Here is a 137,664-nt window from a genome sequence, read left to right on the forward strand (position 1 = left end):
ACATCATCACCTCATTTGCATATGTAAACTACTTCTACGTCTCTATTTCGTAGAGGTTTCTCAAAATTTAAAATCCCATAAATTCCCCTTTTTCATGTCTTTTACTCTATCAATCAAAGGTAACTACAGTGAGGGGCGGAATTGCCATTTTAGAATGACTAGATTTTTCATGTACATTTTTTTTTATTTTTTTGTTTGGCCCTTTTTTTTTTAGCAGTAACAAGAAGTTTTATAAACTGTAGAGTTATAGTAATTCCAAGTGGATGGCACAGCACAAATTTGTACATCTAATTTCGTTCCCCGCGTATGAAGTATATACAAAGCTTATAGACATTCAAACACAGAACTCTATGAGTAACGTGAATAAATGAACAAGGTGTTTTGAGGTAGTTAGGACTACTATTGTTATTTTCACTGGGAATTCTGTCACGGCGTTGCAGTGGTTCTCGCAGGGATGTGAGAAGGCGACTTTTCGACATCCCTGCTTTTGATTTGATTTGATTTACAGTTTGCTTGAGTATACTCTGTGAGTACACATGTACAGAGTATGTTTGCGACAGTCGTGTATTTCACAACGGGGTGTGTGTGTGTGTGTGTGTGTGTGGGGGGGGGGGGGGTGATCAAATTATTCGAAAATCAACTGGCTTCCCTGACATCTATTTCTTCAATACGTCATGCAGTAAAATTGCTGGCTAAAGACAGCATGAAGTGTCTTTCACATTCTTATTTGTACCGATAAGTATCACGTGTAAATGTTGTTTATACGAGTACCAAGTATGTGTAATAAACATCACTGCGTACGAAGAAAAAGTGTATATTAGTTCTGACATTTTTTCCTTCAATTCTTTCAAACAGGCCTTGTGGATCAGAAGTTTCCACCCCTAACGGATAAACAGGTGGCCGAGTGCAGAAGAGATCTCGAGGAATTTTACCTGTCCCAACTATGCAAGATGAAAATCGATCCTCTTGGTATCGATTCATACGTTGAGTTCGAGCATATGTTCACCAATCTGTGCCTACTCGAAAAGCAGAGAGGGTCCAATCGGAAGAAGCCTCTGGACTACGAAAAACTTCTGACAACGAAGGTCAAGGGTCAGTTACCGAAACGTTTACTGGTGGAAGGCGAGGGAGGCTCGGGAAAGACGACACTATGCGCGAAGATAGCCTGGGACTGGTCCAAAGGAGCTCTCTTTCAAGAGTTCGACATGGTTGTTGTTGTTCCTCTTCGAGACGTGGAGCAGGATGAGAGCATCGGAGATATCACCAGGAGGTACCTCTCTGAAAGCAGCACAGTACACCCAAGGCAGATAGACGAGTACATCCTCGCCAATCCTGCAAAGGTGTTTGTTGTTTTTGACGGCTTGGACGAATTCGACGGGGACCTGTCAAACTCGAGCAAGAGAACCATCGTCCAGATACTGCGCTCTGACCGATTCAAGAAGGGCACAGTACTCGTGACAACACGACCGTGGAAAGCGGATCAAATCCGATGGAATCAAGATCTTAGAGACGCATATGCATTTATCGGAGTCGAGGGTTTCAGCAGAGAAAACGTGTCAACGTACATTAGGAAGTTCTTTGCGGAAGATCTTGCTACTGCTGATAGTTTGATTCAGTTTATCGACGAAAGTGACGTTATTACAGAAAATATGGCCCCGTTTCCCATATATTCAGCAATGCTGTGTCTGATGTGGCAAGACGGAAGTGGTGAAAAACGAGAAATGATTCGCAAACTGCAAACGTTCTCGCAGCTGTTCAAGGAAATGTTTTTGTTCCTGCAGGACCATTATATCTCAAAACACTGTAAAAACCTCACCGATCCTTTGGTAAATGAACAATTCCAGGTCGTAGACGAATGTATGATAGAGATCAGCAAAGTGGCCTTTGCTGGGCTTCTCGAAAATAAACTTGCTTTCTCGCCTGCTGCTTTCAGTGAATGTGAAGAGGCGATAGAATTAGGTTGCAAGGTTGGTGTTCTGACTCAGGAAAGAGGAATCGCAACCCGGCGAGAGAGGTACGACAGGAGGAAGTTACCCATGGTGTCAAAGGTCATGTTCCCTCACAAACTCTTCCAGGAGTACCTGGCGGGAATGCATCTGGCATCACTGTATGACACAGACCCTACAGAATATGCCAGGCTTCTTGACCTGGTCATTCTTCCCAAGGCACGGGAGTTCCATTTCATGCTGTACTTCTCCACGTCCCAAGATCAAACGGTGGGCTTGGATATTCTCACGCGCATGTGCAGCAATGGTGGGCAGCACCTCGGAATCAGGAAGGCTGGCGATCAGATCAAGCATTTCATCGTCGACACCGCCTTCGAATGCAACGACCAATCGGCAGCGGGTGTTGTTCACGAGAAAATCCTGATGGGTTGTAAGGAGCTGCAGATATGTCAGGGTATGTCTGCGCATACAGCTCTGGCATACCTGTTCATCATGGAGAACCACTACTTGGTATGTCAGCAAGGGACTGTAAATCCTAAAGACGTTTGAAATTAAGAAAAATATATGAAACGTTGACTCATAAAACCAACCAGATATGTAACGTGATGATATATAGCCAATGTCCTCTAAAAGTGGCTGCTCGATTTTGTTGATAAATATTGAAAATCATTTTTAAGAGCGAATCTTCTATGAGAGCCAATTCAGTAGTTCCCTCTGGAACGTGATGCAATATTCTCCTGTTTGCAAAGTAGTAATCTTAAGTCACACGTACACCTGTAGATCTGCACATGTATACATCTTCCCATCTGTGTCGTGCTTGATGCATGGAAATCTAAGCAAGGTCATTTCCATCCAATGTCTCGATCCAGGAGAAACTCGAGCTGAAGAAGTCCTGTGGACGGACAGTTTCCCGGGAGCTTGCCGAAGAAATATGTTCCACCACGTCGCTCAATTATGTCAAGATAGGGGAGTATGTCCCTCTATCATTCCACCCAGACTTCTACAGTATCCTAGCGCTTGACGCTCCTTCGTCGAAGGTAAGAGATATGTTTGCTTTGTAGTTTTGTATAAATGGTTCCTTTACTTTATTTGCCGGGCTTTCGAAACGATTCATTTCCAACAAGCAATCAGGTTGTACGTTATGATCCCACAGCTGTGGATGTTGTAAGTAAGCTGTAGATGTTGTAAGTAACCTGTAAAATTTGTAATTTGCAAGTTATATTGTTTTGTACCTGTCATGACTTGAAATTGAATATACCAAAAGAAAGCAAACTCTAGTTGATTTAAAGAACACAAAAACTGTATGTTTATAATCCTTTGAAAAATGGTCAAAAGAGTGCTCCCATCACGTTTTTATACTCTCTTCGTTTAAAATGTGCGTGTGAAATAAAAAAATAAGGTTACACGAATCGTTTGTTGATTCAACCAGTGCGAACCCATAAGCAATGAAGATTTTGTCTTTGTTTTTGTTTATCTGTTTTTATTTACTTTTGATGAAAACTATGACTCTATTGGTCGACATACAATGTAAACATGGTAACCCTCCATACTCTTCAAATTTTACCATTACGTAGAGAGATTAAGATTATTCCAGTTATCAAAACTGGTGTCTTCAAGACGAACTTGTTCGCGACGCTCTTTTTTGATCAGTGACTGAAGTCAATATTGCGCAACATTGTCAAAATAACGGTCTTAATTTGGAACAAAGGTGGCATTTCCATCTTCTGATTACAGGTGCATACGTTTGAACTACGTGGGATGTTTCTCCACGATCAAGAACTGCCCTCCAAGCATCTGGCTACGTATTTATGTACAGCGCCTTCTCTGAGAAATGTGACCCTTTGCAAGACACAACTTCACGACGCTTTCTTTGCCGCGTGTGTGTCGCGCGTGTGGAATTGCAAGGTATGTGCATTTTCCTCATTTGCGTATCAGGGGCGGATCCAGGGAGGACCGCAACCGGCGCACGCCCCCCCCCCCCTTTATTTTTTGTTGAAACAAAAGAAATAAAAAGAAAAAATGGGGGGAGGGGTGCGTGCGCTCCCCTTTAATTTTGTAAACACGCCCCCTCTTTACGGAATTCCTGGATCCGCCCCTGCGTATAGTGTGCAAATGCCATTATAGCACCACATTACACCCCTTATCATAATGACGTCATACCATGGAGGTAGATTCTTTTCTACCTCCATGGTCATACAGAGGATGTGCTAATAACATTTGCGATATAAACTTTGCTTCATCTCCAGAAATCGAATTATGCTGTTTTGTGTGTTTGTTTGTTTGTTTTTCACGACGGGCAAGATTTTTATCGTTAATAAAGTTAATAAATACAATCATTCATATTCAGGATTTACAAATGTCAAACGTCAAGAATAGTATGTCGCCATGAAAAGGGCCATATTATGAAATCAAATTCGTCTCGTTTTGTCAAAATTGATATAACTTTACAGATCGAGAACATAGTGATACGATGGCTCGACCTCAGTGACCGGGAGTCCGCCTCACGGAACATAGCCCTCTTCCTTCTCTTCCTGCGAGCTCTCTCCCACGTGTTCCTTCGCGACACGGAGTTGCATGATTCCTTCTACTCAACGATGCGGTCTAATGCTCCCTCCTGCAAGGTAATTCACGCCAGCGATGGTATGGTCGCTGCCTGTGATCTGTCCAAAGTGAGGCTCCGTAATAGATGGAAACGGGATAAAGAAATGGAACGGTGGGCCGTATATTTTGATGAAACAATAGGAATTCGCGCCGTGTATTGATAGCCAAGGATACGTGATTTCATGTGTTGCTCAGAATTAAAAAGGCTTACTTTATTAGCGTGTGATGGGTCGTTACTAGCGACATGCATTATCCATCCAGTATACATGAATTTGGTTGCATTACGGGTTACGGATATTTCTTGATGAACAAAATGGATATGACTTTATTTTTGTGGAAGTAGTTTTATATCAACCCACCAATATTCGCATTGTTAAAATGTTGAATAGATCAGTTTGTAAAAAAAAAGTCGGTAACATCAGCCAAAGATATGACTTAGTCCAGTTAAAACTACGCCAAGTTTGTTTTCAAAGTCGCATATAATGACGAGAACAAAGGCGGTGTTGTCACATGGCCGCCATGATTGGTAGGGTTAAAGTGTTACTTCTGTTTCATGTTCTCAGAATGAAATCGGCCGCTATACTCTCACATTTTACACAAACATATGCGTGCTCACGATTGACGTATTTTACGTGTGAATAAAGTATCTCATAAAGGCGTTCCCCTTTATCAAATCGCCGTCAGATCAAGTCGATGACGGCGTCGTGGATCAGATTACGTGATCGCGAGTCGGCGTCGGAGGACCTGGCATGGTGCATCGCTCGGCTGCCCTATCTGGAAGACGTGACGTTTTGTCACCTACAGCCCCACGACGCCTTCTACTCGATCACGGTTTCGAACGTCGCGGCATGGCAGGTTAGCTGAGCAGTAAATGTTCCTATTGATCATATCGATATCATAACTAATCGATCACGAAGCATTGATCTCGTCGAATAAAATACATTTTATACGTGTTTTTATTTTTTGAGTATGTGTTGAGTTTGACAGGGTGTATGCTCACCTCGACCTTTGTGCAAAAATTCTTTATTGGTAATCCAATTTCAAATGCGGCTAACTACATGCCTCTCGGTATAAAAATGCCTCTTTGCAGATACAGTCGATTTAAGTAGAATGCTGTTTTTCCATTAATCAGCGTTGATTTATATATATATATATATATATATATATATATATATTTGAATGAAGAAACCAACTGGTGATGCATTTTTGGCCAATAAAGCATGAGTTTATTCGACTCAAATTTTCGGCGTCCTACGCCTTCTTCAGGAGTCTTGAAGGCTTAGGACGCCGAAAAATATGAGTCGAATAAACTCATGCTTTATTGGCCAAAATGCATTACCAGTTTGTTTCTTCATTTCGTGGAGCCAAGAAGTGAAATCTCAACATATATATATATTTATATAGGTGTGACGGAGGAATGACTGCTCGCAGACGTTGCAGTATGTTCACTAATAGCCTTTTATTCTCTCGAGCTTTCGACCGAGTTACCGGTCTTTTTCAAGGGCTTTGGACGTAACTCGGTCGAAAGCTCGGGAGAATAAAAGGCTATTAGTGAACATACTGCAACGTCTGCGAGCAGTCATTCCTCCGTGACACCTAAACAAACAGACAATGCATTATATATGTATATATATATATATATATATATATATATATATATACGTTAGAGATTTTATTTTGGTGTGTATAGTGAATAGGTGTCTCATTCGAAACGAAGATTCATCATGTTTCTTTCAACTTGTGTATACTTTGTAGTCTGTATCCATGTGCTTCCGTCCAAAAACAGATACCGGAGAAATCTGTTTGAGGACGGAAATGTACCTTACTTGCCTTGGATACATGTAAATATTTGATCGAGATAAAGCACGCAGTTTGATAAACTGCACCTGTTTACTTGTTATTAAAGTGTTAATTGCGCAATTTGCGCAGTGTGAATCTTCAGTTAAATCCCTTTTCAATTTCTGTTGATCGGGTATATCAAAACTGGAGTAATGCAGTAATTCGACACGTTGGACATAAAATTTATATTCTCCGAAAGTCAAATGAAAGATAAGCTCAAGTTCAGCGCGATACAATAGTACTATGTTCATAAAGACTTTTTTCCTCGATCTTGTCCAGTCATCTCGAATTATTTATGTGACACAGTATATCAGCGTCCTTATCTATCAAAGTTTACGGGGATTCTTGCTCTTAAGACACTCCACCTCGAAATATTTTGACAGACGAAAGGTCATCGAACTTAGTATACTACTGTTTCACCCATTTACGTCACGTGCGAAGAAATGATAGTAGTGATGGCGGAGAACTGAATGGCAGGATTTGCATATCTTATTCTGGTTCGTTTTTGCAGTGATTGAAGGCATCTTTTGAAGCAACAGGGCTGTAGCCATCTCTATTAACCCTAACTAGGCCGGGGGGGGGGGGGGGGGGGGGGGGCGAGGCCCCCCCCCCTTGACGCATAAATATGTACAATGTACGTGCATGTCAGACCCAAAATTGCTCAAAAACGTGAATTCGTGTATACTGCAAACTGTGCTTACAGGCAAATTTTATAAAAGCATGATTATTTTGGTGTTTTATTGATTAAAATCAATGAATAACATTCTTGGTCGGAGCGATGTCGCGGACAAATTTCATCGAAAAAACAATGAAAAACATAAAGTCAAAAAAACAAAGGAATACATAAGAAATTTAAAAAAACAATAAAATACTTAAGAATTTTTTCTGATATCACAATTTTTTTATTACATTTGCTAATGACGCTCAAAAGAATATTTACACAAACAATGTGCCTGTTTTGAGCTTTATTTTGTGATTTATACCAAATAGTCTGATTTCATGTATCATTATGCATAAATTAGCATAATTTAGCATAAATGATAATTTTTTGAAAAATTAACTTCAAGGTATTTTAGATTACATCATAGGCAATGTGTGTGCCAATTTTCGTCGCGATCGCGCGGTCGACGGCCGAGATCTGGAGGGGGGCCTGGGAGGCCCCCCGGCCCTATCAACTACCTAAATAGCCCGGCCTAGTTAGGGTTAATTTTGAAGCTAAAAGATGTTAATATTTCTCTAAATTTTCGAAAAATCCGAGGTTTGAGTAGAAAGGTAAAAATCGCATTCTCCAAAAACAGTATTGTGCAACATTTGACAGAGAGATCTCCACTTTGCATTCAAATATTACGACATAAATAAAGCGTGATGAGAGAAACAAGTTATGCGGAGGCATGTTGGTTGGGCAAGACAATATTCGAAAGTCCCCTTGCATCAGATGTCATATATGGAATTGTATTTCTACTTTGCCTAGGTGCAATCACTCACACTGAGGTACATGGCAATGCCTCTGAGGTATCTGTTGATGTTCCTCTCGTTGCCGCGCCTCAAGGCTCTCACCCTGATCCATGTCAACGCTGAGCCAGCTCAGGATTCGATAGAGCAGGTTTGTACAACTCAGCTAAGTGGGATGTCAGAATGTTTGTTTGTCCTTCGTCCAGTCCTGCCATGATACAACGTAATGATTCGGCTTAATAATGCGGTGTAACCATCACTATAATACAGTGATGATCGAAATGCAAAATGTATCCAGGGAGGTGTCGCCTCCCTGATGTATCTATACATTTTGTTTTAATGTCTATAGTGCTCACACATCTACATATGTGTATAGAAATTCGAAATGTCCTTTATTACGACCAGCAAATATGTTAAGTGTAAATTGCGTGTTTGGACCCTGACGTAGGCCCTTTCGAAAAGCAGTGCTGTTAAACACTGAAGAGGATACCCTGGGTAGATATGACCGTGATATTCATATAAAAATTTACGTTAGATTACTCGCCTTTCAGAAGCAATATAATGGTTTTAAATAATTCAGATGCTTCCTTGTTTTGAGACAAGAATTTTGAAAAGGAACATTCTCCCCATATGTTTACACGGCTTGTTTCCACAGGGACTCGATGCCGATAGCACCACCAATGCAGAGGTGGATCTGATTGTTGACGACTGGACACTGGCGAGGTGGCACGAAACCGGACTGATGAGGGCGCTTCAGAAGGTGCGTAGAGTCACCCTCCGAATCTTCGAGGTCGTCAGGCCAAACACACTACTTCAATTGCTGTTGCCTGATATCGGCGAACTCGTGATCGAGCCCCACGACCGTGTTTCACTGCTGCGGTCGTCGACAGGTGCGGCGATGATCTGCGAAGTTCTTCGTGACCAGTTTCCCGGTCTTCGTGAATTGACGATCAGGAGGGTTACGTTTGGAAATAATCAAGCAGAAGAAGCACTTCAGTCCCTGATGAATCACCCAACTCTCGAGCGTGTCAGGTATCCATTTGTAGAACCGCCACTCTTCTTCATTCTGTAGGAGGCTTACCAAAAATTTTAATACCTCATTCACATGATGATTAGATAATAATTATAATCATATGTCTCCCTGATTTGGAATTACTTTTGCTCATTGAGAGGCATTACTATCACATTCCTTATTATCGAAATATGGAGCCTCCGAAATATCCCTTGTAGATATGCTGGCTGCGCTGCTTATGACGTATTTCTCCGTAATCTTTCAAATTTAGAATATGACAGGAAATTAAGTCTACACTCACTGCCTTTTAATTTTTGACGTATTTTGGCTTTGCATAACGCCGTTTCAAAACAAACATCTTCTACACGGACAGTTTTGTCAGACGGACCCTTGCTCTGTATAGGCCTTCTTCGATGAAGGATTTTTAAAAAAATGGATAAACGATAGGATTATTTAATGAAGTAAGTATCGGAATAACGAACTTGTTTCCAGCGCATTAATTTTGCACAAAATGGCGATGACAATGGCAACAAAGGATCACGTAATTGGAGAAAAAATGGGATGTAGTTCTATGTTCTTTGGATAATTTTTGATCTTGTGTGAAGTTTCCCATTAATTTTTTTCCTGCTTTGAAATTATTTCACTTTTTAGATTGCAAGTCACAAGAAATCTTACAAGAGCTTTAGCCCAAAGGACATAATATATTCATTATAGGTACTCTGTCTCTTTGGTTTGTTGCGAGTTGAAAAGTAACTTGAGCGTCCGCGAAAATGGGCAGATTGCAGCGGAAAATGACAATGGGGTATGCATGTGAGCATGTATTATACCATAAGCATAAACTCTATATGACTATTTTCATCCCAGTAATTGTAATATTAACTTAGCAAACAACACAAATCTTAAAAATGCTTTAGCCTCCATCTTGAGAAGGCGCACCTAATACCTCATAATGTGACAGAGGAAGGAGTGGAATACAACATAGGTTACGTTCTACTACGGTATTTTTAGCATTATGAAATTCATCACACGATATGTGATGTAAGTGTCATTTGTTTATCATTTTGAGTGAAACAGAGAGAAAACAGGAGAGATGTATTTTTGAGTGAGTTTTTTACACCCTCAACTCATCGACAGATGACGTAAGGGTCACGGTATTAAACTGCGTACATTTGTATTCCTACTTTCAGCATGATCGAGTGTTGCACGAACGACGAAATGGACTGTCATGCTGCTGAATACTTCAGTCGAGGTTTCATGATCGAGCACGGGCCTGTGAGTTCAGACATGTATTTGTTTATACCATCTTCCGACTGCCCTGGCCAACTTGTGTGACATTTTATTATCATTATTATTTTTTTGCACAATCGGTTTGACATCGATATTAATGATTGATTAATTGATCAAAATCATTATACTTCAATAAATGTCAGTTCAAAAATATAGTGCATGGTGTAGCTTTATATTGTATAGTAACATTAAACTCAAGTTATCATATTGCAGAGCGTGGTCCGACAGGGAAACTTCATTAACAACGATAAAAGTTTGAGAAATAATTTGTTACTGCATTTGGCACAGAGAGGGTCATGAGTCAATCCTCGAGGTCAGTAGTCGAAATCAATAAACTTCCTAAAAACTTTGATTGGAGGTCATGTCCCTATGACAGAAAAAAGACCACTTTCGATATCCTTGTCGACCAAATGCTGCAATCATTCATATTGCTTTAGTGAAGAAGACTCCACAAAATAGTGTGTGTGTTTCTAAAATCCCATCAAGCACATTTGTAGTTTTGTATCGTGTCGCCATGTGATTTCACCAGTCTGTGACCACCAATCACTAATACGTTATCTATACATTTCAGGACAATCCGGAACTAGCTTCGTCGATGGAAGATGAATGATATCAGATCACAGAGACAGAACGGAAACAACATCGAAACCAATGAGAGCGTTTGAAGTGATATACATGTACATTTGTATGTAAGAGTGCTGTCATAGCGATCTCCATAATATCAATGCAGTTTTGTCAAACAGTTCGCCTGACACATCATTTTCATATCAAATGTCTGTCTCTTCAAAGGGATGGTACGTACCTTTGGTTGAGATGGGGCTTCAGGTCCTTAACTTTTCTTTTGTAAGAAGGGAGAAACCACACCTGTGAAATATGAAAAGAGCGTGCAATTCAAAGAGGACTTCCGTTTATTTGATCGAAATCGATTTTGAAATGACTGAGATATCCAAGCACAAAGTGGTCCTAATAAAAGGTTAGACCCAACTTTTATTAAAACCACTTGGTTTTACTTTGTTTTTTTATATCGATGCTTATCCATTTCAAAGCCGATGTTCATCCAATAAGCGTTGATTTCCTTTCAGAACTGAATGCTTTTTCATATTTCATAAGTAATGTCTCATTATCTCATATATACACACACACACACGCACACACGCGAAATCGGAAACCCCATCTCAACCAAAACTAGTGTTCTTCCACATTAAACCTGAGGCTTTCCTACCGCTTTTATGATATAACTCTATTCTGAGTTGCCTCCATAAGGTTTCTTAAATTTCACATTGGTTCTTAGGATTCCTCACGTCTTCCAATCGCTTATTGTTATCTCATATTCTCGCGCAACAAGTACATATGTAAATGTCGATTAATAATATTTATTTATGAATTGACCTATGTGGAATTCAGTAGACATAGAAAACCTAACATGGGAGTTTGGCTTGAATGTACATAATACATTATGATTCACGTCAGTTTATTCAGTTGCGTGAAATATTTAAGTCTGCTGGTAGCGGACTGTACATTTATTATTACTATTTATGTTTTTCCCTTTACTATTCGGTCGGATTTTTATTTGTTACATTCAAACGCTTGGGATCTATTTTCTACCCCAATGTCTCATCTCCAAATGGACGTCTTCTACATTATAAAAGATTTTTAATTTTACGAGGTAAAGCAAAACTTGTGTGACTTGCAAAATACACACCAAGCAGCTCCACAAAGATTTCACGGCATGCTTTTTCCTAATTTGAGCAGACGGCGCGTTACTCGGTAGATTACATCCCAGCCTGACCATGCCCTCAAAATGCCTAATCCACAGCACATTGGACACACGTTTCATTCATGTTACCATTTTACTAAGTCTGAAATGATCTCTGAGATCACGTTGTTAGGAGGATCTCGTGTGCGGAGGTCCACTTGTTTAAATAATTATGACGCACATTAGTTGAATGTGTCATTATTGAATGCATCATTCAATGCATCACATATTGAATGCATCATTATTAAGTTTTACCATTATTGGTATCTTGCTGTATCTGTCGGCAAGATCGCGTGTTTGATGTGTACTTTCGCTGCACCATTATGGGAACGTGCTGAATTGCATATGCGATGAACTATTCCACCGAATGAGACAATCCACGGCATTACCTTGTAGTCCGTACTTCAAGGGAACATTACATTTTAACCTGCCTCTGCTATTTATTATACATGAAAATACAACATTTTGTGTACCTCATTATCAAACCTCAGCTGTCTTGTGCATGGAAATATCAGAAGTAGGCTACGTATACGATAAGGGTTGAACTAGTACCGAGAACTTTTGCCCTCATCTCCCTGTGCCCACCTGTGCCGTTCTTTACCCCGATGCCGATTGAATGTCAGTATTTCGATTATTTTGTTATCAAAAATATGTATAAAACAGTATACAAGACTCGAAAACATTCATAGAAAAAGATGTCGGGCTACCACCACTTGTATAAGATATGTTTCGGTGGCCACCAAAAATTATGTGTGTGTACATTGTTTTTTTACGTGTTTTCTCGTCCAGAAATGAGGATGATAACTCGCCGCTTAGTGCTTCGTAAATACACGCATTTCAGCTAGCTGCCACAATCAGGGTTACGAAGAAGTTTTGCAAATTCTGGTAATCTTGCAGATTTGACCAAGCTATTTTTATCTGTCTTTCCTCTAGCTCTTATTTTAAAAAAAAGTAGGTCTACCCTTATATATTACAGGTATATTAGATATACAGTAATCAATTCGTGAATAATATTATGTGGTGTAATACAAAGAATATGCTTAGGTATGCTTCAATTCAGTATGAAGAATGTTAGGCTTATTAAACGTAGTTACAGTATACATGGTACCAGGTATACGTGCCATTGAAGGTCTTTAGCATACATGTCAATTTTCATATTAGTTTCCTGGTTTGTTGTATTATTTTAATGGTTTTTATTTTGGTATTATGGGGTGTGTAATGAAAATACCTTTACGTATCAAAGTAACTTTGATATCGCATAGAGTGAAGATATTTTTAAAGGGGAAAATCTAGTCCAAGTATAAGCTAGTCTGATAAGAAAGAGTAAAATATGAAGAGTTTAACGGTATAATTTTGATCGAAATCGGATGATGAATAAATAAGTTATGGCATTTTGAAGTTTCGCTATTATTTTGGGAAACAGTTCTGGAACGGTCAATATGAATATGCAAATGGCAAAGTGAGCATGCCATCCCCTTACAACTTACCGTATATAGTTTGTACATAAAAAATTGAGATTTTCAGTTTTTCATTCAAACGCAATTATGCCCGAGACTCAAATCCTCGTATATCTAACTGATCGCTATTCTGAAGTTATTCAACCAGGAATAACATCATGTTACAGATTTCAATGACGGAAACATAAATTTTTTATCATTTATTTTTTACACAATCAATGGGAAATTGTGAGGTTATGACAAGGTCAGCTCAGTTATTTGTATATTCATATACACTGTCCAAGACCTGTTTTGCAGAAACTAGAACAAATTCAAAACGTCATAACTTCCTTGTTTTTCATCCGATTTCAGTCATTTTTTTTTACCGTTGAACTCCTAAGATTATACTCTTTTTTCATCAGACTAACTAATATTTGGACTGCATTTTCTCTTTTATATAATCAATGGCAGAAATGATATTTATCAATTTCAGGATCGTCTGGTGGCGTCAGAAAACTTGAAGATGGATATTTACATAGACATTTAACGGGTGAATTATTTTCTTTTACATCATCAGAGACAGACGCTCAATCACAAAATACATTATTCCGGATATTACTATTAAAGGTTAACATAGAGCACCTGGTACCGTGGCGAAAAAAAAAATCCGCCGTATAGCTCATGCCTTGTAATTAGGTTGCTGTTTGAAGGCGTGTAGATCCAAATATCTTGCCATCATTTTGAACGTGTGCAATCTTATTGACATCTGTGGTAATCGTGCTTCATGTTTTCTTACATCATTCGTATTTATGTATATACACACATTGTATATGCTTGTATTAATACAATACTGTTCATATAATGTCACTGGACTTCTGTAATTAAACAGCCTGTGCTATAATTCTTTCCAGCTATGCAAGTCTCTTTCTTGAACTCCTATGATCGTGCCATATAATGAACTAGCATGTTCTAAAATGTTCCAGTATACTGAAATTGATATTATACAGAGAAGAGAATCTGATCACAAATGCAATTACATGATATTATATACGTGGACATACATTTGTCATACCTTATCACCCAAATAAGAAATTATGGTTTTAGAAGTGTATTTCGCGGTATCTAAGTGGCCGTCTTGACGACTCCTTATTCTATTCGAGACATTTGTGACATAAGCGCTAAACAAAGCACTGTAAACCAATTTACATTAAAACCTCAGTTCCATTGTGGAGTGTTGCATGGTTGGTTTCACATCACGACTATAATACAGATGCGTACTAAAAGAAGGCAAAAATGTCAGGCTAATTGAGCTTCCTATTGAGATCAAGGATTCATACTACATGTATTGTAGCGGTGCGAATAGCAATAAAGATTTAGAAATCGCAGAATACATGTACATGAATAACAAAGAAAATGATGGAACCATCAATGACAGTAACAACGGTACTACAGCTGACGGCTAGCCGAGGACTTTCTTGCCATCACGAATCCGAACGGTGATGGGTGGAAGCTGGCAAACTTTGATCCAGGGTCAAGAGACGAGCCAACTCACCAAGAGCCAACTCACCAAAAACCTCAGATAGAAAATAATAGTATTTGACGAGAAAATTTGTCTTGATCTTCAAACCAGTGCAGAACACACCCTTTACAAACACACAACCACAATAACAACAACAAGGACAATGACAAACAAAGCTTAACTCACTCTCTACTCAGCACAGTAATACTGACAATCATCCGATGCTTGGATGCTTGTACTGTATTTTCGAAAGAAAAATATAAATGTAATCAGTCCCCCCCCCCCCCAAAAAAAAAAAAAAAAGTCGTGAGAAATAACCAAAATGAATGTCTCAAAGCAATAATATACTGTAATACACTCGTGAAAGTTTATTTAACTGCAAAGAATTTGCATATGATAATTATTAGTTTCTCTGATTATGAAAAGCATAATATATCAAGTACGAGTATTGACTTTTATCCACTCTACAGGAAGGTGATTATCTAGCGTTAGATGCGATCTACTCTACTGCTATATTGACCAAATCGTCAAAAAAAAATCATTAAAAAAAGCACCACAATTTCGTTTGACGGCAAGAAAAGAATTTCCCTGATGAAGGCTTTCAAAATGAATTTTGTTACCATGAAAGAAAATTTGTGACCGAGATCAGTCATAATTCTGTTTTGCTTGCACCCATCTAAACCATATTATGAACTACATGAAAGGAATACCAGTTAAACAGAGCTTGTCATGTGTCTCAGGTTGATACGTTCCATGATAATCGGCTTGCTTCTCGAGCAATAATAGTCCATTGGATGTAATCTTTGCTGACTCCTGATACTCGACCATATATAAGTTGTAGGCATACATCACGCGGATTAATTTGTACCTAAAGAAATTGAATATCTGTAAGTGAGATCAGATTTAAAACATAATCAATTGTGATTTCAAAGCAAGTGCAGCACTGATGGAATAATTGGCGAAAATCTATCATCAACATTTATTCTAGTTATTGAATTGTGGAAAGGTAATATCTTTTATCTTTTAGCTACAAATTTTTCGTGATCTTGCGCAAGAACCTCATATCTCAGTAAATAATCATTCATAAGGATCTGCGTACGAATATGTGACGCCATATTACGAAGCATGAATGATCATGCAGGCTAATTTCATCATACTTTGTGCACATTTTTGGGCTTTTCAATTAGAGATGATTGTCTTGAAGAAGTCCACACGGCATCACGAAAAGAATTAAACGAACCCACATATATTTGAACGGCGCATTACGTCACACATAGCATCTTCGTAATCTCGAACTCAGTTCGTATAGGCCCTACTGAAGACGATGTCGTCAAAGTTGGGCTACTTTATTAAAAGATACCACTTTGGATGAAATCGTCCTCTTTAAAATGAGCAATGCAAATCACACAAAATACGGACAGCCAGCTTCATTTCTGTTATAGGCAATGTAACTTTGGCAATCCACAATTATTTTTGTGTGCTTTCCTCATCAGAAAAGGCATGACAAGATTTTTTTTTCTGAAGATTTCACTGGTTTCCCCCTGTAATTAATGCACGTTCAATATAACTGTGACCCATATTTTCATAATGAAGGGTCATTATTTTCATAAAGGAGTAACCCAAGTTAAGCGATTAGCTTATCGATAACGGTCTTCTTCACCTGTGACATCAAGAGCCGATTAAGATATACCATGAAGTGTTATGTACGAATTATTCATACAATTCTATATTATCAATACTCTTGTTCATATTTCCATGTGAAAATGTTTGGTTTTGGCACATAGATTTCTTTCATACAAGTGGAGAAATAAAACTTAGGGGATGGTATAGTATTGGTGGAAATGAGGATTGGGCTTACAGAATATCATGAAATAATAGAGAACATACCATTCTAAGAGGAATTCAAAGTTTATTACATGAAAATCGGTTTTGTAACGGCTCAGACATCCAAAACAAAGTAAAAAAAAAGCAATCCTTATCAAAGGTGGGTCCATCCTTTTATTAGGATTGCTCCGTTTTGGATATCTCAGCCATTTCAAAACCAATCCTCATCAAACTAACGTTCAATCCCTCTTGGAATTATACATGCTCTTTCATATTCATATAAGAGACTTCTCAGCATCTCTCTCCAAAAAAAAAAAATGTTAGAAACCTGACGTTAGGTCTTAGCCAGAACTATACGATCCCTTTAATGAAACTGAAGCTGAAACCCTTCGTGTGTTGTTGATAAATGCCTCCATATTGAATTCTGAGATTGAGAACCGTGCATAAACCCTCTGCGTGCCACATCAATTACGTGTCCATGGGTTTATGTGTGAAATTGTGCACATTTTGACTCATTGGCAAAGAAAGGGTTAAACGATATCATTCTGGGGTACATATTTACGTCGGTTTCTTTCAACGAGTATTCATGTCTTTCTTGTTATGTTTTCATACAGCTTATCTTTTGAGGACAGTTCTAAATTTTAGGAAGTTTTGGAGTACAATAACAATCCTCGTGGGATAAGTTCTCGATCAATTTGCCCATCCCCCTTTTTTCCCCAAAAGGTAATACGAGCCAATTGTTAAGCCTGATTTAGCACACAAAGGGGTTTTCCCAAACAAGCACAATGTCATGACCCATTCAAACGTGAAAATATGTATACTGCTCAGCATATAGGATGCCTACGTAAATATTGTCAAACATACCACCACATTCTGCCTCTTTTCGTTTCCTTAAATGATCATGCGTGGGTTTTAAATTTTATTTACTTTTCCCACAGATTGTCAGCAAGGCTTGATTGCATTTGAACAATATCAATCCCTTTTTATTTGTGTAATTTTGGTTTAGATGTGTTAGCATCTTAATTCGTCTGTTTAACTGCTGAGGGTCCGATCTTTCCTAATTATCTTTTTTTATTTGGTTAAAACTTTGCTAAGTCGCCTCTCTAGTATCACCAGCACAATAGGTTCAACATGACAAGCAATATTGTTTGCACTATGTGAAAGAGCTGAAAGATATTTACGAGACGTGTTCCGTAAGTCGAGGAAATGTCTTTCCAACATCTCAGCATTGTCGCCGGTAGGTCGCCATATAGGTCACCGCAATGTTGCCGAGATGTCTCGGGGACTTCGCAATCTCCTCTACAAAGGAGACGTCGCGGAACAGTCGCGGAGCCGTCGCGTCGCGGAGACGTCATCGAGACTAGCTGGAAACAGTATCAACATATAAAAAAATCGAACGTCAAGCTCGATTTTCTCGCAAGTTCCCAGATCCCCGGCTCGTCTCCAGGAGACGTCGGGGGGACGTCACAAAGACGTCTCGGCGACCAGCGAGATTCCAGTCTCCACCTTCTAGGTCGTCACTTAGTCTCCACGCCAATGAGATATACCCACATGAGTTTGATGTTTTGAGTTGGTGGTGTGGATAATTCATAGATTATTTTTATCGTAAGCTTCTGTACGAGCCAATAGTTCTTTACATATGAACGGATTTGCTTTTTTTTACACATGTGTATCAACACTTTCTTCTTCTTTTTTTTGGTCTAACTGTGGACCTACGTATTGTTTAATCATGGAGCTACTAGCTCCATGGTTTCATGAAGCATTCACTGCGTAAAAGTGGGTTTGTGCATGTACTGGCATGAAATGCTGACGCACGAGACGGGCAGAATTTTAACTTTTTAAGTATCGACCAAGCACTTCCCTGTACCTTTTTTTTTTATTGATAACAGATAGCACGTAGGTTAACCATGATTAGGCCCTACATGTAAAAATCAAACAAACAAACAAACAAACAAGCAAGCAAACAAACAAACTACAGGGTTTTGCACAATAGGAATGCGAGGCTGAGCTGATATGCACCAGTTACTTCATGAATTCCCTTCCTACTAGATAAAATTTTATAGTTTAATCAATAATGACAGTAATCTTAACAATCCTGTTCCATATAGATGAGGACATTATCAACAGTAGATAATGGGCGTTGCTATTCTTTTTGATTCAACATAAATGCTGTGTTTTGAGATATATCATTGACCAACGTATCCACATGTGATATCGCTACACGGAATAAAGTGTTAGAAGTTTTCTCTGTTCTGACAAAGGTTTGTTCAGAGAAATTATGTTTTGAGTGATGATTCAGCAGCTATAATCCAATCCTTCGTAAAAATGAGTAACTTAAATCTTTATGGGTTGTTATAACAAGATGACTATAATTTGACGGAGGAATTAAAGGATGATTTCATGTCAAACAGAAAATTTTGTGGGATTTTCATATACTGGTCAAAGGGAGCTTTGTTAGGTGTGACATCACACCTCCAATTTCCGTAAGTGGTTGCTCCTGCTATCGCGAAATTCCGTAACATTCGCATGAGGTGAAGGCTTTTTAATCAAGCTTTTTCCTATCTACGCTATTACCTTCTTGTAATACATAATATTATCATGGCTAAGTTTAAATGTGGTGGAGTACTAAACTTGTTTGCGAGAATGAAGTTGTTTGCGGGAAAAGGTTATGCTTTTCTGCTCAGGCCCCAACATGGAACCCAGGTAAGTATAATCATTGCATGTGAAGGATGTGCATGGACCGTATAATTGTCATAGTGATCATGTAATGTAGTGGGTCTCTCTTTGGGAGGGGGGATGGGGGTAGTTGGTACTCCTCCGTGACGTCACGGCCGTATAACGCAGCGGTGTGGCACCCCCAACCCCTGAAATTTTAGACATAGTATACAGAGGTGCAGATACCATGCACGAGTAACCCATTCCATTGTTCCTAAGAATTTGCTTTTCTTTGTACATTTTTGATTGAATGTTCCGATGATGTTCAACAAATGTGTATTGTTGAACTGGAATTATAAAAATGCAAAAGCTTCCTGCTGTTGGAGCGGAGAGGGGCGGGGAGAACAGAATGCCTCCTTCCACCTCTCCTCTAGCCGCTGCGCTCCCTCTCTTGCGTGTCCTCCCCCTCCTAATTTTCTGAAGGTAATATTCTTGCCCCCCACAAAATCCTGCAAACAGTCATGCGTGACATTGGATATGCTCTGTCGAAAGAGATAAAGGGAGCTTCAAAAGTCAGGTTGCCTCACATTCAGTTTTGCTCTACCGCATTTGAGAAGTCTATGAACGTATTTTACCCGTCAGCAATAATATCATTCAGCTTTGAGTATGAAGGGGAACATTACCCTGCGAAAGATGTCCGTGTTGGGAATATTGGTGTTTTTCGTTTCCTTTAAAGGTGAGAAATTCACTTTCTTCAAGATACATGAAAGGCATACCTAACAACACTTATGAGCTTGTTGGTGCCGAGAATGTTACGATTTTTAAAGTTATTATTATCTGGAGCGTTTGTGGACATGTGATGATTACCCGTAATACATGTTTAGTCGATCTGTTTTCTGACTGACATAATATTGCTGTATAAAAGCAGAGTTAAACACCACTTCAAGGTTAGTTACATTCAAACTTGATGCTATACTGCAATGATAAGTTTAAATTTGGTTAGTGTTTTATCATTACAAGAGTATCGAGTTTTAGCACAGGTGTAATTGTAAGATGGCATTTTAACTTTGTTTTTATTTGAGATTAACATATCAGGCAGGTAACGTTTGAAAGACAGGAAAACTATTCATAGCTTAACACAAGTGCATCATAAACCTGTGGAATATTCCAATGCCGTGTGCACTCCGTGACGTTACGTTTAACACGCCCCGTTTCATTAAATTCTAAATCAATGTTTGGGTTCAGATTTAGCTAAATTTTCAACCCCCTGTACAAAACTTTAACTTTGCTTATCAGGGGTCATTTAGTGTGTATAAAAGGTTGAAAGTATTAGGTCAACATCTAGATAATATAAAGGGTTTGAATGCTTTATCATTCATTCATGAGGAATTTCAACATCACAGCTAGTCTTTATTCATTCCTAAATGTAGTGTATTCAAGCACATGGGAACATGTGCTTACTTTTTTTTCATGTACATGCATTAACCCTTTACCATGAATTCAGACTAGCAGTATAGAGCAATCCATCATGAAACATTAATAAAGCATTCCTGGGCCTTGCCGCAAGAGACCAAAAGCCTAGTCAGCAATGCTCTGAAAAGGTGCTATTTCTTGTCCATTTTCAGGGTCATCGTATTTAAAGTACACACTCACATACACATCTTTGGTTCCTATGTAGACTTCAAGTTTTGCACAGAAATCGATATTGTTTGTATATTTTAAATAAACATAATTTTTTTCAAAATGTCATATATTCCTTATTTCTTATCCAGTTTTTGTCATTTTTTAAACGTTCAGTTGGAATTTTTTAATCTCATTCTTTTAGAGATTATTAATTTCTTTTTTGGTGGATTTTCCCTTAAAGCGGTCATGATTCCAAAGTTTGCAATTCCCCCGTGTGTTTTGACGAACTTCGGCAATCTTCGTGATCTTCATGTACTGCCATCATACAGAAAGAAATGCAGACTCTAAAAATACATTTTCCCCCGAAATTCATAATACAGCTAACATAAATGACAAACTGTGAGGGCATGACACCATCAACTAGTTCATTTGAATATTCTTAAGGACGAGTCAAGAAATGTCTTCCGAAGATATGTACATCGATTTCTGTGTTGTATTGTTGGGGGGGGGGGGGGTAGTGATATTTACGAATCTTTATATGCAGACGATGTCCTGTTGGTGTAAAAACATAATAATCTTTAAAACTGAACAATACGCCCACATCAAAATTTGAATTAGGAAATAATCGAAGTTGAAAATGCGTATGAGAGAAGACAGAATTTGGAGAGAATGGAGCGACGAAAATGATAACAGAAAAAGACTGGACGAGCCGAACTAGACCGCACTGAGCAATTTCGAAATCGAATTAAGACTGAAACATATTTTAACAAAACCACAATAATGGCTGTCTTTATCCCGAGGCAATTAAGTCTGGCTGGCAGATGGGAAAATAAATACGTAAGATTGACAACCCTTTCATAATTTTTCACAAAAAGAGACAATTTTTACCAAAATCTGAAACCTAACTTTGAAATAAATTATGGATTTAATGAAACTGATTTATGCTTGCATATTCAAACCACCTCCAACTAAATTGTACACTATTCAACTATTACTCGTTTTCAAACTATCAAGGATCAAAAGTGGCAAATGTTTTTTTTTTCCTTTTTAACACCTAGTATATCATGCTGTCTAATATGTGTCTGCAATATTATACGTTACGTGATATTCAGAACCGTGGCCTTAAGGAGACTACAAATGAGAAATTGCAGCACTGATGCAGTTTGATTTTCTGTATAAAAGTGGGAGATTAGAGGAGCGTTTCAATCATATTTTGTTTTTTCTTCTGACTACTGCTTTCCATACTTGACATTCTCGTTTAAACGTGAGAATGGAATATTATGTTTTCGACAAATGTTCATGCATCTTATGTCACTAAAGGTAAACAAGTAAACGAGTGAAGAATCTTGAATCCTTGTGTAACTCATGCTCTGTGTTTGTTTTTTCTTTGTTTTTGGCTTTTGTATTAGAGTCTATGAAGATGGGATTTTTTCCTAAACCGAGAAAAGCTTACAGAATTGTTTTTAAAAAAGCACACAAAAAAACTTATTGTCACAGAATTTGATTTACGTCACTTTCTAGTTTTCAACACAGCGGTTTATTTTTTTTAAAATCGACACTTTTAACATTATTTTTTCTTGGCAAAAATAGTACCACTAATGTGTTCCTATATAGCTCATTCTTAAATTCTTTTATTATGAAATAGATATACATTAGTTAGATTAGAATAGATTGATATTCAATGGTGGTATATCTCATTCATCGTATACATGGTATAGATAACATATTCCACACAATATCTATCACTATAAGTTGATAAACAAAGTTTTTATGAACACTCGTTTCTTTATATAATAGAAGTTTTTTCTGCTATGGCAATATCTTTCCTGACCAATTACGTTGCAAAGATTATGTTTTAATGGCAACTCTTACATTTCATTACTGATGTACTGTATGTATAGGCCTATGGATACGTGTTCTTTTCTTTGGTTATGCTCCCAACCCCGTTTGCAAGCGGCTACGCATTTTGCACATATTTTCTATTTGCGGAAGTTTTAGGAATAAAATTACATTCCTTGTGGGAAGTTCTTGAGCAATAATTCGCCCACTGCCATTTTGTTCAAAGGAAATACATACATGGCAGTTGTAAAGCCTGGTTACAGCTTAGGTACCCAATGGGGATTTCCCTATTACAGCCATAACCCATTCAAACATGAAATATGGTGTGTTGGCGATTCTCAATGCCTCTTGCCTATGTAAATATTGCAAAGTTGAACATCAATAGAATGTCATCTCATTCTGTCTCGTTCATTGATAATTACGCACAGATTGTCGATCTTACGTATTTATTTTCCCATCTGCCAGCCAGACTTAAATGCCTTGGGATAATGACAGCCATACTGTGGTTTTGTTAAAATATGTTTCAGTCGTAATTCGGTTTCGAAATTGCTCAGTGGGGTTTAGTTCAGCTCGTCCAGTCTTTTTCTGTTATCATTTTGGTTGCTTCATTCTCTCCAAATTCTCTTTTCTCTCATACGCATTTTCAACTTCGATTATTTCCTAATTTAAATTTTGTTGTGGGCGTATTGTTCAGTTTTAAAGATATGCTTTTACACCAACAAGACATCATCAGCATATAAGGATTCGTAAATATCACTAACCTCCAACAATACAACACAGAAATCGATATTGTTTGTATATTTCAAATGAACATAATAGGGTATTTTCTGCACGATGACGTTCAGAAGTAAGTGCTCTATTTTGAACGCCGACAGCCGCAGATATGTAGAACTTAACAATTCTTTGAAACATGAAATGAGAGAGCAAAATCGTAATAATCCGTTGCTCTACTTCTCGAAGCATCGGAACTGGCAAGTCTTTCGATAGGTATGTGTCGTTGACAAGTGTCTGTGTAATACTCTATCCCCTTTAGTAGAGATTCACTTTGCTTTGGCTTTCATAATCGGATATAAAACTTACATGTTCACTTATTCTTCCCATCGATAGACCTTGGTCTCCCTGGAACGCTGAACGTAAGAAAATAGCATCGTGCAAACGATTTTGTTTCTTACATGGTGTTTTACGTATTAAAAGGACTGTGCAATTCTTCTGACTCCAAAACTGTTTTCGTTTGACTGTCAGAAATCACTAAGGGGTAATACGTTCATACATTTTCATTTAAAGGTGTAACTCCGTTCACTACACATCAGCAAGCCACTGAATCACAGACAGTATCTATAACAACCATTGAGGAATACACAGAAACGACGATGGCAGACACGAGGGAAACAATACCTACTCAAGCCGCAACAACGGCAGTAGATGGAACAGAGTCAAGTAGGTCGGAAAGAACAACTAGCCAACCCTCACCGACAGCGGCAGAAACATTTTCAACAACCCAAGCTGCTACAACGGAAGTGGAAGCAACAACTTCTATGACTACTACTCATTCACCAACGGATTCTAAGCAGTCGACGACCACAGCAACGAACCCAACTACTTTCACTTGCTACTCCCCTTGTGAGGCAGCACCGACAACTAGCATGTCCAGCGGTAGGCCTCTTACATCATTGATTATGGCATTAAGTACACCAAGATTTGGAAGAAATGGTCTATAAAGAAGATATCTACTCCAAAATTTTGTCACTTTTATGAGAGAGAGAAAAAAAAATCCGTGCAGAACAGCGCAAATTTGATCACAATCGGACAAGAAATATAAAGGTTATGACAGTTTGAAATTTCATAATTTTTCGGAAAACACTTCTTGACCAGACGTTATGGATATTCAAAACAACAATTTGATGATGTCCTGCTTTCACAATTTCTTACTTATTTCATATACAGAAATGACAAAAATGTCATTTTTCACCGGTATAAATGTAAAACTTGCCATAAAACCACCCAAAATAAATAAAAATGTTAACTCTGATATAGTTCGGTATGGAAATATGCTTTTACCTGTAGCAGCTAAAAATAAAAATTTTCCCAAAAATTCATAATACACCTAACACTGAAATTGTGAGGGCATGACATCATCCACTCGTTCATTTTAATATTCATGAGGACGAGACAAAAAGTGTCTTCCTGAGAGATGTGAAATTTCAAAATGTCGTATCTTCCTTATTCCTTTTTCCGATTTTTGTCATTTTTGAAAAGTTATGTTGGGAATTTTTATCTCTTTCTTTTAAAGTTTATTCTTTATTTTTTGGAGGATTTCCCCTTTAAGCGGCCATGATTCCAAAGTTTGCAAGTCCCCCGTGTGTTTTGACGAACTTCGGCAATCCTCACGTAATGCCATCATAAAGAGAGAAATGCAGACTCTACCTTCATATCATATTGATGCATGCAATCCTAACAAAAATTTCCACTGCATTTGGAGCAGGGAAGTAATCCTGCTCGGAGGAATAACACTGATTTCTTTGATCCTCTTTCATGCCTGCTACGAGCTCTTTCCGAAAGAGATAACGCACTGGGCACAGCAAATTATGTATATGAGAGATAATAATGATCTATCTGCATTTTAGATGTAATGGTACAGGTGTCCATTAGTTACAACGGAACCTAAATAGAACTCCATACAGGTATATATTTCATTTATTTAATCAAGCAAGCTGCTGGTTTTGATTTTGAATTTCGATAGTTTTGTTGTTGTTTTTGTTCATGATACACGTTATATCCTTCAGGTAACATTCTTTTCGGTTGGCGGGGGGAGGGGGGTGGGAAGAGTTACAGAAAAGATGATCACAATACACACACACAAAAAAAAAACAACAACAACAGATTTTTCACCATTGTATTCATAATTTGACAGTTGCCGCTGCGGTCGTGTGTGGTGTCCTGTTTGCTATTGTTTTGATTTATGCCATCATCGTGACGTTGCTTTACATAAGAATAAGGTAAGTTTAGAGATACTCATTTTTTGTTCTTTCACGCAAAAATTCAGCTTCCACAATACTTTGAGTGTAACAGGGAAAGGAAAATCGTACTGCACCCTCATATTATGGGAAAATTGTGGTTAATCTAAACTGAGCAGTATTCTTATCTTACAAAGTAAGGCAGTAAGAATGTATATTTCGCCAGTTAGATATTCTTAAATCAACAAATATCAATGTTTTCTTAACAGCTTTCAATGAAATCTTTCAGAAAAAAAAAATCATTCATGTCCAACACGTACAGGCAATACCGTTGTCGCGGGTCACAATTTATCATAGGCCAAAGAACGGTCATTTTAAATCATTCATCTGTACTTCACCCACTATATCACTCGATTCCCCAAGAGTTGCGTCGCCGAATATTCTTTTTATGAGGCCCCATCAATTTCCAGCTTAAGTTCAATTATCTTTCTCATCTATTGGAAAGATATATACTTTACTTACTATGCATTTATCTTATTTACTTGTTTTGTATATGTTTATTGTGTAATGTTTTATCATCATTTTAATAATTGCATTTGTCATCCTTTGTGCATTTGAAATTTGTGTTGAATCTACATTTGATAGAATGCAAAAATACACTAAACCAATCTACTAGTAAACCAAACAAAACCAAACTAAATACCCTGTACTTTTAACAACTATATGATAGAACGCAAAGTTATGTTAATGTTAATTCATGATCATTCTAAACAAAACCATAGACTTAATAGTTGTCAGTCTTTGTAAGTAAACCCAAACCAGGCCATTCGTGAATCCTCCCTCCCCTCCCTGCACTCCTGCACTTGCAAATAGTGTGTAGATGATAGGGCACAGTTTTTTTTAATGAGAAAAGGACCGTCATATCGTCAAGCATCCCAAAGTTTTATTGCCGACAGCCCCTGCAACATGAAACATTGTTATTGAAGAAAAACTGTAATTACGATTATTTTGTACCTAAATGATTATCGGATATGTTGATTTTTCGTAGAATAATTATAGTTTCACCAGATCTCTATGTTATCGATACTAACAATATTGTAATTATGCTTGTTTGCTAATTGCATTCTGGACAAACAAATTCCAATCTGTATTGAAATTGAAAATTGAATGGAGAGAAAGAAAGAAGAAAAACAGCTCCTGTATAATTATGCCACAAATATCATGAACCTATACTGACATGACTGATATGCTCAGGATATGCTCAGGTAAACGCACACATACGCACAAACGCACACATACGCACAAACACACACACACACACACACACCACACACACACACACACACATCCTCACAGAGAGAACACACACGTAATATTCATAATAATCATTCGCGTGTCTGCAGTGCAGGTACACATGCACAAACAGCCAATGGCTAACAGATGTTAATTGTTTAGACAAGAATGCACAGCTGACATTTACAGCATGGAAGAAGACTACAATTTCATTTTTTTTCTTAACATTTTCCCCCTAACTGTTTGGAAGGCAACAATCTGGTTCAGGGAGACATGCTCAGTCGGGAAGAGGGAAGCACGTCGCCGATTTCAAACAGGCTGCCGACGAGGAAACTCGATACGAAACTAGTATCATCATGCCGGTTCGTTCTTCCGAAGAGTCCTACGAAGAGCTGCGTCCGTCTTCTAATCAAGGGGAGTCCAAGGAGGCATATGAGAATCACTGTGTCGTGCATCCGAAAGGACGCCTCGCCTCAATGGGAAAAGACGAAAACCGCGGTTAATATGCAAGAACGCTCGGATCATGCATTGGGCCTCCAGAGTGAGGAACTGAAATGAACTGAATAAGCTCAATAATGTGCATATGGGTGCAAATAACCTTTCTTCTTTCTCAGTTGATTAGACACTCCACTATAGTTTCCAAGCAACAGCGAATGCAGTAGCTTGCCCGACTCAACAATTTTTATGGAATGTATCAGTCATGTTCAACCACAGGATGAACTTGCGTGGACCAGGTGACCAGAATGATCCATCAATTGCCACTTTGGAAAGCATCAATTTCATTATTTTGCATTGAATGTATCAAAAATAATTTTTAATTGATATTGCCAAATACTGCTTTTGCTGTCAGGTGGATAAGATGGTAAGCGCCACTTGTAAGGATTATACTTGAATAATCATTACCTCACGGATGCCTATCTCAGTGAATCTAAAAATCAATATATGCTCTGCTGGTACGATTGACATTTTTCTGCTCATGCACAAAGTGGAACCCCGAACTGGCTAACTGAAATGGTTTGATCTGTTTAACGTTGCCGCTAAAAAGGTAATTAATGCAAGTAACCGCGTGACCGACTGCTCAATTCAAAACCCCTCCGAAGGACTAGAGTGAACTCCCGTTATAACGAAGTCCTCGAGACCGGCATTTTTTCTTTCGTTATATCAAAATTTTGCTGGATAACCGAACAAATAAACAATAAAAAACATAGAGAGGATGATGTTGCAGCCCGTTTTATCCAGAATTTTGTTATAACCATGTTCGTTACAACGGGAGTGCACTGTATAGGCAGTGGGGATATTGTGCGTTCGGAACACTAGCTATAAGGGAACTGAACTATGGAATGGCCCTGATCATTAAAGTCGGGATCAAGATTAAGAAAGAAAATTAAACATAAGTCTTTAAGTTCACGTGATTGACAATCCTTGCTTTTACATACACTGAGTCACAACAAGTTTAACACCTGTGAACTGATGATTTTCTATAGAGACGCCTATTGAAAAAATAAAAGGAAAACGAAACAATTTTGTCAAGAATAGTGTTTTCTTCATAAAAAAATGACGACCTGCCCCTGATTTTCCTAATGTCTTATTGGAGGGTTTAAGGTCTGTAGGCTTGAGAGAGTCCACATCTATCCAATAGTGTTCGAAATGATTACTGCGTGCAAAGGAAACATACTCTTATCTAACTTGTTTAATTTTGAATTAAGAGGAAACACCAGAGCTTTGTAAATTTTATTCCGTTAGAACAAAAATAGGAAATTTCTAGATAATATGTAAATTTCTGCAGTTCCCCCTCCTTTCACGGCAGAGCTGTAGTATCGGTCATAAATATATGTCCTTACAAATCTTCAATTCGCCTGAACATAAATCTCCCCAATATTCCTCTTTCAGAAAGTGAATTAAAGAACAGAAATATGGTGTGCTTATGCTTCACACAAAAGCGTTTTGGTTTGTCATAGTTTGGACTTCATGACTATGTATATTTTGGGAGGGGTATACCAGTGCGGTGAATTATTAACGACAAGAATAATTTCGTACACCTGTTTTCACGTGCAAAGTGATGTAATTGTTATGACCAATATGAGACGATGACTTTATTGTCTTTCCTATCAAAATTACCAAGTATTTAATGGGGATGAATTCTCATGACACATGCTTAAGTTCTTGTTTTCATGGCAGTTTAATTAGGGCATGCAGACTGGTCAAGAGTTTTCAATATATTACGCATGGTGTAAATACATCAGTAGAAAACTTCTTCATATATATTTAAAACATATTTTGATGTGTTAACGCCGAAACAAAAAGATAAAAGCCTTACCTAAAAAGCAGCTCTAAACGCTCTGTGAATTAAGTTCGTCAGTCCGAAAATGTAAAGACGGTGCGTATAATGTCATAACAAACTTCCAGAATTATGAATCTTGTTTCATTTTCTGAATAACGAACCTTTGTAATAACTAATAACGAACTGTATACCCACATAAATAATGAACTTGAAGGCATACAGTCAGCAAGCGTTCCTTATTTTAGCAGTCCAGAGAACTCCAAGTCTCAAGGCTTGAGTAATGGTCACACTTCGTTATTCTAAAAGTTCATTATTCCGAAGGTTTACCCTAATCCGAAAATGAGATAAAGTTCGTTATTCCGAAAGTTTGTCAATCCGAAAATGAAATAAAGTTCTTCATTTCTGAGGTTCGTTAACTTGAAATTGAAATGAGGTTCGTTAATCCGAAAAGAACAGGTGCGTACTGTACGAACCTGCGAAATTATTTTATTTTATTATTATTTACCGTTTTTCGTTGAAATTTTGGTTTGAAAATATGTATTACTACTTCCAATTCAAAAATTTTCATCGTACAATCAACCATTGTGTAAGCGAGATCATTTTGCAATCTTTTTATATTATGTCCAATAAAAGATAAATTGTTAATTTTATAGCTTGCTGAATTAGACCTATCTCATTATTTCGCAGTTCCTCGGGATGCCCCCCCCCCCACACACACACACAAACACAAACACACACTCGAAAATATTAAACAAAAAACACAAAAACCATGACTTTCCGAGAATGTTCTGCAGCTCCGTCCAGTACTCCCTTATCACATCCCTAAATGACACAATAAACCAGCGAGCATGTCCAAAGCACCACATGCAGATTGAATATTTTCGAAAGCCAGTCAATGCGACGTCATCTTGATGACAAGAACATTGAATACACTTTTTTTTAAAGGTCCAGTTTACCTTTGGGAGTAGTGATTTCAAAAATGTTCAAGATATCACATTTGATGCAAATGTGTAGGTTTGTTGTATCACGAAACATCCTAGCATATAAAAATTTTGCAATAAAGCTTAAGATATGGGGAGATATCAGTATTCTTCTCAATAAACCATAACTGTAGACGGTTTAATCCGGAAACATTTTTATTATAACTATTGTTCACATTTTGTGTACTTAACAACACTTAACATCGATTATACAGATTCAAATTTTTACAGTGGTTGTTTCTAGCCCGAACTCACATTTTAGAACTATTTTGAAGCACTAATGCTGGGTTTTTGTTTAATCTGCAAATGGTAAATCATGCATTTAATGAAACCAAGAGCATCCATCACATACACGCAACTCACGCACACAAGACACACACGCACACACACACACACATGCCCACACAACACATACATTGCCAACTGATGCAGTTTACAACTTATACAACTTCTTGATTTCATGTCAGCAAAGAAATTTATAGCGCGTTTTTTTTAATGTACAGGGCAGTGAAATGGAAACTTTGTGCAGTGTGACATCATCACCTCCAATTTCCGTAAGACTACGGTTGCTCCTGATGTCATTAAATTCCTCAACATTATTTTCGTAAGAGATGTCCGATTTTAATCAAATTTCTCCTAATCTCCTTTAACAGATTCTACTGTGTTATTGTTATATCCAACTTGAACTTGGTGGGGAAGTCACTACTTGCCCTCATCGACAATGTCACACACGCACTCGACACACTTTCACACACAATAGGTATCTTCTTGGACTTCTCCAAGGCCTTTGACACGATTAACCACGGAATACTTCTCGCCAAACTGTCTCATTATGGAATACGTGGAAAGGCCTTGGAGTGGTTCACGAGTTACCTATCAGAAAGATCCCAATTTGTACATGTCAACGGCTTTGACTCTCAAAGTAAAACAATTGCATGTGGTGTTCCACAAGGGAGTTTATTAGGCCCATTGTTATTCATTATTTATATTAATGATTTTCATAGATCGTCGGAGAAACTATCATTCATATTATTCGCGGATGACTCTAATCTTTTTTTTCCCACCCTGACCCAAATATCTTAATAAGAACAGTCAATGAAGAATTGATAAAGGTCATACAATGGATATACGCAAACAAATTGTCATTAAATATTCAAAAAACAAAAGTTATGCTCTTTAGTAATTCTTTAGATAGCCTCCCAGGCAATATAACATTTGATACTACTCCCTTAGAAGAAGTTTCTTCTTTTAAATTTCTTGGTGTTTGCGTTGATAACAAGCTTTCATGGAGGAATCATATTGATAACATATGTAAAATTATTTCACGTAACATTGGCGTAATGAATAGATTAAAATATTATCTTCCTTCATCTGCATTATTAACTCTTTATTCTAGTTTGATACTCCCTTATTTAAACTACGGGATTCTTGCTTGGGGTAATACATATCAGATGTTACTTGATAAACTTCTTTTATTGCAAAAGAAAGCGCTTAGAATTGTTTTTAATTTACATACCCGAGAACATACAGATGCTTTGTTTTCTGACCATAAAATATTAAAAGTAAATGATTTGTATGTGTTTCAACTTGGTCAGTTTATGTTTAATTACAACAGTACCTTTTTACCTAAAATATTCCACGATTTATTTCATCGAAATAGTCATGTTCATAACTATCCCACGCGACGATCCGACGAATTCCATCTTCCGTTAATGAGAACCGCACATGCCCAAAATACATTTCTTTATACCGGACCCAGACTTTGGAATAAATTAGATAATAGTTTAAAAGATTCCCCCAAATTTGTCACATTTAAATATAAACTCAGAAAACATTTACTTTCTACTTATAATCTTAGATAATTTAAATTGTTATAATTTATGCTTGAGCTTTCACCTGTCCTGATATCGCAGCACTTGGCGTGTTCTGTGTGCAGACCTCTCTTCTTTCTTCTCTCCTTTTCCTTTCCTGTCTATTGTTCTTCGTAGACTTGTATTGTTACCGTCTTCTCTCCTCTCGGTACTGTCTCGCGTCCAACAGTGTATACGCGTGTGGGTAATTGAATGTGTGTACGAATGTATTGTCCTTGTCATATTTTCCCGGTACACGTGGTTCAATGAACAGTGTCCGGGCAATATAGAATTGGTATTCTATATTTTTTCCCTACCTGTGTATCTCAAAATAACTACATGTATATTGTTATAGAATAGTATATCATTCACTCATTATTTATCTAGCGATCCACGTCCGACAAGCTTTGCTTTTTAGTGGATCACTATTTTCCATGATCGAATTTATTTTCCGCTCGCCCACGTAGTATTTGTACAGTTTTCCTCTTTATTATTGTACATATATGTTGTTCTATAATTTGTCTCGTATATTACATGAATCTTTTGCAAGCGTTTGAACAATATCATTTAATGACATGTATACATTGTACTATGTTTTTGATTTTCGTTGATTGGAAATAAACTATGATTGAATTGAATTGAATTGAATTGAATTATTGTTAATGTTCGTGGGAAATTCCCTTCTTTGATAGAAAGGTAATGGTTATACTTTTCTATTCAGGCTTCAAAACGGGAAAAAACGGAATCCAAGTATGTGTTGTTATTGTATGAGCAGGGTGTGTGGCGACCTTGTAATTGTCATAGTGATCATTGATTGGATGATGTACTAGAGCAGGCTTTTTTTTTTTTAAATATGAGCATTCTTCTGTGACATCGTACTCTGCCGAGAGAGATACAGGGAGTTTCCAAAGACAGGCTGGAGAACATCATTATCATAACGGTACAACAACTGCTGCAAGTGCCCTCTCACATTCAAGTTTGTCTCTATAGCAGTTATTTTGTTAGACATTATCATTGTATTTTACCTGGCAGCAATAACATCACTGAGCCTTCATTATGATGGGGCATACTGCTCGGTCAACGATGTCCGTTTTAGGGATACTGGTCTTTTTTGTCTCCTTGCAAGGTGAGAAATTCGCTTTCTTCAATATTCTTGTACGACATGGATATCTAACAAAACTTACATGCGATTTCATTTGAGTCATTATGTCTATCGGGTAACGTGCATAAGAGGTGGGACCACCTGGTTAAAGCCTAACGCCTCGTGCAGGTGTATCATATATCGTATCTTGATTGTTACCCCATGATGGGATGTTTCAGTGGTACATATCTGCACTCCATAACGTGTAACGCTGCGTTTACCATGTCCCTTGTGGGCTTGCGTTATATGGTCTTTCTGGAATAGTAAAGACGAATAGCGATGGACAGCATTCTGAGGCCTAATCAGGGCTAATGTTCTGATTGTGTTCGCCGTTTCAAATTACTATGTTTGGTTATGATGGATTGTAATCACAAATATCATATCCTTGCTGTTTCTAAAGAAAACCAAATTATTGTTTAAACTTTCATCTTAATCTAAATACGATTTGATAACGCTAGATAATGTGTAGCTTTCCTAATATTGCTATGCTATAGTGTATCAGCAATAATATAACACTAACTTTATTCAAAACAAAAAGAACTGCCTCTGTTTTGATATTTTTCTTCTAGAAGCGATTGCCCATTCGCCATATTAACGTCCTTCAAGAAAATTGGGGGGCCTACCAAATTTTAGTTTGATGGTAAGGCGGAATTTTCCTTGCGAATGCTTAAAAGATCATTAAAGAATAGAAGAGAGTCATGGACATAATATCGCCCTTGCATCCATACGCCTTCATTATGCGGAGTATAGAAGTGAATTTCATGTGGAGTAGTATGTTGAACATTGTATTATGCCACAGTTTGAAACCCTCAGTGATAATCGGTTTGCTTGTCTAAAGGTTATCAAAATTGATCAGTCTCTGTTGAAATCTGATATTCGGCCATATTTCGTATATCATGCTCTTAATTTAATTTGTACCAGCAATGATATCTAAATGAGATTCAGAATCATGACCTATAAAACCACAGCAAAACACAAATTGCAGCACTGATACACTGATGAGGTTAATACAAAGAGAGGATTTGGGTTGTTGTTTTTTTCTGTGTAACCCTGCGGCAGAATTGAAGTGCATCCTGAACATTTATTTTATCTGATGTACAAGTTGTTCTTTTAACACGAGAATTTATAATCTCGCTGCTTTAATGTTGGATTGGATCTCTACAAGACTTATCTCAGTGAACAAGCACGTAATTAAAACGGGTGTACAAATTGTGATTACTTTTGTAGCTGACATTGACAAGTGTTACATTTTGCGGAAGTGTAAGGAGTAAAATAGCATTCCCTGTGGGAAGATTTGGAGCAAATTGCCCACAGTTTTTTTCCAAACACACAGAAAAAAAAATCAATTGTAAATTACAGTTGGGTAAATAAGGGGTTTTCGCTGACAATCATCAAAGAATACTGCCATAACCCACTCACGCATGGAGTACCCATAGTTCTGGTTGGCGCTCCTCAAATGGTATGCTTATGTAAATATTGCCAAACAGAATATGAATAGAATATCGCCTCAATCTGCCCCTTTCGGTTTTGTCATGAATGGTTATTAACGGTTTATAAATCTTATTCTTCAATGGATTACAGGTAAGAATTTATTGCATTGAGACAATCAACTATTATTTAATCTGATTTCAGTTTGGTTTTGCCCAGATGAATTTCAATCTTAATTCGTCCCCAAAACTGCTCATAGTACAGTTATATTATAATCAACTCGTCCAGTATATCTCAATTATCATTTTCGTTGCTCCTTTTTCGCGAAGATCCTGTTCTCTCTTATGGGTGTTCTATTTATTTTCTAATTTGATGTTGGGGAACACTTAAGATGAAATGATACATTTGAGCAGGAGAACATGAGGAGAGGAATCGTAATTGTTGCTATATTATGTTTACGCAGGGGACGTCGATCCGTTTTTCATGATGGGGAAGGAAGAAGGAAGATAAAAGCTTGGAAAATGTAGTAGGGAACACGGCACACGGCAACCAAGCCCGGGGGGGGGGGGGGGGGGGGGGGGCGTTAGGAAGAGGGTGTGGGAGGGGGTACCCATATCCCCTCCCCTGTCCCTCCCCAGGAGATTTTACTTTTTCAGATCATGACTTCAGAGATCTGGTGCACACTTTTCGTGAAAAAATGTGAACTTTTTCAATAAAAAACAAGAAAAATAAATAGTCAGGGAAGTGTTGTTTTTTAATTGAATTGGTTTATTGATAAAAAAAACAAAAAAACATAGCAGCCATTAGCAGGCTGAATTGCTGTTTACGATTTACAATTATTCAAAATCACACTGGATAACACTCTGAAAACTCTGAAATATAAATAAAACAATTGATAATATTATATAGACTTAACCGTATATTATGTACAGTATATACAAGCTAAAATTAGTCAATATGTGAAAACATTAAAAACACAGCAAAATAAAACCTAAATCTGGCTTCTGACTTCCTTTGATGTTTAAAAACAACAAGAAATATTCATTCTCACTGTGATATGAACCCAAAAGTAAACAAAAAATATATCATTCATTGAATCCTAACACCTCCCATTCTGCAATACTGTAAAAGTGGAAATTTTCGCGTATTTCGCGCAACCCGTAACTAGCGCGAAAATAAAAGCACGCGAATATTTTTGCTTGCCTTATGTTTCAGTAGTTCAGTTCTTGAAACTTTTCTTACCCCGCCAAGTGCGAAAAATTAGTCGCGCGAAAATATCCACTTTTACAGTAGTTGTGTAAAAAAATAGCAGCGAAAAGGGAGTAGGGAGGGTAAAAAAATGGACAATGGAAGTGTGGGAGGAGTAGAGAGGAGAGAGAGAGAAGTGAGAGAGAGGGGGAAAGTAGAAAAATGATTGACAGATATAGAAGGAGCGATGAATGAAAGCGCGAGAAGAAAGAAAGAGGGATAAAAAATTAGAAAAAAAACCCTTGAATTAAAAAAAAAAGTGAATGGCTAAATCGTTGTGTCGTAGCTCTACTCGTCTTGCGTGTGCATCATCATTGTGTCTGTGGAGGGGGGGGGGGATAAAGTTTTTGCATTAAAAAAAAATTGATATACACCGATTTATAAAATGGGTTTCAGAATCTCTGCAATCTGATTGGTCAATTATCATGCTTTGATTTTTACTGATCAACATTGAGCCATATGCGTCCGGTAAAATCCGAACGCATGGATTAAGCCGATATTGTAGGTGTGCCGGACGCATGAAGGGAAAAAGAATGAAAAACGAATGATGCACAGGCCTATTTCGTGGACACGTTAGAACTGGATGCTCTTGTGTAACTTTGGAAACAGTCTAAAATCCACTCGCTGAGCTCCAAAGTTAAACTTAGGCATCAAAATCTTACAGTTTCACTCTCTCACGCTTTTTGTGGCATATTCGAAAAATTGTCAGTCCCCAAAGTATCTATTTTCTATCACCAGGAAAACATGCCATTGTGAATATAAGTACATATAATTTTTAATTGGCATTACAAAATATGATAAGTGAAATTTATGGATATACCATTATTAAGGTAAAAAGAAAACAACAAAAAGCATTCTGAAATTTTGAAAATGCAGGAGATGGGGAGGAATGCTAAAAAAAAAAAACAATGCTTGTAGGGTACATTCCTTTACAACATAGTAAAATAATTATACATAAAGATATATCAATGAGCTTCTAATTTTGTACATGAAAACTGGAGGCTATATAATCATATTGCACGAATGAAGAATAAAAACCTAACTAGCCATAGACAAACACATGCACATCAGACAATTCCGAACATTAAGTCGCGGCATGCAGAAAAGAAAGGGAGAGAGAGAGAGAGAGAGAGAGAGGGAGAGAGAGAAAGAGAAGAGGAAGAAGAAGAAAAGCTGATAACATGCTTTGAAAATAGTTTTAAAAAAGTCGATAGCGAAGACAATGGGTGAACGAGACTATACGCATAATGTTGAAGAAAAATTAAAGTTTGAATGTTCCTGTATTTTTACAGTCATTGAGAAATCAACAGAAATCTATCCCTTTTTTAATTCGAGTATATATTAAAAAAATATATGTTATAACGAATTTCAATACAATGATTTATTGTAATACAATGATCTAGTATAAAATATGATTGCAATACAATGATCTAGTACTAGTATATGATTGCAATACAATGATCTAGTGTACACTTTTTGCTTTTGGTGGATCATTTATTATTTTCAATCCCCAAAGTGTCGGCATAATAGTCTATGCACATAGCATGCATAGGGGAGCCGAGCCGAGGGGGGGGGGGGGGGGGGTATAAAATAGCAAGGGTCTCCCTCAACCCAACCATACCTAGGAGTTTTGGAATGTTTAGAATTGAATTGAAATCATTATCTCTTCTGCATGTTTTCGATCAAATATTTTGGAAATGTCAACCTAAAAAAGTGTGCAGATCTGCATGGTGCGCACGTTTGATGAAATGTTCGGAAATTTGTCAATCTCAAAAGTGCACTGAGCATTGCTGAGTCTCCGGAAAGGAACCTAGTGTGATTGGGAAGAGTGTGCATGGGAGGTATAGTGTACCCTTCCCAAGCGAGGGAGAATTTGCATTTGCAGAAATGAAATTCAGCGATCTGGTGCACACTTAGGGTGTAATATTTATAAAAATTTCTACCAAAAAAGCAAGAATAATTCGGGATGGGGGGGGGGGGGGCGCCGAATTGACATGCTTCCTTGCCCCCCCCCCCCCCCCCCCCCCCCCATTGCTGCCCTCACGGAATTCAAAATTGTTTGTTTATTTTGAATACACGGATACTTTCTCTTAGGGTGAAGTTTATAGAAAGTAAACATTATGAATTATTATAAAATATTATCAACTGAGAAAGTTTGGACAACACGAATGCCAGGGAAACTATAATCATCTTTTGTTTACATTCCGAGGCATCATGAAAGATTAGTCATTTATCACAAAGTTGTAAAGAGGGCAAAAACATCTGGGAAAGTCTCTGACTTATAGACTTTCAAAAAAAAACATCTTTTTGAGTTACTTTTCTGAAAAGAGTAAAAATGTTACAGGAGCACACCTATGAAGTTTACCTTGGCTCACATCACATTTATTATAATAGGTATCACACTTTTCTCCAATAAAACACGTTATGTAAATGTATGATTATGTATGATTATATGTAATATGATGTCAATGAGGAATTATGGATTATGCAATGTAAACACGTGCTGTAACTTAGACATTTTTTCAATCATTCTCAATTATATCCCATCATATCACTTCTCAGTGAATTGCAATGTTAGAGATGAAGTTATTTATGTATTTTTCTACCTCCGCAATACTCAACTATCTGGCCATGTTGTAAGTGTACCGTAATTGTATATTATATCATTTTTTTGATGTGTCAACAATGTTTATATTTTGTGATGTACTGTACGGTATTGTATGTGTAGGGCCTCTGAGAATAACAGTGTTTAGCCACTGACAGAGCTACCCTACTACTGAAACAAACAAATAAACAAATAAATAAATATATAAATAAATAAATAAATAAATAAATGAATAAATAAATGGAGCATTAAATCATTAAGAATTATGAGTATTTTGTTTCATATCAAAACGAATTAACATGAATCTCATTGATTCGACATTTCTTCAAGAGAAGAGATTCACTGTGTCATCATGTTGACTCATAAACTTGAGTGACTCATTCATTCTTGACTCAACGAACGAAGTACAGAGCATCGGCAAATGGCAACGTACGAATGAATTTTGTTTGTCTCATAGATTTTTACCTAGACTTCATGTACAGTTCTTTTAACTCTGATAACTCTCTTTGGATCGATCAATCAACTTTATCATTCAGTCATGAAATGAAACATGGCTTCATCTTTTTCTTCTTCTTCTTTTTATTCAAAGCTCAACCTTCAACAGCCCAATATACAACCCAAGTCACAAGGGAAGCAACAACAGATCGAACAACCCAAGATATAACAGAAGCAACAACATCTCAAACAACCCAATATATAACAGAAGCAACGACAGATCGAACAACACAAGATACAACGGAAGCAACAACAGATCGAACAACCCATGATACAACGGAAGCAACAACAGATCGAACAACCCAAGATACAACAGAAGCAACAACAGATCGAACAACCCAAGATACAACAGAAGCAACATTTCCAACAACCCAAGATACAACGGAAGCAGAAACAACATTTCGAACAACCCAAACTGCAACAGCAGAAGTAGAAACTACTACTACTCATTCAGTAACGGAGCCTGGACAGTCGATACCCACAGCTGACCCAACTACTTTCACGGTCTACTCCTCTTCTAGAGCAACACCTGCAACTTCCATGTCCAGCGGTATATACACTTGATTGTTACAATGAGACCATGGGTTTCCGTTTTTGCAAGTCAGTCGTGTCTTTTGCCTAAAGTGAAACATAGTTCTGGTGTAAAGTTCGACAACCCGCTTGCACCATTTCATATTTGCTTACAATATATCGAAAGAGTCTACTAAGAAACCTATCTGGCTGACGCGTTTTTTTAGGATGATGAGTTGTTTTGGAGTATTTTGAGGTCAAAAGTGTAGAATGATAAAAGTCGGTATACCAACTTTTATTACAGTAAGATTCAGGCTAACTCGGTCTCAGGGACAAATCGGCCCTATTTCAGACAATTTACACGTTACCCACGTTACCAAACGAATATCTTGTTATTACAGCGTTATTCCATACATTGATTTTGTTAGTCATAATTATGTATACATTTTGTAGCGAAATTTCGGATTTCTGCAGTCGCACCAGAACTATGTTTTACCTTTAACTGCCAAAAATTTAACATAGGCCTACTTTAACGTAAATAAAAAAAAAAACCAACTTTCTTCAACTCTTTTGACCTCAATTCATGTTTATAATTCCTAATCATTAGCTGCTTGTTGTTATCATGATGTTTGTTTTTCAGTTGATTTATCTTTTAGATAACATTTTTTTTTGCTTTTGCCCAAGGGGGGGGGGGGGGGGTGGGAGAGGATTAAAGCCTCTTGAGTGGGTTCCTCCATTCTTTTTTCGAAGTTTATTCCCATATAGTTTGTCTCTTCTTGCACTGATCATAGACAGTTACTATTGTTATTCTTTGCCTCCTACATCTCATTCGATAAACTGCATGTCGAATTTACACATTACACAGTATATTCTATTGGAAGAGATGAAAATCAAGTTGTGTTGAATTTAATTGAGTTAAACATTTTCACAATGCGGAAAACACGACTTTTTCCCCCTCTTTGTATTCCAGACTCGGCAGTAGCCGCTGCGGTCGTATGTGGTGTCTTACTTGCCATCGTATTGATATATGCCGTCGTTGTGACGTATCTTTACGTAAGAATGAGGTAAGTTTGCTTACTCAGTTTTGAAATTTTAATCAGAAAAGAAAAAACTAGCTTTTACATTTGTTCGCTGTAAATTTATAACGGCGAATCCAAAGGGGGACGAACCGGGTACGTGCCCCCTCTTTACTTATTGTTTAAACAAAGAATTAAGAAGAAAAATGGAGGGGGGGGGGCTTGGTGTACGCCCCCTTTAATTCTGTTAAGGCGCCTCCCCTTTATAGAATTCCTGGATCCGTCCCGGATAAGAAACACTATTGTCAGGGGAAAGTGGACTAGGCCTTCATTCAATAAAAAAAAAGCAACAACAACCAGAGATTGTAGAAGGAGGAGAGAGAGAAAAAAAAAAACCGAAGAAGAAGAAAAACAAACCAACAGCCCCAAGCAGTAAATTATGATATCAATTATGCAAACATCAAAACATATTAAGAATTGGCACACCATCAGCGACCATGCTCAGATTTTTGAAATAATTCTTTATTCGAATTTCGTTCAATTTCATATCACAAAATTCACGTTCACAGAAACAAAAACAAAACATTTCATACAAAGACAATTTGCATTATACACAAAAACATTGTGCAAAGTAATGTCAATCTCACATTGTGAATGGTTTTCTAACCAAAAAACACGAAATCCACTTTTTCCTTTTTTTTAAACACATATAATATTCTTGCAAAAAGCCCGCCAAACGAGGACATAATAGTTTGCTCAAGGCAACCGGTCATATTCCTTTACTAGTTTCTAAAAAGAAAAAAAAAAAGAAAATATATACAAAGGTACATTTTCTATTTTTCTTTCCCCCTCAAGAAAAACTTCCAATTAGAAAGTGAAAAAAAATGCAAAAAAAAAAAAAATCAGTCTGAAATACTATTGGCCAACACGCAGATCACGAGCCTGCCCACACAATAAATTGCACTTGAATATGAAAAAAAAAACCCACATTATACGGTTGTATTTCACTTTGTCTATATGTAAATGCCATATTGTATATGCTTTCGTCGGAAATGAAATGAAATGAAATAAAATGAAATATGTGGGCATACTTATGCATCCAAAGCGCCCCCTCATTGCACACACAGATGCACACACAGATACACACTAATACACACAAACACAAACACACACACACACACACACACACGTTCACACACACTCACGCACACACACACACACACACACACACACACACACACACATTATTATGCCGGGATCGGTTATGTTTTCTAAATTACACCCGATTCTGAAACAACGATTTTATTCATTTTCCGCTTGTTCAGTAAAGTCTCTGGCTATCCTAACGGGATGTCGCCGTTTAATTTGGCCATTTTTTTATTTTGTATTTCACATAGATACGTGCTATGTATGCACATCTGCATATGGCTGTGCAGAAAAAAAAAAAACCAACACCCAACAGATGCTGAACACCATACAAATTACGTTTAGCACGAAAGAAGACCGGTTATATTTCAATTTTCTCGTATTTTCTTACATTTTCTAGGCGACACTATCGTTCAGGGATACGTGCTCGATCTGGAAAAGGGAAGCACATCGCCGATTTCAAACAGGCTGACGACGAGGAAACTCGATACGAAACTAGTATCGTCATGCCGGTTCGTTCTTCCGAGGACTCCTACGAAGAGCTGCGTCCGTCTTCTAAACAAGGGGAGTCTAATAAGGCATATGAGAATCACTGTGTCGTGCATCCGAAAGGACGCCTCACCTCCATGGGAAAAGACGAAAACAGCGCAGTATACGAGAACACTCATCTGCCGAAGCACTGAACCTTTTTCCAATGGACAGGTCGCTTCCAGAGGGAAGACAGAAACCATTCGAATGGAAATGACTGTTATTGAATTGATTTGAACTGTTTCAGGTTGCCGCTAAAGAAGGTAATGGATCACGCAAGCAACATCGACAGCCAGCGCTCAATTAGAAAGTCCCCTCCAATGGACCATAGGCAGGAAGGATAAAGCGCCTTATTCGTGTTATTACCGAGAGACACAACCGCTGCAGCTAAAAACACTGCAAGGTGGATTCGAACCAACTTCCTGCTGCATGAACGTTGCAATCAAACTGAAGTCAGAAAGATGACACAAGTTTCTAAATGCTGAATTCTAAATCGATTGATAGCCAACTTATGCTTGGTTTATGTAACATGGTTCTCGTGATTGACGACCCATGATCTTATCCACTGAGAAGAACAAACAACAACAACAACGACAAGTGTGACCCCTGTAAACTGATGATTTTCCATATAAAGAGGCGCTTATCATGCAACAGGAAAATAATTATGTCAAGAATGGTGATTTTCAGCAGCAACAAAAATGGCAAAAAATGACTTTACCCTGATTTACTGATATCTTTGGTAAAAGTTCAGGTCCATGACATTCGTATTATTATGATTGATGCAGGTAGTTGAAAACACAATGTTTACATTGCCATAAATTTAAAGAAGAAAAACCCAGAAAAATAAAAATATAAAAACTTTTGTAACGATATAGGATAGAAAGTATATAGGAAATTGGTTGATTTATGCAGTTCCCCCTCCCCTAGCTCTCGAATAGTGACATCGGTCATGTAATCTTACAAATTTCCAATCGCATTTACACAAATTTCCCCAATATTCAATTTTACGACAGTAAATATAAATCAATCAATCAATCAATCAATCAATCATAGTTTATTTCCAATCAACGAAAATCAAAAACATAGTACAAAGTATATATGTCATGAAATAATATTGTTCGAACGTTTGCAAAAGATTCATGTAATATAATACGAAACAAATTATAGAACAACATATATGTACAATAATTAGGAAGAACACTATGTATAAATACTTCGTGGGCGAGCGGAAAATAAATTCGATTATGGAAAATAGTGATCCACTAAAAAGCAAAGCTTGTTGGACGTGGATCGCTAGATGAATAATGAATAAATGATATACTATTCTATAACAATATACATGTAGTTTTTTTGAGATACACCGGTCGGGAAAAAAAATAGAATACCAATGCTAGTGCCCGGACACTGTTCACTGAACCACGTGTACCGGGAAAATATGACATATAAAAAAGGAATAACAAATTTCACAATTTAGTGTTCTGGATAGGTGATGGTTTGGACTATATGACTTTGTAACCGTTGGGAGGAGTTCGGCGGATTATTAACAAAAATGATAATTTCACATGTTTGTTCCCGTGTGCAAACCACTGTAAAAGTTCCGATTCAAACATGTACATCATTGCCTTGATTAACATATGAAGTGTGTATGCGGTATGGATTTTGTCTATGATTTTTTTTTTCACTTTTTTATTTTTTATTTGATAAAGTATATGTCAATTTTTTTTAATGTAATGAAACTTAAGATGCTTCGCCTATATCAAATATATGAACCAAATTCATTGTTACCATGGTTACATGCATATTATGTCGCGTTACAAGTTTGATTCGAAGTATAAGAACTTATTTGAATTTGGCTTGACTTGGTCCTCTATTTTATTTAATATTTTCCATTTTATATTTTCAGCTCAATATAAGCCACATTATTGTAGTCATAACTGAAGTCGAGATACTTTTATAAATTACAAACATAATCATTTTTCTACTTCACTTTTCTCGTTATCGTATAATCATCTCCTTTTTCTGTCAATCGCTCTCTTTCTCTCTTTCTCTCCCTGTCTACTATTATCGCCTTCTCTCTCTCTCTCTCTCTCTCTCTACCTCTCTCTCTCTCCTTTTCTCTGTCTCTGCATGCCTCCTTTTCAGCATCACTCGCGGGTAGTGTGCCTTTTTTATTTTTCTCATGATTAAGATGACATAGCAACCTTTTATTTTTCTGCTTAGTGGAGTTATTGGTGAGCTAAAAATTTGGGTTATACTATCAAAAATCCACGTGAATGCCAAGATATTTGTTCATGTCACACCAATGTTTATACTTTCTTGATTTACTGATCTGCTTTGTCCAATGTCTTGTATCATAATGTAGATTTCATTGTACTGTGCAGTACAACAAATCAAACGAAATCAAATTAACCATATCAAATGATCAAATAATCAGCAAAGAACAAAGATAATGTCTACTCTTTTTGTTAAACAATTTCCTTGAGTGTTGACCAAGCAACAGACATAGTGACTTGGTGAGAATTGAAAGGTAGGATTTAATGTAAACATAGTGTTTCCAGTATTTCTGTGACACTCAATAAACGGAAATCCTACTTCTTCGAAAATCTCAAGACAATACCAGAGCTACCTAGTCACACCATCAAACCAACATTTTCCAATGTGCAACAAATTTAGCTCACCGTTTTATGAGTCTGAGATAATGTAACAAAAATAAATGCGCACTTTATACATTGCATCGATATCAACATTAATTCGCTATAGTAACCTATACTTGCCAAATATTTACATCAATTTCAATTTGCATTTATACCAAAAATGTCATATTTCATGTCACATGAATTGAGTAACTCTTCCTTGTATAATTTGAGATGATGATAACACACATTCTTTGCTGCACATTTTATCATAGATGATTAAGCAGCAGAGTATACATGGTATAGCAGCTGCACCATATACAGACATAATTGAAGTACGGTACCCAAAAACACACCAAATTGTCTAGAATATTATGTATGTACATAGTTTCTTCAGGTGGCTTTTACTATAGTGGCGGATAGCAGTCGATTTCAGACGATATGATAGATGTCGCACTACAAATAGAAAAGGGCTACAGTTATATTACTTATATTCTTTAGGCAGAAAAAAAAAGATTGCGTGCATATAACAGTAAAATAACAAAGTATCAAGTTTTAGTCTATGTTATTGATTATTCGCCTCGTTAATATGTATTTCTTAAAGAAAATGTACAACAAGAACAACAAATTATTGTGGTTTTTTTTAACTCGTCATTAATTCCGACTAATATTCTGCCCCATTTTGTAGGTAATAACTAATTCGATTCATCAAAAATTGCCATAACATTTCATTGTGAAGCCTATCATGATTAATATAGCCTTTCATCACACATTTAGCATGCTTAGTTAAATAGGCCCTCCTCTTCTTGTGTATAATCTCGTCTCAGAATTATAATGGACAATATTGAATATAGTTGGTAAAAAAGGTTTATATTGCAATGTATGAGAACAGCTGTGTAACCTGTAAAAAAGTGAAATAAGCAATGAATAAAAAAGAAATAACATTGTCAATTTTATTTCTCTGAGTTCAACCATTTTAATCATCTATATAGTATATGAGGGCCACCAGGCGCGCCGGAAGCAGTTTTGGATTGGGGGGGGGGGGGCAAACATTGGAGGGGGCTCAAGATTAGACCATGCATATGTTACACAATATACACATACACACACACACACACACACACACACGCACACACATCTATTATGTATATGTATATATATATATATATATATGTGTAAAGTGGCGTACGGTGGGTCGAAACATGGGGGAACCATAAAGTAATTTTGACGGTCTGTATGCTTGTGCGTGTGTGCGTGAGCAATAATGGGACTACAATACATTACGGAATGTGATACATTCAACAACGCAGTCATTGAGGAACATTGTAAGTTTTCCTTACATGGATTATGGAATGACGGTGTGAAACGATCGACAAATTATATACCGTCAGCAACATAAGGTGAATGGCATAACAATAAAATGCGAGCGAGCGAAGCGAGCGAGCTTGAAAATTTTGATATTCTACAGTTCCAAAACTGGAGTTTTAATTGTAGCTATATTATATTTCGCTTTGGAAATAAATGGGGGCGCATCGGGCGCAACTGCTGGCAATTATTGGCAGCAACATTAGGAGAATGTCATAACGATTCAATGCGAGCGAGCGAAGCGAGCAAGCTTGAAAATTTTGACATTCTACAGTCCCAAAACTGGGGTTTGTAGCTATATCTTTCACTTTGGAAATTAATGGGGCGGCGCATCGGGCGCAACTGCTGGCAATTACTGGCAGCAACATTAGGAGAATGGCATAACGATTCAATGCGAGCGAGCAAAGCGAGCGAGCTTGAGAATTTTGACATTTTACAGTCCCAAAACTCCCGTTTGTAGCTATATCTTTCGCTTTGGAAATTAAGGAGGGGGGGGGGGGGCATCGGGCGCAACTGCTGGCAATTACTGGCAGCAACGTTAGGAGAGTGGCATAACGATTCAATGCGAGCGAGCGAAGCGAGCGAGCTTGAAAATTTTGACATTTTACAGTCCCAAAACTCCCGTTTGTAGCTATATTTATCTTTCGCTTTGGAAATTAAGGGTTGGGGGCATCGGGCGCAACTACTGGCAATTACTGTCAGCAACATTAGGAGAATGGCATAACGATTCAATGCGAGCGAGCGAAGCGAGCGAGCTTGAAAATTTTGACATTCTAGAGTCCAACAACTGCCGTCGTAGCTATGTTTTTCGCTTTAGAAATTAAGGGGGAGGCGCACCGGGCTCAACTGCCTGGATGCGAGCGAGTGAAGCGAGCGAGCTTGAAAATTTTGACATTTTACAGTCCAAAAGCTGCCGTTTGTAGCCATATTTTTTCCCTTTTATTCATATATATACATATTTATTTTATTTTCTTTGTTTATTCATTTATTTTTATTATTATTATTATTTTATTTATTTATTTTTTTTTGGGGGGGGGGCTTTTTTTTGGGGGGGGGGGGGGCAAAAATGCGTTTTGCCCCCCCCCCCCCCCCCCACTTCTGGCGCCTACGAGGGCCACAGGACGCCCCCTACACTTTAAAAAAAATTATATTCTTTATTTGAATTTCTTTCTATATCAGGCTCATTCATACTCACACATACACACACCCATGTGTACACACACACACACACACACACACACATACTTACTCTTCAAAAAATCGGAAAAACTTGATGGAATAAACACAAGAAAAACATTGACATTTCTAGACTTTTCGAGAGTTCCGTCCCAACATCCTTCCCATTGAAAACCCCCAAAATGTTCTTTGCAGTCCCTGTTCGATGCATACCATCTCATTGCACCATCTCCGAAAATAAAACAATAACAACAAAAGCACCCCAGATTATGCAAATTTAGCTGGGCTGTATCTAAGTTCTCCAATTTATTCAGATCATGAAGATCATGACATACACTCGTGAATGTATCTTGTCAGAAAGAATACAACCTGGTCTTTCATTAAATTTTTAAGATTTGTTAGTATTATAGGCCACTTTCTTTTCTTCGTGTTCGGATTATTGAACCTTCGAAATAAAGAACTTTATATCTTTCGGGGGCTAAGGATCCTACGAAACCTACCATCGGAATAGCCCCTGGCCTTCGTGTTGATAGATGAACGCGATTTTCATTTTCGGATTAACAAACTAATATTTTACAGTGTAGGTATATGACATTTGTGATATGTTCGGTTTTACGAATCACCCGTAACAATTAAGTTAAACACATGATGCTTGCAAACTGCGTTAACAAACGACGGGCGATCAGAGAGGAGGCGTGATATACAAGTACTTTAATAATGTTATTAGACCATGAATAGATATTATTATTATTTTTTTTTAATGTTATTAGACAAAATGGGATACAGTATTGACTGTCCCCTCATTGCATGTTTTCACTGAATTTCGCATATAATTATCATGAAGGCAAGTATCCTGAAAGGTATAATGCGTGTAATTTCAGCGACCACTCAAATAAAGAGAAGTGGAATAAAGATTTAATAGTTAACGAACGATTTCCCCCTGCAGCGCACTGAAGATCCCTATATATAATTGGACATAACTGGAGCTTTAGCTCCATGTTTGCACCGTATCCCCCGTGTATAGTACACCACGCTGATATCTTTCAAAATGCCGCCCTCAATCATACACACAACAGATCACAGAGTACACTCCGTCTTGCACTGTGATAAAGAGTGACAGAAGAAGATCCGAAGAAGAAGAAGTAGAATAATAATAATAATGATAATAATAATAATAATAATAATAATAATAATAATAATAATAATAAGACGATGAAGAAGAAGAGAGGGAGGTGTCCTCTTTTATATCTTTTATGTCATATACTGTGTAAGAATTGTAGCAGTCTATTATATTGTTTTGTTACATGCATTTCTTTATTTCATGCTTGTTTATACATGTACATGTTGTACTAGTAATCTCTCATAACCCGAGAGTCGCTAAAACTGTACAAGTAAATTATACAAAGCTGAAATTGTTATACGACAGTTACATCAATGATGTACAGCTTGTAACTCCATGACCATGGATTAGGCCTACGATACAATCAAATTTTTATGGTATAGGCCACTTCATCGGAATGAAACTAGATTTAGAAAGCAGAAATACGTGCCTGACTTTGGTCTGAATAATACTACACCTTATAGGGCTCACACCTGTAAATAAAATGGACTGTCCCAGACCCCTTCACAAATTCGTACCAAAGATACCAAAATAAATGAAGAAAAAAATTCATTAAAAATTAATGATGCAGTTTGGCAAAAAACTGAATAGCTGTAGATATTGAGTATGAATTCCTCTACAAAGTGCATTTTGGTTGGAAGATGAAAGCTTTTCTGATGGAATTTGAGGGGACTATATTTCATTGGGTACGTGTACGGAAAATATGTGATTTTTTGAGTGACAAGAACTCGTAGTCTGGCTTTGCGGACCCCTGGACAGAATTAGAGCAGAACAACCCACCCTAGAAATCTGATGGATGAAAGGTTTTTAAATACCTCACTTCTTCAGGTTAGTGAAGATGAAACACCTATTTTACAGAATTTTTTTGAAATTTGAATTTTAACACACGTCTCTATGGGGAATTATTTACCCGTGTGAGCCCTATAAAATCTCTGGGTCTGACAGAAATACATGGCTACACCAGACAGTGCTTTCTATTGTTTATGACTCTGTACGCGACCGGAAACGGCTCGCGCGAACACGTACAGTGCTAGTCAGTCTAGTCCGATGTACATTGTACGTGAAATGGCAATTGGATAGCAACGTTATAAAGGGCGCTGAGTTCAAATCGTAAACCATCAGAAAAGCATCGCTGTCGGCTTAGAGTCTACTGGCGAAAATACTGGTTGAGCCAGCCCAGGTCGTCGGGTCCGACCTAATCAATCGGTAAATATAACAGCTTGTCGTCAGTTTTATTTTATAATGTGCCGTGAGTACGATACGAAACGCTTGAATCTAACGTTAGATTGCAGTCTGCGAGACTCACGAACACTTCCCTTCCTTGCAAGTTCTATTCAAGTCCCATTCGTATAGTTTTGTGTTGTAGATAGCCGAGAATGTTGATCAGGGGGGTGTTTCATAAAGCTGTTCGTAAAGTTACGAGCAACTTACGAGCGACTGTTGATCAGTTCTTGTGCTGAATTATTTAAATTCTGATAAGTATAGCACATCAGAATTGATCACCAGTCGCTCGTAAGTTGTTCGTAACTTTACGAACAGCTTTATGAAACAGGGCCCAGTTTGTTGATGTTCAACTGCCTGAGCTGCATGATGTTCAACCGCATAATTTTGTAGGCTTTGCCCTCGACTAAACAGTCTAACGTTAGACACCCTAACCAGTTAATGTTAGATATTCTAATGGTTAGTAGAACTAAAACCGGTAGACGAGTACGGTAGGGGTAAAGAACCCTGGGGCGTTCCTTCTTCAATTCAATTCAATTCCCCTTGTACTCAGACGTGGCGACTGAGTACGAGAGAGTCTCCGTACTCAGTCGCCACGTCTGCACTCAAGCATTGCCGCGCCGCCGCGCCTGGCGACACTCACGCCAGTAATCGCACGCATTTCAGCATTCGCATGGGTCGTTGGACATCGCATTTAAATCCATGATTTTAGATATGATGCCTCAAACCGATTTTGCTCAAATTTCGTGAGTAACTAGGAAACTTGTGAAGCTTTATGGACATAATCAAGCGAATTGCCGCAGTCCTTTCATTTTCGCGTTGCATTGCAAAAAAGCGTGGAGACTCCTTATAAGGGGTGCCCCGGGGGTTACTTATAAGGGGGACGGGGTTACGTATAAGGGGGACGGGTTACTTATAAGGAGGGGCCCCCCTTGTGAGTGGGTTTCCCGAACTGACATCACTCATCAGCTGATTATTACTTCGCGTTCGGGCTGGTACCTGGTGCAGTTAGGGCCTACGACAAACCATCATAAATCATCCCCTACGCAGATATTTGCAGCAAACTATCAACGTTTATCAGTGCAGTGTAGAACTTTTCACTTTAAGGCCTACAACAGTTGTAGGCTTACTACATGCGATGTGTATGATCTAGAATACCTTTCTATGTCTCATAAATGACAATGACAATGTATTTTATTTCTTAAAACGGCCCCTCCCGGGGCATGGAAGAAGTACAATGAGTATAAAACACTCAATTAAAAGGATTAAATCTTTGGCAGTCACAACACATAAATACATGTACATAATATCGGCAAGATTTAACAACAAATAGAGCACACTGTGTCAACTGACACACTTCACAGTGCAGTTTTGGCACTACTAAAAAAAAATAACTACAACCAGTTAGACAATAAAAGGAAAAAAAATGATTCTAGTCAAACTTCGACATAATTATCTTACAAAATCTGGACAGATTCTTCAACTTTTTAATACTCCTACTACTAAATAATTGATGGAATTCAATAACGTTAGGAGGGCATGAGAAATACCTCTTAATGCCCACGTGTTTCACCGAAGAAAGGAAAAACCAACAAATAATGAAATTCATCCCCCTGAACCTGCAAATTACATAAAATACATAATTCGGGTGCTTGATCAGGTAAATATCGACAATTACCAATAGGCAGCTTGTGGTTCCCACAACAAAATTTACACAGAGTTATTCTATCCACTACATCCAACTTTAATAAATAATTTTCCAAGCCAACCTCCTGTTTAAAAATTCTATAATTAAAACATAAACGGTTTCTATCAACTTCAGCGATCCAATTTTGCTTATCCATATCGTCCAACCTAAGATTCAAAGATGATTTCACCCATTTTAGATTCAATGGGTTATCCTCTAACCATAAATTTGACATACCACATTTTTCTAAAACACCTCTAACTTTTTGATCCACTCTGATTCAAACTCACCACAATCATGTAGCTGGCGTAAAAATTTATGAATAGTGTATGAAAGTTTAGAATTTTTTCCTTGACTAATCCTCGCCCCAAAATTTACCAAATGCTTCTCTACTGTACTTGTTAAAGAGAACCTGCCCAATTCCCCATACACCATACAATTTGCAGTACCACGCTGAAGCCTGAGGATACTTTAAAAAAAAAATTTATGGAACATTTCAATATAATCCAGCTTACAAACACCCAAAATCTCACTACCATACGATAAAATTGGAACAACAAGCTGGTCAAAAAGAGCACATTGTATATCTAAGGGTAAGCATAACTTTTTAGCCTTACAAATCAAATTAAACATAGCCCTTCTAGCTTGATTCACCTGTCTTTTAATAGCCTTATTAAATGATCTGTTATAGTTGAACACTGTTCTAAGATAATAATCATCCACAACATCAAGCTGTGTAAATATTAGAAAGAATAATCTGTAGTGTAGACAGAGTCCAGAGTGGCAGAGAGTGTAGGTTAAATGTAACCAGCCACAACACCAGCAAAAGGATCCAAAAGTTGCTGACTGCTTGCCTTAACCGAGAAAATTGAATTTGAAGTCAGATTGTCAAAATCATTGAATTTCTGTTGTTGGCATAATGTTGTAGTCCAATGCTGCGTCTATCTTCTGCCAAAATTTCGAAGCTAAGTGATCAAGAATGGCAAGAAATTAGTATTTTTTTCTGGGCTGTGATTTTCTGACTTTTGCCGGAACAGAAACGTGTCTGAAGATTGGATTTAGCCCAGCAGATAGACTCCGCTCCTTGCAACGAGGGAGTGATCTTATTGGTTGGTGCGTGGCATCCTGGTTACTGATTGGTCATGCATGGACCACTGGCACTAAGCTTGAATGAACATTGCAGAGGTTGCTTTGAGCAGACATTCTATTGTCAAGAGGTGAAAACTGTCTTATCATGATTGCTTCAGACAGAAAACTTTGAAGGGGGGTTTCTCAAAATGCTGATTTCCTAGACCACTCAACATCGTCTCATAAAAATCATCAATATCTCCGCACCAAGTACTAGTTTTATATCTGAAATTAAAGCGGAAGAGTTAGGAAATAAAGTCATGTCATTTTCAGAAAATCGACCTCCCTTCACTTTCTGATCTTTTTGTTGTAGCGGGTCACAAATTGAATCGGGTGGATCTACTTGTGTATATTTACAATGCACTGTACATGAAGGTATCACTAGTTTTTCAGCTTTCTCATTCGTATTAGTAATTTCTTGGTTTTATCTGATTTTTTTTCCAAAATTATACTCGAAGGTACTTTGGACAGATAGTGTGTGACAGTCAGTTGCAAATACTCAGAGTGGCTTAGATGTCTATACATAAATTAGAAATCATTTCTGTGCTAACTTAAAAAAACATGCTCAAATACAATTGTAGGTACAGTGAGTAGAAATTTGTGCCCTAAAATGCCTGCATTGACACTTCTCTTTTCACCCATCTGTAATAAGCTTGTATGTGACCCAGGGTCACAACACCAACAAAAAAAGTCACCAGAAAATGGAATTTTAGTTAAGGGCAGATTCTAAAAGAGAAGAATCTAAGCTTTAAATTGATATATAAATAACTCAATTAAATTGGACTCTCCTAACCTAGCTATATATCGGAAAGGAAGCACACACTCTGGAAAAGTGCAAACTGAGAAAAGAGGCTCTGAAGTACATTGTCTATTCAAGCGCTTAATCTCTACCAATACCAAGCAATATTAGCTGTGCAATGAATGGGACAAAACACAGTATGTAAACCATCGTAGCAACAAGAACGAAGGGATTATCAGATTAAGCTGAAATAGAGCATGCTTTGTTACTACATTCTGTCCATGATTAATGCCAACTATCAAAGCAGTAGCATCATCCTTTCCCAAGTTATTAGAGTTGAAAGTGAAGAGAGTGTAAATGAATTTAAGAAGTGAAAAGGGGCCTCTAAAACATACCTAAGCATGCTTTTCTACAGAAAAGGCATGTGGAAAAAACTGCTGAAAACACACTTTCTCATTCATACTATGATCCCAAACTTAAGAATAATATAGAAGAAGAATACCCCTATCAGGACTATGAAAAACGCAAGATTGACTTGGGCATAAAAGTTACTATTGTGGTAACTTTGCCATCCAATGATAACTACCATGGTAACAATACTCAACAACCAATCAAAATCAAGAATTCCATGGAAGTTACCATTGGATGGCAAAGTTACGATAATAGTAACTTTTATGCAACGGGCCCCTGGTTTACCCATTTTACCTTTTTCGGGTCCTCAAGTAAAATCAAGTGGAGCAACTTTTTGTTGGTTTTGTGATTCACGGTCACATAAATGTATACTCTACCTAACTAGGCCGGGGGGAGGGGGGAGGCCCCCCCCCCCCTCGACTGTCCGCGCGATGTATCGCTATCGCGAAATGCTATCGCCTTGACGTTTCATTAGTTTTTTCTTTTAAGTTTCCCGCATCTTTTGACACCAAATTTGGGATGCCCAGGCACGCGGTTCCAAAGTTGCGTATAAATATTTACGTGCATGTCAGACCCAATATTGCTCCAAAACATGAATTTGTGTACAATTTCAGTGCAAACTGTGCTTACAGGCAAAGTTCATAAAAGCATGATTAAATAACATATTTTCTTGTTTGGAACAATGTCGCGGACAAATTTCATCAAAAGAACAATAGAAAACATAAAGTCGAAAAAACAAAGAAATACATAAGAAATTCAAAAAACAATAAAATACTTACGAAATTTTTTCTGATGGCACAATTTTTTTCTCTTACATTTGCTAAGTACACTAAAAAGAATATTTACACAAAAATGTGCCTGTTTTGAGCTTTATTTAGTGATTTATACCAAATTGTCTGATTTCATGCATCATTAAAAATGCATAAATTAGCATAATTCAGCATAAATGATAATTTTTTGAAAAATTAACTTCATGGTACTTTAGATTTAGAATATTCTTAGAATTTTCGTCGCGATCGTGCGGTCGACGGCCGAGATCTGGAAGGCCCCCCCGGCTCTATCATCTAGTGTAAATAGCCCGGCCTAGTTAGGATTAACAGACTACTGGTTTGCATTCTTTACATGTAGCTGTAGGTGTATGTCTGAGACATCACCTCTGTGTCATCAAGATGGAGGCTACATCCGTAGTGAGATCTGTGGTCTTGGCCTCCAATCAATACAGTCGTAATCAGAGTGAAGCCAACCTTGCTCACCTGCAGAGCCAGCTAGATGTGAGTATGTAGTGCGGATGGACTATTTTGATAGTGAAAGCTGCATGAAAATTGGGGGAAATTGGCCAAAAATATTCATGTATTCAATCATGTCTGAAGAGAGTGGAACCTTTAGATTGTAACTGATATGTATATGGAAACCATTCTACATGAACTTTGTAGTGCAATTCTTTCCAGTTTCCCCTGTCGTGCTAGTATGTTGTAACTAGACACATTTAAAATATAATGTATTTTGTTATGATAAATACAAGTGGACATATATCATCAAACTGTATTGTAGTTCTGGAATATACACTGTACGAGTAAGCATGCAAACAAGTGAAAATGACCATTTCATGGAGTTTTTTTAGTATTTTTCAAGTCAACTAGCAACTTTTTCTGAAGTCTGGCAGTGATAGCGGCACAAACTGCAAGAAATACATAATTTTACCAGTTCTACCCAGCAAAGAAAAGTCTGTACATGTAGTTCAATCCATGATGTGGCATGTACCCTTTTACCGGTAGTTTTGTTGTTGTTGCTGTTACGCTGTGCCACATGCAGTGCATTTACGCTGTGCACTGGTGGTCTTTATCAATGGTAATGTTTACGTAGATGTACTGTGTGTGTGCATATCATATCTGTTTCATCCTCACTCTTCATTTCACTCTCCTTCCCTCACTGTAGGTTTTGATTGGCATCACATCAAGGGACAAGTCCCTCAGCTATTTTTCCCCTCGTCAGCTCCTCCCTAGCGAGTGCTTAACATGCCTGGTTGACCTTCTCAATGACCCTGCGACCCCACTGAACCTTGCTCTAAAGGCAATGGTGCTGCTATTCAATCTTGGTATGTAGTGCTCATAATATGTGCTCATGATACCTTTTCCTTTTTGGGTGCTAACAGAGCATTTGATACATGTAAGTATTGGTCATGCTTAATAATGTGAAGTCTTCAATGTGCAAGCACAAGTCATGTTTGATGAATTCAGCGATACATGTGATACAGGTGGATGAAAATTAAGTTACATAAAATGATTGATGGGTGAGTTATGATACCTATAACTTAAAGTCATTGTCACGTAAGTGACTTGTTTTTTTTTTTTTCTCTCTCTGCTACTCTGACACCGAAATAATGGAAATTCAAACTGTTCGTATACAGTTATGTTCGAGTTTAATCTTTCAAGTCTTTGTAGCTTTCTCGTTCATAACAATACATTCAGCATAAAAGATAGTATGAAACAAAGCACAAATACATAACTTAGATTATCTTGGATGACCTGAACTGGTGATCCCCTCAGCTTGGCTCAGTCGCCATCAATGCCGGATACACTCGTCGTCGACCTCGGCACAGTCGCTTGGCTTGTCTCTCGGAAGCACCCCCTTGACTTGGCCACTCAGCTAGACGCTACCCTATCGGCGGTCCTTTCAGCTCCTCGGCCTTCACTAGTCCCTGCTACCACGCAGACTCATGCCTTGATCTGCGATGCCCGAGCTCAAGCGACGACGAGCAGGCAAATGGAGATTGAGCTCCGTTCCAAAGTTCGGATCATAACTGTCCGAGTTCAGTTTTATCGGCAGCTGGAGCTCGCATCTCACCGACGTGGAAAACCCCCAGAAAAACGACTGCTGCCTAAGCGGAGATCTATGCTGGATGTCTGATTAAAGTGTTTCTCCCCGATCCTCTACATTACTCAGCTTTTTATTAGCTTCCCTAACCATAGATGTTCACACTAAAGTCCCTTACACTCCCATACATTTGCCTTTTCATGCCTTTCCTACACTAAAGAAATCATCCAATCATCATGCTTTAATATAGCCCTATTGAAACTAAACAATATGTCTAGCCATCGTCTAGACTGCTGTTACATAACATCTTTACTCATGAACTTGTGAACAATAAACTACAACCAACACCCTAGTGACACTGACATAGCTGAGTCTCGACTGAGCTAGAGAACATTCCTAGCCACCACCTGGATGGGAGCTATTACATAACACCTCTATTCACTCAATTTCTATAGTCTGAATTAATACATAATACTACAAACCGGGCATGCTGTTGCCATGCTATTTCTTTAACTTTTACTTTGTCTCATTTCATGTGAATTTCCAGACAGTCACTTTCTTGCAATTTGACCTAGTGGCTTTCTAGGACAGCTTTAAAGCTCTAAATCTTTTGCAAACTCAACCAGATTCGATTTCACTTCACCGGCAAAATCAAAGATAAATTTCTCTCCTGACAGTCATCCAATTGATTCTCACTGACACAACAAATTAAATGCTTTTGAACTGGGGCATTAAGATTTTTTGAATAGTGCTTCTCATTTGCCTTTGTAACAAAATTAATACAGTGGTATTAAAAATGATGTGCAGAAATAACATAGATGTAACTGCAGGTGAATATTAGACTAGCATAACAGTCGTGCTTTCTTTTCAAAGTTCTTTATACAATCAACAACAACCAGAGGAAGATGCTCCAGCAGAGTAAAAGAATCAAACACCATTCATGCCTGTTTCATAAAAATGCATGTACAACAACAAGAACAAACAATTTCAAACAGGTATCATAATTATGTGCAATACAAAGTGAAGTGCACATTCATTTTAGCAGCCTAGAGATGCAGTCATATTGTTTTTATTGTTTTCACCATGCAGCTTCAGACTGTGATGTCAGGGAAACCCTTCAGGTGACCTTTAACCTCCCCGCTTCCCTGGCATCTTTCCTGAAACTCCAGAGGGGTTCGACAGATGACACAATCATTGGTCAGGTATGACCTATGAGCAGGTCTGAGTAGAAGGACACACTTTGTTACCTTAACTTTAGATTCAAAATGTGGAAACTTCAGTTTCTAAAAGGGCATGTATTCATAATAGCGTTTTTGAGTGTCAGAGTCATGTTTGCAATAAAAGGGTAGACAAACTTTCCTTGGACAATATCTGAAGAATGAATAAGTTGTTTGTATTTTTTTTTCTTCTTTTTCCAAAAATTCTTCTCAAAATAGTCTTCACACTTGCATGTTCCAACAGTGCCTGTTTGTGCAACACATTTTGAATGAATATGTTAAGGTGTTCATCCTTTTTATGCTGGGGAAAAAAAAAAAATCGAACCTGAACTCAAATGCTTCAGGTAGACAGTTTGAGAAGAGATGTTCTGTCCACTATGCATGTAGGCTGTTTTTTTTATTTTTTTTAATTTTTTTTTTAATATGGACACTTCCTACATCAGGGTTGCAAAATCCAAATATGCAATTTTGCAATCAAGACAATTTCAAAAACCATTACATAATTATTCTGACAAGTTATATGCTGGTGTAACTTATATTCTGAGAATACTTCACACTACAATATGAAATATCTTGTGCTAAATCACCACAATTATATACATCATGTTTTAGGATTATAATGTACAATGCACATCAAACAGTTCTCAGGAAAAAATATCTTTGAATTTCTTCTTCTAGTGCATTCAACTGCTGCAGCGGGTGACATACAACTACAGGATAGTTTACCCCAACAACTACGTGGAGGACCTCGTCCAGTTCCTGCTAACTCAGATGTGAGATTAAACTTTTCAGATCTTGCTAATCATTGATTACAGGTGCCCTGTTGTGATCCCCATACACCACAACTAAGATAAGCATGACATACACATGTGAAAAAGGGCAATATGTAATTCCTCAAAATTAGCAGCAAACACCAAACCTCAAACTCTTTTCTTTTGAAGGTCTTATTCAAAGCTATGAACATAGCTCTTTCCAGTACTTCTTTTATTCTGCCAATTACTTACTGGTAAATCATTTTGAGTTGAGTTATACACATTTTTAAGTTTTCACTGCATTATACAAGTTTATTTTTACCCTATCAAGTTAAGTTGAAGATTCATTCCTGTACTTGGTCTTAATACCTACTGTTATTCAAGCAAGCAAAATCTTAATGATATTGTGAAAAGGAGAAGACATGCCTACAAAGTAAAATGATATAAAAGCAGAATTAAGCCTTGATACCTGCGGTAGCAAATTTCCCACACTTTGCCAGTTTCCTTAGGTTTTAACGTCCCCACTATTGGATCACCTCACTTCAAGTCCAGTCTCATTTCAAAGATATTAGCATAATGCACTGACAGTGATTTTCCCCTCTTTTTTCCTCAGACTTGGACAGGAGACAGAATTGACGATGCCCTGCCTAGGGTTGCTGGCAAACTTGTGCAGACAGAACATTTCCATCCAGGCTCATATCAAAGCTATGGTGAGTGCGCATAGTTAAAAAAAATTAGATAAATAAAGTGTGCAGAAATGTTGAAAGTAACTGGAACTTTTCCTGAAGTGGAGGACACATTAAAATCCTCTTAAAGGAAACCAAAACCCAAAGAGCAATGCGGATGGAGTGAAAGCAGCAATATTAGTAGAACACATCAGTGAATGTTAGAGGAAAATCGGACAATCGATGGAAAGTTACGAATTTTTAGAATTTTGGTGTTGTAAGCACTGGATAAGGAGACTACTATTAGAGTTCATGACGTCATGTGTGGACAACGATATAGACAATATATATTGAGAATTTCACAGAAATTCATTTTTCATGAAAATGACACATTCCATCAACTTGTTATTGACATAGAATGTTATGGGTAATGTTATCCCCCCTGCTTTCTGAAAGAGGTTAGTCAAGTGCTCTTTTATTATGCTAGAGAAGTGAAAGCATGTTGGTTTTTCTTTATATTTTCTTTATATTGTCCACACATGATGTCATAAATTGAAGTAGTCTCCTTATCCAGTGATTACAAGACTGAAACTTTAAAAATTCATAACTTTTGCATTGATTGTCCAATTTTCCTCAAACTTTCACTGATGTGTCCTAATAATGTTGCTGCTATCACTCAATCCACATTTTTCTTTGGATTCCTTTAATTTCATCTTTTGCATGTGACCTTGTCATGTCATTAATCAGTTTTGTATTACTGGAAGAATGTTTTGCTGGCTCAATACTGAAGTTATTGAACTTTACCAATGATAATGTTGGAGTGAATGAACTTTACCATTGATGATGATGTTCAAATGAATAAAAACCACTCAGGCATTGAAGAGTTGAAAACTGTGCTGCCACTCTGTAGAAATATGTAGCAAATATCACCATGCTGTTTAACTGTTCTTGTATGCTGTATTCTAATACTTTGTCTATGAGGAAAGTGGAGTACCAGTGTAGCACAATAAATCTGGTTGCTCACAGCTTTTCATGTTCGAAAGGATTAAATGATTAGTTCCAACCCCAAGATACTCATATCTTCATCTTTACCCCATATCACTGTTGGGGAGACAGACCTTAGGTCCCAAAAATGTCAAAAGTTCAGGAGAGCGAAAATACATGGCAGCCAAAGCACTATGACGCATGGTATCATTTTGTATCAAATTTGATTTGATATTAATTTTTTTTTCCTCCATAATTATTTGACATTGTTTAAATATGTTGTAATACACTGTATGTTACAGTCAGCGCTGTGTTGTTGCTTTTTATTTAATTTGGCCAGCATGGGTTGTTTATTGATTATTTTCATTTTACTTGGAGTAGGACAGAAAAAAGATGGGACTATCGATGTACTGCCATATGATATGTTCTGCCTTTTCTTGGGATTTTCTTTCACGCTGCCTTTCCCTTCTCACCCAGGACAACCTGAAGTCCATCACAAAGACTCTAATCAGATTCCTGTCACACAGCAGTCTCACAATCATCATCTTTTCTCTGTCCATCCTGACGAGTCTGTGCTTGAATGAAGAGCTGGGTGACAAGGTAGGTCTTAAAGGGACGCTACACTGAATGTTGAAGTTGACTATGATAAGAACAGGGTAAAGTCAAACGCTGTTTTAATACAATATTTTACCGAATACTCTGTGACGATGCACACAAAACTAATTGCGAACTCTTGAAAACTGATATGATATGAAACTTATGATTATTATATCTAAAAAAAAGCACTATAAAACAAATTTAGGGAAGATTACATGCCACAAGTGTGTAAATGGGAGACTTGTGAGGGAATAGCATCATCATTTTATATGATTATCATGTTTGAATGTAACTGACTGACTGAATGAATGAATCTGACAATGACTTAGAAGTCAAGATACTTATACAGTTTCACAGTCAAGGAAACAGAAAATTGCTCATTAAGAAGAAGAAGAAAAAATTACACTTCTTGTTTACAAAAAACAAACAAACTAAATTTCTTTCTTGTTTTACAAGCTGATATAGAGTGTCTTAATGTACTTCTACTCTCTAATTTTCAAGCTTGGTTTAGCATTTAAGCAAATTGGGCACTAGTTTGTGACTGCCTGAACCTTTCTATTCTTTCCTTTGCAGTTATTCAATGCCAAGAATATCAGTCAAACATTCCAGCTCATCTTCAACATCCTCATCAATGGAGATGGGGTGGTAACGCGTCGCTATGCCGTTGACCTTTTCATTGACCTCCTGAAGAGCCCAAGGATACAGCAAAGTCTTCTTATGTAAGCTCCATACAAGCGTTTAACACCTCCAATGTTCTCATGTACAAAGTGTGCAGTTACATAAATTTAAATGTCACTTTTAAAGTGGAAGCAGTAGATGGAAATGCTAGCCAACCCACAATGCTTGCTGTGTTCGAGCCTCCTCTCTAGTGAGTAATTCATGCTTCTTTTCAGAAACCTTATTCAGTCCATATTTCACTTCTAAAAAATCAGAAAAAAAAAGAAATGATGATGAGTACCAGCACTGTCTCCCCCCCCCCCCCCTTCTTTTGAATCCACTGGTAAGAAGCCAGGGATGTGGTTCATACATGGGTGCATTTGACTCACAATAAGTGCAGTATCAAAATCTTCAGTCCAATCTGTTGTGCACAGCTATTCAAACAATGTTTTTTTCCCTGCATGTGTGTGTGAGAAAGCAGTGGGAAATCATATGCAAAGTTGAGATCTTCTAACGATGAAAAGAGTGTCCATGTGATGCCTTATCTTTGGTCTGCTGTTGTTTCCTTCATCGACCACTCAATGGTTGGATTGAAGAAAATGTGCATACATGACACTGCCCTGGTGCACTCCAATCAATTTGGAAACGATGGTCACCATTCCTAGCCATGCAAATAAAGTTCTCATACAGGCATGTGATAATAGTATTCACTACTTACAGTGAAAGAGGTGTTGACCTCCTTTTGTTGTTGTTGTTGTTATTTATCTGGCAGATTTCAACACTTCCAACTGTGCCTTTGCAAGGTGTTGGGTCTGCTCCCGACACAGGACGATGAATCAGTCAACAAGGTGAGGATTGAGTGCGCTATGTCAAAACATGTCCGAGGTGCTTGCATCATGTAGAGGTTTACAAAGAGGTTGCAAATGAAATACCAACAGCTACTCTTAGTGTAATATGAGTTGAAATACTTGCAGTTCATTAGATGTTGTGCAGCAGTTGCCTTGTAAATTGCAAACTTAGTTTGCTGTTGTATTATTTAATATTCAGTTATTGTAAATCGCATGATGAAACAGGTCCAAGATGTGCTTAACAGACGATATTCAGATAAGCCAAGAGTACTTGCCAGGGATTGCTTGTCAAAGATTCATGGTGCAGAAACTTTATTTTTGCCACCATTCACACATTAACCCCCCCCCCCCTCCTTTCCTCCAACTAAGGTACCAGTAAAACAAATGTCCTCTCCATGAAGTAGTTTGCAAACAATTGCACAATGCAAAGTTTGCAGTTTCCATGGCAACCTCTTGACAACAGTTTGGCAATAACTGTTTATTTCATTTTTAGTCAAGTTTAGTCTCATTTTTATACCCCCGCCAAACGAAGTTTGAAGGGGGTATATAGGAATCAGCGGACGGTCGGGCGGTCGGTCGGGCGGTTGGTCGGGCGGTCGGTCCGTTGCAAATCTTGCGTCGCGAACTACTTCCTCAGTTTTCAACCGATTCCCATAAAACTTGGCACAGATGTGTGCCTTGGGTTGTAGATGTGCAAGACGTATTTTTTGACAGTACCCAAAAGTACGTTGCCATGGTAACGGCATATTATGGGCAAAAATGAGTACAAATCTTGCGTCGCGAACTCCTCCCACAGTTTTTGATCAATTTTTATGAAATTAGGTACAGATGTTCATCTGAATATGTTAATGTGCAAGACACATATTTCCGCAGTGGCAAAAAGTGCGTTGCCATGGTAACGGCATGTTATTGGTAAAATATAGGGCAAAATGCTTCATGGCAAAACTGCTTCATCAGTGTTCTTCCAATTCTCATGGAATTCATATTGAATGTTTGTCTTAGGATATAGGTCAGCATGACACATTTCTTGACAGTGACAAAAAGTATGTTGCCATGGTAACAGCTCACATATTATGAGCCAAAATGATGGAAAATTTTGTGTTGCAAACTACTTCCTCAGTTTTTGCCCAATTTCCATGAAACTTGGTACAGATGTGTGCCTTTGGTTGTAGATGTGCAAGACGCATTTTTTGACAGTACCCGAAAGTATGTTGCCATGGTAACGGCATATTAATGGCAGAAGATCAAGGAAAGATCTTGCGGATTTAACTACTTCCTCAGTTTTTTGACCAAAGCTTATGAAATGTGGCACACACCTTGATCTTGGTGGGAAGATGTGGAAGACATATTTTTCGGACGTGTCGGAAGCTGCGTTGCCATGGTAACGGCATATAAATGGCGGAAGATCAAGGAAAGATCTTGCGGATTGAACTACTTCCTCTGTATTCGACTGAAGCTCATGAAATGTGGCACACACATTGGTCTTGGTGGGAAGATGTGCAAGACATATTTTTTGGACGTGTCGGAAGCTGCGTTGCCGTGGTAATGGCATATTAATGGCGGAAGATCAAGGAAAGATCTTGTGGATTGAACTACTTCCTCAGTTTTTGACAAAAGCTTATGAAATGTGGCACACACAATAGTCTTGGTGGGAAGATGTGCAAGACATATTTTTCGGATGTGTCGGAAGGTGCGTTGCCATGGTAACGGCATTTAAATGGCAAAAGATCAAGGAAAGATCATTCCTTGGGTAAGACTGTCGTCACGGGGCGGGGGTATTAATCACCTACAGTGATATTTTTCTAGTTTGATTTAGGAGCAGCACTCGGTGTTACAATCACTGTAGACCTCATTATGAAACTGGCCTAGTACAAAAGTTGTGTTAACAGAGGGCTTGACATTAGTGGTGGCCCGATGGCTTGGTGGCCTGGGGTCACTAATAATTGATGTCGGGGCCACCAAATTTTTATAAAGACTATGTTTATGTGACCGGATCAGACAGCTAGAATTCAAAACTTTTATTTCCTATTATTTCAAGCCACCAAAATCTTAAATTCAAATACTTTAGTGGCCCATGTTGGCCACTAGAGAAAAAAGCTTAGAGTTGATTCCTGATTATATATTGTTAAACCACCTGTCTGTGCATTTTTGGTGCAAATCTTAAGTCAAGTACTATGCTGAAGAATGAAAAAGAAAATGTCCTTAATTTTCAGATTTTTGAGCTGATGCTGTCCTTTTGTACCATCACTGGGCTTCGTCCGACGGTGTGCCGCAGCATCATGGCCCCTGATGTTTCGGGAGGCAGTGACTCTGATGACCCCCAGTCATTTTTTGCCATTGCAGAGTGGGCATCGCGCCCTGTACAGAGCAACAACACAGTCTCCCTTCTGGCCTTGGACCTAATGAGAGAAGTCTACGAAGTAAGACAAAAAACGAAATGCTTTCGAGTGTTCATTGAAATTTTCATCTATGTTCTGTAGTAGAGATTATGTATTTCTCTCCTAACATATAGATATTGACAGACAAACTTAATTTGTGGAAACTCTGTGTATTTTTTGCTTGTGTGATTTTATGTATTTGCAGAAGTTTTAATGAGAGCAGTCTACGAAGTAAGAAAAAAAAAGGAAATGTTTCCGAGTGTTCATTGAAATTTTCATCTATGTTCTGTAGTAGAGATTTTGCAAGTTACAATATTTATTGATCTTCAAAGTATGATGTATTTCTATCCTAACATATAGACATTGACAAATAAACTTAATTTGTGGAAACTCTGTGTATTTTTTGCATGTGTGATTTTATTGGGTATTTGCAGAAGTTTAAACTCAAAGGCCCGAATTCACGAAGGTGGTACAAATGAAACCATGGTTTAAGCCATGGACAGAAACCATGGAGCGCCAAGTGTCGCACGGAATATTTCGTTGCAAAATTGGTAATTTCTCGACAAAATGACCATTTCGATAACGAAATGATCATTTCATAGACGAAATGTTCATTTAGTTACAAAATGTTCATTTAGTTACAAAATGTTGTCATTTCGTTACAAAATAATCATTTCATCGACGAAGTGACCGATTCCGTAATGAAATATTCTATGCGACACTTGGCGCTCCATGGTTTTTGTCCATGGTTTAAACCATGGTTTCATTTGTACCACCTTTGTGAATTCGGGCCAAAAAGTAGTTCTTAGTTATAGAAGAATGATAGGAATATAAGAATCTTATAAGTCAATGCCATGACAGTGCCAATCTACCTCCAACTGATATTCATCTTTTATAGGAAATGCTCGACTCTGGTCTAGTGGCGCAGCTCTCACCACAGACGGATGTTGCAGTTCCCATGGCAACAAGACTCATTGTCCCATTGCAGGACCTAGAGGGCGCATTCATCAAGCACAAACTGACAAAAATCACCAAAGTCATGAGTCTTCTGCTGAATATCCTTTGACATCTTGTACTGATACTGGGGTACATTGGCAATCTGGTAATTCCCTCATGGGGTAAAAGCTGTAGAAATTGTCCCACATGTACAATATAAAAGGGTAAATCTAACCTTTTTAGTGCTCTGAGCTGACAATGCTTGCTTTAATGAAGTTAAAGCTAGTTAATAAATGGAAAGGATGTTAAAGGGACTGTATAGTAATGGTTGAGGTGGGGATTCATGTTTTGAACATTCCTAAGTGAGATAATGAGAAACCTCTTATGAAATATGAAAGAACATGTAATTTTAAGAAGGATTCAATGTTTATTTGATGAAAATTGGTTTTCAAATGGCTGAGATATCCAAAAAGGTGATAATAATAAAAGGTGACAGGCCACGCCTTTCATTAGGATCTCTTTGTTTCACCTTGTTTTTGGATATCTCAGCCATTTCAAACCGATTTTCATCAGATAAACTTCTGATACCCCTTAGAATTGCATGCTCTTTGACATCTCATAGAGTGGTTTCTGGATATCTTGCAACACGTTAAAAGCTAAATCCTCACGTTGACCAGAACTGTACACACCCTTTAACTCACTTCAGAAAGGTATTCCCTGCTGTGCATTTTGTTGAGAAGAGTGCAGCGTTCCTCTTTTTGTATGTTGCCATCTCCTTAAAGGGGAAAGCCAGTCCAAATTCAAGTTAGTCTGATAAGAAAGAATAACATATTACAAGTTACAACGGTAAAATTTTTATCAAAATCGGATAAAAAAATAAGGAAGTTTCGCTAATTTTTAAAAAAACAGTTCTTGAATGGTCAATATGAATATGCAAATCGCAAAGTGAGCATGTCATCCCCTCACAACTTGACATACAGTTTGTACATAAAATTTTGAAATTTCCAGTTTTTCATTCAAATGAAATTATGCCCAAGGCTCAAATCCTGGTATATATAACTGATCACTATTCTGAAGCTAATCAACCAGGAATAACATCATGTTTCAGACTTCAGTGACAGAAACATTGAATTTTCATTGTTTTTTTGTACATGATCAATGGAAAATTGTGAAGATATGACATTGGTAGCTCACTCATTTGCACATTCATATCCACTGTACAAGAACTGTTTTGCAGAAATTAGCAAAACTTCAAAATGTTATAACTTCCTGATTTTTCATCCGATTTCAGTCAAATTTTTACCATTTAACTTGGAAGATTTTACTCTGTTTTATCAGACTAACTTATTTTTAGACTGGATTTTCCCCTTTAACTTTATTTGAAGTTCAAACAATCCTCTTTTTTTTTTTAGGGTCATGGTCAAGTTCTTCGTATTGTTCCTTTAATGAGAAACTTTCTTTAAAAAGAAATTGCCCTATGTAATCCCAAGAAATTTACCATAGATACTGCCAGTTTTTACAATAAGAGAAGTTTATTAACCACAGTATGCGACAGTGTCGGCCTACAGCTCCTTACCAGGTGTATATATCGCACTGTTGTATACTCTATACAGTTGTACTATGAATTGTACAGTTTTCATTTCTGCCAAGGCAACATACAGGAAATATTGCCCCTTGACCCTTGATGATTTGCACCCCTTTGTAATGATGACAGCTCAAGGGCTTACATCAGTCGGGTCATGAACTTTGAACCCTGCCTGGCAATTGTTGAGCATCAGCTGAACAACAATCAGGTGGGACTAAGCAGGACGCGTGTGGCTGCCGGATACTGTGACTGGGGGTGAGTCTTATCCCAAGAGAATCTCACTAGTAATTTCCAAGCAGAAGTGTAAAGTTTTATTAAAGAAACAGTGAAATGTGTGCAAGATTGAGATTCTTTGGGGGAAAAAAATGAGAGAAAATTAGTGGAAATGTTAAGAAATGGGTTTCTGAGGAAAAAATAGTAGAGAAGAGCTCAAAATAAGTTACATGTTTTGGCCTAAACTTTTCACAGGTTTCTGCATTTTTTCCATCAAGCCAAAGTGCAATCAGAGCAGTTTCAATTCAACAGTGAAATTTGCAGGAGCAAGTGCAGTGTATGGGTATTGATAGCGTCCTAAATCATGGCGGAGAGTGTGAAGACTAGGCCATGCTGTGATGAAAAAATGAGAGTTGCTGAATTCCTATGCCTTACCCTTTGTTCTTGTCCCCCCATGTGTTGAGTGGTGTTTGTGAGAACTTCTACTTCAAGATACTGAGTGAATCTAAGTCTTGATGATTCATTACCCCATTGAGGATGGACTGATTTTGCTACTACATGCATTTCCTATAGACCCCTGCCCGAGTATACTGGGGACTTGTCCTCAACGGATTAAGAACATTATCACAGCTGTATGAATGTAGCTTGGAGTATTCGCACCACATTTTGTTTTCATTTGTCTTTTTGGTGACTCCAGTGACGCAGGTGTCGGGACGGTGCTGTGCATACTGGACCTCATGGTGTCTCTGCAGTCCCACCTGCCCCAGATTAAGACAGCCCTCTGTGAGTTGTTGCAGGTAAGACCATGTCAGGGTTCACTGAGTCACACTCACAAATATTAGAAATTTGTGTAGATAAGCATTGCATTCATTATCCAAGTTGACTAGATAGAGAATGGATAGTTCAGGCATTTCTCAAATCAGACCCCCCTTAAAAAAAGAAAGAAAGATGCAGAATCTTTTAGGTCTCCATGTTTTTTTGAAACAGCAATATTGGTCACAATCACATACAATTATGCAAAAAACAACAAAATACAGTTACCTTCTATGTCTCTTACTGATGTCCACTTAAACTAAACATTAAGTCCAGAAGTCATGACCTAGTAGTTATGGGAGAGAGGTTATCAGAAAATGATCAACCACAAAAAGTGATATTTTGTGATGTGTGTCAGATGCAAACTGACATGGGAGTTGTAAGATGGTGATTTCAAAAAGTAAGTATTTGGATTTGAGCTCTGGCACTGGCATGGTGGTTTTTTGTCTCTCGTGCTATTAGTTAACACCCTGTTCCCGGCTGCCACAGCAGCCCCATTTACCCAAAACATAGCGTGCAGTGGGTACGTGAAATATTCTCCCTTTTTCCCCTTCCGTATTTCAATCTGTTTGTTCCACCAATTGCTTCAGTGGACATGTAGCTATAATTCTCTATATTTATGGTGTACGTAGTCTAGCCTGACCTGACACCATGAGAATAGTGAATTATTTGTTATTCTCATGGTGTCGGGTCAGGCTAGACTACACCATAAATTTCTGTTGCGTCCCACTACGGACCACCTCCAAGTTTTGTTATGGCGTACAGTCACATTTTGTTATGTTTACCTGTTTATTATGGCCTACTTTGTTTCTCATCAGCACCATGACTACTGTTGCAATTTTTTTTGTCAATTTAAAAATCTGACACAGTATCCATGGCAATCACAGCCCATCACGTTTGTACATCCCGTCCCCCACATTGTCTCACATCCACGCCGTTTTGTCCACGGTGACCCGTAACGTGATTGCCATGGCCGCTGGGAGCATGGTGTAAACACGTTATTAGATTTGACTTTGTAATGATAAAGATTTATTTTGCTATTCATTTGCTGTTGTCATGTCTAAATGCTGATCTTAGGTGATTTTAAATGGATCTGCACTTGACCTGTGTGTGCTCACTCTCTCTTGAGAATGACATGTTGATAAAGCAATACAAAAGCAAAGCAAACCGAAAGGGACTCTCATTTTATCCATATTCCTCCGCCTCAGGATCAGAGGATGGTCCCCTTTCTCGCTCATGGCCTGAGTTCGGAACGTAGGGAGCGAGTCCAAGTCAGTCTCAAACTGATCAAGGCTGCCACCACCCTCCCGGACTTCCCCTCAATCATGTAAGCAAAGTTGCCTAGTGACTTTCATAGAGCTTTGTTGCTGCTTAATTCATCTGCCTTTTTTTCCACAAGATGCATTCACATACTAATGATAGTTTATAAGTTACATTCAGACGGTGATCCTTAACCTCAAGGACAGGCTTGCTTTGAGAATAAGGTCTATATGGGGCGCCAAGAATAAGCCTTTTCCTCAAATTTTAATAGGGATCACCGTCTGAACGTAACTATTATTCCATAATCATTCCTTTCATTGTTAATCAAGGCTGAGGGTAAATTATACATCAGAGGGAGGAAAAGCTCAGGCAAGCTTTTTTTTCTCTCTCTTTTTTTTTTTTTCAGAGTAGTACTGACTTTAATGCATGCCTGCATTTACACTGTATGTTGTTTGTCTCTCAGCATCTTTCCTTTAATACTGGTCTTAACTACATGGCAGTTTTGTTGTAGCAGTTTATTTTTAGATGTATGTTTAACCTGTTGAGGATGAGTCCTGAGTATACTTCGGCAATTGTCTATGGGAAATGCGCGTTGTAGCAAAATCAGCCCGTCCTCAATGGGTTAAGCACTTTCAGGGTGCTGTGGACTGCTCATACACATTAATGGAAAGGATGGCATCATTCAACTCTTGCTAGGGAAGAACTTATAAGAATGAGACCACAGATGATTTGAGTTTGTCCATTGGGTTTCCTTATACACGATTGTACCTGACTTTGACATGAATGCAGCTTCATCATTCATGACATTGCTTTCAGGTATAAAATTAAATGCTTCTAGCCTTCCAGTCCATACTAAGCCCATTCGTTCTAATCAGTGCTCAGATTTGGGTACAATCAACTCAGTCCAGTTGCCCAGTAATGCTGAGATTTAACCACTCTTGACATTTCAAAATAGGTTCAACTACAGCAAATTTTGTATTTGTTCTTGTGTGTTAGGTTTTAGTTTTTGTCCTTGTTGGAGTTTTTCCAATGGTACTAGATATGATATTAAGACAGGTCTGTATTTGCCTTGCTTGTGTATTGTGCTGTGCTTTCAATTACAAGAAGAAAAGATGAATATTTTAGTCAAAAACTTGCTCAATACATCTTGTTTTACCCAGTCTTGGTGAGTGCATAGCCTCAAATAATTCCCACCGGATAGGGTCTGGTCAGGAGGGGTCATCTCTTGGCCACACTGGACCAGTACCCCACCCGTCCCACAACCTAAACCAGAGCCACAGTAACGGGTACGACCTCTCAACCATGGGGTCGCGCCTGGAGCCCAGCGTCAGGGCACCAAAGGTCACAGGTCACCAGAATGCTGGCATCGACAAGTTGATTGACCGAATGCAGACAGGGCTGGATGTGAGTGTGTGACTTGTAGTCAAGTTTTTCATCTGTGATCATTTTGTGATGCAATACCCGACGATGATGAGCATATTGGACCACCATCCTTAACTCTTATTTGCTCTGTGCTGTGGTTTGAGTGTTTAGTTTGAACTTTGGGTGCAGCTTTTATTAATGGAAAAAAAAATCTTCATGTATGTACAATTCATAAGTTGAACTTGGTTGAATGATTGATTGGGGGAAAATAATATTTCACAAGCATAGTGTGGCCCAGAATAGGTGTACCAGGTTAAACTCCTATCCCAGTTCATTTGTTTTTCACTCATTTGTCCTATTTCATTTCCAACAAAGATATAATTGCGACAAATCATTTGCATACACATAATGACACAAAATCAGTACAGCATGTACTCTAGGAAAATACTTTGAACTGAAATACAATAAATGTTGGGACATTTATTAGAAATACTGGATCAAATTTGTTGAAAATGGATGGGACTGCTAAAAAGCTGGACTCATAGTTTGCAGTCTCCTCATAAAAAAAAAAACCCAAACTCATTGCTAAACTACATGTAACTAGGCAAGAGTTTGAAGAGTCACAGCACAATTTAGCTGTAAGTAAACTGCTTGACTTACTTTTGACATCTCCATCTACGAATAGTCTATGCAGCAGTTCCATGTTAAGCAGACGGAGCATTTATTCTTTCTCTGTTAGGCTTACAGATGTGACTTGTGTATTAAGCAGAATGCTGTTTTTATGTCTTCGCTCAAACACAAGTGTATGAACAATAAATGATGAAAAATTGTCGAAGACAGTATTTGACAGTATAGACAGTATTTGCCCTGACGTACACAGCATATCCTCCCTCACAGTGCCTGTGATGCATGGAACACACATTTCAACAGAGCAGACATGTTTGGACAAAACATTATTCATTATGCCATTCAAGATTCATTGAGAAGTTCCAGGGCTATGCAGAGGTATTTACCTGTATTGTTTTGTTTAATATTCTGTTCTGATTTTCAGCTGAAAGATGTCAAGGCATCAGAGATTATGGACGTATATGAACACAAGTTGTCCTCACTTGCAGTAAGTACATCCACCTACGTGGTGATGATAGACTCTGTGGATATCAGCTGTTGGCTTAAAAGTTGTTTGTTTTTTTTTTCCAATGCTGACTCAATGATTTTTTGTTAATAGTGTTTATATCTCAGGTTGATATCAACTTCATATCATTGTAGACATATGACTGAGGTATTAAAGCAGATACAAATGTAGCATTGAATTATGTGTCTTCCATATTCTGACAGATACAGTATGTTTGTTGTGTTTGTTTGTTTGTTTGTTTTCGTATTGCCAACTATCACTTATTTTAAAAAGTGAAATAAATATGTAACCCTGCATCACAAAACCACTAAAAAAGTCACCAGACATAGATTTTAAGAGAAGGACAATTTCTTAAAGAGCAGACTCTCTAAACTTAACAATAATGTATAACTCAGTACAATTTGACTCTATAAACCATCTAAATAATGAAGAGAAAGAAAACACTCTGGAAAACTGTGTCCTGGGAGAAGAGGATTTGAAGTTTAGGATCTCCTCAAGCTGTGCTCTGTGCAATGAATGGGACAAACACAGGATGCAAAACTACCTAGCGATCACAATGAAGGGATTATGAGATTTAGCTGAAATTTGGCACTCTCAATGAGCCCATTCTATTCATGACTTATACTTACATTCAATGCAGTGGCATCATTCCCTTGAGAGTTATTAGAGTTGAAAATGAAGAGTGTGTGAAGTGTTTTTAAAAAACAAAAAAGGATCTCGAAGTCATTCCTGGTGACACTATTCTATGAAAAATGTGTTCTGGAAAAGCTGGAAAAAAACAACAACAACATGTGTTTTATGATCCAAAACTTTAGAATTGTGTAGAATAATTGCTCTTTCAGAAAATATGAAAAAGCTAAAGATAGACTAGGGTGACACATTTCACCTACTTTGAGTCCTCCCATAAAATCAGGTTGTGCAACTTCCTGTTGGTTTTGTGATTGACAGTCACATAGACAAGTGATCAAAATATATTGTGTTGAAGTTCAATGATTAATAAATACTCCTTACTCTCAACTTTTATCATTGATGGTGATATGAGAAGTTACGTTTCTGTGCCATATGTACACGATTGAGGGATTTTAAATGCATTAGAAGTTACTATAATCCAGTGTCACTGTCTGCGCCATTCACAGACCAAGGAAAGCCACCTCCAGGATTTACTGGAAGCCAAGGCCATGGCACTGGCCCAGGCAGACCGTCTGATAGCCCAGTACCGCTGCAGGAAAGCCCAGGCCGACAATGAGGCAAGTCTTTGACTGGGACCGTGTGTGTGTGTGTGTGTGTGTGTGTGTGTGTGCTACTATGAGTTGTGTTCTGGTAAACTTTAAAATAAAAGATATGAATATTCGTGTTGACACTGAATATGATGATGATGATGATGGTGATGATGATAGAAATTGTGATAATAGTAATGATAGCAGTTGTAATAATATTGATAATTACATCAATAATTAGTAATTGCAATAATAGCAGTTCATATGATAACAATAATGCTTAAATACATACATATGCTCTGAATATGGGTGCTTCTACACATTGTATGTGTTGTAACAGCCTAGAACTGATGTATTCCTTGAAAGAACCAGAATTAATGATAGAGATACTCGGGATAAATAAGTAGTAGAAAAAAACTGTACAGTCTACAAAATCACACAAATGTAATGTGAATTCCCAAGAATAATGTATCAACTTTTTATGCCTCTGGCACAAAGTGCCACTGGAAGCATTTGGTTTTCCAGTTGTCCGTCTGTCCATCCTCTTGTTTGTACATTGTTGTTGTTGTTTTTTCAGTCACTTCCACGAGAATAAGAATATTTTTGCCAGCATAAGTGTGTATCAGAGTTTTGCGCAATTATCTTATCTAACATGTTCACAATTGTCTGTATTAAGCTTTATCTGTATGAAATTTTGCTGTGCATGACATTTCCTGCCTGATGAATGATTCGAAAACCGATTCGATTTTATTTCATATCTCTTTTTCTGTTTTTTTTTCTTTCTTTTTTTTTTGATGGACTAGGCACGTAAGCTGCGATCCATGATCCAGGAGTCTGAGAAGAGGAGTGAAGAGTACAGGGAGCAGCTGTCTGAGGCCACACTGGAGAGGGAGAGGATGCTGGCCGAGGGGAAGGCCATGATGGGCCAGATTGAGCGGCTGGAGGCGGTTGCCAGGGAACACGAGAAGCTGAAGGCTGCCTACGCAGAGCAGACGCAAAGGTTTGGACGAGCCCAAATTACGTTCAGAGTAGGTCGTGCCAGTGAAGCATGTGAAATGGACTTACCAAGTTCTTGAATCAAGTAGCGAGCTCCTTACTGCAGATACTTGAGAACTGAGATGAATCAATTTCTTCGAGTAGTAGTATTTGAACTTTGAACCGTGAAACTCTTTGTACAGTTTACCATGAACCAACTCAAATCTGCTAAACATGCAGACCCTCCCCCCCCAAAAAAAAAAGAAAGAAAGAAAGAAAAGAAACACAGATGCACACATGCTCCTGTAGTACACAGATGTGCAAGGACAATACATCACAATTGCACACATTTTAGTGTTGCAAGCACTATGTGCAAGTTGGTAACAAATGAAATGGTCTCAGCATAGATGCCAAGTTCAAGAAATTTTTATGAGTGAGATTTTCATGACTCAGCATCTCGGCGCGCGCACATGTGCGTGAGCGAGGGAGCGAAGCGACTGAGCAATTAAAGAGAGGGTGTGGGGGGGAGTCCGCCCTCCCACGGTAGGGAGCTTTTTCAATTTTTAGCTCTTAATGGTTCAAGCTGGTGCATACTTAAGTGATTATTTTTTACTTATTTTGAATGACAAAAGGGAAATATGCCTTCAATTGCAACTCTCACTTTATTCCTTTAAGCTATGCTCCCAATGCTTGAGAAAAATGGGTGTCATGCGTGAGATCGTGAGACAGACCCTAAATGCTTGAGTCTCACTCACAATGCGTGAGACTTGGTAGCTTGGTAATTTCTAATGCTTACCTTCCAGACTATCCAAATCTAAGGTTTCATTTAGAGAGAAGAAAATGCAAACAGACGCACTCATCCTTGGAACAGCAAAAGGAATACTGATACAATTTTGTTTCCTTCATTGGCAGGCAAATGTGCTCAGTGCTGTTTTACACCAGCCCCTATTATCAAATCCACTGTAATATTTTGGTACACACCCAACACAGAGGGCAATAGATAGTTATGATATAATATAGTGAGAGATATTTGTGATTATGCTTTGAAAGAAGTAATACAAAATTGATTTGTGTGTGTGTGGGGGGGGGGGGGCTCACATATTGCATGTTACTCTGAATGTCTCACTAAAATGATGTATACTTAGTGCTGGTAACTCATAGTCTTACATAGTTTGCATATTACTGCTCTAGTCCCTGGTTGAATCATTTTTCCATTGTTTCTTTGTTTGTTTGTTTTTTATTCAATGTTCAAAATTCTTGAGTTCAAACTTTTTAACAGAAAGGCAAGCAGTTGTGATTGTAACCACAGAGTCATGTGTCTGTCACTCCGTCCAGGTTGGAGGCCGTTCAGAACTGTTTGGAAGACAAGAAACAGGAGCATGCTAGCCTCCTGGAGCTTCATGAGGTACTCACCAAACACAGTGAAGCCCTCAAGCAGAAGCATGAGACGTAAGTTGACATTTGCTGGCATGTACAATTTTGTAGGCAGGGCAGCAGACTATCCCATTTTGTCTACTGCTTGGACCTGTCTGTTCAACCAGTTATAGGAACCCAGGTTTTAAATTTTTTACTGGTCCATTCCTGAAAAAGTTATTGGTCCGACAGTATTTTTACTGGTCAGGGACTGTCGGACCAGTACCAGTGTGCAGCGTTGATGTAGGTGTAACCTCATTGTGAAATCTGTCTGAGCTCAGTGAGTGTGTAATGTTAAAGGGCTAGTATAGTTTTGGTAGAGGTGGGGATATTAGTCTTCCCTAACTTTTTGTGAAATACTTATAAACCACTTTAATATATGAAATATTAAAGAACATACAATTCTTAGAGGAATTAAAAGTTTACTTGATGAATATTGGTATTCAAATGGCTGAAATATCCAAAAACAAAGCAAAACAAAGTGATCCTAATAAAAGGTGGGTCCCATCTTTTATTAGGTCCTCTTTATAAACTCTGTTCCTCTTTTCCTTATCATGTCACCTTCAACAGCATCTTATTTGAAGATGGCACTAGGCACTATTGAACAAGGAGCAACTAAAGTTTGTTTTATTCCCGATCTCCTCTTTTTGTTCAGCTGAAAAATGAAAACAAGGAAACTGTATTTTAGTAACCTTGCTAACAGTGAGATATTGCTTGTAACACGGTGACTTCAATAGGCAGTACCAATGTTCCATTACAGAACATAGCCGGTCTCTGTTTTTAGTATGTTTACAACAAAGTAGCATAACATGGTAAATTCTGTGGTCTTGGCAACGTTGTTGTAATGGGATTTCCCTCTAGTTTTTCTTTCAGTTTTGAGGTGTCTCTAGGCATCTTGATGTGATTCTGTTTGCTCTCTTGTGTAGCTTTATTGCCCCTTCTGTGATGATACTAGTAATGTTATTTTAGAAGAGAGAATTCTCTACACAACTGGTAAACAAAGTGACACTCTTTCCATGAATATCACCGCTGGCTTGTTTTAGGATATATGTGACCGTGCACCTCAAAACGAACATAAAGTCGCACACACTGATTTTGCGTGAGGACTGAAAATAAGTGAAATGCGTCAACCTAGCCGAACTTGACTTTTTCATATTTTCTGAAAGAACGGGTCTTCTTTTACATTATGCTAAAATTTGGTATCATGAAACGGGCAGGAAAGTGTGTTTTTTTTAGCCGTTTATCTCGAACACTTTTGGTAGAATAGTGTGATTATGTGTGTCTTTAGAATCCCTTTTTCATTTCTGAAAAACCTTGTCCACACTTTTCACTTTCAACTCTAATAACTTTTGAAAAGATAGTGCTACTGCTTTGAAAGTTGGCGTTAATTATGGACAGAATGTGTTAATGAGGCATGCTTAATTTCAGTTTAATGTGATAATCCCTTCATTGTTGTTACTCTGGTGGTTTACTTCCTGTTTTTTGTCCCATTCATCGCACAGCCAGCACGGTTTGGTAAAGATTAAGCGCTTGAATAGACACTGTACTTCAGAGCCTCTTTTCTCAGTTCACACTTTTCCTGAGTTTGTGCTTTCTTTCCAATATCTAGATAGGTTAGGAGAGTCCATTTGATTTGAGTTATACATCATTTTAAAGCTTAAAGTCTGCTCTTTCAGAGTAGGGTCTTAACTAAAAATTCATGTCTGGCGACTTTTTGTTTGTTTTGAGGTGCAGAGTCACATATAGACTTTCACTCCTGAATCTATTTTTTTTTTTTTTATTCGTAGTTCAGTTTCACATCATCCCTCATCCACCGTTACTTTCATAACACGTGTCAACATGTGGTTGATGTAAACAAAGAAGAAACGGGTCAGTGTGGTGTTGGTGTATGTTTGGAAATGGAATCAAATGAACCGAGAGAGAAACACGGCGTCCAAGGACACCATGACGACTTCACGCTTTTTGTCCTTGAACGCTCAGAACGTTGGCACACCTGGACGAGTTGGAGCGCCAGCACAAGGCGACGGTGAAGCAGCTGAAGCAGACGGAGGCGCAGCTCGGCAGCGTGCGGGAGGAGCTGGCGGAGACGAGCCGCACCCTGAGCAAGACGGAGAGGGAGAGGGAGGACCTGGAGGCAGCCATCGACAAGCTGAGAGGGGAGCTGGCGAAGGCGGAGCAGGCCAAGAAAAAGCTCTCTCAGCAGGTGAGCATTGCGAATCTTCGTCTGAAATCAAAAGTCAATCCCAATGGGCTTTGTCACTTCCAAACTGCAGATCATCTTCCACTGCTCCCTTCCTTCTTTTTATACCCCGCCAAACGAAGTTTGAAGGGGGTATATAGGAATCAGCGGACGGTCGGGCGGTCGGGCGGTCGGGCGGTCGGTCGGGCGGTCGGGGCGGTCGGTCCGTTGCAAATCTTGCGTCGCGAACTACTTCCTCAGTTTTCAACCGATTCCCATAAAACTTGGCACAGATGTGTGCCTTGGGTTGTAGATGTGCAAGACGTATTTTTTGACAGTACCCAAAAGTAAGTTGCCATGGTAACGGCATATTATGGGCAAAAATGGGTACAAATCTTGCGTCGCGAACTCCTCCCACAGTTTTTGATCAATTTTTATGAAATTAGGTACAGATGTTCATCTAAATATGTTAATGTGCAAGACACATATTTCCGCAGTGGCAAAAAGTGCGTTGCCATGGTAACGGCATGTTATTGGTAAAATATAGGGCAAAATGCTTCATGGCAAAACTGCTTCATCAGTGTTCTTCCAATTCTCATGGAATTCATATTGAATGTTTGTCTTAGGATATAGGTCAGCATGACACATTTCTTGACAGTGACAAAAAGTATGTTGCCATGGTAACAGCTCACATATTATGAGCCAAAATGATGGAAAATTTTGTGTTGCAAACTACTTCCTCAGTTTTTGCCTTTGTGTGCCTTTGGTTGTAGATGTGCAAGACGCATTTTTCGACAGTACCCGAAAGTACGTTGCCATGGTAACGGCATATTAATGGCAGAAGATCAAGGAAAGATCTTGCGGATTTAACTGCTTCCTCAGGTTTTTGACCAAAGCTTATGAAATGTTGTTTTGACCAAAGCTTATGAAATGTTGTTTGGCGGGGGTATAAGCAGTCGCTGTAGCGACATTTCTAGTTTCTTCCATCTCAGTGATTTTCTCCACTTCTTCTCATCATCTATGGTTTGTTCTTACCCCTCTGCACACACTGATTCGATGGATCGCATATAAATGTAAATATGTGGTCGCTAGTGGTCAGGTCTGTACACTAATTCAGTGGAGCGTATATTACTGTAAATATGTGGTCGCTAGTGGTCAGGTCTGTATACTAATTCAGTGGAGCGTATATTACTGTAAATACGGGTTGCTAGTGGTCCAGTCTGTACGTTGACTGTACGCCACATGCAAATGAATGAGGTGACCTTACGCACCTGCACGCAACATGCGGAGCCCAAGCGGAGTCACACTTTCAAAGATCACATGTGTACTTCCAGTAATGTGGAATTTAGTATGCAACATACACTGGCAGAGCATATACAGTCGTAATGACATTCAAGTTTTCGCTTTTTATTGTAATTGCTAAGAAAATCTACACTGTACCAAACTACTGCAGGTTTGAAGTAGAGATTGTGCTCAGTGTTTTTTGTGTACGATAAAATAAAGTCTTGTGCTGTTGCACTGGCATAGCATTGTTGACTCATTATCAACCCATTGAGGATGGACTGATTTTGCTACAACACGCATTCCTCATAGACACCTGCCCAATTATACTCGGTACTCGTCCTCAACGGCTCAAGGAATTGAAATAGCACTGCCACCATTTGAGTTTTTACAGTTATATGTGATAAGGAGAATTGAATATCTCATTGGCATGTTCCATCTCCCAAAACATTTCCTGTCCTTTGGTCTTTTCCTTTTCTGCCTTCCTGGGGGTGTTTCATCAATTTAGTCAGTGCTGACAAGTTGTCAGTCTCTGACAATTTCAGTAAAATTCTTGGTTTTGATTGGCTGAGATGTTCTGGTCACTGACTGTTACCATGGTGATTGTCAGAGACTGACAACTTTCATGAAACGGTACCCTGATATCAATTTTCTTCCTCCACCTACAAGTACATCACCTCCTCAGCTCCTTCCCCTGTACTCCAACAATAACAATGGTGATCACAGTGATGGAAACAACAACAAAACAATTTCTCTTCAACCTCCTAAATATTTCTTCCCAGTTTCGTATTCTCCTTTCATGTCTGTGTCATTTCCCTTCCCTCTGTTGCTCTGCCCATCTTCATTCCATTTGTCCAGCCACTAACATGTTCTCTGCTCAACTTCTCTTCTCTTCTACCTCCAGTAAGCCCTCTGGGGCCTGTTTCGTAGAGAGTTGTGATTGATCTTACGCTCGATTTATTCAGCGTAGCTCGTTGAATCAAGCGTAAGTTCAATATTGAGCTTAAGTCCTGTTTCATAAGGACACTTACGCTTGATTTCAAGAAAAATCAAGGGTAACTTTTAGTAGATTGAGCGTTACTTGTGATCAATCGCAAAGTTGTTTATGATACGCAATTAGCGATCCATTTCCATTGATGCTCAGTCTTTATGAAACAGGCCCCTGGCTTTGGTGGACCTTTCACTTCCACTTTGGAATCACAGCTTCTTCTGCCATCTTCATATGATCACCCTTCTCCTTCCCTTCCACTACCCCTCTTCTGTCCATGTCTTCTCCCTTCTTCCGTTGACCCCCTCCCCATTAAATTTGCCTCATCTCATAGCTATTCCTGATTCCTTCATCTATTTTACAAACAGTGAATCACTACAAGTGCAATGGTACAAGATTCTGCACAAGGTGAAAGATAGAGGCGCTCTATTCAACAAAGCGAAGCAGAGTCGAGGCTTAGTTGAATAATTTTTTTTGTCAAATGCGAAATCTTGTTTCATTGCACTAGCAAAGACTGTCATACACTGTTTTATACAACACCTCAGATGTCAACAAATGGGGTCCACACCAATTCATGAATTTTCGTACAAAAATGGCAGCCATTTCTTTTTATGTGAAAAACAATGTGTGGCACAATAAAATCAGTCATAAGCAAATGTAATCGGTTGAAATTGTTGACAGTATCATGAGTGACTGAATGCGCGCTTGTAACTGATTGAGTGTGCGCAGCAAAGGTATGTTTATTGTGATGTCAGGGGCATGCCATGGTGCAAGAACTACCAGAGTTTCAGACGAGAGTCAATGTACATTGGTGACGTTTGCCATGTGTTAATCTATTTTTGCTCTAACAAAATTGCATGGCTCAGCAGTGCCAGCCAGCAATGATGCTTTAACTGCATGTCATGTGATTAACAATAAACTGGTCAGATAGCTAGAATTCTTTTAGGTGTTGTACAATGTATAAAAGTCAATGCAATAGATTTGGAGAGTGATTGTAAGCTTGCTCACACAGGTTCATTGAAAGTTCACCAGCACTATTAAAAAAGAGTGAAAATTAAATCAGTTTGACTGGACTTACTTGTGAAAATCACGGAGAGAACAGTTTCATGACTAGTGTGAGTCGCTTCTTCAGCTCTGTCTGGCTGGCGAGCAGGGGAGGGGGACTCCGACAGAAGCTTTCAGCAACATACCAGTTGGTGATCCAAAAAATTCCTTGATGCACAGACAATAAAGGCAGTAACATTGCTCATTTATCCATCATGGATGAAAGCTCGCCAGCCAGACAGAGCTGGAGAAGTGACTCGGACGAGTCATGAAAGTTTCTCTCTGTGATTTTCACAAGTAAGTCCAGTCGAACAGATTTTATATTCACTCTTTTGGCACACTACACCCATACCTGGATGAATCAAATCTACATCGATATTTTCTCCAACAATCCTTTTGTTTTTGATGGTTTACTCTCCGAAGCAATTGACAGGTCTGTAGTCACGTCATTCCGTACAGATAAGACACTATATGCTCTCAGCATAGTTCAGTGTTTCTGCAGGCGCTGTTTGTCAGTTGATGATTTCATTTTGAAATGTCTCAAGACGACATGTCAGTTCTCTAGTATTGAGTGCCAATGCAGGAATAACACAGGTCTACAAACAGACTGTTAGGATCTTTACGTTATCATAGTTTGTAGTCAAAAGTGTACAAAGTATTGAATCACTTTGGGGCTAGAAATCAAAGTACAGTCAAACCTGTCTTAGTGTACACCTCTCTATAGCGGCCGCCTGTTTATAGCGGCCACTGAAAAATCCCCCGCACGAAATTGCTGTATTATGGACCCTTTATATAGCGGCCACCTGCCTAACGTGGTCAGCGACCACTCATTTTGTATCCCTTGGTGAATATTTATGTGTGTATAGTGGCCACAAAAATGTATCTGAACTATTAAATCAGCCATGAATACGATGTCTTTTACGTTCATTGCGTTAATTCTACCGAGTCCTAGCTCAGTCACAATCACACAGACAGGATTGGCAACATTAATGCAGCTCTTTGCCATGAAAAGCCGTCGTACCACTAACTTGACTAGATTAGATCTAGGCTTCAGTAATGCCGCCCTGAATAGATGCTACAAAGGCAAAGACAACTCCTAATAACATCTTAGAATTTTACCAAAATGCCAACTAGTTGGTGTTTAACTCCCTTTGAATAAAGACAATATGTGACTGTGCACCTCAAAACGAACATAAAGTCGCACACACTGATTTTGCCTGAGGACTAAAAATAAGTGAAATGGGTCAAAGTAGCCGAACTTGACTTTTTCATATTTTCTGAAAGAGCGGGTCTTCTTTTACATTATGATAAAATTTGGTATCATAAAACGGGCAGGAAAGTGTATTTTTTAGCAGTTTTCTCGAACATTTTTGGTAGAATAGTGTGATTAGGTGTGTCTTTAGAATCCCTTTTTCATTTCTGAAAAACCTTGTTCACACTCTTCACTTTCAACTCTAATAACTTTTGAAAGAATAGTGCTACTGCTTTGAAAGTTGGCATTAATTATGGACAGAATGTGTTTATGAGGCATGTTTAATTTCAGTTTAATCTAATAATCCCTTCATTGTTGTTACTCTGGTGGTTTACTTCCTGTTTTTTGTCCCATTCATCGCACAGCCAGCACGGTTTGGTAAAGATTAAGCGCTTGAATAGGCACTGTACCTCAGAGCCTCTTGTCTCAGTTCACACTTTTCCTGTGTTTGTGCTTTCTTTCCAATATTTAGATAGGTTAGGAGAGTCCATTTCATTTGAGTTATACATCATTTTAAAGCTTAAAGTCTGCTCTTTCAGAATATGGTCTTAACTAAAAATTCGTGTCAGGCGACTTTTTGTTTGTTTTGAGGTGCAGGGTCACATATGGTACTTGTCTGGGTATTGTTTGTTGTTTATGTAAGTTTCACACATTATCAATCTCCATCGAACTCGGCACTCATGCATCCGATACAAACCTGAGCAGTTCCTCAGGCCCAAAATGTTGTTTTTGAAATCAAAAGAACAGAAGCAGGCAAGGAAAAAAATAAAGTGAAGTGCATTGTACAACAAAAATTCCCGTAATAGCTGCACATGCAAACTGATTTGATGGTTGTTGCTTTTTTTTTAAGAGTGACGTACGGTTATTTTCTGCTATTATAAAATGCAAGTATTGAAATTCAAAATGGCCACCAACCTGTCTATAGCAGCCACTTTTGTTGTTTCCCTTTGGTGGCCGTTATAGACAGGTTTGACTGTAGTTGGTTGTGGAAGTCCTACATTAATGAAGCTTCATCGAAATTAATTACATTATGTCTCTTTGATCAGTGTAGTTTCATGATGTTTGCCCACAATTTATTTTGACACATATGTGTATAAAAATGAGCTCTTGTACCATAAAATGGTTCTAGATTGTCAACTGATGATTTACGTGAGACGTGCTGACATGCCAAAATGACACATATGTGTGGAGTGGAGGCATTAATTGGTGATGGTGCTTCACAAGACCAACAAAAAGTCACATGCCAGGATTTTACATTAGGACTCAAACTAGGTAAAGTGGGTCAGCCTATTTAATCTGTAGTTTTTTTAAATTTCTGAAAGAGCAATTCTTCTTCTATATAGTTCTTAAGTTTGGGATCATAAAATGACTGGATAATTGTGATTTTTGCAGTTGTTCTACAACACTTTTATTGTAAAGTAGTTTGATTACACATGTTCTAATGGCCACTTTCATTTCTTAAAACCCTCTGCACATCCTTCATTTTCAATTCTTAAGAACTTTAGAATATGTGATGCTATTGCTTTGAAAGTGATAAATAGCATGTGCTGATAGAGTGCGGAAAATGTCAGCTTAATCTGATAATCCCTTCATTTTAGTTACTGTGGAGTTTTATACCCTGTTGTGTGTTTTGTTGGGGGTTTTTTTGGTCCCATTCATTGTGTCCAGCACAGCTTGGTGAGGATTAAATACTTGAATAGACCCTGAATTTCAAAGACTCTTTTCATAAGGAAACTCCATTTGTATCGTATAATATATTGTATAGTCATTCTAAAGCTTAGATTCTGCTCTTTCAGAATCTACCCTTAAATTTTGCTACAACATGCATTTCCCATTGACACTTGCCCGAGCATACTCAGGACTCGTCCTCAACGGATTGACTGAAAATCCATGGCTGTGGTGACTTTTTGGTGGTTTTGTGATGCAGGGTCACATTTGCCCTACCTGCACTGATTTGGTTCATGGAGAATGCCCCCTCTTTAAAGGGAATGTTCATAGAATTAAAGTAACAAAAGAAAAGAAATACATTAGAGAATTTGAAAAAACTGTGAATTGTATCAGCCCTCTTGCTCTGGTTTGTCACCTGAAGTGGCATCACATACGAGAACCTCATGCAAAGTACTGTAAAACATGATATATTCGCGGCATCATGATATATTCGTGGCATGAAATTTTCGCGAATTGGAGTCGACGGCCTTTTTCGTGGCAAGAAATTTTCGCGAATTGTCACTTGCGTTCAATGCTTATAGTGTAGATAAGAAATTTCGCGTGCATTTTAATTTCGCGAATCTTGGCGCTCGCGAAATTCGCGAAATTAAAATGCACGCGAACATTTCTCGTTTTACAGTACATGTAGCTGTCATTGACAGTATGAACATAGGGGTGTTCTTGGTCTGGAAACCTACTCTGTAAATGTTTGTTTTGATATACACTGTAGTGTGGTCAAAGTGGACAAGTCAGCAGGGGTCCAGTGGGTCACAGAATGATATCTCAATCTTTAATCCCCTGTCAGTACCTCAGAAAATCCAATGAGATGATTATTTAAACCTCCAGGGTTGATCTGTAGAGAATAGAAATAACACCCAACACCTGGGGAAGATATCCAACAACACCAAGCAAACAAGTGTGATACATGTAAAAGAGAATTAGCTCCAGACAGATAATCTATTATGTACTCAGTGAATGCTGCACCACAGGAACACAGCTGTGAAGTTTGAGGATGTGTGGAGTCTGAGCTAAAGTTTCGGTTTAATCCACATGTCATCATTGAGGAATATGAAGGCTTCAACAATATGTGATGTCACAATGATATAACAATGTAAAGGAATATGGAAGTGATTCCACAAGATTTCACCTTTTATTGAAAATGCTTATTTCTGGACCTGTTTTACAGGCATATGATAAGGGTAGTATTATTCTCCCTGCCTTTTGAAGTAGGTGTTAAAGTCAAGATGTCTTTCATCATGCTAAAGTAGTGAAAGATAGGATATAGTTTTAAGTACTCTATGAAATTCTCTTTTTATCTTCTTCATATTGGGCCACTACTGTGATATACATTCTGTATGGAACTGTTGTATGGCGTGGAGTACGTCTGCTTTATTTCACGCAGGTTATAAAGCGTATTGGTATGTTATTTACAGATCAATGTGCACACGTTGTCAAGTGTTTGCCAGACTAGTCATCCTCTTTTGAAATGCAAAAGGAACCCCTTCTGTTCTGCTGTATACACCAAATACACTTGGCAAAAAAGAAAGTAAACACTTTTTCCATTACATATTATTCATTTAAGATTTTGGCAAAAAATCTTTGTGCCCTATACAAATTGTACCATATTCAATTGGCTATCAAATATACCCAGTGGGTTCATACAAAGGGAAATTTTACGCATGAGTGAGCACATTCGTTTTTGTCTTGCAAGGCACAAAAGTAAAAACTTGACATTTTGTCATTCATTTGCAAATGGCTGTCATGATATACAAGCATTGATAACAAAAGATCATTTTACACAATGAGAGCCATGAATGAATAGCACTAAATAAGTTTTTGCTCCCTTGTAACTATTTATATCCTCAAACAAAATTAAATTGGGAAACTAAAGGGGGAAATAAGAGTTTTTTGTCTGCTCAAATTCAAAAGACATAAGGAGTAAGTCGCATAGATGATAAAATTGACAGAATTTCTGTATTTCATTCTTTTAATTTAGAAATTTTAGACATACTGAGACAAATTCAAGAGCCAAATATAATTTCAATTTTCTTAATTTGAAATAATATTTCAAATTTCTACCATTTTATTACTACCGCCCCTTTTCTAGTGTCATTAGGATTTAGATTTAAAAGAAGATTCTTCATTTTCTCCATTTTTTTTTTGCCTTTCTTTATCTTTGGGGACTACAAAGACATTATAGAGATCAGTGAATGATTTTTGCAAATTGATTTGTGTTTCTTATTGTTTTGAACTTGTCTTTTGTTGTCCCCGCCGAACGAGTTCGAGCAGGGGACTATGAAACGGGCTCCGTACGTGTGTGTGTCCGTGTGTCTGTCTGTCCGTCCGTCCGTCTGTCTGTCTGTGCGTCCGTGTGTGATCAAAATGTTCAATTTGCTACTTCTCTCTCATTTATGAGCCAATTTTAATTCTGTTTGCTTTATATGATAGCACTACATGGGAGCTTTGAAACTTCTACACAGAATTTCAGTTGTGACCTTTGACCTTGACCTTTGACCTATATTGTACATTTTGCTTCAAAATGCTACTCCTTCGCCATTTCTAACCCGATTTCGATTCCGTTTGCTTTATGTGATGGCACTAGGTGAGGGCTTCAAAACTTCTACACAGAATTTTGACCTTTAACTTCTTTGACCTTTGACCTTGATTTTTGACCTATATTGTACATTGGCTACAAAATGCTACTCCTTCGCCATTTCTAACCCGATTTCGATTCCGTTTGCTTTATGTGATGGCACTAGGTGAAGGCTTCAAAACTTCTACACAGAATTTTGACCTTTGACTTCTTAGACCTTTGACCTTGATTTTTGACCTATATTGTACATTGGCTACAAAATGCTACTCCTTCGCCATTTCTAACCCGATTTCGATTCCGTTTGCTTTATGTGATGGCACTAGGTGAGGGCTTCAAAACTTCTACACAGAATTTTGACCTTTGACTTCTTTGACCTTTGACCTTGATTTTTGACCTATATTGTACATTGGCTACAAAATGCTACTCCTTCGCCATTTCTAACCCGATTTCGATTCTGTTTGCTTTATGTGATGGCACTAGGTGAGGGCTTCAAAACTTCTACACAGAATTTTGACCTTTGACTTCTTTGACCTTTGACTTCTTTGACCTTTGACCTTGATTTTTGACCTATATTGTACATTGGCTACAAAATGCTACTCCTTCGCCATTTCTAACCCGATTTCGATTCCGTTTGCTTTATGTGATGGCCCTAGGTGAGGGCTTCAAAACTTCTACACAGAATTTTGACCTTTGACTTCTTTGACCTTTGACCTTGATTTTTGACCTATATTGTACATTGGCTACAAAATGCTACTCCTTCGCCATTTCTAACCCGATTTCGATTCCGTTTGCTTTTTGTGATGGCACTAGGTGAGGGCTTCAAAACTTCTACACAGAATTTTGACCTTTGACTTCTTTGACCTTTGACCTTGATTTTTTACCGATATTGTACATTTTGCTACTAAATGCTACTTCCGGCGGGGACATATTTTACGCACCGCGTAATTTCTACTTTTCCTTGTTCTCATTGGTATATATACGCATAAACTAGACATTGTCCATTTTTGCAATTTTTACTTTTGTGCCTTGGAAGAGAAAAATGCATGTGTTCACTGATGTGTTGAGTTTTCCTTTTAAACTGAACTACCAGGTTGATAACCAATTACATTAACTTTTAACATGTTAAATTACCCTTTTAACATATTAACATCAATATTTAGCCAAATATTTTATGAAATATATGAGCTTGAAAATGTGTTTACTTTCTTTTTTCGAGTGTCTGTTCAAATCAGAAGTATGATATTTTGCAAACTGGGACTGGAAAGTAATTTTGCTACCCTGGTAGTAGTAGTTTTCACAAAATAGAGCTACAATGACGGATTGAGAAGTGAGTCTTTCTCTCCTAGAGAAATGCTGAGTGAGTTTCCTATGAGACAATATGCAGTGTATTTATGCTACAAGAGGCAATTTTTTCATAAGTCTCTGACTTCTTGAACGTCAGTCAGCTCGCTAAAATCACAAAATTCAAGACATCTTTAAATGTTTCCTCTAGCACCAGAAGTGATGAGCTTTGTTAGTGCTATGACTACATAGATTGATGACTGATTACAGGAAGGCAGCGAGGGATGTTCTTTAATTGTCTTCAGAGTGCAAAAAAAAAAAAAAAAAAGAGAAACGAATGACAACCCTTGTCTGATAACTCCCATATCTCCCATAAGAAGCAAGTATGTTTACTCAACCCCCTCATAGCCTTCAGATATGTGTTTGATATGCTTAGGGCAAAACCTTCTTCAAAGAAAGACAGACAATGGTCTGGCAAGGGGGAGAACATAGTGACATATTTGCTCTTGTAATTTTCTGTGTTAAGCATAATGACCTTTGCACACTCAATCTGACAGAATACATGACCTTGCATCACAATAATAGATAACAGCCTGTTGAGATTTGTTGATTTTGGTCACATTTGAAAGAAGAGATTCCCAGCTTATGAATCAACTTCTTAAAGTTTAAAGGCATAATTTACCATAAAATTATGCAGATGAGACAAAAACCCAGCATTAGTGCTTTAAAATAGTGAGTTAGGGATAGAAACAACCACTGTAAAAACTTCAATCCGTATAATCGATGTTAAGCATTGTTAAACACACAACATGTGAACAATAGTTATATTAAGAATGCTTCCAGACTTAACCGTCTACAGTTATGGTTTAATGAGAAAAATACTGATATCTCCTTATATTTTAGGCTTTATTGCAAAAATTTTATATGGTAGGATGTTGAATACAACAGATCTATACTTATGCATCAAATGTGATATCTTGAACATTTTTAAAATCACTGCTCCCAAAGGTAAACTGGACCTTTAATGTTCCAAGCTTACTAAATGAGTGAATGGTAATGACATTTGTCTATCATTTCATGATGTGATTTATGTCATCTTGTATAAAGGGCTTTCATGAAGAATTGAGCAATTACCCTGATTTTCAGAGAACCATTGAAACTGCATTCTATCGAATAATACAACATTGTACAAGGTCAGATAGAGTGGAGTCATATCTGGAACAGTCCATGTTCATAAATCCTGGGGGGTACATGGTACATGAAAGCATACAAAGGAATTCCACATATACAATGTAATGATTCATGGCAATCATTTTTTTTTTTGTATTGCAGGTTTTGTTTTTACAAGGTAATGCCCCCTTGTTTGTGTCAGGTCTTAGGGTACATTGCAACACATTTCAGAGGAGATCTGAAGCTGAAATGGTTTGTTGTATCGAGAGATGTGGGAACATGGTGTAAACGTGTCATGAGTTTGCTACAACCCATTAAACATTGTGCAAAGCAAGTTGATTTCAAAACAAGCTTGCTAATTCACCATATTCTGTATTTGTATGTAAGGAGAGAGATTCAAGGAGAGAGAGAGAGAGAGAGAGAGAGAGAGAGAGAGAGAGAGAGAGAGATGGAGAGAGGTTGCTTGTGTGTTCCAAGAAAAATAGGGTAATTCAAGATATACATTCATATCTGACTGCTGACCAACATGATAATTCAGAGTTTGATACTTGCCTTTCTGATACCATTTTTTTTTAAAGGACTGATAATGGAATGAAAAGAGATCATGAGGAGGCCTTGGTCTTTTATATCTTTAAGGCAAACACTGATTATTTTCTTCCCAGAAATGTGTTTATTTTTACTGCTCAGAAGTACAACAGATTCTGACAAAATCTCTTTATAGTATTAAGCAAAATGTATTTGCACTCTTGTGGAACACTGTGCTCTTTCTCTTTTCCCAATAAAAGTCCATTGTCACTGAAATTTGTGTTGAAGCTTGCATGTGAATAATTTCAATCATGTCATTGAGCTTGACAATGGGTAATGCTTACTTTTGTTCTGTGTCAGTGTGCAATCACAGTGTCAACTAAACAGAGAAAATAAAAATGATTGCTTTTTGTTATTTATGTCACATCATGATTTTGAATTATTTTCCATACATGTAGTTAGATATGAAAGACAGATCATTCACAATTCTTTGCATTTTAAGTCATGCATCTCTCTATCACACACATGCATGCAAACATATCAGGACATGTATGTTTTCAAGTATATGGAATAATGTATCCATGTGCATACAACGTATGTGTGCACGTATGTGTGCATGTTTGTGTCATGTTTTATGTGCTTACATGTGTCATGTTTTATGTGCTTACATGTGATCGCCTAGCTCAAAACCCACAAAGAGTCACAGATCGGGATTTTCTGTAATGGACACAAATATTTCTTCAGCTTGACCAACTCGATTTTTTTTTAGTTTCTCTTACCTGAGAGAGTAATTTTTAACTTTTAAAGTTTTGGCAGCTTAGAACAAAGCCAAAATTGAGATATTTAGTGGTTTGTTGGTGTGTTTTTTTTTCCTGGGTCATTTTTTCCATTGATTCTTCTGCACAGCATGCCCTAGTAACCTTACGATCATCTTTAAATTCTCTTTTCTCCCCTTTCAAGGAACTGCCTTTCCTTTTGGCTGATTTTGGAGAAGTTACATTGTATCATTTTAAAGTTTAGAGCCTACTCTTTTCATTTATGTAGAATAGTGGAAATTCATTTTGGCCTTCTTTTGGGGGGTTTTGAGCTGGGCAGTCACATATCCTCACCGGGGCGACAAGACCTCGTATCTTCAAAATGTCAAATGTATGTTCAGGAGAGCCAAAAAACATGGTGGCCAAAGCACTGTAGCGAATGGGATAGCCTTTCCTTTGACATGCCATGATGGCTTCATTTTTGGAGTAAGACAGTTGGGATTTGGCCAGGACATCACTTACCCATTATTCGACCATTAATCCAAAAAAGTCATTTTCACCAAAATTTCAGATACAAGGTCTTGTCACTCCAGCGACGATATGTAGTTTCATCATTCTTGCCAATATGTGAAATCATTTTATGTACGTGTACCAATACCTACGTCACATCTTTCACGTATATCTCACAGGTGTCAAACCTGGAGTCTGAGTGCAGGCAGCAGAAGAGCGCCCTCAGGGAGAAGGACGCCCTCATAAGCCAGCAGAAGCAGGAGCTGAACAAGCAGCAACAGCTGACCCTGATGATACACAGCCTCACAAGCGCCCAGCAAAAAACAGACTGATCTCCACCCACATGCATACCAGGACTGGACATTACAGTGGCCCAGTGGCTCCAGGCCACTACAAATTGGTTTCAGGCCACCAAATTTTGAAAAAGGCCATCTATTGGTGGCCCTATTGGACTCTTAAGATTCAACATGTATTGTCGTGTTTCCTTTAATTTTGGGCCACTACATTTCTTTTTCAGGCCACCAAAGTTTCAGACATTTACTGATTTTAGTGGCCCGAACAGGACACCAGAGACAGAAGTTAGTGTCGAGCCCTGCTTCCAGTAGGAGGAGCCGGCAGTATTATTGTGAGAAGCTGGTTGACACTGACCCAATGCACACTACACTCTCAGACATGGAAAAAAGGAAGGCTTACGTCTTCATGCCACCTCTGTGGACAAAGTTGGATATGCTTGCTGCTCACATGACAGAATTCCAGACCAAACTATCCATGTGAATGTGTGTGTGAATAGTTTCATATCTGGTTTTCCTCGTCAAGTTGTGTTTAAAGGAGGCCTCTGGATAATTTTCAGACTCATTTAATTATCTAAACAACGACAAATTAGTTACATTTTATTCAGTGTTTCAGAAATTATGGTGATTGAGGTGAGGAATAAGAATGTTTTCAAAATTCAAAAAATTCACAGTGAACAAGGATGATGACATAGCAGTTTCACAATAAGAATGCACTAGTTGGGACTCAAGGAAGCAAAACAAAAGAAGAAAGCACGCATGAATTCTTCACAGGTAAACTTGTTAAAGAAGCGATATGGTAATGGAATTACACTGCTACATTTCTGAAAACATGTGAGCCTCCTTTGTTGTCATCCTTATTCAGCGTAATTTGTTTGGGGCTTTTCAGAGTATTGGTTTCTCTGCTAAAGGACCACAATAGATTCAACAAATCTATGCAGAGAGCTGTTGATTTTGATATATACTACATGATGTGAAATTATGAACATTGTCTAGACTTTCCCTTTAAATCTTCCAGCTTTATAGACATACTTGTCGGTGGCCTGTGATTTCAATGAGTATGTCAACCTTCCCATGAACTCTTCATGCTTTCTGGTATATGCTGAAGTCACTATGAAGTTTTCTCCTTTTGTTTTACCCACCATTTAGAATCTTTTTCCCTTTTTTTTTTCCTTCAAAAAAAAAAAAATCATGTCACTGGTATCAAAGGTTCTCTGGGATTCTACCCATGACGCGATTTGCACTTGTAACCTCCCCCCCCCCCCCCCCCCCCCCCCCCCCCCCCCCCCCGCTGTGTTAGCTCTAAGAAGAAAGAGTTTGCTCCCCTTTGGATTGTTTGATCAAGGATATGGGAGGGGGGGGGGGGGGGGAGAGAGGGAGACCTCCCAAGTTTGATTATCTTTCCTTGCCAGCAAACTTGAAGAAGCTAAAGGCACACACACCAAAAAAAAAAAGTAATTCCCATTATTTTATTTTCATTTCATACAGTCTATGAAACATACTAGTTTCATGTAGATATTCATGGTAATAGTAATTTGACAATGGTTTCAATAATTTCAACAGCAACAACAACAATTGTGATAGTAATAATAATCAGCAACATCATCATCACCATCATCACCATCATCACCAGCATCATCAGCATCATCAACATCATCATAATCATAATAATGACTTATATTGCACCAAATCCACTCTGTAGACTGCTCAAGGCGCATACATGATATTATTACCCTGGCCACTGGATATGCCTACATTATTTCTAAGCAGCACTGACCAGCACCTAATACCCCAACACTACCTGCTAGAAAGCGTTGATCTTCTCCAGCCGCATCACATATAAATGCCAATGGCTGCCAGTCCCAACAGGGCCCCATAATGAACTGAGGTTGAACTGTATGGCTCCCATTAGATATGAGACGACGAAAACTGCATACATGTTGAGCTCATGAAAACAAATTCATATGATGATCCTGCCATGTAGCTTCCCAATGTGCAGCTTTTTATGATATGGACCAATTATTTCTATTCTTTAAAAAAATGTGTAAGTTAAAATATTTCAAGATTTACTTTACAATGTACATGTAGTTTACATGTATGGGGAAAAATATGAATAAATGATACATTATGTGTGTGTGAGAGTATGTGTATATGTGCACCTACATATCTGGATGAAATTTCATTTTCATTTTCTACATTATCTGGGAAACAAAACATGAATGGAATTGTTTGTGTGTGTAATTCCATGCACTGTTTGACTTCCATGATGTCGTGGTAAATTTGAAATTTAAAAAAAAAGGTGAGGGAATATGAAAAATATGAGGGATGAGGGATGGCGTGGACCAGGGGCTCCACTAGACTGGCATGAACACCCTCCCCCTTCCCGCCCTCCATGATCGTTAGCGTTGTTTGTTTTTTTGCTCATACTCCATTGTTGTCCTGTCTCCATGGAGCATCAGGGCTCGCGTTCCCAGGTCCTTTCCATAACCTTTTATCTCATGAAAGATAGCTGTGGGTGGATCCTTGCCTTACAAGCAGATCCCAAACGGATGTAGTGATAAGAGCTGTATGTATTGTTACACCATGCCAACCAACCGGGACAAAAGGAAAACAAATACATATAATTCAATAGTCTCTTTTTCGTTGTATGGAGATATCAAGGGACACATTCCTTGGTGTTTTGTGGTCTCAGGTCGTCTACAAAGAGCATTGCAATGGCAAAATTATATTATCTGCTGTGATATTATGTGATGTATCCATAATAAAATGTGTCAAAACTTGATTTATTCGCAGAACGGAGAAGACAAAAATCTTTTCCTAAATAGTTATTCTACGCAAAGATATAAATGTCAAAAGGTCGATTATCCCCCGCCCTCCCCTTAAGCTATCTAGCAAACTGATCAGTATCATTTCAGTGTCATTAGCCCTGGGCCCCTGTTGCTAGAAACTTTGTGACGCAAGTCGAACCTTTAGCAACGGGATCAAGGTATATCACTGCCCTGATTTATAAAGGCTTTTTCCCTCCCTTCTTCTTCTCCTTTTTCAAGGTTGTATTTGTGGGCAAATAATTATTAATTTCCATCCAGTGGCCTCCTGGGAATGGATTTTATTATTTTTTGTTTTTGTTTTGTTTTTTTACTTTTGTACTCATTTTGTCATCTTTGACTGACGTGAAGTTGGTGATTAACGTTCTTCTGTGTTTTAAATGTAAAGACCTATTCCTTCAGGGGGAAAAAAATAAAGTGGTGTCATATCCCAGTTTATTTCCTTAATACACCTTTTTTTTTTACATTTTAATGTGGGAATTACGTGATTCTGAGTTTTTTTATCAGCGCGGGTGCAGTAAGACGATGATTGTGTCAAGTATTTATTGCATTGTATCTGAAAATTAAACTTTATGTATACATAAAATGTGGTACATCATAGAATGAGGAAAATTGCCTTTCATCCTTTCTGTAGATACAGCTGTATTTCCATTGTGTGTATATGTCTATCAAAGGAGGCCTGTAATTTTGTAACTGTATAGGCCTACTTTATGAGTAATTGATAACAATATTCATGATACCATTATGCTATTTCTATTTTCCTTGGATTTCTCAAAATATAAATACTTATTTATCAACGGAAAATCTTGTAAATACAATGAGTGTGTGCATACATATCCGTTGTACCTTCAGCAGCATATTGTCATTTCCCTTTGTTGTCAGCGGAGAGTTATTTTGTCCCGTGATTTATTAATTTTGTATCAAATAAAGCTTACTGCAAGAAGGTTTGTACATAGTGGCTGGAGTTAAATTTTCAGTGATTGTCTCCACCCCCTACCTTATCGCGGTCTAGTGTGCTCGACTGTGTGCTCGGATTGTCGGATGTGAGAGTTCAGTTTTTAATCTGATTTCAGTTGTATTATTGTTTTGTGTGTGTGTGTGTGTGTGTGTGTGTGTGTGTATGTATGTATGTATGCTGTATGCGTGTGTGTGTGTGTGTGTGTGTGTGTGTGTGTGTGTGTGTGTGTGTGTGTGTGTGTGTGTATGCTTATGTGTTGCTTGTATTGAAGCTTCGCAATCACGCGACTTATGCATCTATAAAGTACCCCTGTGTACTTTATGTACTGGTGATAAACTATCCTATATCTTAGCATAACTACCCTTTTTAGTAGGAATATTGATTTTTTTTTTTCAGGAAAATATCGTATTCCTGCTTTTTGAGTGAGAGGTGGACCCAAATTCCCCGTTTTAGTAATATTTTTACCATTTATTCATATTCAAAGAATTTCACGATTGGCTGGTATAATATGTTATACATTTCTGTTCTGTTTGGGTCAAATTTCACACAGCTTATAATTTCTTTCATTTAAAATATTTCTCTCGTAATGGAAGAAAGAAACATACTTAGATGGCCAAAGTGTGCTACGTCGTTTGCTGTATTTTAAAAAAAAAAAGTGTTCTCTTTATAGAGACAATATATTGTTCACTCCGATAAGTAATTTTCTGTCAATTTTCAATCGGAGAATTTAACGCATTGCCAGTTGCTAGGACATGCATGCACGCTTTACATCGTGCCTGTTGTGTGTTGTTTTGTTTAGTTTTTTATTGTAGGCCGAATAGTTGAAAAGTGCGCGCGAGGTTTATGGGAGATACAGTGTACGTGTAAGTTGTCGACAGTGATCAATATCAATACCGCAACCAATTTGGTGATGTCATCATCATTTCAATCATTGTTGCAATCACATTAAGTGCTCTTCTGCGAGAAGTCCCCGCCTCCATGACGTCATTGATCGTGACCTACCTTCTAATTTTGTCACAAGGGATTCCCCCGCCATGGGAAAACCCCTAATTCTTGTCTACACATACACAGCAGGTGTTATTGATCACTATCGATCACATGGATGTGGAGGAATGTCGGCACAATGGCGAAGCGAAAATAAATGGCAAGTATCACGGCCCATGATAACATTTACATATTTCTGCCGAGGCGGAGATGCAAAATAGATAGTAGATGGCCCCCCTGGGGTTTGGGAGTCTAGAGTTCAGCGGGGTAAACGCCGCTCTGTAGAATCAGCGAGTGACGGAAAGACCAAATTAAAATCCAGCAAGTGAGATTGTATTCATACCCTACAGCAGCCGATTATCATAATAATCATGATAGAATGAATCTTCGTTAATGGATGAATATTAAACTTCAGAACTTGAAATGACATAGAGACATGTTTACAGTATGCCTACTTTGAATCGGATTTCTTTTTTTTTTTCTTTTTTTTTTCTTTTAAAGAACAGGTTCGCAGAAATTGTGTTTAAAGGGGATGGCTAGTAACTGATCAGTGGGAATCAGTGGGAATGCTGAGGAATGATTGTTCCAATTCTTGTGGGATTCATTTAAGAGTACATTATATATCTATTGTTGTGTGAAAATTATTTGCTTCAGAACAGTCTCATATTCAAGTAATGTGCAGTTTAATGCCCCGTCACTGTACAGGCATGCTAGCCTGGAACCATTAAGCTTCACATTATTTGAGTATGAGACCATTCTGAAGCAAATAACTGTCACACAAAAATAGATATATAATGTACTCTTAAATGAATCCCACAAGGATTGGAACAATCATCCCCCAGCATTCCCACTGATCCCCACTGCAATTCAGTTACTAGCCATCCCCTTTAAAGACATGCTTTCCTCCAAGACGATTTTCTCTGTAGGGGACCGGCAATTATCTATGTGACAATAATTATGCTTTTCTCTCCCGGTATTCTGTTGAGTCATACTGCTATTGAGCAGAAGGATTGTGTGTGTCGTGAATGGGTTGAAAACGAAATCGGATTCAACCCGATACGCTTGATGCTCCTTGATCTATTTAATGGCTGTACTGCATGGCATCTTTACTGCATGCGTTCTGTTGTCGATAAGACCTACCTGACCCGGTAAAAAGGTTGTGATGCATTCCTACAATATTGAATAATAGTGTCGATGTGACAACAGAATAATCCAGCTCATGTATCAAGAATGCAAATAGTATCCGGCTCTGCGCATAGCACACACACACACACACACACACACACACACACACACACACACACACACACACACACACACACACACACACACACACACACACACACACACACACACACACACACACACACACACACAGAGTCAATAATACTTTTACAATGCGGAGAGGAGGGAGTGTATGTGTGTTCGTGCTGGGGGGGGGGGGGGGGGGGGGTAAAACCTCCCTGGCCCTTTACAAGGAACGTTGCTGGAGAGGGGAGAGCAAGCTTTGAATGAGAGTTTCTACTAGCTGTAGTTCGCTATAAAAAAAAAAAAAAAAAAAAAAAAAAGTTGTGGTCTGTGTACAGTGTGTGTGTACGTGTGTGCGTGTGCGTGTAACTTAAGATACCCTACACAATATTTCAATTCAATTATCAAGTTTCGATTTCGACCTATTTCTATACTGCGCAAAAACAGTACGTGGGAAGTAAAACATTTTATATCCACTATGTGTCCAAATTCTGCCATTTTGTTTCTTTATAAATTTTGTTGTACAGTATACCAGTTGAAATGACTGTCTTAGGTATTTTTGAATACGTGTATAACAGAAAATATGTCATGTCAAAACAAAAACAGTTTTTACTTTAAACGAGTGTCATATGATGGACGAACTATGATCGATATAAGTAAACCCTCCTTTTTCGATTTCTTATTTTGTTCTTATTTTTCTTACTTTGTTTCAGATTAGTTTTACTTAGGGCCTACGTGTTTGACTCGTTGGGTCTGTAATTTAGCTCCTTTAATCTTTCAAGTGATAACGCGCGTCTTGAAGATCACATCCGTCACTTCTTATCTCTCTGCGTCACTTTATTTGTTTACAAAACAGGTGTATAATTCGATAATATAGATTATACATGTACTTGGCAGACAGGCATAATTACTTTTGATCTTTGATCATTCGCGGCAGCTGCTTACTGGAGAAAAAAAAAGAAGTCCGTAGGCCTTCCATAAAGTGGCACAAAATATTCAAATACACACAGAAGTCTCATTGGTGACCAAAGAAATTGTGCACTTATTATTATTGCTATTATTTTGATTGTCACACTGGAAACGCGCGCGTACGAAGACTAATAAATGTATGTTTACAAGACGTTACTACATAGGGAGCAACACGCGCGCGCGCACACACACACTCACACTTTCCCTTTAAGAGCCGATTTGTATGCAATTTAGTTGGGGACTATTAACGAAGTGATGACTTCGTCACGTCATTAAGTTTGCATAGATAACTTTGACTACTTTTGGTATTTTGTTCTTAACTCTAGAATGACATGACTGTTTGATTAGTTCTCGCCTTCGTTCTGTTTGTTTCTTTTCCTTTGATCTTGTAAGCACTCCGCTCAACAGTTCAACTATAGGGCATCTAATGGCATCTTATTAAACCTTTCCCTCCCATACAGCATTGATCTCTTCCTCTCTTTCTATTCTCCCTCATTTTCATGCCATGATGGAAAAAAAATAACAGCAATAAAAAACAAGACATGAAGTTTCAATTTTACCCACAGCATTGCAATACTCAATTGATTTTGATACCAATACTTGCAAAAGTTAATATTCTCGAATGATGATGCAATATTAGATACATGCGTTTCATTCTGACACATCTAAGTGAACTTGTATTTTGTTTTGTACGTTACACTCGTTTCTAGAACACACGTCATATCGCCAGTAATGTTTGCCTTTGACATTCACCAATATATATGTAGGCAGTCATCAAAATTCAGGTAGACCTGCATGCAAAGTGGAATGGAATATGGCTGTGAGTAGATCTTCCATTTAATGGCGTCACTTTTCCATTTCGAGCATCGATAGGTACCTATGAATAATTCATGCCCACAGGTGCCATTCGAAGAAGACACAACCATCTACTCACGCGATCACCATGTTCGACGAACAGGTTTGGTCGTACAACTGGTAACAGTGAACTTCTTTGATTGTGAAGAGGAAAAGAAAAAAAAATCAACTCGAAAGAATGTACATAAGACAATGGACATGGAATGCTTGAGGCTATACTGACATAACCTGACACGGCTATTGAGTCACTTTCAAGAGTTTTCCAGTGGATAAACTTCGCAGATAAGAAGTCTGGATAAAACAAGAGACTGCTTTTAGTTTATGGATAATTTTTGCAGTGAGATTCGTTATCTCATTATAAAGTAAAAGCACGTACGAGATTGGCCAATGAGTCACTCTATTCGGTGTAAAAACCGGGAAAGGCGGGAGGTGCCAGTAAATTAAAACCGAGTTTCCCATCTATCCATCCATGTAAAACAGGATAAATCTGACGGACTATGAGACGAGTAAACGACATTTTATTAATTCCAAAGCGGAACAGCTTGTGGGTGGAGTTTCACCATAATGTACGTGTAAAGTCACGGAAGTTAGGCCTACATTAAATAGTAGCATAAAGGCAAATTGCTAGCAATTAAAGTGTCATGAAATATATAGGCCTATGCATATTATTGACAAAGATAAAAAATAACAAGGACGGAATTTGATCCTCAGGTTGGTAAACCTGAGTAAAAATGGTAGGTTAAATTAAAATGATCAACACACGTTATTATAAGCGTATAAGTGACACACACATACATAGGTACTTACATACATTCACACACACACACAAAAAAAAACACGCACCCTTACCAAATACTGAACACCTTTGTGTAACTTCTGATGGACAATAATGTTATGCTCAAACATGTAAACATCGAACTTTTTCTGTGAAGTCAAACATGTAATATGTCAAATACAAGCCCCCAAAAGCCCCCCAAAACACTTTACATGATAATACCGAACGGCGATGATTAATTATTTTTATATTCTACATGACTTGTGTCATGTTTCTTCTCGCTCCTTGCAACTTTAGTAGACACTAATCATAACCATAGCATGAAAGTATACAAAGGATGCACAGGACAGAATTGGATGCGCGAGTTTAACTTTGGAACTGGCCACGATTGCAACGAGAGGGTTTTATGATTCAAAAGTCAAATGAGACCATCCAATTCTCACTGATCCACGAAATAGACCTGTGCATCAGTCGTTTTAAAGGGTCCGTAAAATCACGAAATTCAACCTTTCTCCCCATCATGTGTCCAGTACACCTACAATACCAGACAAGGTTTGTGACATGCGTTCGGATTTTACCGGACGCATGGGCTCAGTGTGGCTCAGTAAAAATCAATGCACGACAAGTGACCAATCAGATTGCAGAAATTCTAAAGCCCATTTTACAATACGAAATATCATACGTTTGCACAGATCACACACCCTTAGATTACCGACCTCTTTCAAACTTGACATTGATTTGCCGCAAATTCACTGCACAGCTTAAATACGATCGTCACTTCGACCCACTCGGCGATAGTAATATTCTCGCACACGTGATTATCTATCCGTCATGGCCTCATCAATTTGATGAAAACCCAATTTAACGACCATTCATGGATAGTAAAATCTGTACATCTATATTGGTTATCCATTCTACACCCCTCCTTTTTAATGTGGTGACGGTAATAAAGAAAGGAGGTAGAAAAGTTTGTCTTTGCTAGGAAACTGCCTATAAGGCACTATCACAAAGAGATTTAATAGCTTGTCAAATATGCCCCACTGCCTGACTACCTTTGAATAAGCAAATAAATGAACAAATCGTCTGCAAGATGCTATTTATGTCACATCTACAATGCACATAAATCCCACCACCAGGAAGCTCGAAAGTAGCCTATATATCTCACCCACCTACACCAAAGTAAAGTTCAGTCAGGAGAATTCGTGTCGATATAGCAAATTTAAAATAACATCCTTATGCTACGAATTCAGGTGGCTTTGAACAAGTGTACAGGCAAAAATTGATTTGAAAAGACAGCAAACCAAGGATTTCACATCACTCTAGCATTCGTGTCCAAGCAAGGATTCGAGGCTAATGCGCTGGACTCGAGCATTATTCATGTCGCACACGGCCAGGATTCTTGCAGAGGTGAAAATCAGTCCATGTGGGAACAAAAATTCCCCTGGCCCACTGCCTTGCTTGCCGTATGTGGCTACGACATTGAGCTCTTCATCGACGATCACCAAACGATGCCACTTCTGGTCGGCGACCACGGCGCCTCTACCGTCGGGCAGCCATGCGACTCCTGTCGGTCTAATGCCACTCGAGTTTTCCCTCTCCATGATAGCTTTCAGGTTCGCGCGTCGAGGAGGTTGACTGTTGTCCGCGCTCACCAGAATGAGCTGCTGGTTGCTGTGGTCAGTAACGAGAATCCGCCCATCGCAACGGTTTACGGCGATGAAGTACGGGTCGATAGGCAGAGAGCGATGTGGCTTACCCAAGGAGATGGGAGTCACTGTCGATCGGTCGGCATCAATGCTTCCGTCTGGACCGGGGGACAACGTAATCATCTGCACGCACTGGTTGCCCTGGTCACACACGAAGATGCGCTCACCGTCGGATGCCACGCCTCTGGGGTCTGTGCCGTCGGGGCATTTGATGACCTTGGGTGGTCGGTTCTGCTGGAGTAGCAACACCTTCAAGGATCAAGAAAAGTTGAATAAACAAAACAATTGTGTTTACTGACGCTTGTCATGGTAATAATTATTGAAAAATAATAACATATGAATAATTATTGAACTTTAAATAAGATTGCATTCAAATCATATTAATATTGTTCGATCAAGGAGCACATAAGTGATAGGAAACAATGATACTTAGGGCATACTTTCTTCTTTATACAACTTTATATTCTAATTCTTTCCTAGATTAAAAATTGTTGAAAAATTGTAGAACGCACAAAGAAGTGATTTCTTTTGTTATTCTTTATACTTTTGTCCCTCTGCGCCTCAGAATAGGCTACTAGATCGAAGGCGCATTACAAATTCTGTACTTACATTATTATCATTTCTTGCAGATGATCTTGTGGCATTATGTGCTTTAATGTGTTGACTGTACTTAATTGTTATTACTAAAATCAGGGGGATGTTTGCAATCAAAATTCATGATTACAGTATGGGATGTGTACACTAGGTTTTCAAGCAAAGAAAACAATGTTCAGTAATTTGAGCGCAATGCAAAAAAGAGATAGATGATTTTAGTTGAAGTACTAATATCTCATGGCAATGATAATCACAGTGACGACGATGCCCCTGGACTCATGGTAGATAAAGAAGAAACGAATATGCACCTTTTTCTCTTGCGAGTCAGACAAGACGATGATTTTGTCTCTGGTTATGGTAAGATCGAACACTCCCTGAGCTTTCGCGGAGTCGCCATCGTCTGCCCAAACGGATCGAAAATGCGTCAACTCACGGCCGTTCAAGCCGACAGCCCCAATCCCACCCGTTCCGCAATCGGCCACCCAGATGACGTTGTCTTTACGTTGACTCAAAGTCTGACTTTTTGAGAAGCACGTTATGCCGTTCGGCCGTTCCAGTAGGCTGGTTGTTATCGGTGGCGGTTTCGGGGAGTGTCTTTGACCAATCCATTGGTCTTTCTTGATGACTGGCAACATGCGTCGTGGTCGTCGCCCTGGTATCTGGCGCCTGCTGTTCTGATCGGGATGGCGTATGCTTCTCGTATAGTGCTGGTCATCAACATCAGAGCTGAGAGATGCAGGGAGAGATAACGGGCTTTCGTTTGAGCGTTCTGCATCATTCTGCATGTCAAGTCGATGGCGTCGTTGTTGACTCTCGATTCTCGGTGATGGCGTGTTGATCTCTGGAAGGCGGCGAGGCTCGTTGTCATGCTCGCGTCCGTCAGCGGGAGAACGAGCATCCCTTGGCGAGATCGGCAGGTTCAAATTGGGAGCTAACTGACGATGAATCGGATTTACATCAAAAGAGACTCCGTCGGATTGGGAATTGGATGACTGACTTGTGTCCATGGGCTGGTCAATGGACGATGCAATATGAATTTTGTGTATTGCAATATGCTGTCCAGGACATTCATCAAAACTTGTTTGGGGGGATGAACATGGAGTACCCACACGTGAGTGACAGGTTGTGACAACTTCGCGCTTTCTTACGAATCGTTCCAAAGACTCTTTGATCACACCCTCAGCACTTGATTCCACGTCGATTTCTATCTCATCAAGGGTGGTGATCGCATTACTCGTACTAGTATGTCGAGCTTGTCGCTGAAAGTCTTCTGCCTCTTTTAGAAACTCAGATATTTCTATTCGGTCACCATGAAATCGCCTACTGCCTGTTTTCACTTTTGCTTGATGACTTTTACAGTACTTTGTGAGCTTTTCCCTCTCGTTTACTGTTTTGCTTTTCTTGTTTTCTATGTAAGCCTTATTTGATTTGGCCTGCTGCATCACAGCTCGAATAAGGAGATCCTTACGCTTCTTCAACGCGGTCAAAATTCGTCGGAAAGAGCTCTCGATGATCTCGACCCCATTCTGTGCCTCCGATTCTACGTGTTCAAGCAGCTTGTCGAAATGCCGGATGATAGGTTTGTACACGGCATGGTCGAGGTGGCGCAGCTGTTTCAACTGACTCTGCAAGATGTGTGTCTTTTCGTCCGCCGTGCCGGACAAAGCCGGCAATAATTTCAGAGGAGAGCGAGATCCGTGAATGGGGTCTCTCTCCGATGCAGCAGGCGACACACTTCGCACTTGACAGAGTACGCAGACAACGGTACCGTTTCCGGCGGCCACCAGGGAGTAGCAGGTCTGGCACACGACGTGGGAACACGAGGGCATCGTGGTTTGGGATGAAGGGTTTACAGCCAAGCAAACGGCGCACTGAATCTCATGACTGCCGTCACTATCCCTCGAGTTCCTTATAGGTCCTATACAAAGGACCGAATTCAATTCTGTGGACATCTTTTCACTCAATTTAGAGTCAGGGCTGTGTAGAGTCCAGCGTAGCAATGATCCAAGTGTGATAGGGCTGAGCCCTACTAGCTTTCAAATAAAACGTGATCAATACAAGGAGCGGAGAGGTATTTCTCGATTGTTTAGCCCGTCTCCAAGTAACCGCGATATGTGAGTGTTCGTGAGTGCTGATTCAATCCAAAGTCCTGCCATTCAACAACAAGAAAAGAAACTATTGTAGTTGATATGCAAATACAAAGGTCACTTTAGGGGTTTTCCCGGTACCGGTCCGGTATCGTCGCTCATAATCGTACAACTGATGATCAATACATTTTCTTTGTTTCATGTTTTTCAGATTGAGAAGTTGTATTTAGTTTACAATTTAGAAACAAGAATGTAAAAAAGAAGAAGAATTAATTAGTCAATAAATACCGGCAAATGAATTCTTGAACTCGAGGAATTTTCAGTGGAGCACGGAAGCGAAGAAAGCCTGAACGAGAACATGTTCACACTATCTGAATTGTGATAACGCCCTCTATTGACAAGTGTTTTATTCCCCGATTCGTCACCGGGGCTCTCGAGACGCTGAAGGATAATTCTGAACATGGGATTCAGAAATGAGCTTAACCTCGATAAAGATCAGAGATGACAGCCTGATTCGGTATCATAGTAAAGCTATGAATTTCGAGATAATGCTTACATTTATACAACAGCAATCTTATATTTTTCCTTGGAATTAAAGGGATCGTGCAGGTTTGGTTGAGACCTAATTTCATGTTTCCAACTTTTTTTTTGTGTGTGTGAGATAATGAGAAACCTCTTATGAAATATGAAAGAGCATGTAATAATTCTATGAGGAATTCAACGTTTGATGAAAACTGGTTTTTAAATGGCTGAGATATCAAAAAAAGAGTGATTTTAATAAAATGTGGGACCAACGCTTTATTACGATCGCTTTGTTTTATTACTTTGATTTTGGATGTTTCAGTCATTCCATACCCGATTTTCGTCAAATAAACTTTGAAGTCCTCTTAAAATAGTATGCTCTGTACTTTCTCAAAAGTGTTTTCTTGGTATCTTGCAAAAAATTATAAAAGCCTAATTCTCATCTCTACCAATACTGTACCATCCCTTTAACCTAAACCAAAAAAATTGACATCATTAGCTGACTTTTCATCACTAGTCCTTTTCAGTTGCCGTATATATGATTATGATAATAAAAACTATAACCGTATCGGTAAGTAACTTTCAAGAAATGATATCAAAGTGAAATTGTAGACCTGAGTTCCTTTTGAGAGCAAAGAAAGGACACAAAATAATTGCTTTCAGTGCTTTGGTAGCAAATAGATCCAAAATTGATAGATAATTCTTTGAGGAGAAAATGAATAAACTAATTCAAGCATGATCGCAAAACGGGGAAAACGCTTTTAAACACATTTCAGAGTAAATCTGTCGTGGAATAGATTAAAATAAATCCTTCTAAGGAAAATTCTTGAAGCTACATTAGAAACATACCATACTCTGTTAAAGCTTTGTTTGTTTGTTTGTTTGTTTGTTTGTTTTTTGTTTTTGTTTTGCAAGTTTGATCGCAAATATTTCAAATTCGCTAGAATAGTTGACTTGCTTTGAGATCAAACTCTTTAAAATACACTGTAAACGAGTATGTAAGAGAAATACATGTATCCGAAAGGGGTATCATGCATATCTTTTTTTTCCTTATAGGCCCTATAAGAGGACAAGCCAACATTTTGACAAAATCATATATACTTCAGTTGTCACCAATTGCCTAATTAGGAGCGCTTTTGTTTCACACTTGCCCACTGTTAGACAGCGCAGACCACCCAAGGAAAACCACTTTCTTCTCCTCAGGAAACCGATACAAAGAAAAAAAAAAGAAATGTCTTTCTACACGAAAGTATAACCCCAAACCAATCTAGGTCAGCAAGGAAATCATCACATCTAATTCTTCGCGTGTGATCATTGTGAAATTGTACAGGCAATCATGCAGATATTTATTCATTCAATATAATTTGTTAAAAATTGACCGCCTAGAGTATAACGTGATTTTCAAGCCACTTCGTGTGTGTATGTATGTGTGTGTGTCTTTGTCTGTGTGTATGCTTCGTTTTTTTTTTCGTCTTATTTTGATTTTCTTTTGGTAAAATGCTTGGATTATCAGATTAATGCTCCCAGACAACTACCGCATATAACACTCAATTCGATTTTTTTTTCATTCTTATTTTGAATTCAAACTATAAAATAGTCAATATAGATATATATATTAAATTTGGCAAAATTAAAAGACAATTCGTGCAAAAAAAGGAGCATAAGCAATTGGTTGTTAAATTTATCCAAAATGGCAAAAAGAAAAAGACAAACATTTGACAAGCACTTGTGCAGCATAGATCGTACATAGATTATCAATAATTTGACAGAGTAGACCGCCATTACAAATGACAAAAGACCGTCTTGGCCATTGGCTTTATTTTGTTTTCTTCATCATTCGTTGTGCTTTAGCTCTACATTGCTTATCATATATCATACATCTTATATTTATACTCTGTACTTTTTCGTGATTGCTTGTCATTGTCATTGTCCATGTTTTTTGTTTTTTAATGCTGAACAAATGAATTTAATTCAAATCAATTCAATACATATCAAGATGCCATAGTCAAATGAATGAATTCTTGCGTCTGGTTGTTTTTATTAAAAACGGGGCGATTGTCAATAAATTTCAATGAAACGCCATATTATGAAATAGAAAATTGTGTTTCTGGATTTCTTTATTTCCCTCTGTCTTTATTCAAACTAACAGCGGCATTGGAAAAGCTTCCATTTCTAATTTGAAGCAGGGGAATTATGAAAGCAAATGGTAAGTGTTCAGTCGATTCTTTTTTAAGCCCATTAGCTTTAATTCAGAGTGGATGCTATTTCTGGTGGGATAATGAGAAGCACGATCGCAGTAAATTGGAGATGTAATCCACAAACAGCAGGTTGTGAAAATGAGTCGGGAATTTGACGGCTACTTGAGCTACACACACACACACACACACACACACACACACACACACACACGAGCAAAATATCGTCTTCCCTTCGGGCAAGACGTGCATCAATCTCAGCCCGTCCCCCCCCCCCTCTCTCTCTCTCTCTCTCTCTCTCTCTCTTCCCCATTCCCCACCCCCTTTTTCCCTTCGCAGGGGCGTATCCAGGAATTCTGTAAAAAAAAAAAAAAAAAGGGAGGGCTTTACAAAATTAAGGGGGCGCACGCCTCCCCTTCCACTTTTCAATTTTATTTCTTTTGTTTTAACAAAAAAGAAAAGGGGCCCGCGCCAGGTGCGCCCCCTCCTGGATGCTCCCTTCCTGTAGTATCCGCCACTGCCTGCGGGTTTCCAATCAGCGGTTATGGCCAACTCATAGCGTTGACTGAGTGAGACGTGAGGTGGGGCGGGGGGACAGCGATGTCGAAGGAGAAAAAAAAAATAACTCGGCACATTGAAATTCAGAAAATACATTTACGCTCCCGCTATCTTTGTGTGTTAAAGGCATAATTTATCATTTTGCAGATGAAACAAAAACCCAACATTAATGCTTTAAAATAGTTCCAAAATGTGAGTTTGGGATAGAAACAACCACTGTAAAAATTTGAACCAGTATTAATCGATGTTAAGTATTGTTAAATATAAAAAATGTGAACAATTACATAGTTCTAATAAAAATGTTTCCAGACTAAACCGTAACCCACAGTTTTGTTTTGATGAGAAAAATACTGGTATCTCCTCATATTTTAGGCTTTATTGCAAATATTCTATATGGTAGGACGTTTTGTGATACAACAGATCTACACATAATATATGCATCGTATGTCATATCTTGAACACTTTTTAAATCACTGTTCCAAAGATATACAAGACCTTTAAGATGCAAACCTACACATTGCAGGGGGGGGGGGGGGGCCTTAGCCCCACCGTTGGTACGGGACTATCCTTAGCCCACTTTCTGTTTACACTCGTTTTTGCCAAAGTGGGCTAGCCCCACCGATAGTACGGTACTATCTGGCCCTGCAAAATAGCAGGGGTTAGCACCGCAATTGCGGTGCCAAGCAAGTGAGTGTAAACAGAACTAAAAAATAATCCTGGGCTAAGCGACGGAGACGAAGTCCGACCCTCACTGACCAATCAGAAACGAGGTAATCAAGTGCTGCCGGTGCGTGCGTGTACGTGTACAGTACACAGCGTAATTATGAATATTCATGTGGTTTGGAAAGTCCGGGGCTAAGAAATACGAGTGTAAAAAGGTCAGTTTTCTCCTTAGCCCCGGACAAGAGATAGTACGGGACTAATTGGCGAGTGTAAAAAGCTGAAACAATTGGTACGGGACTAACGATAGTCCTGGGTCAGAGAAAGTCCGGGGTTAAGAAACACAAGTGTAAAAGCCCTATAGGGTCCTATTTCCCGAGAGCGTCAAATGAGTTGATATACAATAACAGTCGTTCATGCCTAATCCGGTGTTGTAGTTCGATGGTTAAGACAACGAACTCTTAAAGGGATGATGTAGCTTTGGTTGAAATGAGGATTCAGCTTTTAAATTTTTGCGAGATAGGCTACTTGGAAACCACTTATGAAATGTTAAAGATCATAAAATTCTAAGAGGAATTCACAGTTCATGTGATGAAAATCGGCTTTGAAATGGCCAAGATATTAAAAAAAGAAAAGAAAAACAAAGCGATCACAATAAAAGATGGCTCTAGCTTTTGTTAGGACGTCTTTGTTCCTCGATACCTCAGCCGTTTCAAAACCGATTCTCATCAAACAAACTTTTAATTCCTCTTAGAATATTCTATACTCTTTGATATTTCATATAAATGGTTTCTAATTATCTCAAAAAAAGTTAAACCTGAATCTCCATCTCAACCAAAACTATAGTCATCCCTTTAAGACCACGAACGCTTAAGTGATGATATCTTAAAAACGTGATTTTGGCAATATGGCCGAGCCTCCACAAACATTCAAAAACTACAGGGGCTAGAACCTTGAAACTTGGCCAAAGTGTTTCTTATTTATGTCCTGGGAAGTGAACCAAAATCTTGCTTAAACTATGATTCTTTGTATTTTTTTATTCTCTTAAAGTCATAATTATGAGTTTCATTAAATCATTCATCATTTCAAATTTCACCTATCACAGGGTGTTCAAATTGCCTGATTTTGCTTCATTTCATAGAGAAAGTATCAAGCTTTAATATACTTTTTATTCCAACAGTTTATCATTAATAGTTTTTGAGATATTTGATTTTCAAATTCTCTGTGTACCAAAATTGACCATCCAAGATGGCCGCCGTTACCATAGCAACGGGTCATGTGACCATCGTAATTTAGACTTTGTATGGCGTACTTGGTTATAAGGTAATATGTTATGCCAGGCTTGGGTGGTCAATTGTTGTAAAAAATGCATAAAAAATGATTTTATTATGATACATGCTCAAGGGTGTATTGCTACCTTAATCGTAAGAGCCATTTGTGCATCCATTGGATGGAGGTAGCGGCTTTTGCGGCCTGAGGCAAGACACTTTTATCCTCGTTGCTCTATCAGTCTTTCGGAGTGGACTTAAAGGTCGCATATATCCTTTTTACAAACGTCACGAAATTTCGCATGGCTGAAGAATATAATGTATCCCAACATCGTGCTTGACATTTTTGGGTAATACACCGCTGATCCACATAGATGGTTTATTGATGTATTGATCATCACCGAGCATTTACTTTTGATTCATGTGCATTTCCAGTCACAGTTAGGACGAATTTAGGGAGGATGATAGGTAGGTATGCTCCAGCGATCGAAACTGATTTAGACCATACATGCTGGCTCTAAACCACAGTTACAATCATCATTGTCTCGGTTTGTTTGTTGTTGTTGTTTCTGTTTTCCATCTGACAAGATGGCTGGATTGCCCATGATAATGATTTACTTATCTTCAACAGCATATGCTCTTTCGTGGGGTCCCGTTGCATGTAGCCTACTTGGGGCGGACTACTTCACCGTGTTATGTCCCATGCATGCTCTTAGCAATGAATAAATGAATGAAGCAGGATCTTTGACGTGCGTGGATTGTGACTATCTCACTAAGTACGGGACCTCTAATTTATACCCTATCCGAGGGACTGAGTGTCTTGCCTCCATCAATGGCAAAACTAAATGTACCTCTGTTGCAAGCTGTGCAAACAATGGCCAGCAGAATGACGGTGAGTGATTATGACGTCACACATTGTTATGTAATACAGTGTCACATCTATGCATTAATTAAAACTGATGTTTGTATGTTAGGTGCACAGATTTACTTGTTACTCAATTTCTTCTTTTTTTCTGTGGTTCTCTATCTCTGTTATCATCGATGAAATTTCTGGTTTCTGGTTTCTGGTGACATTTTCACATGACGTGACAACACGTAACTATAGAAAAACAATGAAAGTTACCACACGAGATTTTGAGAGGTAGAACAAAGAACGTATGACATTTCAATTCTGTCAGATCAACTGGACTCTTTTAGCCAGTCTGCGTTGGTTTTGATTTGGCATATAGTGATAAACGAGATGTTGTTTATTACTGTACCAAAACGAAGACTTGGTTGAATCTTTCAATGGGGCGACCGAAACAAAAAATGTATAATATATATATATATATATATATATATATATATATATATATATATATATATATATATAGAGTGTGAGAAGGGGTATGGACCATTTACAGTACCAGTGTGTGGCCTTCATTATTTGCATTCAGTGTGAAAAGAAGAGCCAGGTGGACGTAGCTAGGTCAACGTGTCTGTTTATTGCCGCCGAGCTTTCGGTCCCAAACGGACCTTCATCAGGGCTGTAACGATACAAAAATGACTCACTCGTATGGCTACACTAATAAATATATATTCATATATGTATACTAATATAAATCTAACTGGCGTGAGTCTGTAATGACTGTGTAATCAATCAATCCGTAATTACAGCTGTATATAACATATTCCAATAATCATATACATAATCAATTGCATATTATTGAATACATTTCATATTACACTCGTGTTATTAATTGAGGTGAAGGTGTATAACAAAAACACCAATTCAGTATCCTCATCTTATGTGTTGTGTGACAGACGACTGTAATAATATCAAACTAGACATTTTTATGTTGTCGACGATAATACAGCATGTGGCAGCATTGCAAGACGTAAGTGGCTGTATAATACAGTACAACAGCCACGCGTCATCTTCTGGCTATCGTATAATGAGGTAAATAATACTGATATACCACAACCATTCATATACATACAGTTGTATTATAACATATAACAGAATATTACATAAGGTACAGAATATGAACGGTTCACATAATTAAAAAAAGGGATTTACCTTATTAATGGCGGATATAAAGGCTTGCGGCGGTGTCTGTGTGGGTTGAGTGTGTCTGTTCGTGTGTGTGTGTATGTGTGGGTTGGCGTATGGTTGCATATGCGCATCACATTGTTGCGCATGTGCAGTTAATGGTCTGCTGGTTAAGGATCAACATTGATGCCATTTGGCTGTAATGTTTTTAGTGTGGCTATCCAGTAGGATTCACGATTTAGAATCACAGGGCGGGTCTTCTTCTTGATTAGTTCAATGGCAGTGATTTGTAAGCAGTTCAGGCTGTGTTCTGGGAGGTTGAAGTGCCTTGTGTATGGGAGGTGTTTTGATTGTGTGTTGAATGTTCGTATTTCTGAGCGAGTGTTGTTGAGTCGTGTGTAGAGTGTGGTTTCTGTTTTGCCAATGTATTGCTTCTTGCAGAGTGTACATGTCAGTAGATAGATGACCCAGGTTGATTTGCAATCGATGTAGTCTGTGATGGGGTATGTGCGATTTGTGGTGGTACTTGTGAATGAGTTTGTTTCTGTAATGTGTTTGTGTAGGATGCATTTGTTTGATTTGCATTTGTAGAAGCCAGAGCGAGGGTGGATGTCTGTGTGTTGGTGGTGTGTTTGTGTTTTCGGGTCTTTTGCATTAACTAAGATATCACGGAGTGATCTCGGTCGGCGGTATGAGATGAGAGGGGGTTCGGGGAAAGTTTTCTGAAGTGATGATGACGACTGTAGTGTTGAGAGGTGCTGTTGGATGATGCGTGGAATTTTTTCCGTGGCTCTGTTGTACGTGACTGTGAAGATTGGTCTTTGTGTTTTTCTACGTTTGTGGTAGGTGAGGAGTTCAGGTCTGGGTTTTTGTTTTGCTCTTGTTATGGCATCATCTACGGTTTGTGGGTCGTATTTGCGTCTTACGAAATGGCTGCGAAGTTCTTCGAGATGATGCGATTCGTCTTCTGGGTTAGAGCAGATGCGTCTCACTCTGAGGGCCTGGCTGTATGGTATACTGTGGAATGTGTGTTTGGGATGGCATGATGTGGGTAGAAGGTATGCATGTGTGTCCGTGGGTTTAGTGAAGATTTCTGTGTTTAGGGTGCCATTGTAGAGTAGGAGGTATGTGTCAAGGAAGGTGATTTCAGTGTCGGATGACTGAAATGTGAATTTGATAGTGGGGTGCGCTTCATTTAAGGACAGTTGGAAGTTTGACAGTGTGCGTGGTGATCCTAGCCATATGAATTGGATGTCGTCAATGAAGCGTTTCCAACTGCCTGACAAGATGCTTGTGGTGTTGGTTTTCGAGAAGATCAGTTTCTGCTCTAAGTCACCCATGAACAGATTTGCATATGAAGGAGCGCAGGGGGTCCCCATGGCAGTCCCATGAGTTTGCTTGTATACTTTGCCTTGAAACTGAAAGTAGTTGAGGTTAAGTACAAGCTCTAAAAGGCGCAAGAGTTGGTCAGTCGGGGGATGTGGATTGATGCGGTTGTCCAGTGCGCGTTTTGTTGCTAGGATACCCTCATTGTGAGGTATGTTTGTGTACAGACTACACACGTCGGCTGATACTAGGATGCTACGTGGTGAAAATGGGGCATGCTTGGTGTTTATTTCCTGTATATATATATATATATATATATATATATATATATATATATATATACATATTGTGTATGTGTGTGTGAAATAAATTAGACTTGAGGGGACGTTGCTCTCTTGTTCTCCCTTTTAATCGAGCGTTCGGCCTGTCGTCAGGCCTTCATCGGGATCTTTCAGCATATATATACGCACAGACATTATACGCTTTATATCACCACTGGTTTATATCACTCCCTCGCAAAATCTACCTCTTTAGGATTTCAAAATGTTGGCAAGTATGCACCAGTATTAATTTGATATACATGCCCGTTTTTGTGTGTGTGTGTGTGCGTGTGTGTGTGTGTGTGTATGTGTGTGTGTGTGCATCATATGTAAGCAGTGTATATGATAAAGCCAATTCAAATTTCAGTTGATAACTATAATGTCATTCTTTGTGCGTTTCAATCAAGTGGCGTTGAGGACACCACTTCTCCCTTATACCACCTATTTTTAGCCCTTTTTAATTCAGAATTTTGTATCATGTCTTCGTTTTCAGGAAAAACACACACACACACACACACACACATTGCTTATTGTCTCTGTTTTCAGATTAATAGAGTGAGCGGTGAAAATTGATGTTCATTACTATGCAGTCCTCTTCGGCCGGTCGCGCAACCCGGATTTCTCTCTTCCTGACTGTCAAAATGTGAAGCGACTCGAATGTTGTGTTTGCTCGACACGTCCTGGAAATTTGTGGCGCTGTATTTCATCGAGTGCACGTGTTCGGACGTGGATTCGACTAACCGACGGAAGCGAATACATGTACAGTAGATTTCTCACTCCTTTTGTCCATGTTATTATTCAGTGAAGGGGAATCACGTCGACTCGTCATTATCATTATCTATGACAACTGTGAATCAAGTTTTGCATCGCACCGAAGCAATCAGCCCAGACGTGTGTACTTGCATGAATATTTTGATTGGCGCCGCGAAGTCATTTTGTTTCCGCGTATCCATCGGCTCTCCGAATTTCCAAGCACTGACATGACGTCGATTGGTTGTGTGAACAGATGGATTTTTAAAAGCTAACCGAAAGAAAAATATGTTACACGTTGTGTTTGCATATAGGCTTTCCAGTTCTTATTAGCATTTTCCCTAGACATAACTTCAGAGTTATTGTTTTCCCCAAAGTGCTGCAAAATAAGGAATCTATTTAAGTGCCGCTGGTTGTGGGAGTGAGGGAGGGAAGACGTTTTGTAGTCAATAGAGCGTTTTACCGCACTTAGCTACCATCGCGCTTCACCCAGAGCCGCTTGTCTGGACTCATTATTCTCATTACATGAATTATGTGTGGTTGTGGATTAGTCATGCATGAAGGACTATTTTCGCTCAGTATGGGTGCATCATAGCACAACCTGTCCTCGCAACGTTTTTATCGTAATGTTACCATATGGCGGAAATGGAAGCCAACTCTGCTATCTCACTATTAAACGGCACGACGACGCAGATTACGGCATTACGTGTGGTGCTCGTGTGCATCCTCTATATCCCGGTGGTCATCATCACTATCGTGGGGAACATCTTCGTTCTCGTGGCTTATTGCAGAGATGAGAGGGTCAGGAGGAACAGAACCAACACTATCATTCTCAATCTCGCAACAGCCGATTTGATCGTCGGCGTGATCATGGCCATCAATGCCCCGTCGTACATCCTTAACGAGTGGTTGTTCGGCCAAACCCTGTGCATCTTTGTGTGGGCTTTCGACTTCACCTGCACTGATATGTCGGTCATCGCCGTGATAGCGGTCAGCTGCGATCGATTCGTCATGATTCAGGACACCCTCCGACACAGGTCGCAGCGGTCCAGCAAGAGGATTGGACTCTACTTCGGCCTCATGTGGGCCGTGTGTCTCTCCGTTCATTTCTGTCTAGCATTCGTGTACCACGGACATGCGAACGGCATGGATACTACATGTTGTAACCTGGAGTACGGTAAAAGCAAATGGCTCATTCTTATCCTGACTATCATTGAGTTTGTGATGCCTGCTTTCTGTATATTACTGCTAAACTCCGTGGTGTACTTCAGGTTAAAAAGGCAGCAAGGCCAAAGTTTCCTCTCTGGCCGTCACCAAATCCCTTTAAGACCGTCATATTTGGGTACGGATGCCGCCAGTGGGTTATATGCTGAGCCTGGTACAGTGACCTTAACGTCCTACATGAATGCATCGGAGCATTTCTTCGAAGCCGACGAGAATGCTACCGCGTTGATGCAAGTCACGTGTCAGGGTAGTCCGTCGTGTAATCGCGCCACCTCAAGAACTGTCACTGCCCCAAGCCCTCTCCGGAATAACAGTAGGATCATGCGCGTCCACCGGGGCGGGAACACCCCAGTCGGTCCCCACAAGGCTGCAAAACTTCTTTCACTACTTGTGGCCGGCTTTTTCATCACTCTTCTCCCGTATTATACCTATGACATGTACGTTGCTTTTAGTTCGGATAGAAGAGACGTCGTGGTGTCTCAGGTACTGACCTTTATGCTCTGGGGTCATTCAACTATCAATCCCTTTCTGTACGCATACACGAATACTTACTTCAAACAAAATTTCCGCTCATTTCTTTGCTGTCGAGAAGTGCAGATAACCGAAGGAGTGTGATGTTTAACATGGATTCCTTCTTTTGCAGAAAATACAAAAGCTGGTAGCGCATGACATCCCAATATCGCTCTACTCCAAGTATAAACTCTTGATGTTGATGCCTTTTTTCAGGTTGTGGAAGCTAAAGGGGATCAAATTTGAATAACGAAAACAGACGAAATTAAATGGATAACATTGTCACATTTTGATCGCCGATGTAGCAGGTATGTCCACTAGCATGGTGCGCGGCAGATATGTCGAAGCAATTGCGGCGTATACGTCATGATGACGTCATTTATGCTCTGTTGATTTTTTTTTTCATTAATATCAATTTTATCCTTGACTGGAGTTCAAGACGACAACCTGAAAAACAGTTTGTCTGTTCTATTTTCAAGAATGTCATAGAAGTTCTGTAAGGTGACCCATTGCAAAAATAGAAAACCTACAGATGTAACAATGAAATGGGTGACCCTAAACCAATTAAGTGCAATTGCTTTAAATCTTAGGTCCCTTTAGGTCCTTAATATTCTCAATACGTCACCACGAGACGAAGAAAATTAAATAAAAAACGCAATTATCTTACTATAAGTCCAAGAGATGACTATCCTTGGTTGCATTGTAACCCTCTGAAGATTAAGGCGCTGACATCCTTCAAATATTATAGGTAATATGATCGATTCGTTGCGACGGAGCGATCATACGAAACATTGTCTACATCGTTTTGTATATCTATTTCTTTATCTAAATTTTACGACAGTGTACGAGGGAACGCAGTGATCTTTCCCTTACAAATCTGTGGGAAATCTAAAGTGAGCCATAATCATCACTAGATTTAATTTTCATGATGCGATTGCGACAAATCAACAATTTTATTGGGAAAATGTAACTTATGAAATTGTCGGATTCCATAACTTTCTTGTTTTATGTCGAATACCACTGTTTTAATGTGTGTTTGAATTTATACTATGCAATGTCATAGAATGAATATAGAATGAACTATTTGAATGTATACGATTTGTAAGCCTCATTCAACTAGTTTATACCATTTAATAAGATAGAAGTATTCAAAAGGAAAGATCTCAAGACTTCAGTCGAGTACATACGATGGAAAACCCCTTACAAATGATTTGTTTGGATGTCATCTGGAGCTTCAAAATCTCCAAATCATTCTATTTATGTATTTCTGGTCTGAATTATTTGATAATCTACTTATGTTAATTGAATCTTTTATTCTTACACTTAATTAGTTATTCATTATCACTGTGGCATTATCAATATTACCAATGCTGCAAAATCAAAAGCAATATGTAAATCATGATGATGTAATATCATATATAAAGTCTTGCGCTAAAACTTTGTTTTAAACATAACTGCATTTAATGCAGGGACATGAAGAACAGTCGTGTTGGCTGAATCATGTGCCGTGCCGAAATAAATGAAATGAAATGAAATGAAAATAAGATTTGCCGCGTGCCGCATTGTACTGGATGAGTGCACATTTGCGTCTCATTGTAAAGTAACGTAAAGGAATGGTATAGTATTGGTGCAGATGAGGATTGGGCTTTTAACTTTTTGCGAGATAACAAGAAACCACTTACGAAATAGTACAAAGCATACCATTCTGAGAGGCATTCAAAGTTTGTTTCATGAAAATATTGCCTTTTGGAATGGCTGAGACATTAAAAAACAAGTAAAATAAAGGGATGGTAATAAAAAGGTATAGGTCTCACCTTTTATTAGGATCGCTCTGTTTTGGATAGCTCAGCCATTTCAAAACCAGTTTTCATCAAATAAACGATGAATTCCTCTCGGAATTAGGGCCTACATGTCTTTTCACATTTCATAAGAGGTTATTCAATATCTCACAAAAAAAATGTTAGAAACCTGAAATTAGGTCCTAACCAAACTAAACAAACCTTTTAACCCTATTATACCTTCAGAGCATTTTAATGGGAGGTCCAACGGACACATTAGTAACTGTAACGGAAGAGTTGGTAGTGCTCCTCTTGACAATTTAAGAAGATGTATCTTGCATTATTGATGTAGCAAGTGTTGCTCGCAAGTGGTAACATCATTCGATCGACACATTTAAAGCTATGAACGATGTTGAATTTGTTGATCATATATCGTATCAGTTTCACCACGCAGGCACGGGATCTGTGAAACAGTGTTTTCCAATGATGACTTTAAGACGTCTGAGATGACACAGAAATAGTGCAAACAAATCCAAGAAATGGTTTTACAAATCACCAGATAAGTAGAGCAGACACCAATACGACCGCTTTTCTCAAAGTCATTAGTACACGCAATTCAAATTTCCGGTGACTTTGTAATACAGTTGCCACTAAATTTGGCAAAAGTCAATTACTGGGGGATCTTCTGACGTTCAGGGTGTGGTTGTGCTGTGTCATTACAGCATGGTCGCGGTGATTATACCGACTACTTCTGTAATGATAATAATGCTTTATAGGGGCACCTTATTTGTCAAATAAAACACAGGAGGCACCTCAAAAGAGGGATATATTCTTTTATAAAGAATTATTATAATCTAATTGCACGAGCTATTCCATTGCTTATAGGCTACTTATAGGCTTCTGAGCTAATAAAAAACGAAGAGTTCAAATGCAAAAACAGATATATCCATTATAATCAATTTGATGTACGTATTTGAGATTAAAGCTACCGAAAAAAAAGAAATGTTAAGATAATGTGACGATTGTGATATCTTCAGAAACATTTCTTGATAAGTAACAAGTGCAGTATTATTGAAAAGGTGTCGTGTTTCTCTACTTATGATGACTTTACTTTAAAGAAATGATAACGCTATTTGTTTTAGCATTCAAACGATTCAAATATAGGCCTCGTTGAAAACTGTCTGTAGACCTTGTGCCACTTGCATTTGTTGATAAGATACAAATAGAAATTGTGACGGATACGCCGTATTAGAAAAATTATTATGTCCCATATAATGTGACGTGTATTGCAAATATATAATCATGAAGAGAAATGAAATGATAATTGTTATTTGTCAGTTTTTCATCAATAGACTGGACTCATTTGTATCAGCTACATAGACCATAGACAATGTTATGTATCCTTGGCAAGTGGATTGCGCCAACAGGAAAACATATACAGTATCCATAATATCGTATACCGGCAGTAATTACATTGCATAAAGCAATAAATTAACAAGTACAACAAGTAAGTGAAAGGTGTTTCAAAATATTGACAAAGATGTTAAGTGTGTATATATCAATCTGAATCATCATACCCGAAGAGTCTGAATGAAACATGGTATTGGTTGTCACGTGATTTTGATATCAGTTGATAATCACTCCGCTCATAATTTCGCTTATTAACGAAAGTACAGTAATACATAGTTTTAAACCTCTGTCACGAACATTGACGAAGTGATTTAGCTCAGTCGGTAGCACGTCTGCCTCTAGATCCAAAGGATCAGGGTTCGAGTCCCGAGTCCCACTGAGCATTAATGTTATGTGTAAATATACCGGCCCCTCTTGTAAGAGGCAAAACACTCTGTCCCTCGGATAGGACATAAAATGGAGGTCGACGCACTTGTGTGAGAGAACCCCAGCTCATGTACCTAAAAGATCCCGCTTTATTCATTCATCGCAAAGAGCAGGGTGTGCAACCCGATGAAGTGTTCCCGCCTTACAACCAACTGGATCCCATGCAAGATTAGCCAGTACGGCTGAATATGAACTATCCAGCCATATTCTCAAACGGAAAATGACATAAAGCAAATCAAGAAAACAATCAAAGTATCACTGGAGACATTATGTTTTCTGGTTGTTCGTTCGTCCGTCCGTCCGTTTAATTGCATCTATCCCTAATCAATTTTGTGGACGACATTTGAATTAAGAAACGTTAGAGGTACCAAAGAGATAGCATAAGACTCGACGAAGATGTGTCTGTCAACATGCAGACGCATGAAACTTCATGAAACTCAGTATCCAGGGCCTACTTTTATACTGCCCGAAAATGATTTTCCTAGGAAGTATTGGGTCATTGGGTCAGAGGTCAAGGGACAAAAGTAAAGTCGAAATACTAAAAACTATACTATCAAATATGACTGTATCGTTGAGTTTACACCATTTACTCCGTACCTTAATTGGAAATGACAAAATGCACACACCTAATTAGACTGGATGTATTCATATTATTCGTATGCCGCACAATGATTCCAAGGGAAAGATCTGGACCCTGGGGTCAAAGGTCAAGTGACCTCGCAAACATTTCAGTATCTTTACTTGTATTTTACAAATAGTTCAAAGTATTGTTAAATTTGGTTTATGTTAACAATTATGTATTGTATATTCATTATATTCAAGAAAGTTGTGGACCATATAGGTTCAAAGGGCAATGGTCGAATTTATGTCACCCAGACGATATTTGGTTCAAGGAATGTATAACAACTCGACACCCTTTTGGGATTGTGCCATTAAACTTTCAAAAATTTCATTTCAAATTCTTGCCAATCATGTGAAACTGTCGTCTCACGGTGTCGAGATGTGCTAAAGACTTATTGGGAGAACAACGCGAGATGGCAGAGGCATACCAGTAGCCATGGCGACTGTTCTTTTTTTTTTCTGTGGAGGTTCTTTTTCTATAGAGAAATTAACTGGTTAATCATTGCACTTCATTTTATTTCATTTCATTTCATTTCATTTCATTTCCAATATTTATGATCATAGCATTTGAATACACCTAATAACACGACAATGCAATGAAAAAAAAAAAACAAACTACGAACAATGATACAATTTGTGAAAAATTTCAAGACAAATACCGAAAAAAAAATTGTTGGAAATGAAGCCAACCGCTAAAAAGCATAGCTTGTTGTCTGCAGTCCCCTCGCTTGAAGTCAGCCGTACCCTCTGCAAGTTTAAAGAATAATAAAAAAAGATTGGATCTATAGATACATCTAAATTCAATTCTATCATTTTTGTGCGGAAAATGATTCTAAATATGGGTTAGACCTACACACAGAGAGACAGACAGAAACACACTTACAAACGCTTACACACACAAACGTTTACACACGCACACACATAAAGTGAGTCATTAGTGATACCAAACATGCAGATCGAGTTGTTCTGCTATTGGTGTCGGTCCTTTCGGATAATCGTGATACACTCTCTTCCTTTCGCTTTACTTCACTTTCTCTACCCACCTCAGATCCTCGCTATCTCCTTTTCACATAATTATTCAGGTGGGATAACCTAACATTGCGGGGCGGATGAGAGCTCGTCTACTGATAAATTCAGGTCTAGTCCAGTCAAAATACGACAAAAAGTGGGTTAACCCACAACTAATTGCAACAGAAACGATTCCACTTGCATTTGACCCGGAAGAGCTATCAAAATAACATATTAAAAGTTCCCTAAAATTCGAGTGGTGGATCAGTGTCTAATTTGCATAAATTCAAAATGGCCGCCATACAACCTGTTTATGCCTATATCTCGGGATACGTAACCAATAGAAAGTAAATTCCGGTGTCTAAACCTATGTTTTTTAGGTCAAGGAATACAATTATGTTATCTGTAGCAACTTTCAAGCATCCCTTTATATAGTTTTTGCATATATTTGCATATAATTACATGCAAAATGGCCGCCATATTGCCTGTGCAAGCCCGTATCTTCGTATACCATTAATGTAGTACACTCAGGAATAAGTCGCTATATATCTGGACATAAAACCCACAAAAAATATATTCTGGTGTCTAAACCTATGTTTTTTAGGTCAGGGAATACAATTATGATATTAGCAGTAACTTTCAAGCTTCCCTTTATACATTTTTTGGAATATATTTGCATTCACTAAATGCAAAATGGCCGCCATAATTCCTCTACAGGCTTATATCTCTATCTGTAAAAGGTACCCAGTGGTGGTGTCTATGGTCTTAATTTACTGCTGAAAGTCACTGTTGTAGAAAACGTTCCAATCAGGAATAATTACCTATATTTCACTAAAAATTTGCATATATTTATACATAAATCTATTCAAATTAAGAGTAGCTTATATCCATAAGCTACTCTACAAAAGCTTCGTGAGTTTGGACATTTGTTTAGAGAATGTTCTTGTCATATCAGGATACCATGTCACTCACTCACTTTCTGAATAAAAGACCCAGGGGTCCAGCCCTCACTCGAGTATCTCAAGTTCACCTTCCATGCATTCTTACAGACTATTACTTGGGAGAGAGGAAATTGGAAGACTTTGGGAAGGGCCATTTCTACAAGCCTTTAGGGACCTCCATGGCCCAGGGAGGCATGATGTTCATATATTCATGACACTAGCGATAAATGCACCTACAGTACTAAGTTTGTTGAAAATTTGACCATATGTTTTCAAAAAGAGGATCAAAAATCAAAAGTGGCCCCCAATAACTGGTCCCAGCCCCAAGGCATCCGCACCTATAGGTAATATTTAAGGTGCCTTTGGGCATCCTGTGGCCTGGGGTGGAGGGGGGGGGGGGGTTGGGGTAGATGGTACCCGTGATATATGTATATATATATATATATATATATATATATATATATATATATATATACATACGAAGTATGGTGGCAATGCATTTCAGTTCAACAGTGCTATTTATTCAGACCAAATTTTCGACGGATACATTCATCTTCCTCAGGATCGACAATGACAATTGTGAAGAAAGACGAATGTTTGCGTCGAAAATTTGGTCTGACTAAATAGCACTGTTGGACTGAAATGCATTACCACCCTGATTCGTCATCTTTCTGTACTGGTACCAACACATTGATTACAAGTATCATTATATATATATATATATATATATATATATATATATATATATATACTGACATCAAAGGACTTAACCACAACATGGCGGGGCGGTGCAAGGACAGTAAATCTATTGACAGCAAGTCTTGCATATATAGACGTGGCTGGTGTTGGGTAGCACCCCTTTAATCATCGAGCTTTCAGGCGAAAAGCCCTTCTTCAGGATTGTGTTGGTGCTGAGTGTGGTCTTGTAGTGTTGTCTGTACACAGACAACACTACAAGACCACACTCGATGATTAAAGGGGTGCTACCCAACACCAGCCACGTCTATATGTGCAAGATTTGCTGTCAATATATATATATATATATATATATATATATATATATATATATATAATGTGTAATATTTCGAAAATAAGTTAAACTGTGAAAGTAAACTTAAATCTATATGCAATCTCCAAGATATTCAACTTTGTACATTATACCTAGCTCTGTTACACTTGGTTCTACTTTTGTGTGTGTGTGTGTGAGGGTGTGTGTGTGTGACGGGAGTTTTTTTTTATAATAGATTCCTTAATTTCGGGGTTCTGGGACCTTTCGGAATATGGTGTCTATTTGAACACCTTGAAAGCCTATCATCCTTGGGATGCTACTTGCCTAGTTTGTTGAAAATCTGTCATTACATGGGTTTTTTTTAAAGAGAACCTAGCTGGAAATGGTTTTTGAAAATGTATGCATGACCGACGACCGGACAGTAGAATATAAATGATGGCTATTTGCAATATTAGCTTGAATCTTTTTTGCTGTCTTGAACCTTTGGCTAAGATGAGTTTAAAATCTAATGGATCAAAGTCACTTGATTTCAAGAAAACTTTCGTTTCCTGTACATCATTTTCATTTTCTAGCTTGTGATAATACAGATACTAAGGTATGTAATGTGATCTCTCAAAATAGAAACACGAGTATACAAAACTATAGCTTACACTCAGAGTGTTTTATGTGTTTACCACAAATTCTGGACTAGGATGGTGTGAAATTGCAGTTGATTAATTTAAAGCAAACAGGATCTCGGCTCTATTTCATACTGAAGCGTGGTAAGTCTCACGTTTGTTGTAAACTGTGTCGATGTCTTTCGAGAATGCTTCTTATTCCTAGTCACCAATTAGAACAGCATATTCTCACTCCTCACATATTTTAGAAATACAACATTACAAGTGTCTGATATATAATGGCCCGCATCTGACACTGGTATGGGTTGTGTGCAGTCAAATCTGCTTGCCCTGCAACTATACACTGCCAGTTGCTAACATCCTGTCTTGCAGTTGCATCAGACTTTCTTCAGGAGTTCTTAATAGCTGCACTGTGTCTGTAGTGATCAGAACATATTTTTGATTAAACATCTTCCTAAAATCGTCCCAATTCCAATGATTGTATGTCATTTCCCTTCCACTGTTTAACTTGAAGAAAAGCTGGAGGGAAGGGACCTTTTGGAAGGGTTAGGAACAGAAAATGATGTTATGTATTTTGTTTTTTATCTGACTTAAGACTGCTTTTTCGCCAGCAAAATTGAATTCAGCCTTCATGCTGCTCGCATTTCTAAAAAACAACAACTGTGTGTTGGTGAAAATGTTATTAGTGCGAAGCCTCAATGCAATAGGAAACATTTCTTTTAATAAAGCTGCAGATACAACATGAAAAATGGTGAAAGTAAGACGTATAAGAATTTATATGTGTTGTATGAGCTTGAAGCCAATGAGAAGGATGCTGTTTGTATTGATCGACTGATGAATCCAGAGTACTAGTAATAGAAATGTTAAGGCATTTCCTTTTTTTTTTCTTTTTCTTTGTATCTGGCTGTAAATCACAATGTTTTACATTTTCAGTGAGTCACTGGGTGAAACCGTGCAAAAATATGACAAAATCCACTTCCATACAAATTATCACGGTCATATGTTGCTCATTGATAAACATGCCTTTACCAAAAGTTTTGCAACAAAGGACACAAGTATCAACTAAACATGGATGTAAATCATCGTAGGTAAGAAAAAAGATGTTTGAAAAAAAAAAAACCTGCTGAATGATTTAAGACCAATTTTTGTGTACCGTAAGCACACTTTGAAAGCTATATGAGATATGTCCAAACTCATTAAACTTTTGTAGAGTAGCTTATGGATAATCATGAACTTGATGACATGCCTCCCTCCCCCTTGGCAAAAAAAAAAGAGAGAAGAAATAAAGAATTGCAACATAGACACAAGTAATAAGCAGTAAACATGAGGGCAAATTACAAAACATAATACATTAGATATCATGCAATCATGAAATATTTTAACGATTCCTACTACATAATTTTAGACTTTAATATTTGTGTACCTATTGAGCACACTTTGGAAGATAAGTTGAATCTACAGTTAATAAAGATATGTTCTATTCGATGCTACTTACAGTTGTTCTCTGTTTTGAGGCTGTATCTCAAGAAAATGTGAGTACAATGTAATACAATACTTTTAATAAATGCAAGAATATACACACTAGGTGTAGGATAATCATCAAGGTTTTAAATGGTATAACAATTTTCCCTTGATATCTTGGATGAGACATTACAGTACAATCAACCTTCTGCAGCTTGTATTCGTATATCTGAAATCATATTCACGGTAGTAATTTGAATAGATTTATGTATAAATATATGCAAATTTTTAGTGAAATATAGGTAACTATTGCTGAGTGGAACGTATTCTACATCAGTGATTCTCAGTAGTAAAATTAAGACCACAGACACCATCACTAGGTACCTTTTACAGATAGAAATATAAGCCTGTAGTGGCACTACGGCGGTCATTTTGCATTTAATTGAATGGAAATATATGCAAAAAAATGTATAAAGGGAAGTTTGAAAGTTACTGCTTATATCATAATTGTATTCCCTGACCTAAAAAACATCTATAGGTTTAGACACCAGAATTTATTTTCTGCGGTTTTATGTCCAGATATATAGCGACTTATTCCTGAGTGTACTACATTAATGATATACGAAGATACGGGCTTGCGCAGGCAATATGGCGACCATTTTGCATGTAATTATATGCAAATATATGCAAAAACTATATAAAAGGATGTTTGAAAGTTGCTATACATAACATATTTGTATTCCTTGACCTAAAAAACATAGGATTAGACACCGGAATTTACTTTCTGTGGGTTACATATCCCCAGATATAGGCATAAATAGGTTGTACGGCGGCCATCTTGAATTTATGCAAATTAGACACTGATCCACCACTCGAATTTTAGGGAACTTTTAATATGTTATTTTGATAGCTCTTCCGGGTCAAATGCAAGTGGAATCGTTTCTGTTGCAATTAGTTGTGGGTCATTTCATATTTTGACTGGACTAGTCATGATAGCCTTGAGACAGATTAAAAGCGAGCTTCGATGTGTAATGGACGTCAGTGATTTCCAGTAATTTCACGTCGTCGTGCGATGTTCTCCGCGCTTCGAAATTGATTGGTGTTGGCGAATTGTCAGAGGAGACACACTGACCTCGCACTCAGAATTTCGCATCTTACCATAGTTAGTGTCCCTTATATACCATGATGAATTTTGACACCGGTCTCAATCTCCATCACGAAATGTATTACAGGGCGCATCTCATTTCAATATGGTGTATTTGTAAGGTGATATCACGGGTCCATGTGCGCTCCATGTACATTGTATATGCACCCGTTTTGAATATGTTATATTAATCATATTTATAGGTCTCCCTCCTCTGGTCAGATGCAGTGGCGAATCTAGGGGGGGGGGGATCACCGAGCGCGCCCCTCTTCATTTTTTTTTATCGTTAAAACAAAAGAAATAGGGCCTAACAGGAAAAAGGGGAGGGAGCGTGCGCCCCCTTTCAATTTTGTATAAAGGCGCCACCCCTTTACGGAATTGCTGGATCCGCCCCTGAGATGAGCAGTTGTTGTTGTTGTTGTTGTTGTTGTTGTTGTTGTTGTTGTCGTTGTCATTCATTTTCCATCTGTGAAGATGGCTGGCTAGCCCATATTCAGCTACACTAAGCTGGTCTTCCATGGGGTCCAGTTGGATGTGGGGTGGGACCACTTCACCGGGTTAGACACCCTGCTCTTTGCGATGAATGAATGAAGCGGGATCTTTTACGTGCATGAGCTGTGACTCTCTCATACACGGAACCTTGTGGAGCCGGGAAATGTGCAAACGCCGGGAAATGTGCAAACGCCTGGAAATGTGCAAACGTCTCGCCGGGAAATGTGCAAACGCCGGGAAATGTGCAAACATCTTGCCGGGAAATGTGCAAATCTCTAAATTTCATCAACGGGAAATGTGCAAACGTGACGCCGGGAAATGTGCAAATGTTCAATTTTGCCGGGAAATGTGCAAAACGTCGCCGGGAAATGTGCAAACCATTCATTTCACCTATATAATGTAGAGATGGAAGAGAAACTCTCTATCAAAGCTGCGCACGAACCATTACCATCTTTACCACCTGTCTTAGCGACCATCTGTCTTTTTATAACTCCGCCACGAAGTGGTGCTGGAGGCATTATGTTTTCGGGTTGTCCGTCCGTCCGTCCGTACGTCAGTCCGCTTTCGTTTACGCGATAACTTGAGTAATATTGACTGGAATTTCACCAAACTTGGTCCAAGTATAAAGCATGATGGGGCAATTATTTGATAAGATTTTGGGTGAAATCGGCCTAAGGTCAGAGGTCAAAGGTCAAGGTCAAATCCTAAAATTGTATCCGCGTTTACGCGATAACTCATGACTGGATAGAGCAAATTACACCAAACTTCGTGGGAGGATGATGTATGATGGGGCAATTACTTGATAAGTTTTCTAGTGAAATCGGACAGAAGTCAAAGGTCAAAGATCAAGGTCAAATCCTAAAATTGATCTTTTTACGTGATAACTCAAAACTGGATGAAGCAGCTTTCACCAAACTTGGTCCAAGGATGATGTATGATGGGACAATTAGTTGAGTAGATTTTAGTGATATGGGCAAGAGGTCAAAGGTCAAAAGGTCAAGGTCAAATGCTAAAAATGTTGCTATTTCCCCATCTATCTATGCAATGCCCAAAGATATTTTCTTGAAACTTAGTGTAGACCTGTACTACTGCGTAAAGATTCTCCAAAGAGAATTTCATGTCACAAGGTCAAAGGTCAAAAGGTCAAAGGTTAGGTGAAAATGTTGCAATATCACTTCTCTCGCAAATGGTTCAATGTATCTTCATGGAACTTGGTGCATACGCATGTACTGACTGGCAGGGATTATCTAGGGAATTTAGAGGTCGTGGGTCAATAGTCAGGGGGGGTCAAAGGTCAAGGTCAACTCCTCAAAATTTTACTATTTCCCTCATATACTAGTATATGCAATGCTTGCATTATTAGTTTTAAAACTTAATATATACGTGCATTACCTAATGGAGATTCTCCGGGAAATTTCCAGCCAGAAGGTCAAAGGTCAAAGGTTAAGGGTCAAGGGCCAGGTTTCAATGCCCCCCCAATGAAAAAAAAAATATTTTGTACTGTAATTACATTCTTTTTTCATACCTTGGAAATTACTCAATGCATAAAGTTATAAAGGGTCCGTCAGAAGTCAAGTAAAAATTCTAAATTCCCTAAATATGTGTACCTGCACTCTTAGACAATTACAGCAAACCCAGTTCAAGGAAAGTGAACATTCAAGATATTTCTGACAAACCTGTCATTTCAATATTTTGCCAGTTATGTGAAACTGTCATCACACATTGTGAAGACATTGTACTATACACCTATTGGGAAAATCATGCATTATGGCGGAGGCATCAGTCGCCATAGCGACATTTTTAGTTTTTTATTACATTTTCAGCATTTTCTTGCAAACCCTACAACGAAGTTTCACCAGATTTGGCAGATAACATCTTAATGGTGATATGATCGTAATTTGTCAAAATGAGCCCATCCCCCCCCCCCCCCACGCACACACACCAGTCCTAAGGAGGGGGGGGGGGGGGGGCCTGGGAGTTGAAGCCTCAGAGTCCCTATACCATGTATAAACGCTTGATTTTTTTTCTTCATCTGTCGAACCGAAAAGGAAAGAGCTAAGTTAGTGCTATGAAGACATTAATGACTAAAATTTCATGTTTGATTATGGCGGACCCAGGGGTGCCCTGATCGGGGGTGAGGGGGAGGAGGGGATCAACATTTTCAGCACATTCTCGAAATATCTAGGACGGATTTTCACCCAACTTGTGAAATACAGTCATATTTATGGTAATATAATCTTGATTTGTTAAAATGCGCCCCCCCCCCCCATCGCCGAAGGGGGGGGGGGGGGGGTTAAAGCTTCACTTTTAACATCCCAAAAATCTGGATTTTTTATGCCTCCGCCAACGAAGTGGCCGGAGGCATTATGTTTTCGGGTCGTCCGTCCGTCCGTATAACGTACGTCCGTCCCATTTTGTTTTTGTCGATATCTCAAGAACCGTGATGTGGTTTTACATCAAACTTGGTATGAGGGTATATCCTGGGGGGATAATACTTTGTTTGGATTTTAGGGTCACGGGGTCAAAGGTCAAAGGTCACAGGTTATTTTGCGAAAAAAAGGTTGAAAAGTCATATTTTTCTCCATATCTCGCAAATGGTTCAAGGTATCTTCATGGAACTTAGTATATATGCTTGTTCCAATGGGCAGTGATTATCTAGGGAAGTTGGGGGTCATGGTTCAAAGGTCAGGGAGTCAAGGTCAAGGTCAACTCCTCAAAATATCACTACTTTCCTTATATTTATGCAATGCCTGCAGTTTTTTTTTAACTTGATGTATACATGTATTACCCAATATATATTCTGTGGGAAGGTTTTTTGCTAAAAGGTCAAACGTCTAAAGGTCAAAGGTCAAGTGAAAGTGCTGAATTGCACTTTTTCCTCCATATCTCAAAAGTAACTCAAGGTATCATCATGAAACTTACATATTTATGCATGTTCAACCTAACAGTGATTCTATTTGGAACTGTGAGGTCAAAAGTCAAAGGCCAGGTTTAGATAATACTATTTTCCCATTTGATACTTAAATTATACTTTTTCTCAATACCTTGAAAATTACTCAATGCACAAACTTATAAAAGAGTCAAAAGTCAAGTAAAAATCATCAGTTCCCCAAATACCTGCACTCTGACATTTTAATCATTCATCCAATTGAACCTAGTTCTAGGAAAGTGAACATTCAGCACATTTGTGTCAAACCTGTCATCTTAATATTTTGCCAATTGTGTGAAACTGTCATCACACATTGTGAAGACATTGTACTATAGACCTATTAGGAGAACCATGCATTATGGCGGAGGCATATCAGTCGCCGTAGCGATATATCTAGTTTTTTTTTAATTTTCTTCTGTCAAACCGAAAAAGTTAGAGCTAAGTTAGTGCTATGAAGACATTAACGTGATTAATGAATGAAATTTCATGTTTGATTATGGCGGATCAAGGGGTGCACAGATCGGGGGGGGGGGAGGGTGATGGGTGGCGGGGGATATTCCACATTTTTAGCATCTTCTTGAAATATCTATGAGGGATTTTCCCCAAACTTGACAGATAGCAAGATTATGGTAATAATTATGCTCTTAATTTGTTCAAATGAGCCCCCCCCCCCCTTCCCCCACCGCTGAAGGGGGGGGGGGGGACTGCGGGGGTTGAAGCTTCAATGTCCCTAAACTCTGGAATTTAATCTTCTTCTGTCAAACCGATAAAGATAGAGCTAAGTTAGTGCTATGAACACACAGCGTTAATGATCGAAATTTCATGTTTGGTTATGGCGCGGATCAAGGGGTCTCCAGATCGAGGGGGTGAGGGCAAAGAGAGGAATTTTCCACATTTTCAGCATCTTCTTGAAAAATCTAAGACAGATTTTCACCAAAATTGGCAGATTGCCTCTTTACGGTGATATGCACTTAATTTGTTAAAATGAGCCCCCTCCCATACACACACACACACACACACACACACACACACACTGCTTAGGGGGGGGGGGGGGGGGAGTTGAAGCCTCGGCGTCCCTTAACTCAATTTTTATCTTCTTCTGTCAAACCGGAAAAGAGAGCTTAGTTAGTGCTATGAAGACATTAATGGCTGAAATTTTATTTCACGTTTGATTGTGGCGGATCGAGGGGTGTCGGGGGTTTATGGGGGGGGGGGTTAAGGGAGAGGAGGGGGATTTTCACATATTCTGTATCCTCTTGAGAAATCTTTGACGGATTTCCACCGAACGTGGGAAGTAGCATCTCTAGGGTAATAGAATCCCACTATGTTCGAAGGGGCAACAAGTCCAAGTTGTTCCCCTTCCCCAAAGCTAGGGATAAGACCAGGGTAGCCCCAACGTCATTTAGTATAAGCAGAAGTGAAATTTCATCAAAGTATAGATCTACCTTCTAAAAATGTGATAAGATTGTGTTCTATTACTCTTGGTTGTATAGAAAATTTCTTTAAAAAGTATGTGTTCCGTTTTTTTCATATGTATAGGGTTTTCAATAAAATTCTGAATTCCACCCGAGCGACCCCACCCCCTCGTGTTGGTCCCTTTCAAGTTCAAGGGGCGGAGATGAGGTGGGGGGGGGGGGGTGTTCCATCTCCTCCCCCTTTAGGGGTTGGGGCAGTGCTCATTTAGACAAATTTAGGTCATATCACCAGATAAATACGCCACGCTACGTTTCAAGCTTGGCAAATATCTATTATATAAGGGTATCAAGAAGAAGCTGAATATGCGACAAATCCGCCTCCGCCGCACTTAACATTAATATTCATGAATTAACTTACCATAACAGGCACCAGCACTCTATTAGCTCCATCATTTTTGTATATCATTTGTGATATATAATTTTATCATCCGAGGGATGCGTCTTGAGTTTTCAGGAAAAAGACAAAAAATGTAAAAATTAAGCCTCCTTCCTACCCACTCACCTTTTTTGGACATCCCTTCATCTGTCATTGTAAACTTAAGCCTACATCATGCATTAACTGTATTTACAGTACTATCACCATAAAGATGCTATGGCCAAGTTTGGTGAAAATTCGTCATAGATTTTTCAAGAAGATGGAGAAAATTTTGAAAATCCCCCTCCTCCCCCTGGTTACAGCTCGTTATTCCGAAGGTTCGTTATTCCGAAGGCTCTTTATTCCTAAGATTCGTTATTCCGAAGGTTCATTGTTCCGAATTTCATTTACGGATTAACCAGTCTTCGGAATAACGAACCTTCGGAATAACGCCACAAATTTTCGGATTAACGAACCCTTTTTTATTTTCGGATTAGCGAACCTCTAGGTATAGGGACTTTGCGTATTTCGGATTAACGACCCTTTGGAATAACGTACCTTCGGAACAGCGAACCTTCGGAATAACAAACAGCACCCTCTCCCCCTCACCCTCACCTACCCCCGATCAGAGCACGCCTAGACCCGCCATAATCAAACATGAGATTTCGGTCATTAATGTCTTTACAGCACTAACTTTTTCGGTTCGACAGAAGTAAAAAAAAAAAATCAAGAGAATAGGGACTCTGAGGGTTCAGCCCCCCCCCCCCTCCTCGTTGGCGGGGGGGGGGGGAGGGGGATTCAATTTAAAAAATTAAGATCGAATCACCATAAATATACTATCTACCAAGTTTGGTAAAAATCCGTCATATATTTTACAAGACTATGCAGAAAATGTGGAAAATCCCCCTCACACCCCTTATCAGCGGACTCCAGGACCCGTCATAATCAAATCTGAAATTTTAGTAAATGTAGTGTCTTCATATAACGTAGTTCCATATTCTTCGGTTCAACAGAAGGAGATTACAGATTCCAGAGATTAGGGACCTAAAACTTCAACTCCTCCTCCCACCCCCCCCCCCCTCTTGGCGGTGGGAGGGGGTAGAGCTCATTTTACCATATAAGACCATATCACCTTAAAGATGGTATCTGCCAAGTTTGGTGAAAATCCTTGTAGGAATTTATCAAGAAGATGCAGTAAATGTGGACAATCCCCCTCCTCTCCATCACTTCCCCTCCCCCCACCCCAATCAGGGCACCCCTGGATCTGCCATGATCAAACATGACATTTCAGTCACACAAGGCACTAACTTAGCTCTATCTTTTTTTTTTTGTTCGACAGAAAAAGATTTGTAAAAATCCAGAGTTTAGGGACTCTGAGGCTTCAACCCCCCTCCCCCCTTTTCGGCCGGGGATGGGGGGGGGGGGGGATTGGGGGCTAATTTCAATTCATAAAGATCATATCACCGTAATGAGGCTATCTGACAAGTTTCGTGAAAATCTGTCCTAGACTTTTCAAGAAGATACTGACAATGCAGAAAATCCCTCTCCTCCCCTCACCCCCTCCCCCGCGATCCGGTCACCTCTGGATCCGTCATAATCAAACATGCAATTTCAGTCATTAATGCCTTCATAGCACTAGTTTAGGGACTCTGAGGCTTCAATTTGAAGACTCCTCCCCACTTATGGCCCCGTGCCCTGCATCCCTGGATCTGCCATTAAACGTCGATATCTTTAACCCTAAAAGGGCCGGGGGGGGGGGGCGAGCACACCCCCCCCCCCCCCCCCCCCCCCTCGAGAAGGCCTCGTCGCGAGGCTTCTTGACTTTGATCATGAGGCGTGATCGTGAGGCAGACGCGCTACCGACTGAGCCAACTCACCGCAGTGGTTCATAGCCACACTCGATTTTTGTTTATTTCCATCTTATACTTCTTTTTTTTTTTTATTTCACGTAGATAAATGTCCAGAGATTGCCCTGTTAGATTATGAGTCTGTAAGTAACTGATGCGTTGATAATCAGTGTGGCAGCACACACATCTCAATATCCCTTTTTGCTTTGGTTTGATTCAGTTTAGGTATTAGAAAAATTGCTTCAATACGTAAAACGTATACTTTTCATGATTAATTACGTTTATTATATTTGTTTTCATCCTGACAAATAAAAGACAATCATGTATGTTTAAAAGGTTGATGGATATGATTTGTTAGCTTAGAATTTTGTTAATGTGAGTATTTGTTAGGGTTGTACAAGTAGATCCCTTTGTGAGTTATATGAACATGCTTGCTATGATTGTTCAATGGCAGTATCATTGAATAGCTAATGAACAGGGCAGTCAGATCTGGCACGTGTCCCCTATACAGGTTTCAAACTTTCAATATAAGGCCTCCTGCCTTTTCTTTCCCACATTTTAAATATGAAGAGTTTTATCGCAAAACGAGCTAATCAAATTCTTGTTAAGTTTAGATATTTGTGATTAAAGCTGCTAAAGGCAAAGAAAATAATACAAAATACAGGATATTTTCAATCATAAATTCTAGAATATTTATTATGTCGCAAGTGAGGTATAATGGTTCAATTTTGCTTTATATAATCATCAACATCATCATCAGATGATGATGATAATAATGATGATAAAAATGATAACAATGATAATGATAGTAATGATAATAATGATAATCATCATCATATGATAATAATGATAATAATAATGATAACAATGATAATGATAATAACGATAATAATCATCATCATCATCATATTATTATTATTATTATTATTAATATTATTATTATCATCATTATTGTTATTATCATTATTATTATTATTATTATCATTATTATCATTATCATTATTATCATTATCATCATCGTTACTATCATTAGCATTATTGTGAGTACTGATATTATTGTTAGTAGATGTAGCAGTAGTAGTAGTAGTAATAGTAGTATCGTCATCAGCACTCAAATGAAAACAAGTAGGCCTATTACTGATGTAAAATATAAAAAGGTGGGCCTGTATCACATAGGCATTACTTCATTAGATGTTTGATATAACACTTGATATCCCGGCGGGAGATAATAAATATTTTCCCAAGAGATCATACTTCCCGAAGCGCGCAGTGCTATTATGGAAAATAAACGTTCACGTATATATAACGACGATATGGACGAGGCAAGATGATAACTGTGTTAAACTTGGTTCCATGACATTTGCTCCGGCGACAATATTGCTCCCATGAGATATCTACACGCTAGCCAAACATAAAACATATCCACGATCCACAAACCTTACCCGAACCCTAATCCTAATCCTCACATCAAACAAAATTTAAAACCCTATCATAACCCTAACCCCAAGTCCTTGGAGAAAATATGACCGGAATATGATCGTGTCACCGTTAAACTTATGGTTCATGCCTACATGAATGTATACGTAGATTATTTTATTCGGGAGCCACTTGAATTGTATTGACCCCCTGCATTATAGTCAAGGGTCTACTTTGTCAAATTTTCAATTCATTTATTTTCATTCTTCTCTTTTTGCAACAGAACACAACACAGTATAAATTAGGGATTATATCACAAACGTATATACATACAACTTTGCAAATGATAGATATCAATATGTATATATACAAATAGAATATACATATATATGTATATATATATATATATATATATATATATATATATAGCGAAAGCTTTGAGCAAAGAAAGTTTTCACTATTTATTATTACAATTGTTTCTGGTCAGTTTTTCCTTGTTTCATATATATATATATATATATATATATATATATATATATATATATATATATATATATAATGCATGCATACTTGCAAAAAAAAATACAAGGTTATGTTTCAGTTGAGAAAAAAAAAATAAGAATTGAGAGGTCCACTAAAAAAGAAAAGCTTGTAGATTGTGAACCACTCAAAAGAAAATCTAATGAAATATTTATTTGCCTAATATTATACTCAACACTTTATTACCAACCACCGACCAGTTTTTAACGAAACGAAATAAAACGGAGATTCCATATTCATCGCTGTGCCCAGTTAGATGTATATGGCAATGCATTTGACCTTGATGTACACTGCATGCATGCCACGGATCTCATCTAATGATGATTGTACATCCAATTCGTGTATACTTCTTTGTTTTTGTTTTGTTTTATTTTTAATGCTGTGCGGAGAGCGCTCAGCCATAATGAGAAAGCATCCTCCTTTTTATTAGTGCATACTCAAGGGACGAGACACAAGTACAGGAGGGCAAGCCCACGTCGCATTACGCTGGTTTCGCTTCACCAACAATCATAATATTATCAAGTGAGTTTAATTAGTTAACAGGAGAGCAAGAAATGCTCTAGTGGTGATAAACCCACTTCCTTCCGTACCCATAGAAACGGTTACTATGGAGCCACTAAGCTGGAGTTGTTAATGCCCTTCTTCTTGGAGACATTCACTCCGTACACCTCGTTATCGCCATGCATGGTCATGTTAATGTTCTCATCACAATTTAGCCGGTACACAGAACACTTCCGCGAACCGCTCATGCTGGATGTAAACAGTATAAGTTCACATTATTCGTTTTTTGTTGCATTTTGGTCTGTCCATGTTACGCTATTCACCACTAAGTCTAGAAATGGTATAAAACACAATTTTCAATAGAATTTTACAGCTGTTATTATCTTCTCTCATCAAAATTAGGCCATTCATTATTGAAAAACAGCAAAGTTTCAATGTGCATTCATAGATTGACCTTCATAATGTTAGTAAATAGATTCTGTCCTGCGTTACACGCGTTCACCCAAAATTTTTCATTTTGGCATAATTTTTTAAAAAAGATGCTTGTTTGAAGCAATTTTGGGACAAAGTTATCTCTCATTGAAGTATTCTTGAACATCAGATTATATTCGGGGGTACTGCACATTAGAAATAGAAGATAAAGAGACATTCCTGAAAAGTACCCATTTACTGTGGAAATGCCCATCTCTATATTTTGTCTTTTTACTGAATAATTACTGTCTATCTATCTATATCTGTTGCATAATCAGTGAGCATTGTTACTTACGCACTGCACATACTGCTTTTTTTTCGGGGGGGGGGGGGGGGGGATAGACCGTAAAAAGCTTATTTTGTTATGGTGCCGATAACAATAGCGTATCCTGAATACGTTTCTTTCATTATAAAATACGGACTAAGTTAAACAGTTTCTGATTTACAACTGTTTTTGATCCACATCACTTACCTGTAATACAGGTCATGTAATGATATTCATTTCACTATTCTCACTTTTAATCCCCTCCCTTGAACGTCGAAAACACAGCCTTTCGCGAGAAATTGACCCTTCGTGGAGACTGAAGGAAACAGAGACATACACGGAGACGTACAGAAATGATATCGACCTATGTCTATCAATACGCCGCAGACCCTTTTCGACACTTTTTTTTTTACGTGGGAGCGTAGTTGACTTCCTGTGATAAGATTTGCCGTTGAGCAATTTCAAGTTGATGATTAGCTGATGCTGGCTTCCATTAAGGGTCCATATTACTCGACTTTAATGGGGAAGTTGAAAACTGAAGTCATCAATCAACGCGATTCCATCCATCCATACTCTTCAACCATAATCCATCTCTAATCAGACCTCCACTCCATCACAGTGTTCATGCAAATTAATCACTACAGCCATGAAAAGTATAGTAGCAGACTGTGTTTTTTATGCTGTAAACACGTAGATAATCATCTAAATGTGATTATTTTAACTGGCTGTCTGCTTGTCATGCACAAAGCATCACCATCATCTCTTCAAATGATTATCTCTGTTGTTTTCAGACCGTAGGGCTGATTGATTGGATTTTTTTTTCGGATTCACATCGTCTCGATCAAGTAGGCTTGTTCTAAATTCCCTCTCGTGCAAGTTCAATAATGACTCACATAGCACTCACAGAAGATGCTCCGGCCTAGGAACTTGAAGCCTCGCGGAAAGTTTTTTATCTACAAGATTCTGCCATCGTACACAAGATGGATGATACCTATAATGAGACGTGGTGACCTGTCACTGCAGAAGACGAAGAGCCCTTCAGTTATTAAGATGTTTTCGGGATGTATTTCTTTCTTTCTTTTTTTAATCTTTTAAGGCACTGTGCTTTTGGCTGAGATTGGGCTGAAATTCAGGTTTCCATTTTTGGAGAGATGATGAGAAACCTCTCATGAAATATCAAAGAGTATACAATTCTGAGAGATTTAAATTTGTTTGATAAAAATTGGTTTTGTAATGGCTGAGACATCAAAAAACAAAGACATTCTTTTATGAAAGGTGGGACCCACTTTTTATTAGTACCACTTTGTTTAGGGCCTTACTTTATTTTTGGATTTCTCAGCCATTCCAAGACCGATTTTCATCAAATAAACTTTGCTTACCTAACAGAATTGTATGTTAGTCAATAAAGTATGGCATACTAGTAAGTGGTTTCAGATCACCTCGCAAATGAAAAAG

General features: G+C 38.4%; 2 protein-coding genes and 1 long non-coding RNA gene across 3 annotated transcripts in view; all 3 read left to right on the forward strand.

Moving 5' to 3' along the window:
- The window catches only part of LOC139725379 (uncharacterized), a gene marked incomplete at its 3' end in the record, with an annotated part of 20,200 nt that extends 11,557 nt beyond the window's left edge, over positions 1-8,643 (forward strand). The window contains exons 4-10 of the mRNA XM_071636463.1: positions 856-2,456; positions 2,816-2,983; positions 3,681-3,851; positions 4,397-4,615; positions 5,232-5,402; positions 7,858-7,989; positions 8,494-8,643. Coding sequence (XP_071492564.1) covers positions 856-2,456; positions 2,816-2,983; positions 3,681-3,851; positions 4,397-4,615; positions 5,232-5,402; positions 7,858-7,989; positions 8,494-8,643 — 2,612 coding nt within the window. The remainder of the gene's footprint in view (positions 1-855; positions 2,457-2,815; positions 2,984-3,680; positions 3,852-4,396; positions 4,616-5,231; positions 5,403-7,857; positions 7,990-8,493) is intronic.
- A 91-nt stretch (positions 8,644-8,734) lies between these two features.
- LOC139725344 (uncharacterized) lies at positions 8,735-12,229 on the forward strand. Its single transcript, XR_011710541.1, has 3 exons — positions 8,735-8,870; positions 10,038-10,122; positions 10,709-12,229. It is a non-coding gene; the product is annotated as an uncharacterized lncRNA (long non-coding RNA).
- A 42,663-nt stretch (positions 12,230-54,892) lies between these two features.
- LOC139725380 (protein CIP2A-like) lies at positions 54,893-91,179 on the forward strand. The gene is made up of 20 exons (XM_071636464.1): positions 54,893-55,015; positions 55,680-55,839; positions 57,648-57,760; positions 58,454-58,548; positions 59,141-59,237; positions 60,654-60,776; positions 61,347-61,492; positions 62,203-62,278; positions 64,492-64,698; positions 65,555-65,711; positions 67,288-67,432; positions 68,088-68,187; positions 69,412-69,530; positions 70,624-70,867; positions 71,877-71,939; positions 73,094-73,204; positions 73,978-74,174; positions 75,485-75,598; positions 77,543-77,765; positions 91,027-91,179. The coding sequence occupies exons 1-20, from the start codon at positions 54,914-54,916 to the stop codon at positions 91,177-91,179; spliced, it is 2,745 nt and encodes a 914-aa protein (XP_071492565.1). The 5' UTR covers positions 54,893-54,913.
- Positions 91,180-137,664: the final 46,485 nt, after the last annotated feature.

Source organism: Diadema antillarum, unplaced genomic scaffold, assembly GCF_040938485.1.
Source record: "Diadema antillarum isolate AM-2024a unplaced genomic scaffold, OU_Dant_1.0 seq00000035_RagTag, whole genome shotgun sequence".
In the NCBI taxonomy this organism is placed as follows: Eukaryota; Metazoa; Echinodermata; class Echinoidea; order Diadematoida; family Diadematidae; genus Diadema; species Diadema antillarum.

Bases quoted from the DNA above. Each gene is read 5' to 3' on its own strand.
- LOC139725380 (XM_071636464.1), top strand. From the start codon at position 54,914: ATGGAGGCTACATCCGTAGTGAGATCTGTGGTCTTGGCCTCCAATCAA. The intron at 64,699-65,554 runs GTAAGACAAAAA...CATCTTTTATAG, and splicing joins TAATGAGAGAAGTCTACGAA to GAAATGCTCGACTCTGGTCT. The intron at 74,175-75,484 runs GTTTGGACGAGC...CACTCCGTCCAG, and splicing joins TACGCAGAGCAGACGCAAAG to GTTGGAGGCCGTTCAGAACT.